The sequence below is a fragment of the Rhinoraja longicauda genome, chromosome 16 (assembly GCF_053455715.1).
Source record: "Rhinoraja longicauda isolate Sanriku21f chromosome 16, sRhiLon1.1, whole genome shotgun sequence".
Classification (NCBI taxonomy): domain Eukaryota; kingdom Metazoa; phylum Chordata; class Chondrichthyes; order Rajiformes; family Arhynchobatidae; genus Rhinoraja; species Rhinoraja longicauda.
In genome coordinates this window covers 27726899-27836542 of record NC_135968.1, presented here as the reverse complement: position 1 = coordinate 27836542, position 109644 = coordinate 27726899, and the positions used below count along the sequence as shown (strand labels likewise).

General features: G+C 39.2%; 2 protein-coding genes across 5 annotated transcripts; one reads left to right on the top strand and one right to left on the bottom strand.

Annotated features, from left to right (window-relative positions):
• The first annotated feature begins 29702 nt into the window (after positions 1-29702).
• Positions 29703-32178, top strand: adrb1 (adrenoceptor beta 1). The gene has a single exon (XM_078413468.1). It carries the CDS (start codon positions 29775-29777, stop codon positions 31005-31007), a length of 1233 nt encoding a protein of 410 aa, XP_078269594.1. The 5' UTR covers positions 29703-29774; the 3' UTR covers positions 31008-32178.
• A 6204-nt stretch (positions 32179-38382) lies between these two features.
• Positions 38383-104327, bottom strand: ccdc186 (coiled-coil domain-containing protein 186). 4 transcript variants are annotated; one of them, XM_078413464.1, is made up of 18 exons: positions 104074-104327; positions 102713-102791; positions 90627-91383; positions 86853-86979; positions 84260-84388; positions 76268-76480; positions 74496-74615; positions 71534-71638; positions 70246-70344; positions 68009-68095; positions 67426-67568; positions 65836-66091; positions 62638-62827; positions 62163-62258; positions 59720-59758; positions 56562-56772; positions 50763-50982; positions 38383-39696 (listed from the first exon to the last, which is right to left on the bottom strand). In XM_078413464.1, the coding sequence occupies exons 3-18, from the start codon at positions 91358-91360 to the stop codon at positions 39616-39618; spliced, it is 2850 nt and encodes a 949-aa protein (XP_078269590.1). In that variant the 5' UTR covers positions 91361-91383; positions 102713-102791; positions 104074-104327; the 3' UTR covers positions 38383-39615. The 4 variants fall into 4 exon arrangements, with proteins under 4 accessions (XP_078269590.1, XP_078269591.1, XP_078269592.1 ...); XM_078413465.1 differs by having other exon boundaries at positions 62175-62258; XM_078413466.1 differs by lacking the exon at positions 59720-59758 and having other exon boundaries at positions 38384-39696.
• Positions 104328-109644: the final 5317 nt, after the last annotated feature.

Sequence of the window (109644 nt, the reverse complement as noted above, 5' to 3'; positions counted from 1 at the left end):
AGGGAAATTCATTTTTTGCATACAGATCAGTAAGATTATTGCCATGCATAAGTACAATCCCCGATTAAGTACAGAGTGCATAGAAACAGAGAAGGGTCTCGACCCGAAACGTCGCCCATTTCTTCTCTCCAGAGATGCTGCCTGTCCCGCTGAGTACCTAGTGTCTATCCACTGAGTTCATATGCAAGAGTCGCCAGGTTTTGGTGGCATTTTCAAAGTCCCAGCCGCAGCTGACCATAAAGTCCCATTGCAGCCGTCGCCCCCCATCCGGATCGCCAGCGATCCCGGCCGCCTTCAGCCTTTGTGCCCCAGGAGTGCTTCCCGCAGCCGGCCTTGAGGTTGCAGAAGGTCCGAGCCCTGGACCGGTTCTTCTTACCGGCCCTTTGTCCAGCGTCCACTACTGCCGCCGACTCCCTCCACATCTCCAGTTCCCGGTCTTAGGGGGCGAGGAGGAGACGAGCCTCGGTCTCCAAGCGTGGTGCCGGTTCCAAGGGCATAACCCCCGCTGCCGGGCTATGGTTGGGAGTTCTTCTTATCCTTCAACTTATCCTTACACAGCTACTGAATCACCACTTCTTCATGGTGAGATGTACTTGCATTATGTGAGTGATTTCAGTAACCTGCTGGAGATACATTTATCCATGACAGCAATGGTAAAAGTGACCATACAATCCTAGTAGAGGAAAAAAAAAAACAACGAGAGTGATTACAATCCTTAACATCTAGGACCACTGGGGTTGAATTGAAGTCAGGAAAGTAAAAGATAAATGTGCAGGTGTTGCTCTTGTACAAGATCAGCAATAGGACGGGAGGCCATGTCGGGATACAAGAGTCAAAGCAGAGATGGATCCCGTAGTGCGCTTAACAAGGAGGATGCATTTGCTGCTGAAGACGGTGACAATGGTGGAAGGTGATCTGTTAAACAGGGGGTTGGTGAGAGTAAAGATGTGGAATTCTTGGAAGGTCTGGGAACAGAAACAGAAAAGTGTGAAATTGAACCGATGTGATGTTGAAGCCATTGTTGAGGAAATAGAGACAGAAGACAAACCCATTCTCCTATACGTCCACACACGCCGGGTGGCACAATGGTAGAGTTGCTGCCTTACAGCACCAGAGACCCGGGTTCGATCCTGACTAAGGATGCTGTCTGTACGAAGTTTGCACGTTCCCTGTGATCGCGTGGGTTTTCTCCAGATGCACCGGTTTCCTCTTCCCTCCAAAGATGTACAGGTTTGTAGGTTAATTGGCAAAAATAATAATTATAAATTGTTCTTATTGTGTAGGATAATGCTAGTGTGTGTGGAACGGTGTGGGCTGAAGGGCCTGTTTCCGTGCTGTATCTCTAAACTAAACTAAACATTCAAGTTGGAAGTGAAATGGAACAGATTCCTTATTGAATGTGAACAATTAAATTAAATAACCAAAAATCAGTGGGATCATTACTTGTGCAAAGGACACAAACAAATTAGATGAATTTAATAATTATGTGTCTAAAACACAGATAAATGTGACAAATTGGGTACTCGAATTTAGTCTTCATAATAATATAGGAGATATTGTTAAAACATGTTAATGTTGAATCCCTCATTAAGATTTAAATTGATCATGCATTTTCTTCAATATCCTGCTGAATATTGAATTTTTTTTTAACTCAATTATATTCACAATGAACCACAGATAATATATCAGTCGTGATAAACACAAAATGTTGGAGTAACTCAGCGGGACAGGCAGCATCTCTGGAGAGAGGGAATGGGTGACGTTTCGGGTCGAGACGTTTCTTCAGACCCGAAACGCCACCCATTCCTTCTCTCCAGAGATGCTGCCTGAGTCACTCCAGCATTTTGTGTCTTTCTTCGGTTTAAACCAGCATCTGCAGTTCTTCCTACACTTATCAGTCGTGATCACAGTTTGTAACTTTCCATCAAAAACAGTTGATCTGCTCATGAAAAGATATTATTGAAGGTAGAAATCAGTTGTAAGAAGTAAACACCTCCAAGATTAATGTTAAACTTTGATAGTGCAATTGGTACACGGAATCATATTTTAAGGTAATTAATATGCAAGGGTTATTCACCCATCTGACGGATGGGCAGAGACAACTTAACAATAATTTTCTTTCCACCCACGTAAGAAGGGGGAGTGAAAATACCAGTTCTGATTGATGGAATCACATTCATGATTGTGTTAGACAATAGCTTTGGAGGTAATATCAAACTCTGTATAACTACTTTAAATTTCTATCGAGAGCTGACTATCCCAAGTAAGCGCTCATACTGTACAATGCAAAAATCCTTAACAATACATGATTTCCATTCTGATGACCAGTTAACAATATCTCGCAGTTAAAAACATGATTTCCACAACATGCGTAAAATACAAAGTAAATTTCATGTAGCCACAAATGGGGGACATTGATTTTATAGAGGTAAACCAATATTCAGATTCAGATTTGTTTATTATCATATTTAGAAGACTGAGGGGGGATCTTATTGAAACATATAAAATTCTTAAGGGGTTGGAGAGGCTAGATGCGGGAAGATTATTCCCGATGTTGGAGAAGTCCAGAACCAGGGGTCACAGCTTAAGGATAAGGGGGAAGTCTTTTAGGACCGAGATGAGAAAACATTTCTTCACACAGAGAGTGTGAGTCTGTGGAGTTCTCTGCCACAGAAGATAGTTGAGGCCAGTTCATTGGCTATATTTAAAAGGGAGTTAGATGTGGCCCTTGTGGCTAAAGGGATCAGGGGGTATGGGGAGAAGGCAGGTACAGGTTACTGAGCTGGATGATCAGCCATGATCATATTGAATGGCGGTGCAGGCTCGAAGGGCTGAATAGCCTACTCCTGCACCTATTTTCTATGTTTCTATATGCATCAGGGTGCAATGAAATTCCTTGCGCACATGAATCTTATAGAGTTAACTGTGTACATATAGAAATGAAAATACAACAATAAAGACATTAAATTCAAAACAGCAGAATGAGATTGTAGTGCAATCCAATGTAATGCAAAAAAAATTTGAAGTACAATATCAAACAACTAAATCAGGTAGAGTTATGAATAAGAGCGCATGAGAAGGGGGTGTGAAAGAGGCGATTGCTTCAGGATCTGATAGCAATGGATTATGAAGCTATGCCTGGACCTCCCATCTTTGAAGCTCCTGTGTCTTCTTCCAGAAGGTCTGAGAGAAGAGGGAATGGCCAGGGTGGCAGGTGTCCATGATGATACTTCCAGCCTTCCTGACTCAATGCACTGTGAAGATGGACTGGATGGCAGGAAGTGACAGCCACTCTTTGCAGCCTCAGGCAGTCAAGGGCAGAGCAGTTGCCAAACCAGGCTGAGATGCATCCCATCAGAACACTTTCTACAATGCATCTATGGAATTACAATAGAATCCTCTGCGACATGTTCATCTGGTAGAGATGGATCATTACCAAAGATGACCCTCGCCCCCCTGATTGTGGCTTGTAACCCGCAATGGTATTCAAGCCCTGCCACTGGTGATTGGCATCCATTTAATAGATGTAGTCTCCAGCCTCTAGCTCTGCAAAGATCACGGGCTTTCTTGTACAGTGCGGGATCATCCTTCTTGAAAGCCTTGGATCTGGACATCAGCAGAGAGTGAATCTCCCTATTCATCCAAGATTTCTGGTTAGGATAAATCCTAATTGACTTTGTCAGAATGCAGTCATCAACACATTTCTTGCTGCAACTGGTGATGATCAAGGTATACTCATTCAAGCTGGATGAATTAGTCTTGAACGTGTTCCAGTCCACCAACTGCAGCCCTGAAGTAGAGCCCCTGTCTCCTCGGACGACTGCTAGATTACTTTTTTCATTGGTGCATCACGATCAATCTCTGCCTGTTACCACTGACAGATACTCAGACTGGCCGAAATGAGGGCTAGAAATGGAGCGGTAGGCATACTTGCTGGTGGTAGAGCAGTGGTCAAGACTGTTGATACCATTTGGGGATTACGTTCCTTAACTTGGCTTGACTCAAGTCAGTGGCGATGATGAAAAGAGCATCAGAATTTGCTGCCTCAAGAGAGTTAATGACTGAGTATAATTCATCCAATATCAGCTTGGTTTCAACTCAGGGTGGTTCTCCAGAGGATTCTGCACGGTTCACACAATAAATTGGGGTATTCTCAGGTTGTGTTGTAGTGTGAAGTGAGTCAGGGGTGAACCATGTTTCAATGGAACAAAGAACACAGCAGTCCCTGAGCTCCCTTTAAAACAGCAGCTTTGCTCTAAGCTCTTCAAGCTTGTTCTCAGGTCATAGAGTCGTGTAATCATACAGTGTGGAAACAGGCCCTTTGGCCCAACTTGCCCACAACGACCAACATGTCCCATCTACACTACCTGCCTACCTTTGGCCCATATTCCTCTAAACCAATCCTATCCACGTACCTGTCTAAATGTTTCTTGAATGTTGCGATAGTAAAATTGCGATACGTGACTTAATGTTAGCTAGGGGTATGCTGGGGAGAGAAGGCGGGACCAGGATCCACAATGTTACAGCCACATCCGAAACACCACCCCTCCCCCCCTTCTCTCCTCCGGCCCCTCTGCTCCCCTGTCCACTGACTGTCACATTTCCAGTCCTTATTTGGACAAAATCCTCTGTGCCACAACTGCACCCTTCTGCCACTAGATGGAGCATTGATAGCTACAGAAGCAAGAATCGCCATGTCTCCACTTGTGGCATCTCCAGGAGATTCTGATGGAGGGTTTGAGCATAACCCCTGTGGTATAGCAAAGGGTGATCAGGGTTGAAATAAGCCATTCAGCTCGGGTGAATATACTCCAAATGAATGATAGTTGAAAGTTTAATTAAAAGTGAATGTGCAAAAAGAATAACTGCATCATAATTGTGGGTAAATAAGTCTTGTAACCTTGAATGATAACGCAGCAACAAATAGGCTTCAGAGACAAGAGTTGCTATCTATTGTAATACATGGCATATGCTATGTCACTAAATCCTTTCGCTATCTATCATTTGTGTAAATGTCCATTTTATTTTCATGTGTATCACGTATTAAAATATGTTGTGGTGTTTATTCATTAAAAAACAATCTGTAACTTTCCTGCCAAACTTTTTTTTAATCACGTGTCATTTCTTGGCCATCAAATGAAGCTGTCTAGCATTCTAGTCTCTCTGGCTCTTCTATTGGCATCCTGATTGTTTTGCATTTCCTTATCTGTCTCATTAATTTTAATGGATCAACCAATCCTTTAGTCTAATACAATGAAACTGCACTATTCAATGATTTCAATTAGTTTCCTTTATCAAAGCGAAACAAGGATTGATGTTGGATATGAAAAAAAATACTTTGGTGGTAGGTGTGCCTCTAAGAACATTTTACAAAACACATTTTCCCCAGTATTTATATGTTTGCTTATCAAGAGAACAAATGCAGAGATTTTTTTTTTGACCATTAAATTTTTTAAAGTAATCATTCAATGATATCGTATTTGAGGGTCTGAGCTATAGGCAGAGGTTCGACAGGCTGGGACTTTATTCCTTAGAGCACAGGAGGCCAAGGAGTGATCTTAAAGACTCATAGAGTCATACAGTGTGGAAACTGGCCCTTCTGCCCAACTTGCTCACACCAACCAACATGTCCCATCTACACTAGTCCCACCTGCCTGCATTTGGCCCACTTCCCTCTTATAGAGGTGAATAAAATCATGAAGGGAGTAGATAGGGTGAATGCACATTTTTTTTAACTATATTAGTGGAATTAAGAACCATGGAACATAGGATTAAGTTGAAAGGGGAAAGATTTAGTAAGAACCTGAGGGGCAATTTTTTCACACAGCGCGTGGTGGGTATATGGAACCAGGTGACAGAAGAGGTAGTTGAGGCAGGTACTATAACAACATTTAAAAGACCTTTGGACAGGTGCATGGATAGGAGAGGTTCAGCGGAATATTTGTCAGACACGAGTGGGTGTGACAAGCATAGATGGGGCATATGTTGTGGGTATGGGCAATTTGGGCCGAAGGGCCTGTTTCCATGATATGGTTTTTTGATATCGTATTTTCGTTTGGCAGGATTGAACAATTCCCTCAAATATAGCGGAGAATGAGCTTTCAATGGAAAATTCAATAAAGAGCAGCTTTGTGAAGACCATCATTTTTGACAATTTCCAATCTATTCGGCTAACAAGCAATTCAGCCGACTTATAGTGGGAACATGTAAATGTTTGGACAAACCTAATGAATCTGGATGCAGGAGATTTGAGATTGTGTTTTATAGCAGATTTTAAAAAAACAATGTTCATTTAAATGAATAAGATCTATCCACAAATACAATGACTTAAGTATGGAAGATGGCAAAAATGGTAGAAGATTCCAAGCAAATACCTGGAACAGCACTGCAAGATCTCATAACTTTGGTAACCCCAGTGGCATCCAAACCAATCCAGTCTCAATCCTGATATAATTTCTAGTTTTACTTTGATGACTTAGGCCTAGAACTTTTTAATTGGATCAAAACCTGATAAAAGAAAACCAAATCAGATCATTGTTTTTCTGTTCCTGTCTTGTGAATAAAACCCCAGTCTGAAGAAGGGCTGCGACCTGAAACGTCACCTATTTTGCTTCTCCGGAGATGCTGCCTGACCCATTGAGTTACTCCAGCATTTTGTGTCTATCTTCAATATAAACCAGCAAATGCAGATCCTTCCTACACTAAAGTTAGCTCAATTGGATTTAAAGCACAGAAAATCTGGGGAGTGATCAGGTGTGGGATTTACTGGGTGTGAGATTATAGACAAGGAACTTGAACATTTAACAATGGATTCCTAAATATACTTGGTGATACCAGGGTGACGTCTCACATGGATTATGTTGGTGGAGTAAAGGACAACAGGATGTCAAACTATCAGCCTGTCAATTCAACACCAAGGAACATAAATGTATTTAATTACGACCATGTGGTGGTGTCAGGATGAGATTTTGAGAGGTAATTTGACGCTTCTATTTTGTCCGTTTGATCTCTGGGAAGGAATCATTTATTAAATTTAAAACGACTTTTGTCCTCAAAGGGGGAATAAGTAATTCTACTGCCATGAATGGTTAATAGCATTTGGGAATTATTAAATACTCAAAACAAGAAGATAACCTGCTAGAGGAAATGCTGTGCAGACTAAATGTACAGCCCTTCTCAATTTTATTTGGCAGATTAGCCTTTAATTCTCAGGTTTTCTAGCTATTCAAAGAGATGTTGGAAATTGATCACCATTGGTGTACACGTGGGTGGAAAGGTTCTTGATCAAAACACAACACTGCTGAAGCCAAACTTTGTTTCCATGCAGAAAGAAACTGATCGACGGTCAGTAATTTCAAACTGCTAATGATTTAAAACATGCCACATTCAATTTTTTTGTTATTTGCTCAGCGATTTAAACAGGGACTTAAGTTGCCCTGAAGTATAATGAGATGTTGATACAAGGGCTGTTTGGTATTAATGGCCTGTGAAGGGAATCTGAGCCAAACTTGCTGATGATATATCTCAAGTTATTTTGTATAAATGACCAGTTTAAGACTGATACAGGAAAATTCAAAACCCGGAGAAATTACATCCATCATGAAACATTAAACCATGAGACTCACACAGATGACACATAATATGGAATCCCATAAATTATCCAGGAAATCCCATTTGAAGTCCCACAACATTGCTGCATCAGTATGACGTTCCACCTTTCCATTTTACACCAGATGGCTCAGCTGGTAGAGCTGCTGCCTCACAGCGCCAGAGACTCGGGTTCAAGACTTTGTGTGGAGTTTGCACATTCTCCCTGTGACCATATGGGTTTCTTCTGGGTGCTCTGGTTTCTTCCCACATTCTAAAGACGTGTGGGTTTGTAGGTTGATCGGCCTCTGTAAATTGCCCCTGGTGCGTAGGGGAGTGGATACAAAAGTCGGATACCATGGAACTAATGTGAACGGGTGCTCTATAACTTCATAAGTTGGGAAAAAGAATACCTCTGAAGTTAAATGTGAGAATAATTTTATGCACATCCACCAGAACCTGAGTTGAACTTCCAAAAGTCTTTTGGACCATTTTCCCAAATGAGACCCTAACAAAAGCATTGCACTTCCCTCACCAATACGTTACCTTTTCAGAAAATTCAATCAAATTTATCATTCCATATGTTCCTTAACAAAGTCTTGTTGATCAACTTTGATTATTCACTGCTCTTCGAGTGTGGATTAATCCTGTCCCTCAGAACTGTTGTAATAACTTCACTGTTCACTGGCATGTGACTCAGTTCTTTTACAACAGCTCAATTATCTGAAAATTATTATTTTTTGCCAAAATAGCCTGTTTGAAATGGTTGCCTGAAGTCCCCCAACACCTGAGATTCAACAAAAGCTGACATTAGCGAAGCATAAAATGCAAAATCACACTGATCTTATAATTGTCACAATTAGCCTTCCATTTAATGCATTTGTGAAGCTGCTTGTCTGCTTCCGATGAGAGCCTCCATCATCCCTGCCTCAAGGCCTGTGGGAAGATTGAACAAGGAAATTGAGGGAGTTCAACTGAAGCCAATTATGGCCATGTTGCACCTGTTTTCAGAGCACTACAAATAGAAACAGTATCCTACACACACTAAGGACAATTTACATTTATACCAAGCCAATTATCCTACAAACCTGTATGTCTTTGGAGTGTGGGAGGAAACCGAAGATCTCGGAAAAAACCAACACAGGTCTTGGGGCGAACGTACAAACTCCGTACAGACTGCACTCGTAGTCAGGATCGAACACATGATTGAACCTAGGACCCAGGGCTCTAGCGCAGTAAGGCCGCAACTCTACTGCTGCACCACCGTGCTGCCCTTAATTGATCTACTAACAATTGCAGGAAATTGTAAAAAGATTCACTAAGAGTATGTGAAAGGATTATAATTCTCAACAACCTGCTTCACCCATAACCCAATTGGAAATGGTCAGCCATTCCACAATCAGAAAGGTGTTCATTATTCAGTATCTCTTGGATACAGCCACAACCTTTTTACCATTAACAAGATTTAGATACAGTTTTTTTGTCTACTTATGCTTCATTCTGTCCATTTTTTGTGAAATGCAGCCAGTAACTCCATTAAAAAGTCTCCTTTAATGCACCAATGTATCTTAACATATACTTCTTGTTTAGTAACAGAGCACCAGTGTAAATATACTTTGTTATATAGCACACCAAAATCAGGTAACAAATGAATATTTATTCTCTATCAACTTTCTTCATCAAAGAATCATTAACATTTTAAATAGTGGGTTATTCAAAAGTAATGTGGTGGGTTCATTAATTTAATGTTCAGGCCTTTAATAAACTTGACTATAGATTTCTACACAAGGTGACGAATGAGAAAATCTTTAAGTGTATTCTGGATTCCAACAGTGACAGAAAATACCATTTTCACTAAGAAACATCAACTGCAATAAGATGAGCAAAGTCAGAACACCGAAACACCAGAGATACTAAAATAATTTTAGAAATAATTTAGAAACAACATTAATGATTGTTACCAATAACTTCTAAATTCTTGCAAACTAAAAAATTATGTAAGTATGTCTGTTACTTCCTCAAAGAACCATGGATCAAAGAACAGGGCACAAAGATCAGCATGTCCCAGTTTTAGTGCTTCTGATTTTTTTGCCATTTGTCATAATGGTGAGCAAATTAGAAACCGCATGGATCAGACACTTTGACTTTACTGTTTGATTCTCCTGTCTGCACCTCTCAGTCTGGGAATTTCATGGCTTTATCTCTAAAGAATGAAAAATGAATACCTACTCTATGGATTTTTTTCAATGGGTTTTCAAAGGATGAATAAAATCGGGCAGTTTTTAATGTGAAATGTACTTCTTCAGTAATTGGATGAGATTCAAGTTGCTTTAATCACTCCATACGGGCGTAGGTCCAAGGTATCCCATATAATAGTGCTACTTTTGGCAGAAAGTATGTAAATGGTTTGCTCCAGTCCTGCGGGCATCACCCATAAGATTGTGCATGTTGTGCAAACGTCTTCACAATGAAATCAGTAATCATACAAAATGGACCATTCCAGGGTGTACCAGGAATCTAACATGCCTGAAAACTTCTGCTCCCCTACTTACTTTTGCAAAATTGGCCATTGTATGTGCCTGGGCATAAAGAAAGGCTCGAGTCACGGTAGGCTGCTTTGCGCATTTCCTGCTGAATTTAAAATATTTTACTGCAACCAAGTCAGACTATTAATCAAGTGTTCCAGATTCCACTTTGCAAAAAGTATAATACAGAAGCAACAAATTTATAGTACAAGAGGCTGACTATCATGGTGTTGCTAACATTTCAACATGTGCTAGAAACGCAAATTTATTGTTCCCTCTATTTACATCCTTTATTTAATCAACAACTCGTTGAATTCTTTTTTTTTTAACAATGTTGCAATTTCCTTTCAAATCCGTTAAAGAATATTGCCTAGTCTAATAAATATTTCAAAATGTCCTTGTAATAATTGTACGTCAATATCTGTTTTAGTACTAATATGTCAACAATTTCTTTTTTGGCCTCTTGCTGATTCTTGGCAATGGAAAAGTGAATCCTTCGTATACCTTTTCCATTCTCCTATTGTTGTCTTTGACTTTAGGCTCACAATTGCAGGAAATATTCCAACTCCGTCCTAAACACAATGTTGCACAAATTTCACCCTCTTTATGAAATGATCATAAAAGAAAACTTACATTTTGCACTGATTTTACACTTTAAATCTATTTCACCTATTGTTGAGAATCTTATCATTTACTTTCACCAAACATTTTTCTCAATGTTCTATCTCATATGCTCCTGTAACAATTATCAGATTACTTCACTAACCTACAATCTTATTGATTTTTCTTTGCAGTTTGTCGCAAGCCTCTTACCAAATGCTTTCTGAAAATCTGTAACTTCGATAGTCTCAAAAGGACACTGTGCTCAAGTGACTCAGCGGGTCAGGCAACATCTCTGGAGAACAAGAATAGATGACATTTCGGGTCAGGACCCTTCTTCAACAGATCAGGCAGTAGCTCTGGAGAACATGGATGGGTGACATTCCCTATCCGAAACATCACCTATCAATGCTCTCCAGAGATGCTGCCTGACTTGCCAAGTTACTCCAGCACTTTGTGTCCTCTTGTTTGAACCAGCATCTGCAATTCCTTCTTTCTACTTTCTGTAGCCTCAACATGCAATGGAAAAATGTATAGGAAGGAACTACAGATGCTAGTTTACACCAAAGATAGACACAAAAGGCTGGAGTAACTCAACGGGTCAGGCAGTATCTCTGGAGAAAAGGAATAGGTGACGTTTTAGGTCGGGACCTTTCTTCAGACTGAGTCTGAGACTGAGACTGAGTCTGAAGAAGGGTCTCACCCTGAAACATTACCTATTCCTTTTCTCCAGAGATGTTGCCTGACCCACTGATCAGCATTAATCCAGCATTTTGTGTCCATCTGCATTGAAAAAGACGTGATAATCTCGGAAACCATTTTTAATATGCAGCAGTATTTAAGATGATTTAAATAAGAATTAAGCTAATAATTACATTCTACACAGGAAATTGTAGTTAAAATTGTAGCTGTAGACAAATCACAGTAACATCAGAGAGTGAATGATTGCTGCAGAAAATGTCCATTGCAAATGGGTTAATGCTGTTGTTAGAAGTGTAAGGATCTTGATACAGGCATATTAAATGTTTGTGTGATAATACGGTGAACATTGTTCCTGCTTATACACCATCTCTTTCTTCGGCTAGGTTGAGAAGCATATCATGAATTTCTGAAAATCTGTGAGTCATAAACACAGCTACTTTTGTACATTAATGCCTTTTTATAAACTTAATTAGTGACCAAAGTCATCAATCTTTTTATAAAAAGACTGCCATTTGTGTGAAATTCAAGTTGGAACTCATTTCCTGATAAAAAATGTGCCAAAAATGCCTCAGCATACCAAGTTATAGAGAACTGTTGTAAAAGGGATAGTCAACAAGTTCTGGAGTATTAAATGTGTTTTATTTCACATTACTTAAGAATGCACTACTTGGTCTGTTTCTTTCATTTTTTTTTTTTAATTCTATGACTTGAATAACGTATTAATTCATCAAAAGTCATGAACGTAATGAACTTCAATAGCTATCTTCACAAAAAAACACTTCAACATCTTGATATTATTGCCTTTAGCATAATTATGAATACCCTCTCTTGGTTCCCCTTAAACAAAAGTACTCTTATAAAGCACCAACTGCCAACTCACCACAGCAATCTAAATCACTGCAAAGTTACACATCAAATTATGTGAAAATGGTAGTAACTATATTATAGAGCGTACTGAATGAACAACCTTGGCATCTTCACCATTTATTGTTCACAAAAAGTTAAAGTATCTCTACCTTAAAATCCAGAGATAAGACATAGCAACTTCATAATGTCACTTTCTAAAACATATTTACTGAAATTTCATCCAATTTTTAAATAATGTAATAGGGCAGCATAATGGCTCTGTGATAGAGATGTTGCCTTATAGCGCCAGAGACCCGGTTTCAATCCTAACTATGGGTGCTCCCTATACAGAGTTTATATGTTCCCCCTGTGACCATTTAGGTTTTCTCCAGGTGCTCTCGTTTCCTCACACATTCAAAAGACATGCGGGTTTGTAGGTTAATTGGCTTCTGTAAATTCCCCCCTGGTGTGTAGGATGCGAAACAGTGATAACATAGAACGAGTGTTTAGATGAGTGTTGGTCAGTGTGGACTCGGTGGACCAATAGGCCTGTTTCCAGAATATGTCTCTAAACTAATCTATACTAAACTAAACCAAATGAAACAAAACAAAGCGAAACAAACTTAAACTAAACTAAACTAATATTATAAAAATACCAATGCCTGGTCAAATATAAATCTAACTGGGCCAGATTTAACCATGGCAAGGTGGATAATGATATTTGCCCTTTTTGGTCTTGCCATTAAACAATTAAATTATTCCATACTTTGCTTGGCGTAGAGTGTTGGAGCCAATAATTGTACTGCAAGGAAAATGACATCGGTCACTGAGTGAACTAGCCAAGCAACAGTAAACCTCACCAACCGAATCAACGGAAGGATCATGAAATAAACAGCAAAGGGTGTCAAAAATGACACGCGGAAGGCTGTACAGCCATTTCCTTCTCTCCCCAGAGATGCTGCCTGATCCGCTGAGTTGCTCCAGCATTTTGTGTCTATCTTCGGGCTGTACAGCCTTCACTGGATGCTAAAACTCAGTCAGCAAGAGTTGCTCGACTTTCACAGCTTCCAACCAATGATTTGATAGAAATCCGTTTTGGTGATGCAGTTTCTAAACTTTAAATAACATTCAACGCTCACAATTTAATAACCAAAAGGAAAATTCAGTCTTTTGCTGGTATATTCAGTCTTTTGCTGCATCACTGAAATAAAATCTTGGCTTCAATCAAATTTCCTCAAACTCAACTGCAACAAATCTGAAATCATCATCATTGGTCCAAAAACGCTCACCAAATCCACCCAAAACTTCATCCTCAATATTGATGGTCTCCCAGTATCCACCTCCCCTCACATCCGGAATCTTGGAATCATCTTTGATCAAACCCTCTCCTTCGACAAACACATCAAACAGCCTTCTTCCACCTCAAAAACATTGCCCGTCTCCGTCCATCCCTCTCCTCCACAGCTGCAGAAACCCTCATTCACGCCTTCATCACCTCCCGTCTGGACTACTGCAACAGCCTCCTCTATGGCTCACCCTCAAAAATCATCAGTAAACTTCAATACATTCAAAACTCCGCTGCCCGTCTACTCACCCACTCCCCGATCCGTGACCATATCACCCCCGTCCTTTACAAGCTCCACTGGCTCCCCATCCCCCAGAGAATCCAGTACAAAATCCTCCTCATGACCTACAAAGCCCTCCATAACCTGGCCCCATCCTACCTGACTGACCTCCTCCACAGGCACACTCCCACCTGCACCCTCCGCTCTGCTGCTGCCAATCTCCTGTCCCCCCCCATCCGGACCAAACTCAGATTGAGTGTTTGAAAAGCGCTATATAAATGTAATGCATTATTATTATTATTATTATTATTATATAATTACTGGGCCTAATCCAGATAGACCAGCTGGCAGCTTACTAATTATAATCTTTTTTTTGGTCCATATTTCTTTTCCTTCCTGTTCCTAATCAGAGTATTTTTCACATAGATCCGCTGCATGTGTCAGTACTGCTTCAAGCCTGATATTTATGTTTGGTTTTTGATCAAAAATTTGCTTACCTTATGGACATCTATTTTCTTATTACCAATTTCTTGCTTGTCTTTTTCTCCCCCCTCTCATGGTTCAGGGCTTGAAATTCCACTGTCGTTTACAGGATGCTGGGAAAATGTGTATATGTCCTTGACAAATTAAATACGTCACAATTCAAATGACGATGACAAGACTGGTGCAGCTTCAGGTCAGCTGGGCATAGCACATGGCTTCTTGACCCTGCTAAACAATTACCTCAAATTCTCGATATGGGTTATGCTTAGTTTAATATTTATGGGCAGTGTGCAGCCGTAAGACTTTGTTGTATGATGCAATAGAACAAAGAAAAATAGAGAGCTAGCAGAAATAGGACATCTGACCCTTTGGCCCCACTCTCCAATTCATTACACTCACGGCTGATCATCTATCTCCATATAATATTCCCACTCTCACTGCGTTCCACTTGACGTCTGCAAATTTATCTATCCTGTTCTTAAATCTGTTCAGACTGGGCCTCTGCAGCCTACACTGAGGGAAATTTCCCTTCATCGCACTCCTAAAGTTCTTACTCTGTATCTTTGAGAGTGTGATGCTTCAATCTAGACCTCCATCTCCACCCCCCTCCATCCCAGCTGGGGAAGGCATATCTTTGCATAACACCGAGCCCACATATTAATGTTAAATTTAATTTTAGTTTTGTTTAGAGATACAGCACGGAAACAGACTCTTCGGCCCACCGAGTCCTCGCCGACCAACGATCCTTGTACACTAGCACTATCGTACACACTAGGGACAATTTACAATCTTCACCGAAGCCAATTAACCTACAAACCTGTGGAGTGGGGGTGGAAACTGAAGCACCCAGAGAAAACCCACACGGTCATGGGGAGAACTCCGTTTAGATTATTATTGTCACATGTACCAAGGCACAGTGAAAAGCCTTTTTTTGCACGCTATCCAGTCAGCGAAAAGACTCATCCAATCTCTTGCAAAAAGTTAACTCCTTTAGGCTCGAGGCACTATGAATGTAACAGTGCAGCGCTGTGGAAGCCAATTGAGAGTAATTAATTTTATTACACAATTACAGGATTACTTCAAGTTGAAAGGACACGTCCTATCTTTCCCTGGATAATTTAGTTTGTGTCTGCTGCTTGGATACAGCAACTTCACATCAATCCAAGGCACTGGTGTGGGAGACTGAAAATACCCCTTGTGGCACATCAGCAGTAAATCGGGTAGCTGTGTCGAACTGTAAAACTGTCCTTTGCCTGCAGTTATTTAACAATTTATCGCCCGCACATAAATAAATGTGACCGCTATTATTCTGATGGTAATTCTGGTCCAATATGGCTTAAATTATATTTGGCATTAATAGATAGTTAATACTAGATCATAAATAATTAATTCTCACGTCTCTCTATCCATTGATCCAGATGGAGAACTGCATACCAAAAATGTACAGCACTGGTTTTTTTCCTTGGGAGATTTACATTAGTTTAGTTTAGTTCAGAGAAAACAGTGACCCCGTGATCACCGCACACTAGTTCTATGTGATAACATGGAACAACTATACGGAGATTGTTGGTTGGCATGGACTCGGTTGACCAGTAGCCTGTTTCCACACTGTGTCTCTAAACTAAACTAAACTAAACCAAACTAAAGTAAACTTGTGTCTTCTACACAATTAAACTAGAATTAACCTTCAAACCTGCATATCTTTAGAGTGTGGGAGGAAACCAGAGCACCCGGAGAAAACCCATGTGGTCACAGGGAGAGCGTAAAACTCTATACAGACAGCACCCTAGTCAGGATGGAACTAGTCTGTGGAGCAGTAAGGCAGCGACTCTATCGATGCACCACTGTGCCGCCCCAGGTCTGGCCTCAGTGACTCAGGACATGGTGACATGTTTAACTATTCATACTGCCCCCTAAAATGGTCAATATACCCAGCTCCTGGACCATCTGAGATGGCCGACAAATGCTGGTGATGCTCACATATAATGCTCAAATTATATATTTTATTTGAAAAATTATTTATGAATGAATAAATACTTCTTAATTAATGTTTTGTTTCAAAAACTATTACTTCCTGTGATCTTTTATGTTCTGTTTGCTTTGTAAACCTGTAGAGAATCCAAGGGTTATTTTGACTACAGCTCTAGCAAGGCTTTATGTTCACGTGTTAAATTGGGATAATAACTTGGGGTGCATGGCTGCCCCATCCCCATCCCCCTCCCCCTCCCCTCAGGATGGGAACTAGTTGCCAAAAATACATGAGAAGGGTCCATGGCGTTTCAATGATATTGGGGTAACTTAGTTTGAGAACGTCAAAGGGCGGAAGGGTGTCAAAGGTTATGGGGAGAAGGCAGAAGAATGGGGTTGGGAGGGAAAAGTAGATCAGCCATGATTCAATGAAGGAGTAGATTTGATGGGCTGAATGGCCTAATTCTGCTCCTATGTCTTATGGTCTTATGGAGAGTTTGCAAATAAATACAAAAATGTGCCAGGTGACCTTGCTGCCATGCAACCAGGTGACCAGGGTTCGATCCTGACTATGGGTGTTGTACATATGGAATTTGCATGTTCCCCCCATGACCACGTGGATTTTCTCTGGGTGCTCCAGTTTCCTCCCACATTCTAAAGACGTGCAGGTTTGTAGGCTAATTGGCTTCTGTGCAATTGTCCTTAGTGTGTAGGATAGAACTAGTGCACAGGTAATCGCTGGTCGACGCGGACTCAGTGACCTTCAGGGCCTGTGCCCATACTGTATCTCTAAACTAAACTAAACTAAACTACACTACACAATATCACAATAAAATTAAACTAAACTAAACTAAACTGAACTAAACTGAACTGAACTGAACTGAACTAAGTTAAATATACTCAGCACAAGAGCTATGCCAGTCGCTGGGCTGATAGCAGCTCCATGGAAGACCTGGGGCAGGTCCTCTAGGTACTCCAGCCAGCAATATCATTAGACCCTAAAGAGGGAGCCTATAGAGCCTGTCCCACTTAGGCGATTTTTTAAGCAACTGCCGGCGACTGTCAAAGTCGTAGCAGATCGCCGAAATTTTCTTTTACCCTGCGACAATGATCACGACAATGCCGAGTCACGTCGATACAAGCTACTTTTTTTGTGAAACTAGCACCTGGCTAAGAGATTACACCGTCTTCGGAAACATTGCAAAATTCCCTCGCTTATCAATGCTTCTCCGGCATCCTAATTTTCGCGGAAATCACTGACAAGTCTGTAATTTCTTGAGAGTTTTGAAATATAACATCTTGCCCGGGTTACTTGAAAACCAAGCTTCACGGTAACAAGGCATAAACTGGATTGACTTCCAGTTTACTAATAGCAGTATTAAGAAATTTAATTTTAAACGTGGTTAAATGGATTTTTGTGCAGAGTGTGGGCATTCTTTGAAAATGTACGGGAGATGCATATCTCGTTTCTGGGTTGCATATCTGGGTTGGGAGCCTACTTTAAAAGTAATCGCTGATGGCCATAAACATCATAAAATTCCTACGCTTACCTGACCGTCAAACTGTCGCCTCCAATCTACCTGTCAAATGTCCTGACGGTAAATAAATTGGTTAAACACAAGTATTTTATGCTATCTTCAAATGACTTTACTTAAATGAATATTAAGTGCTTCTAAATGCATCTGCGACAACCTAGCAAACCTGGGGACAGCATGCGATAGCGCCCGCAATAAGCTACGATACCTGGCGACAAGCCAGCTGTCGCCGAGAAATTTCTATCTGGAAAATTTCTCAGCGACGCGCCGAGATCCACTACGATTCTTTGAAGACTTCTCACGATCATGCTCGATCATGCTCGTAGGTGACACATGTCAAATTGACGTCCACATGAATGGCCGGACCCAGGGTTTCCCAGCAGAACATTGCCCAGAGCATCACACTCCCTCCACCGGCTTGTCATCTTCCCACAATGCATACTGGTCCCATCACTTTCCCAGGTAAACGGTGCACATGTACACGGCCATCCATGTGATCTAAATGAAAAGGGGACTCATCGGACCAAGCGACCTTCTTCCACTGCTCCTAGGTCCAGTTCTTCCGACGTTTGCATGCCCAATGTAGGCGCTTTCGACGGTGGACAGGGGTCATCATGGGCACTCTGACTGTACGTACAGAGTTAATACAGGTTACTTTATAACAGGCTTTAAGACTTTCCCAATTGAAGTTTTACCAAATATATATTCTAACCAAACATATATGTAGCAGGATAGATGATGTTTTAGGTTAGAACTTTTCTTCAGACCCAAAACATCACCTCTCCATGTTCACCAGAGATGCTGCCTGACCCGCTGAGTTACTCCAGCTCTTTGTCCTTTTATGAAAACCAGCATCTGCAATTCCTTATTTCTACTGATTATTAAGATATTTTGTTTCATAGAATATGTTCAAAGATATCTCTTGCCAAATCCTCTATACAAGAAGCAAAAGGCAAGTAGCAGCCCAATCAAAAATCAATGCTTCAAGCTTTAAAAAAAATTCCACCTGTAAGTACATTTAAGACTGAATAACAGTTTTAAAATATGGTTACAATGACGCACAGACCTGAAAGCAAACATGACAAGATGCATCTCTGCGATTTTACGTGCCAATTCACATGGCAGCCTTGTCTCCTGCTGTGATTTTATCTAAAGGTTATCATTATCCAGGCAGACCTTTATGTAGCTTATCCCTTCGTTTGTCACTTTACCATCATTGTTGTTGCTCAGGAATGCTCATACAAAAAGACAGAATATGTGAATGACAGCTCATTCTTAAGATACAAAACCTTAAATTGGAGGATTATAACTTATTGGTTCCAAAATGAAAGCTTAAGAAGTGGAAATAGTTGATTACTGTGACAGCAGCTAATTATTCTTGAGCCAAAAATTTTACCCTGAATATACCAGAGACTGTTTCATAATTCAATCCAACCTTTCTTAAATTGGAACAAATCAATGTAAGCATGATACTAACTTAAGAACTGTTATATTTTAACCTTAATTTTCAGTAATTTTGAAAAAGATGTATATTCATCAATGTCATTTATGTCAAGATTAATTCCTTTATTAAGATCGCAGTTGTACCTAGTTCAGCATAAGAATCTGACAGATAGCTTGTCATTTGAATTGGAGAAATTGTGAAACTATGCAAATTGGCGAATATTCCCCATTAGAATTGTTAAGAGATGCTTATTCAACACATGTGAAAACTAGTTTTACTTCCTACAAATCAGTGGGAATCAATTTGCACAGATTTGAATAAAATAATAAGCCTTTTGAAAACAACATCTAATTCACTGTGAGTAGATTGTTGATGTTAGTCCAACCGTGAATCATCTAATTTTCCCAACATTTCCTTTTTTTTCTAAAAAAGTGAAGCAAGGATGGAAATAACACTCCTTCATAGAAAAGTAGCAGAATTGTTCATTGAAGTTCACATGGTAAAGAATTACATCAGTTGATCCATTAATATTTTCATTTGGACATGAATCATGCCATACTCTCCATCTTTCAACACCCACGTTATTAGGGTATAGCTTAGAAAAATTGCTAAGGAATAGGAAAAATACACTTCCATTTTAGATATATATATATAACTTACATGCAAACAGATTCTTACATGATGGTCTGGTACAAACCTTTGACAATGCTTCATAAGACATAAGAGCAGAATTAGGCCATTCGGCCCATCGATTCACCATTTTGATCATAGCTGATCTATTTTTCCCTCTCAACCCAATTCTCCTGCCTCTTCCCCATAATCTTTCATACCCTTACTAATCAAGAACATATCAATCTCCGCTTTAAAGACACACAATGACTTGGGCTCCACAGCTGTCTGCGCCAATGAATTCCACACATTTATCACCCTTTGGAGAAATAAATTCCTCCATATCATCATTCTAAAGATACCTCCTTTTATTCTGAGGCTGTGCCCTTTGGTCTTAGACTCTCCCACTGCGCTCCAAGGAATAAAGTCCTAGCATGCCCTACCTCTCCTTATCGCTCAGGTCCTCGTGTCCTGGTAATATCCTCATTAATCTTCTGTGCACTCTTTCCAGTTTAACAATATCCTTCCCATAGCAGGATGCCCAAAACTGAACACAATACTCCGAATGTGAGTATCTTGAAATAAGTTCAATCTACAATCAGTTCTCCTGCCCTGAATCATTCCTCAGTTCTAGATGGCTCTCTGGATTGGAAATGGTTCTGACTTTATTTGAATTCAGATGTAATTGAAATGTAAACCATTTATTCCAAACTGTCAGCTCACAGGGTCTGAATGTGAGTGAATGCCAATGTAATTTCACTTGTTTATCAAATGATTGGATGTATAAAGCAGTACTTGCATGAGGTCACAGTATCTAAGTGTGGTGATGCTCTTTCCCCTTCTACACTGCACTAGATTATTCTGTAAGTACATCTGTCACTAATGAACTTTAATTGGCCCTGCTGGAAGGTCCTGCTGAGATTTTGACTGCCCGCTCTATGTTCTCTGTCCCATATTCTGGTGTCAGCCATGCATTTAACGACCATGGCTTATATAATTAACAAAGAGGTCCAAGCAAAGACCCAACTCTGCATCCTCTTAATCCCTCCCTCTCCGCTCAATCCTCGTATACCCTGCTGTCTTCCCTCTGGGTAGTTATTGATATTCTGACAAATGCAAACATTATCAAAGGCATAATGCCACCTCAGCTGCAATTTAGCATGTTGGAAGTTGGAAATACTACACTGCAAAACAGGAGAAATGGCAATAAAGGACATTCAGCTCAGCGCACTATTGTACATGTAGATCTGCAAATGTAAATCTATATAAATCACTTTTACATAAACATTATAAGTTTATACTATTATTTTATTCTAGAAATACTGTTGGTAGATAGGATGGTCAAAAAGTCGTTCAGCACATTGGCTTTCATCAGCCAGAGTATTGAGTATACAGTAGAAGCTGGGAGGTCATGTTGTAGTTCTACAAGACATTGGTTATGCTACATTTCGAATATTGTGTTCTGTTTTGGTCATCATGTGAGAGGAAAGATGTTGTCAATCTGGAAAGGGTGCAGAGGAGATTTACGAGAATGTAGCCAGGACTCGAGGGCCTGAGCTATAGGGGGAGATTGAGCAGGCTAGGACTTTTTTCCTTGGAGCACTGGAGGATGAGGGATAATCTTACAGAGATGTATAAAATCATGAGGGGAATAGATCGGGTAAATGCACAGTATTTTGCCCAGAGTAGAGGAATCGAGAACCAGAGGACATAGGTTTAAGTTGAAGGGAGAAAGATTTAATAGGAATCTGAGAGGAAATCTTTTTCATACAAAGGGTGGTGGGTGTAAGTAACATGCTGCCAGAAGAGGTAGTCGAGGCAGGTACTACTGCAACGTAGAATTATCACACAGAATTGCACACAGAAACCTAGATCTGATGTATTTTGTTAGGGCTCTTGTGTACGACCTGAACACAAAAGGAAGATACATTTATGACTTTTAGGTTATTGTTTGGGGATAAAGCAGGGTGCAGGGGAGAGAGAAATTGAGGTGGGTGCAGAATCTGCTTCCCTGCCTGACCCTTATCTTTGGCCAACACAACTTTTAATGGAGATGCTAAAGATTATGAGGGATAATGAACAAATAAACACATTGCCATAGCTGTGAAGCTCAATAATGAACAGATACATATGGAGGATAATTAACACAAGAACATGTCTGAAGATGCTGGGTTTTTTATTTCGGTGAACTATTATGATCTAGCAAGCACTGCTTGGAAAAGTGGAAAAGTAGATTTAATTAAAATTTTCCAAAGGGGCATTGCATGTGAAATTACAAGCAGTGCATTCCAAATCATAACAACCTCATGATTATACGGAGAGAGTGAGATTAATTGTTATCCCTTTCAAAGAGCTGGCACACGTATGATGACCCAAATAGGCCTCTGTTCAGTGAAGTTCTAACATTTTAATCGCACACTCCATGAAAGGTAATTAACATTTGTGATCAAAATTGTTCTGCAAGAAACTTTAAGAGTAGATTTTCTTCTAATTGGAGTGCACAACCTCTTGCTCATTAAAAGGTCCGTGTTTGGTGTGCTGGAGTTTGATATAATAATGTTGACTCATTCCAATCACTATCGTTAGAATTTTCCTGATTTAGTTCTGCTTATTGCCAAATTACAAGGGGGCTTAGAAGATATGAGGTTTGATATAAAAATGACCAAATCTGGCAAGGAAAACAATTATATGCAAAGACCATGCTCCTCAAATGCAAGACCATGTTGTTGCAAAGTTCTTTGCCCTGTTTTTCCAAACATAAGGTTTATGGTATCCATATGTTTGCTGTAACTAGTATTCAGTATTTAATTACCATGGTATCTGATTATTTATGAAATACACTAAGGAAAATTACTTTGAAAGATTAAAATGGATCAGTTGCAGTGAGCAATGTCATAGAGTCAGAGTCATACAGCACGGAAACAGGCTCTTCAGTCTAGTTTGTCCATGCCACTAGGGCTAAGTTAGTCCTATGTACTCACATTTGGTCCATATCCCTCTAAACCTTTCCTATCGATGTACATGTCCAAACATCATTTAAATGTTGTTCTGTACCTGCCTCAACGACTTCCTGTGGCAGCCTTTTCCATATATTTACCACACTCTGCATGAAAACATTGCCTCTAAAGTCCCTGTTAAATCTTTTCCCCCTCACTTGAACATATGCCCTCTAGTTCTTGATTCCCTTCCTCTGGGCAAAAAGACCTGCTCTGGGCAAATTCCACCAAGTCAAGTCAAATTTATTTGTCACATACACATACACAATGTGCAGTGAAATGAAAGTGGCAATGCCTGCGGGTTGTGCACAAAAAAGAATGTATTTCCCTCATGATTTTATGCTACTCTATAAGATCACCCCTTAACCTCCTGCATTTAAGTCCTAGCAATAGCCTCATAAATCTTCTCAGCACCCTTTCCATCTTAATGGCATCTTTCCGATAGTAGGGTGACCAAAATTGAACGTAGTACTCCAATTGCAATCTCACCAACATCTAGTACAACCCATTTGGTCCAGTAACATCCCATTTTCCATACCAAATTCTCTGACTGATAAAGGTCAACGTGCCAAAACCCTTCTTCATCATCCTATCTACCTGCGGCACAACTTTCAGGTAATTATGTACTCGTACTCTTAGATCCCCCTGCTCTAAAACACTCCTCAAGACATTCACTACGAAGGTCCTGCCTTAGTTTGACTTCCCAAAATGCACCATTAATCTAAATTAAACTCCATTTGCCGTTCCTCAGCCCAATTGCCCAGCTGATCCCACAAATCCCACAATAATTCTTGATAACCATCTTCACTTTCTACAATACCACCTGTTTTAATGTGATCTACAAACTTATAAATCCTGCCTCGGACACTCTCATCCAAATTGCTGATAGATGACAAACAGCAATAAGCCCAGCACCGATCCAGTAGGCACACCATTTGTCACGAGAAACTACCTTCCACTACCACCCTCTGCTTCCCACCATGAAGCCAATTCTATATCCAGATAGCTCGCTCTCCCTGGATCACAAAACAGCTAGTGTTTAGCCAAATTAAATAACGCAGGAATAATGAGAACAATTAGAAAATGTCAAATTATTGCAACAGGAAGTGTTTATTAAGAATAGTATAATATAATCAACTGTTAATTTATTTTGCAAAGATTTAAGTCACCAGAATTTGTGGCTGAACGAAAAAAAATTTGAAGGAGAAATTATTTTACATTTCTGCAATTATAATTATATGTTCAAATTTCAGACTAATAATAGCCCACATTCTGTGGTGAAGTGAAAGCACTAAATGCTAAGCTTGAAGGCGTGAAAGCTTAAAGAAAATCTCCACAAAAATGAAGCAATCTGTGTGAAATGGATTTTGTCTTCTCTTACATTAATGGTAAATCATCTTTCAGCTAAAGGGATCTCTGATGTCCCAGAAGATTGATGTCTCCCACACCAGTCACATTGGAGGTATCTCATGGAGAGCAAACCAAAGAGGATTCTCTAACTTCAAATAACCCTTGCACCCCCTCTCTCTCCATCTCTAGTCGGACCTAGTTTCACTGTTGTCCTGTTGAGTTTCACTGTCTGTATAACTCGTTATTACCTATCCCACTGCCAACAATGGACCATTGTGGGCTCCACCTTTCCTTGATCATTGGTGCTTTTTGCATGTCTTCCATTCATTTGTACTATGTATTGTCTATATCTGTAGTTCTTCTTTTCCCCTGATCCTCAGTCTGAAGAAGGGTCTTGGCCTGATTCCTTTTCTCCAGAGTGTGTAGGAAGGAACTGCAGATGTTAGTTTAAACCAAAGATAGACATAAAAAGCTGGAGTAACTCAGCGGGACAGGCAATATCTCTGGAGAGAAGGAATGGGTGCTGTTTCGGGTTGAGACCCTTCTCCAGACTGAAGGGCTCGACCGGAAACTGAAGGGTCTCACCCATTCCTTCTTTCCACAGATGTTGCCTGTCCCGCTGAGTTACTCCAGCTTTTTGAGGAAAAGCTCAGATGTTTTCAACATTCTGCACAGAATGTAGCTGGGGTACGATGGTCGATGTGAGCAGGTTGGGCCAAATAGCCTGTTTCCACATTGTAAGACTCTATGACTCTAATGTTCCTTAGAAAGCATCTTATCCATATTTTTTGTAGCTTGCTGAATCAAGTGCTCCATGCAAAACTGCAAGACATTGCAGAGAGTTGTGAATGCAGCCCAGTCAATCACATAGACCACCCCAAGCCCACTGACTGCATCTATATTTCTTCATGCTTCAGGAAAGCAACCAACATAACCAAGGACCACTCACACCCCTGTCATTCTTTCTTTTCCCCTCTCCCATCACATAGTTAGTAAAACAAACTTGAAAGCACATACCACCAGATTCAAGAACAATTTCTTCCCCACTGTTATCAGACTCTTGAATGAACCTTTCATATGCTAGGACTGAAGTCCTGATCTTCCAATCTACCTTGTGCAAACCGGAACTTTATAAAAATCTGCATTTTCTCCACAGTTTTAACACTATATTCTGCACTCTGTTCACTTTCTCTTTTGCACCACCTGATGTACTCATGAATGGTAAATGTGCATGTTATCCAGGCATAGCTTCTCACTGTATCTTGCTATAGGTGACAAGAAACCAATACCAATACTAAACATTTAGGCCAGAGACATGAATTAAGGTGAAGACTGAAAAATCTTAAACTTTAAAAAATAACATTTAGTTTTATTCTAAATCACGGTATTGTGAATTAATTCTACAGTGGGGGTTAAACTATAGTAAATTAGATCTTCAGGATGAGGGAGATGATGAAATGGAAATGTGATTTAGTATGCCATAAGTAATCCAATTATGCCGCATTCAACTTGCGAGAATGTGAGCAGGCAATTTTTTAACAATTCAAATTTTCCATTGCTGAGGCTGCAATAGTACAACTTTCTGCAGAACAGGATTTAACGTATGTAGGCTGTGCGTTAAACTATATACTTTGACACCAGAAATTGTCCTTGGTTTTGTAGGGTAATGACAGTGCACACTGATGATCTCAACATCATTGCAGAAAACCCAGCTCTCAAAGTTTCCCTTCATCGAATACTGAACAGGTTAAATTTCATACTGTGCAATAGATGTTTTTGCAGTTATAATGCATGAATAAATTAATAAATGAAGTACAAATAATTAACTGCAGCTGAAATCTAAACTGTTAACTCAACAGATGTGCTTGTGGCAAAATGAGTGCGTCTCTATTATTTCTATTGAGCATGATTTGCAACCATATCATGAAAAGAATTAAAGGCAGGTTAATGTGAATGATATTACACTTGTGTGGCAGCTTATTATTTATATTTATAAATATTTTCATTTTTATCGTCAAACACAATACAAAATAAAGTTTGGTTACAGCCTGCAGAATTGAAGGATAGAATTCCAAAAGCAAGATATGAAAGGTTATCATAATAATTACACTGTTCATTTATGTCAGACAGCAATGAATAAAGCATTTGCATGATTTCATCAAGTAGAGACCACATTATATCTTTATAAAAAACGAAAAAATATAAAACAGAACCTGCTCAGGGAATAATATCATAAAATGGATGTCGACAACCACTTTGCAATACATACACTGAGTCATGGACATCCCTGTGAATGCAGCCAGAGCAAACACTGCCTAACAGTACCAGCAGTCCAGGTTCAATTCTGACCTCCAGTGGTATGAATGTGTGGCTTTTCTCCAGGTGTGCTAGTTTCCTCCCACATCCCGTAGACATGTGGATAGGTAGGTTAATTGTACACTCTAAATTATGTTTGGAGAATGGATACATTGTAGAATCTGGCAGCGATTTATGGGAATATAAGGAGAATAGGTTACAGGGAAAATTAGTGGAGGGGAGGGGTGGAATTGCTCCGTGAGCTGGCATGGACTCTTGGGCCGAATGGCCCCCTTCTGTGTCAGAAGGAAATATGGAATCACACAGGAATTAGAACTTTGCATTCTTGACCAGAGATTCTGTTGATCTGCTGCCAAATCTCATGACGACATGAACGGGAAAGATGAATAAGTATTGAAAGAGAGTCCAGGTCATTCATAAATAAAGCACCGTTTCAAAAACTAAGAGGGGAAAAGAATAATCTGCATGATTTCAGGCCACATTTCATAAATGTTTAGAAAATCTTGTCAGGAATAATATTAGTAACTAAATATTTTTCAATCAAAATAATATGTATTGTCATTGTCCATTTGACAAAATGCTATTTCACAAGCTCTTTGTTAAGATAAATGGACAAGTCAACTCTCTGAAGATTGGCATGCCATTAAAAGCACGAAGATAATAAAAGATGGGCAAAGCTTGATTAACATACAATAACTACAGCACTCACAGTGCGGTCCTCGACTCTCTCCTATTTATGTTATTTAGCTGGGGTATTTATGCAATATTATACAATTTACAGGCAGTACAAAGCAGGGAGTTGAGGAGCTCAATGTTAAGGAAAATGGTAAAAGGTCAAGGGCTTTAACTTCAAAAGTTAAGAAGTGAAGTCTAACCTGTCCGTTCAACAACTAGCGTACCACTGGCCTCTGAGGAAGCCATTGTCTCACAGAGATTTGAAAGGGTATTTTTCTTCTTTAGAATATTATAATTTATTTCAGTATTGATTCTCTTTTTATCGTTAATTTCAAAGGAGTGTTTGGATATAAAGGTCTACATAAATGTTAAATCATTAACAGCATTCCTAAAAGATAATTGTAATTCCAATATAGGCTTTTTTGGAAGTTGTCACAATAAGTCAACAAAAATTTAATGACCAGTTTCCTTCAAATGTTGCTCTGTAAAAGCAGGCCATTCAGGCTATAGAGCCCATGTTTGTCCTTTGCTCCAGAACACAGTTAAATCAATCCCACTCTTTAGTTTGTTCCTAATACCATTAATATTCTTTTTCAGGCCACAATTCCCATTTTAAATATATTTAAAATCACCACAAGAATTACCTGTGCAAAGAATTTGGCATTTTGACTGCTTTCCCAGTCTAACTTATATTTTTGTGTGTTATGCCTTAAACTTATTTTCCCCTGGTACCTAGAAACCATCCAGTGAAATTATTGAATTTACATACAGGTAAACGTTATTGGAAAAAAAAAAGCATAGATCTGATAATTACCCATTTAACAAGATTCAAACTGAAATGCATCCCATCAATATTTGGTTAACAATTAAAATAATTTTACTTGTTATTTTATTTTCTGGTAATGCTATGTCTGCGCATAGCTTGTTAGCTTTTGTGTTTGTTAACATGTAGATATTACTGAATATGAAGTTAGTTATTGTCCTATAGCATAGGTGCGGAAAGGTCGTTTAGATACTACTTTGGCATTGGCTTGGTTTTCTTAGGTGAGAACTTATCCTGGTGCTATAGCACAAATACTTTGTGTTTGAACAGCAATTGTGACATCCCTAACGGAGTTGGAATGAATTGAAAACGGTCGGTCATACAAGGACAATAAGGATGTTTCTTGGAATTAAAATATTTACCGCGAGAAAAGGATTGCATAATTAAAGTTGTCACCTTTCAAAACAAGCATCTTCGCAGAATTGAAAATGTTGACATAAATAAATTAGGTAACCGTAATCATAAAATCGCCATGTTATGAAATGGCAAAGCTCAGAGAAAAATAGGGGAACAGTAAGGGTATGTAAATCAGCTGTCAAAGATATTTAAGCCATTGCCAAATAATCGCGTAAAAATAGACGTGAGTTTTATTAAAGATCCGAGTAAAACTTATCAAGTGTAATAATTAATTGGCCCGATCATTGGGAAATCCTTCTTCCGTGTGGTAAGTTTCAAAGATATACCAGAACAGTAAGAAGTACGATTGAAATTTGTGTTTTCTAATTGATTAGGGCTGATCAGTAGAGATGGTATTTAATATTCTTTTTTTCACTTGCTTACCTTTAGGTGTTGAGGACAAACTTTATAATTATGTCATATCTTTAACGTGTTTGGGGGGGGGGGGGGATAACGATGTCTGCACTGAACAAAAGGCTACTGCACTTGGAGTTAAAGGTGGTGCTGTTTTATCATTTCAGACTTGCTTGCGCTGTTAATATCTTCGATTTAAGTGAAGATTTGAAAAGCAGACTGTAGCTCGCATGCAGACGTGCGGCGAGGGGACGATCGACTTGCTGCAAACTTGCTTTGATCTGTGGCGGACACTTTAATTGCATTACGAGTTTCAGGCGAACAACAGGGTGTACCATCGCCGAACGGCAAATAATCTCTTCAAACAGTGCTGCTGAGGAAAAGGGTGGGACCTATTCCACGGCCTCTGAAATTAGAACTAGTTATGCATGCAGTCTGTTGCTGCCCAACGAAATATAAAATGAGCAAAGACTTACCATAATTCTCTGGGTAGTTCTATCAGCTTAATTCCATAGGACTGCTATTTGAGAATTTCTAAAATGGAAACGAAGAGCAGGTGTAATTTGCTAACTGCTACGACGCTCCTTGGTAAACATTTGATCATTTTTGTTGACCTTGTAGGGAGATTTTGTTTGTTTTTTGAACTTTTCTGCAAAATCCGAGGATTTATGTTTTACCACGTTGGTAATTTGGAAACATCCTTCTGAAGAAAACTTATAAAGCACCCCGAGGCAATTGTTTGAGAAGTTTGCTTGGTGTTTAGGGCTGTGCACAAGGTTGTTGAACAGAGAGAGGTAGTGTCGGAGAGAGAGCAGGGTGGCAGCTTATTGGATTAAGCGGCCGGCAACGTAAGAGGGGCGGGCGGGCCGCTTATCTGAAGCAAGCCGCCTGTTGCTGGTGCCAAAGGACTAGGATGAGCGAAGAAAGCAACATCGGCGGGGAGACGTGTAGATGAGACTCCTTGCCTGCTTCCCCACCTTCACTAGCAGCGGCACCTACAATGGGAGACGGACATTCCTCACTGGGTTGCCACAATAATAAATCAACCGCAATAATATTTGTCAACCCTGCAAACGGGGTAAGTCCAAGCCTGCCTCATCAGCAAGACTTCTCTGAGCAGTGGGTGATAGGGATGGGCACAGTCATGGCAGTCATCGTCCTGATCATAGTACTGGGCAACCTGCTAGTGGTTTATGCCATCGCAAAGAACCAGCGGCTCCAGACCCTAACCAATGTTTTCATTGTATCCCTGGCCAGTGCAGATCTGATTATGGGACTGTTGGTGGTCCCGCTCGGCGCGACCCTGGTGGTGCGAGGTAACTGGCTGTACGGCTCGGTTTTCTGCGAGATGTGGACTTCTGTTGACGTGCTCTGTGTGACAGCCAGCATCGAGACCCTGTGTGTGATCGCCATAGACCGTTACATCGCCATAACCTCTCCCTTCCGTTACCAGAACCTGCTCACCAAGACCAGGGCGCGGGTGATCGTGTGTGTGGTCTGGGCCATCTCCGCGCTCATCTCTTTGCTCCCCATCATGATGCACTGGTGGAGAGACGACGGGCCCGACGCTATCCGCTGTTACAACGACCCATGCTGCTGCGACTTCGTGACCAACAGAGCCTACGCCGTGGCCTCGTCCATCATCTCCTTCTACTTGCCCCTGCTCATCATGATCTTCGTCTATGCCCGAGTCTTTCAAGAAGCCAAGAAGCAGATGAAGAAGATCGACAAGTGCGAGGGGAGGTTTTACACCAGTCACTTCATCCCAAACGGCAGGGCAAACCGCAGGAGGCCATCCAGGGTTATAGCCATCAGGGACCACAAGGCTCTGAAGACTCTGGGGATTATCATGGGGACGTTCACTCTTTGCTGGCTGCCATTCTTTCTGGCAAACGTGGTGAAGGCGTTCCGCCCCGACATGGTGCCCGACAAGCTGTTTCTGTTTCTCAACTGGCTGGGCTACGTCAACTCCGGCTTCAACCCCATCATTTACTGCAAGAGTCCCGACTTCAGGGCGGCCTTTAAGAAGTTGCTCTTGTGCCCCAGTGCCGCCGACAGCAGACTCTACACCAACTCTGGGGAACTGTCCCGCTGCTCGGGGATGTTCGGCAGTACCCTGGACCCCAGTAGCCTGGAGACGTGGTCAGAGTGGAACAGGGCTCGGGAGAGCAACGGGGGCGACGTGGACGCGCACCACAACCTCCGCCAGGAAGACGAGGAGTCGCAGTTCTAGGACGCACCCGACCGACCCACAGATTCGCAGCGAACACAAACCCAGGTCCGAAACCCGGGAAGACATTGTTGGGGGAGTCGGCACCGCTCAGTCCATCTGTACGACATACATCTTTGTAAAAACTTGTAAAACTACAGCAGAACCTTCACCGCAGATCTCTCCTTCAGCGCTCGCCCTCGCCAATATTTGAGAAGACATTCAAAGGCACTTCGTGTCAACACGAAGATTTGGACCAGGGTAAAGAATCCAACATTGTCAGCGGTGCAGGCATTTGTAATGGACGGATCATCTGCACTTTGGAGGAAGAGACGGGACCAGGTTTCCTTGGTTCAATTACATTCCACAGTGAAGGGAGATCTCCGATAACGAGAACGCCGAGCCCCCCCCCCCGCCTTTCCACGTCGATTGCCTTAACATAGATGACCATGGGACAACAAATACTTGTTGTGATGTTGTTATTTTAAACATTATAGAATATGTGTAACAGAGCAACCATAATCTTTAGTTTAAAAAAACGACTTGACCACATTGGCCGGACTTTCTAAGGAGATTTGAGAGAAATGCTCAGTATCTCACAGTATTCTCTGAATCCCTCTCCCTCCCCTCCACCCCATCCTCGCCTTTATATCGTGCTGTATGTGAGCTTTGGAAGTATCCATGTTCAAGAATGGATGCTGCCAAATTCATGGTAAGATTGTGTGCTGAATGACACTACCTCCGGCTGTACAGCTTATGTACAGGTATATTTATGTTACGCATTGTTTATATTAAACAAGACGCATTTTATATATTTAAAAATAGGTGAACCAACCTGCAACCTCAGTTGACAGTGCTCAAGATGGATAAGATGAGACTATTACTTATTTAATATAAATTAAATTCCACCGAGGACCAACCTAATCTACATGCAGTCCTTGAAAATGTTTAAATTTGGTCATTCTTGAAGATGGACGTTATCTCTCTCTATAAGTTACTGCTACCTTAGTAAAGTTATCGCTAAAATATCCCGCTAGACTTTCGGAAACAAAGTATTCGTTTCGGTGAGGAAACCGGAGAAAAGCGGTCTGGTGTTTCATTTTGTACTGTAACATTTCCAAAGTAAAAAAAAACTTTATCCTACTCCATAAGTTCACGTGCTGTCGTGTATAATATACTTGTCACAACGTCTGCTTTCTCGCAAATATTTATATGTAGTTACCTTTGAACGTGTGGCTATTTGGTATATGTGCAATAAACGTAATTAAACATTTCACGTGGATGTTTATATTATCTTGAAATAAGTTGTGCTCCGAGCTCGCACTATCATCCAACAGTCAGTGCACGAGTCGCTGGTCGCTGGTCGATGGTGAGTGAGGCCTGTGATGAAACGTGCTTGTAAAAAAACGATGTCAGATGTAGTTTCTATGTGTGAGTGGGTTTCAATTGCAAGACATGTCCCGTTTGGTTAAATGGCAATGTTGCCATACACCTTTTAAGGATAAAAATGCGCACAGCTACTCCTAGAACGATAATTTAACTCGCTGGAAGTTTAAAATAAATTATTCCTACCGCTTCCACATAACTGTTTTGGTCCTAAGATGACATTGTCAGGATGTATTCAGTTTATGGATCATGTGTCGCAACGGACTTTGGGAAAAAAACGCATTTCCTTCGCACAAACTTAATCTGAGGCTCCCAGAACGTGCAATTCATTGGGATATAAATCAAGGGCTGGGGTCGTCAGGCTCAGTGACTCAGGGCCCGAGTGGTGCGATGATGTTGACCAATACTCCTTGCAGCGATAGCTAAATTTATGTGTTTGTTTGACGGCCTGAACATTCTTCGCTGATTTATGACAGTGGCGGTAAAACAAACAGGGAAAGATTAAACTCACAACCGTTATTAAACGCCCCGCCGTCCCCAAGTCAATCCCGGCAAAGAAAAACAAGCAGAAAACGTGCCGCATTTCTCGCCACCTCATTTAAAATAAAATATTCAAAGTCGGCTCGGTCATACACGAGTTAATCATACATCTGTCATTCAAGAGTTGGTAGGTTTTTACATGACGGATCGGTAGTAAAAATGCAACGCTTACTTAGACACTACACTATTGTAAATTGAATGCAAAGACAGCTTAAAGGGACTATACTCTGTGATTTGTACAATAATTTGTGTACATTTTAGTTCAGATTTACCTTTAAATAAATCAAAATATTACAGAACGTCGGAAATCGGGACGCGTTGAGACGAAAAAGAAGTTGACTTGGGTGGAATTGCACTCCTTCAGTGGTGAATTGAATTCCGCTGTTGGAGTGTTCGCATCTACTGGAATGAGGTTACCGATGTCTCACACTCCCAGCTTGCGTTTCCTACTGGAAACTTTTCACAACTATTCAATGCTGGAAGGCTACTGGTTCCGACCACTGGTAGCTACCATTGGCATAACCTCCTGGAAGGCTGTTGTAGCCCTTTCTACTGGTACCTGGTGCTTAGCATCTCCAGTCTGGTGCAGAGATGCTGGTTCCAGCTACTGCCTCACCGCTCTCACCCCCCTCAAACAACCAGAGGCACACAGAGCCCCGTACGTCTTGCTGCGCCGGAGTTGTTTCCTTCATTGGACACTGGCACCCAGAGTTGACTCTCTTGTTGGAAGAGTGGCTTCTCAGCCGTCAGGTCGAAGCCAAGCCCAGGGGCCACAGCATTTGCTGCAAAGTCACACAAGTCACTTAACTGAACCTTTCAAGACCTGGCAGGGTAAACAGGGTCCCAAGCGTTTCTTTAAAATTCGTTCAATTACTTTATGGAGGCGACAGTCTATGTTCGGTTGCTTGTTAGCAAGCTCACATGTACAACGGTCAGTGAACCTGGACTGCGGTCTGGTAAATAACCATACCCATTTTACCGTTACAACTCGTTTCCCAGTTTTGGTTCATGGTAATCACCTCATCTTTACGCAGTGAAAAACAACATAATTGAGAGCTCTGGTAATGTTACATTTTGGCAACTGCTGGTAGAAGTTAAGGAGCAGTGTGGGATAAAAATCAAATAATACTAAAACAAATTCCTGGCTTTAACAAATCAGTGAACGAAACCTCAGCTTTTCCACATTAGACAAAAACAAATTAATGTGAACTCCAGGTTTCTACTGAAATGAAGGGAGATGCTGTCATTTCAAACTAAAGAAAGCCGGACCTATGTAACTAAACTGTTCATTGTCGTTTGTCCATGTTTAGAATTGGAGAACTCATCTGCAATGTGTTGGAGTGGTGACTTGTTGCAAGGTCACCAGTAGAAAGGAGATCTCCAAGCAAATTCTATTTCATAATAAAATACCCTGACTACTAATAGATGGCTTGCAAAACCACCTCAGAAGTTACACACCACGTAATGTCCCATTAATCCAACCATGTTAAATCAGAAAGCGCGCATGCAACTGCACAATGGTTTCAAACACAACCTCGGTGGACACATCAGTGCAGTGCTGAAGGAGTTGTCAGTTTGCCATCTTTCATCTCTGCAAGATATGGCCTCTTCTAAGCGCATGTGAATACAATGCAATTTCTGATGTTTGAAAGTTGCCAATCTCTTTCTGTGTATTTTATCGAGTGCAACAAGTGTGCAACTCAAAAGAAAGTGAATTTACTTATGCCATGTCATCTGTGATGGTATTGAAAATGCAAGAGGGTAGACAGAGACTTAAGGAGGAGGAGTAGTCCATATGGCCGGTTGAGCCTGCTCTGCCATACAATGTTTGATCCGATCTTGGCCACCACTTTACCCAAAAATCCTTGGCTCCTCTGTAAACAAAAAGTTCAACCTGGAGTATATTAAATAATGTAGCTTCCAAAGCACTTGGATACAGAATTCCAAATGGCCAAAAATTATTTTTCCACTCATCCTTGCACAAATGAATCTTCAGCCTTTGGCTTGTCTTTCTAAAAATGACCTATTTATCCTAATTCTCTTTTTCTCTAATTAGACAATTTTCTATCCCTGTTAATATATAACCAATCCTCTGTGCCATGAACTCATGCCATGTGCATTTGACCATCATATCTTACTGAATGGAAATCTAAGTTTCTTACTCACAAACTGAATTTCAATATTACCATGTTATGACCACTCATAGTGAGATTAATTAATTTGCACGTGAGCACATCTAAAGGAGTTTGTTCCCTTGTTTTCCAGTGATACTTAGGAAGTGAAATTGCTAAATTTGTGTGCTTATTAGTTCCATGCTGCATTGTTCTCAGGTGCTGTATCAAACATATTCTCTGAACGTATTTTTGACTACTTTGGTTGATACGATTTGTCCAAGTTAAATAAAGTTTAAAGTCGCTCATAATGATTGCAGCATTTTTTTTCCACCCCGATATTTCTTGGAGTTATAACAGTATAACTACTGTTAGGGTGCTCGTAGACAACTGACTCCAGTAATTTTACCTTTTTCTGTAAATTTCCATTCAAATTGATTCCAAATCTTGATCTTCTAAGCTCCTGTACTGAGTTCCCACCACTGTACTGATTTCTTCCTTTGATCGAGGGACAGCTAACCTCATTTTTCTTTGATCACCCATCCACAGAATATCATGGCAAAGCTAAAAATCAAACGTTTAGGAAGCAATTAGCAGAATAAAGAACTATATTTGAAACAATACAAATATTGTGTTTAGTAAAAGAAATGTACCCATTGATGGATGAAGAGAAACACATTGTTCCCAATCCTTCTCAGATTCAAATGAAAGTTTTTCTCACCTCACTCTCACCATAATAAGGTATCAAAGTGTCCTCTTTTCTCAAAATATGATTGTAATACAGAATGGGGACCATCAGCAGGTACAACCAAGCTCTCAACATACAATCACATCCAAATTTAAGCAAGGAAGGAATGATTGCGCGACTCATAGCTGCCTTTCGATTACACAAGGAACATATCTTCTTAAATCATATCAAAACATTTCCCCCTTTTTCCTGCTAACTTTCATCCAGAGTTAGAGAAGGCCTGAAGAGGTGAATGGGAGTTTAAAATAGCTTTCTACCAATGGAATGGAAATGAGGTTTTAACAAATTAACCTACAGGGGTCTCCCCCTCACATGATTACCTCATCGGGGTAACAGAAGCTGAAAGGCAGATAATGGGAAAGTCATTTTACACTATAATAATCAGGAAAACTGAAGTTTAAGCAAATGTTTATAACATGAAGTTCCTGCTGACTTCAGATGTTATATGTGATACAATTGGTCATTAATCTACATCTTACATTTTCTGTACAGAAAACCAAAAGAATTTTTTGAAGACAATGATGTAATAAATTCTGAAATCAATGTATGCATGAGATATTCAATTGCTTGCACAATTTCTTTGGTAAAATTAATAATTGAGTTGATGTGATTCATTCTTAATAGGAGTTTGTAACGGAAATTTACAACAGACATACTCCTCTTACCTTTTCTGACTACCTCCTGAAAGAACTGCCCCAAAGCCTTTTATTCCCTTACCTTGGTCCAGCCCATTATCCACTTTGTTCATTCATGAACAGATACTAACAGTGACTCACTGTCTCAAACCTGAGCACACCATGGTTTTTGTTCTGCAACAGATGCAAACAGAACTGGAAGTTTGTGTTGGTTACAGTTGAATGGAGAGACAATTGGCTTCATGGAAGGAAGCAGAGGGTGATGGTGAAAGGTTGCTTCTCAGACTGGAGGCCTGTGACTAGTGGTGTGCCTCAGGGTTCGGTGCTGGGCCCGTTACTGTTTGTCATCTACATCAACGATATGGATGAGACCATACATGGCAAGATCATCAAGTTTGCTGAAAATACAAAAGTGGGTGGTTTTGCAGATAGTGATGATGGTTGTGAAAAATTGTAGCAGGATCTTGATCGATTAGCCAGGTGGGCTGAGGAATGGTTGATGGAACTTAATACAGAGAAATGAGGTGTTACATTTTGGGAAGTCTGACATGGGCAGAACCTACACAGTGAATGGTAGGGCTCTGGGGAGTGTTGTAGAGCAGAGGGATCGTGGAGTGCAGGTGCATGGTTCCTTGAAGGTCGAGTCACAGGTAGATAAGGTGGTCAAAAAGGCTTTTTGGTACATTGGCCTTCATCAGTCAGAGTATTGAGTATAGAAGTTGGGAGGTCATGCTGCAGTTGTGTAAGATGTTGGTGAGACCGCATTTAGAGTATTTTGTTCAGTTCTGAGCACCATGTTATAAAAAAGATGTTGTCAAGCTGGAAAGGGTACAGAGAATATTTACAAAGATGTTGCCAGGACTAGAGCTAAAGGGAGAGATTGAGTAGGCTGGGACACTATTCCCTGGAGTGCAGGAGAATGAGGGGTGATATTATAAAGGTGTATACAATTATGAGGAGTAGATCGGATTGATGCACAGTCTCTTGCCCAGAGTAGGTGAATTGAGGACCAGAGGACATAGATTTAAGGTGAAGGGGAAAAGATTTAATAGGAATCTGAGGGGTGACTTTTTCACACAAACGGTGGTGGGTTCATGGAACAAGCCGCCAGAGGAGGTAGATGAGGCTGGGACTACCCCAACGTTTAAGAAGCAGTTGACATGTACATGGATAGGACAGGTTTGGAGGGATTATGGACCAAACGCAGGCAGGTGGGACCAGTGTAGCTGGGACATGTTGGCTGGTGTGGGCAAGTTGGGCTGAAGGGCCTGTTTCCACACTATCATTCTATGACAGTAGCAGTAGTTTCACTTCCTAAATATCAGAAGACATTGCCATAGACTGGACGAAACGCTGAACTGCTCTCTCAAGCACACGTAAAATCATTCCCAACACTATTCAAAGGAAAAGAGGGCAAGTTCCATGGTTTATATTCTGCAAACAATATCACTGAAAGACACAATCTACATGGGATCTTGCGGTGTTTGGATTAACAACAGCATTTTTTACATTAAATTAGAGATCAGACTTCCAAAGTTCCTCGAAGATAGACACAAAAAGCTGGAGTAACTCAGCAGGATAGGCAGCATCTCTGGAGAAAAAGAATGGGTAACGTTTTGGGTCGAGACCCTTGCTGACTTGAAGGTATAATAGAACATTGAGGCTTGGAAAACAGAAGATTTTTTGTTTCCTTTCTTGGAAGAAATGCTGCTTATTATATAGTGCATTCTTTGTTATTGCATAATTAAAACATGGGATATATATCAAATTTAAAAAAATTGACGAGGCATGTTTCACAAATTGAAGAACCTGGTGATGCTTCCAAATCACATATAAAAGAGGCAACTAAACGTTGCAGGATCCATTTCCCTTTGAAATTGAAATTTTAAATAAAATTGGATTATCTAAGATAGCAGCAAAATAAGACACAAAATGTAATTTTATTCATCCAATATGCCATATATACATATAATAGATTAAAACTTTAAAAACTGTCCTCTTTATACAGAAATGTATCTACAACTTAATTTTACAAATTAATTTCCAAAGTAAACTACAGCACTTTTGCAACAGAAAGTAAATGAACTGAAATAAAAATTAAAGTTGAAAAAGGTTTGTGCTACAATAACAGACATGTACTGTGTAATTTGGAAGGCAATAATTTGAGTTTAAAGTGCATTTCCATTATTTTTCTGGAGAAAAAAAATGCTTCCTTAAAAATAATCAGATTTCACCCAACAGCTGTGCCAAAATCTGGCCTCCAATTGAGGAATTTCAAGTAGACACATTGATGAATGTACATTATTTGTGAGTAATCTGAGAAACTAGTTATTAATCACATAATTCAGTTTGATTACCATCTTTAGTTCTTTTTCAACAAACAGTAATTACTTAGCTTATAATTCCTCAAAAATCTAAATTATTTTTCATAATCAGCATTGATAATTTTCCATTACAATAAACGGATCATCCACTTACATGAAAAATAATTCAATCACGAGCCAAAATACCATGACCTGCTTAGCAGATTTGGGTTGTATGTCAGTTAATTGGACTGGAAATCCATTAATTTGGTTTATCAGACATAATGTAAAAATCAGAGAAATGAAATTATTCAATTTCTAAAAAGTTTTACTCAAAGTACTGTCAGCGTCAAAGCAAAAAGAGAAATTTGTCAGACACTGGATGGATATGCACTTTATTTGCCTCAGCCCTATTTAAATTTAGAAATTTTAGAAATCAAATGAACATTAAAATGAAAACTTAGGTTGTCAGCTAAAAATGCCCAGAGTTGCATTGTGTAATTGCACTATAGTCCCAAAACCTTCATGATAGACCATTCTTATCTAGGTTTACATGGTATTCATTGTTTTTTTAAGAACAACAAAGAGCTTAGAAGAATGATCAACATCCATTAGTCGCTATTCTGAGCTGATTGTAGCAGTCTTCATTCATTATTTTAGTAGCAGATTTATAGTTATATGTTCTTGGAGTGTTAACATAAAATTTGCTTCAGAAAGTTATGTTTCTCAAAAGTCAATTCAGCACAATGAGTATTCCAAACCTGTGTGTCGGTAGAAGCAACATTATCTCTTGAGAAGGCAGATAAGATATTCTTGTCTGAGACACGAGTGATGTACGATCCCTGCCTGACCGGCACCTGTTCCCTTGAATTCACAATGGAGTTGCTTAAAACTGAGAACAGTGCCAATTCAGTGCTTTAGTTGTTGCTCCAATTCATGCTGGCACTTGATCAGACGTTCTATTTCTGCACCCAGCGTCTGCAAGTTTTCCTGTAATTAAAAATCACATTGAAAAATTAGTCCTTTGATTTTTGGTGGTTGTATTATTGGCTAGAAGCGTTGAAAAACAGACATTGTAGCCTATATATTGGAAGACCAAATCAAAATACTGTTGAATAACCATGTACAGGTCCACCACTGATTTTCCGGCAACTAATGGCCAGCATCCCCATTAATCTCGTCAAGATTACGAGAATGCACTGAAATTCACCTCTCCCACCCCAGAAGTCCCCCACAAAATTGTGGTGCCTCGGCAGGGTGAAGCAGCCAATCTCGACTTCATCGGGACTTGCGCGGCCGGCCTTCCGATCGGCTGGGCAAATTTGCCCCCCGCACGCTGGTGTTCTGGGACTCCGGCCTGGCGAAGCCGAGCAGATTTGTTCCCATAGCTGACTTCCAATGCCAACTTTGCAGGCCAGTACCTCAGCCCCGGCAGCTTAGGCAGACCGTTCGACTTCTCTCGGAGGCAAGACCTTCATTGGTCTGACAAAAAGGATAATCTGGCATGGCTCTGGAACCAAGGGTGCCGGAAAATTGGTGGTGGTCCTGTACATAGTTATTTAACAGTATTTTGAGTAAGTTCAGCAGACTTGCTCAATATATTACATTACTGTAGCACCACCTTGTGCCGAATGTGCAAAGTCCACTTTTAAAGTTAATGAGCTCCATTCTAATCTTCCCCTGCCTCCACTTTCCAATTGACTTCCGGCAAATACAGATTTCTACAAAATTATTTAGACATTTAAATAAAAATCAAATTTGTTGTATGGATAACATGGACGAAAGCACGGGGATAAAAAATATATTCTTGTTGCTTTAGTTTCAAAGCAATTTGGTGGAAATTTGCAATCCACTCTGCACCAGCATTTTTACGTTGTCAATACTGAAACTGCCAACTTTCAAAGATTTAATGGAATGTTATGAATGAATTGAAACTGCCACAACTTATTTTGTGTATGAACCAGAATACCTATATAAATTTCCAAGAGCTTTAAACACCACCATGCCCCGAAGAAATCAATCATTTTTGTCAAAGCTGGAGAGAAGCCTCGACCACAACCAAAAACAAGGGTGGGCCTCCTCTACACGGCCACTGACTGGCATCTGCACGTCGATCTGGGCAAGCAGCTGAAATTTCCGTAGCACATCACAGCAACATCACTCCGGCCAGACATGATCATCACCTCCGAAGTGACAAAACAGCTGATCATTCTGGAGCTGACAGTGCTGGAAGAAGCAAATGAGAGGAAAATGCGCAAAGTACCAGGAGCTGGTGGAGATGTGCCGGGACAGAGGCTGGAAGACACACTATGAACCCATAGAGGTGGACTGTAGAGGCTTTGCAGGATGCTCACTCTGCAAAGTCCTCAACCAATCGGACATTACGGGGCTGGCAAAGAAGAGGGCCATTCAATCCGCAAGCAAACCCGCAGAGAAAGCCACTAGATGGCTTTGGATTAAGAGGGCTGATCCGTGGGCAGTTGCTGCTGGGATGCAAGTTGGGGCCTGATCAACCCCGCCTGGGTCGCCTGGGCGAGGGTGTCTGATGTTGTGAGACCCGAAACACCTGGTGACCCCAGGTCACATCACTGAGGATGCGTCCCAGTGCATCCAGAAGATGTATCTTGCACACAATGTGTGATATTATTTTGCAATCTTTTTATTCTATAAAATATCCACATGAAAAATTAATGTTGAAAAGAATGATGGACAAAACATACTAGAAAGCATTGATGCCACTTGGTAACATTGATAATGTTACTTATAATAAATTCTATTTAAATAACCCAATTGATTAAACCACACAACATAAACAACTAAATTGCAAAATTCACCTGAATAACTGAAAACAACCTACTGAAAAGTTATAATTTCCTTTCTACTTGCAAAAAATGAAAACAAGATGATTTGCCAAAATCTTCAAAGTTATCAAGCATATTTTAAGTGTTCCACGAGTAGTCTCTTTAACTCAATATTAAGGAGAGATGAAATGGTGCAGCATGGCATTAGCATGAAGCAACTACTTAATATTGATTACAAAATTCATGCTGACACAAATGATGAGTGCTGTTCTGTGTGTAATGCCCTTAATTTGTTGCAAGTTTGATTTTGATTTAATTGCTGACAGTATGGAAGGGAAAACATGCACAAAGATTCTTGAATAGAAGTCCATTTCTTTTCTGGTGACACCTGAGCTTGGAACTCCAAGGGCAGTCGGACCTCACATCAAAAGCTTCATATAATCAGCTGTCCCCATTATGCTGGGCTCAAAACCACAAGATCAGATGCTCTTGCTGCTGCTGGCTGCAGTGGCATGTATGTATGACTTTTAAAATCAGAAATGCCCGAAGGCACTTTTGAAGACACGTCGTAGAAAAGCAGACATCAAAGCAGGCAGGGAAGATTAGAAAGGGTGTCCAAATAATAAATTTACTTAATAAAGAATTTAGAAAGGAGGCAGAGTTATTACAAGTTACACATAGAATCCCGAGGAACAAATTTAAGCAGCAGGGAACTCTGTTGCTGATGTGGGCCAAGAGATGGGTAATGAGGGGTGGACAAAAATTAAAGTCAGAAATGGAAAGTTAAAGCTTCTTTCATATTCCTTTCAGAACATTCCAAGGTCAATGATATATTTTCATTGTTCTAATATAGGAAACAGTTAGAACTATATTCATTAAACCTTCGGGAAAAAAAGAATACTAAGATTTGGGGGATAAATATTGCTCGGAACAAAGGGGATCACACATTTGTTATTCATCATAATAATACCATGGTATTCTCTTATATACAACTGATAGAGATCTGGAAGTATTTAGTTTAACAAATCATCCAAAAAAATGTCACTTCCATCAGTGCAGTATGCCTTCAGTGCTACATTAGAGGGTCAGCCAAGATTCTGTTGCTCAAACATCTAGAGTGGGACTTGAATTTGGAACCATAGATTTTACAGTGTGAATGCTCCTCAGTAAGCTATGTCTGAGAAAATTATTGGAATATAGGAGCAGAATATAGGAATGTAGGATGAATTTAAGGATAAGTTGAAAGGATCTAAAATTTATTGCACTGTAGAATGGACAAATAAGGCAGGTTAACAAGAGTAGATTTAAGTGAGTGGATAGTAGATAACAAAAGATTTTGGAATAGTATACGATGAAAATAATAGGTACCCAATTGGCACAAACCTTCATATCAGTCAAGGAAGAACCACAATTTAAAGATATGTGCCAATGATACATATGTTGTCATAATAGCTAATACTACAGTGCAAAAATATGCCTCACTATAAAAAAAATAAAAACAACATTCTTTTAAAAGAAACAGAATCTAACAAAATAATTAAAATCAAACTTTTGTTTTTAACTTTACATTACTTCTCAGCATATGTTACCAGGTCATAGCCAAAAGTTTCCCTATCTTTTCTGCATGCAAATAATATTATCATATGGTGTAAAGAGAAGTTTAAAGGAGAACATTTTTAAGAGTATTTTATTTTATGATAAAATCTGAAGAAGGGTCTTGATCCGAAACGTCACATATTCCTTCTCTCCAGAGATGCTGCCGGCTTTTTGTGTCTACCCTAGAGATGAATGCAGACTGGGTGGAGAGAGGATTACTGGGAAAAAGGCCCAGTTTCTTAGATTCACATTTCAATAGTCATAAGAGTAACATAATTAGAAGAAACCTACATATCAGTCCAGACAGAACCACATTTTGAAGTAAGATAGCCACATTTCACTGTTATCAGTAAGTAATGGAGCACAGATCGTGCTTTTCTACTGGTTCTGCTCTACGTTTTAGTTTAACGCTTGATAAAAGTCACAACTTTAATTGTAAAATATATATATTTTTTAATTACTCTAAAAGAATCCGAACTACAAAGCAAAGGTTTCTGAATGCCTGTTTTTTTCGAAGACAAAACTAAAACAAATATCCTGAATATAAAACACTGATGACAACTTTAATTCACATCTGAATTTAAAAACAAATAATGGCCTGAAAAAACAGCAGTCTCCTGTTTAAAGAAATATCCTTACAATGCTCTAGCAATTTCTGTAGTAAGATTTTCCTTTCCCTACCTATCACATCAATTCTCACATATCAGGAAGTCATTTTTAAGTAGAATTTTAAACTAGAGTCAATAGAGTGTCAAGAGTGTTTAATTGTCATATGTATTGGGAATGGAACAATTAAACTCTTCCCTACTGCTGTTTTACAGGCACATTAACTCACAACACAATAAATAAAAATGTAATAAACAATAATGCAATAAATTATCAGGTGCCATGATACAGAATAAAGAGTGAAACATACATAATAAATGAAATGCTCAATAATCTTTAATATTTTATTTATTTTCATTCTGAAATAATAACCAGGAAAATTCACTAAATATGAGGAAAATGTTTCTGCAAAAGGCCACAAAGACTGTTGTGCTACAAAAATGGGTGAGTACATTATTAAAAAGCTCCTTGAGATGTAACTACGCATGTAATTTTCAACATATTTAAGAGTGGAACTAACTTATCACATCAGCTCAAGTGACTTCAAATTGACTGGTGGCCATGCCCACAGATAGTTGAGCCTGTGCTGATTACTGGTTTGCTGACAGCAACTTCAGGAATTCTGCATTAAGTGCACATGCTGGGAAAAAACAACATTTGCTGTCAGGTTCTCAGATTAATTGCAGCAAATACCAGTAAATTTGATGTGATGTCTGCAAAATCCGAGCTAAAATTGTGTAATAGTTATTTCACCTAGTATTCAATTGGTTCAGAATCACGGCTAATGTGCCAAGCACAATGGTAATCTGGAAATAATGTTCTTCACAGAAAGGATGAATAGAATAGCACAAATTCAAACTAAATTTGCATTATTGAGGACAAAATAATCTTATTTAATAAGAATTAAAGTGATACATATGAGGGGCAGGAAGGAAATAAAAATTAAAAAGTCCCAAAGGGACAAAGGCAAGGAGGTTAAAAAGACAAATTAAAAAAAATACTAAAAACTACTGGAAGCTATGGGGTGCTTGAGGAGGGAAACCCAATTGTGGAACTGTAATGGAAGAACAAAAAGTTGGTGGTTGGTGTTGGGGTTGTACTTTTGTACGGGTAAGGCTATTAGGGAGCGGTACAAGAAAAAGAGTTTTAAATAATCTCAAGGATTAGGTTAACTGGAGCCAAGGATTAGGTTAACTGGAGCAACACATGGAAATGAGTTTGGGTCTTAGTGGGTACAATATATCGGAGGAAATCTTTGTGATGGACAGGGAATAGAATTAGAAACTCAACTCACTAGTGACATTTTGAATACTGTGAGACACCTTGGAACAGTGGCTGTGGAGGAATTGCTGCAAGGCGCCAGTGTCTGTGATGATAGTTAAAGGCAAGGGCTTGGTCTTGGGATATCTAGTGATTCATTGAATTCTGGATGGTGGAGAACCATCTAACAATAGGATGGCAGCGAAAGAGTCTGGAAAATTTATGGAATGGAGTATTGCAACTACAAACATGAAAGCTTTGATATGTTTGTGAATGACAACAAAAGACTAAGGACATAAATGAGGAGATGGAGATGATCAGACATTTAGAGGAATTGCAGGCAACGCTACAGCAGTAGGAAGAGACCACTGATGGAAACTTTTTGGGTATGGCTCAATAGGTAAAAACAGAACTGTATGAGTTCCAACTGCGCTGGATAATAGAGGTTTGTATGAGAACTGTGGAGCTAATCATGACAAAAAAAGTCACACAGAGGTTGAAGAATTTACTGTGGTCAACATCAAAAGGAAACTAATCTTGTGGCTTTAAGTAGGGCTGTTCTGGTGCTGCAGGATTGGGAGATGCATGACTGGGGAAATTCAGAGATCTGCAGAAAAAAAATAGGCTTGGATTTGACAGATAATAAATCAATTTGTGAGAAGTGAAGGCCTTAGACAGCATGCAGAAAGAAATTACAGGAATAGATCCATGTATGAGGTTCTTATGTCATGGGAAAAGAATGGAGAAACTGGAACTAATCCCACAGGAGAGAAAGTTCAAAGGAGATGTGAACAAGCCATTTAAAATAATAATGGGTCCAGGGTGGATTGATAGAGAGAGATTATTTCGATTGATGGAAGGTCAAGAACCAAGGGACAATATTCATGGTGATTGGAATGGACAGGTTTTTTTAAAATGTAGCAAAGGTTTAGCATCTGGAGTGCATTGCCCGATGGAGACAAAAGTCAATTATGGTTTTCAAACAGAATTGGAACAGTGCTTGAACAAAAATATGGCAGGCATATAGGCAGGGCCAAATGGGCTCCTTTTGTGTTATTGCCATTCTAATTTGAGAAAATTTCATGCATGAAGAAAATTCAGGATCATCAGCGCAGTCATTGAAAATAAAGAACAGCTCACATAATACTGAAATAAATCTAATAATACTTCATCAAAAGTCAAGGAAAGATTACTGTAATATTCATCTAATGCAAATGAAATACTTTAAAATTATGTTGTAAATTGAAAGACCATTGAATTCCATGCCTTCATCTTTCTTTTCTTTTCATACCCATTTCTCTATTTTATTTTTATTGCAGTCCAGATTTATTATTTTTTAAATGATCTCTGTAGTCCACCTTCCATTTTGAGGTGGGATCTGCTTCAAAAAGGTTGGCTTTATGATTGCTGGGGCTGTGTTTCAGGCAATCACCAATTAGTAACGAACACAGTAGTTTCTACCATTTATTTTGTTTTTGCATAGAAAGACAAGTATTATTACTGGAAGAGTTATTTTAAGCACAGTTGTTATTCAGCAGGCCCTATATGAAAGTTTAGCCAAAATAATCATCTTAGGTCATAAAATTGAGATGAATGCATGAAACGAAACAGTATTTTATAAAGGTTCAGTCCATTTCCCTTGCTTAAGTATTTTGAATCTATTAAGCTAAGAATTCACTTTCACTTGTTGGCAGCTTCATCTTGACATGTCACCTTCAAAGCATTTGTATGATTACAAATGCAGCTCTCTACCCCATAAAATTTGTATTATTTCGTTTTATTGTCTTTCCTCATTCTTCTAATCAATATGTATCCCTTCACTGCAAAATTTCTTCTGCAATGTACTGGTTTGATCCACTGATCTGACATTTTGTTCCTCATTATTTATTTCCGATTCTTCGCTTTACATCATCTGCAAACTTTGAAATTATGCCCCGCACACTTGAGTTCAACTCATTAATAAAAATTAAGAACATTGGTCCTAATACCAATATCTGGTGGATAACACTCCATACTTCCCCCCTCCTCCCCAACTCCTAGTCTGAAAAAAAAATAAAAAATCTTCAAGCTGTCAGTCTGTCTAATACCCATGTATACCCAATAAACGTGTGTATAAGTTTATTTTTATGTTCTGTCAAATGCCTGTTGAAAGTCATTTAAGTACATCCACCACACAACCTTCATTTTTACTCACTGTTATGTCATCAGAAAATTCAAATTGAATTAGTAAACACAACTAAACATATCCATACTGCCTTTCATTTATTAGTTCATTTTATAGGCACCAATGAATATTTTTCTTAATTTTGTATCCTGAGAAGATTTATCATTATGATGTTAGGCTGACAGCTACCTAACTCCTCAAATTATCCCTCTTCCCCGATTTCCAAGTAAGAATCTAACATGTGCATTCCTCCATTTCTCTGATACAACCTTAAAATCCAGGAAACACCGGCAATTTGCAGAAATAGCCTCTACAACTCCCACTCTATTAACTTCGAGTGACTTTTTTAAAAACCGAGTGTTGCCAAATTTTCAATTAGCTCAATTTCATTTTATCCAACCTAATATCAGTATTACTTCCTCCTTTACTGATACAATGTAATAGAATCCTCTACAACAGCAAATAAATATTGTACTATTCAGACCCATGACATCTCTTCTGCCTTAGCAAGTCCTTAAGGAGATCCTTATTTTTTGTCTCCCTTTTACAATTCAATACATATGCAACATATTCCCATTTTTTTCTTAATATCCCATTTAAACCGAATAAACAAATCACTCCATGATGCATGTGCAGATGACGCTATCATATAACAAGATCATGGTACAGAAAATCATGATTTCTGGGAACATAATTCCACCTCGACATCATAAGGTGGCGGTGTCACCTATACATTGTAGAAAGGAATGCTAGGTTCCAAATCGTCCCCTTTTTTAAGCCACGTCTCTGTTATGGCCACTGTTTAGTGGTTTGATATGGAAATGTGCCTACAGCTTCCCAATTTCATTCTAACAGATTAATATATTTGTTGTCAGTCAAGGTGTCAATGAATATGGAATTAAAATAAGTGGATGGCCATGTATGGGAGAGCAGGCTATTCAGTACCTAACTGTCTACCCCCATTCTCAACCTGATCTTAGAATGCAAGAATCAGAGGTAGGCTAGTTGGGTCCTCGAGCCTGCACCTATTATTTAATAGGATCCAATTATCCTATTTTGGCGAAAATACCTTCCGAATCTTTCTCCTCTTGATTTCTTTATGGTTTAACTGATTGCTTCTTTCTGTTGAATATATTTAACTTCACAGCTCTCTGGGGTAAAGAATTCCAAAGATTCACAAGCCTCCGAGAGATGACTATCTCCTCATCTCCAAGTGAAAGAGGTGACACTCTTTTCTGAAAGACGTCCTTCCAATCTCTTTTCAGGCCCTTCACAGCCTCCACACTTGCTAACCATCTATTTTGTATTATCAGCAAATCTGATTATTGTACAACTGATCCTTTCATCCCAACATTGAACTCTATGGCAACGCTCGAGTTACCAAATGCCAATCTGAAGATGCCCCATCTATCCTGACACTCTTTCCTCCATGCCTATACATTACCCTCAACTCAAGGGCTCATATGATGTGCATAAATCTATTAAATGACACCTTATCAAATGCGTTTTGAAAATCCAAATACATATTTATTGACTTCTTGGTTGACGAAATGAATGCATCCACTATATCCGCACATCTTATTTCAACCACAGGCCAATAGGTCCAGGGGACCTGTTGGCATTTAGTTAGTCGGCTTTGTAATTAGTCGTCGTGCTTATAGTTTCCGATACTCTGTGCGGTTTTGCCTTGCAAATTGCTATGGTTAAGAAATCATTTTAGCACTGCACCCGCAACATCTTAGTCCTGGAGAAGTGGGCAAACAACTCTATCTCCTTAAATAAAGAGAATGAATGAAAGAGGAGATCCTGAGAGAGCAGGCAAGAGTGGGTGAATGAGAATAAGATAAAACACCAAAAAGTTAGAACAAATTCAATTTACTTTTTAAAATGGCCAACAAGAATGAAAACTTGAGGCACGAGACTCCATAAAAGTCCATTTTCAATTATAAAATTTGCAGTAACCAAACATTAACAATAACATGCAAATGCCAGAAATTCAAACTATTTATTCCAAAACTGAGGTAGAGCTCTGCTCAATTAAGCACATCCAATTTACACTTTTAGTCTCCGTTACGTCTACGAGAAAATCCTATGCTGAACTTCTTGATGAAACTCTTGTCATTTTTTTCTTCCCTCTAGACTCAATTCTCAAAATATTTCTTTCCCAACTTTTGATGCTCTCAACTTGTCTACAGCTGCCTTCAACATCCTATGCTGCAATAAACCTCACTCCCCTTTGATTCATCTCATCAATTTCCAATGATTCCCTAAAGCATTGGAGTCAGTTTCTTTTTTTTTAAAACATTCACAGAATACTTTTCCTCTCTGTCCCATCAATCCTAAATCTTCTATCTACTGGGGCTAAAACTGAAGCCTCTAAGTAACTGAAGCCTCACTTCTACCCAACCACATAATTTCATATTTTACCCAAAATAATGCTTGGGCCACTTTTTTAATCCAATTCTTTAGATATTCATACAACAGCATATACTTCTTTGGAATATTCATTACATTGCTTTACAAATGTATGTGGCCCCATAGCAGAAGCGTCCACATCGTGGGGCTGGAAACTGGAAGTGACCTGAGCTAATTCTGCTACCACCATCGCCTACTGCACAAGTGATGGCTCCCACTGATTGTCGCCGGAAGCTTGTGCCCTTTTCAGGACGGACGATGACAGTGATGTAACATTTGAAACATAAGATGATGGACACAAAAGAAAGAAGAAGATAAATGTATGTTATAGTCATACAGTCACAGAATAATCCAGCACAGAATCTGGCCTTTGGCCAATCAAGCCAGCTGCGTGTTTGGCTGCAACAAGCACCCATTATTACACTAATACTACCCGTATAATTTTATTCTGCACACCAGGAGCATTTTATAATGGCCAAATAACCTACCAGCCTGCACATTTTAGGATGCAAGAAGAAATCAGAGGGCCTACAGGAAGTCCATTGTCACAGGGAGAACATGCAAACTCCAGGCGGATAGCACTGGAGGTCAGGATTGAATCCGTCACTGGAGTTGTGAGGCAGCAGCTCTACTAGCTGCACCACTGGTCAACATCTAGTTTTCTGTATTATTCAAATTCGATGCCATTGTTTACAATTTATTTCCTGTTTCTCAGCATTTATTGTATACTAGACAAAGTGGACCGGTTGGGCCCAAACCTCTCCTGCATTAGTGCAGCACCCTGTCCCTCTCCCCCCTCCCCTCTCTCCTCAACCCCTCCCCTCCCCTCTCCCTTCTCCCCCATTCCCCCCTCCCCCCCCCTCCTTTTAAACTTTAAAATGTGAATAACTTAAAAAATATAACACAGATTTCAATAAAAGTACTTGCATTGTGACAATGGTGAGTAAGGCGGGCCTAAAATTGTCACGCTATCGTGTACCATTTTGGCTGAAGTTCAGTAACAACAAGATAACAAACGAGAGTTTTAGTATGTAGATAATTCCAGAAACGACAGCCTCAAAATGTACAAAATGACAATTCTGCAGACTACATCATGGAGTTCTATGCAGTCAAACCCTGTTGTGTCTTTGCAGTTCACTTCCCGTGTGAACAGAATAATTGCTTGCCATTTTTTCCACAAGACCTCCACATGTAACAAACAATCCATGACGTACCTTAAGTGTTATATTCTTTAACAAAGTGTCTTCCAGTACAGCTTGCAGCTTCCTGTTTATTTCCAACAAGAGCTCCAACGTTAGACCACTGTCCGCTGGATGTGACGTGTAAAGTGAAGCCATGATTCCTCCACGTCTGCTCACCTGGGCTTTATTGAAATCAGATGCTTCTGAGGACAATGCACCAGATTCTTCTCTCAGGACATAAGTCTGAATGATTCTGCATCAGAGAAAATATTTCTGTAACATTTGCAGAAGTAATAACTATGAGATTAAGAGTGCTTCGACTCTCTAATTTGCTTTAGGTATGCAAATCTTATACTATTTTCAAGACCCAACCATTTGTAAAATAAGGTATTTCAAGATCAGTCTACCCTTACATGACATTCTTCAATGCAGCAAAATTGTTCGACAATTTGCTCATAACGCATTCTATTAAAATAAGGCAATTTTTGGTTTATTTATTTTAAGATTAGTTTTAGTGAGTCAATCTTCCCTCAGTATTAGTAACAGTGTCTCCTCCATGTGACTGATATTCATAACCATGTCATATTTAATAATTTTCACAGTTTCTCTGAAACTGGCAAAATCTTGATTCTATTTGTAACCTTTTCTGAGAGCTGTGACCCATCATATATATATACAGGTGCTCCCTGACTAACAATGCTTCGACTTACGATATTTTGACTTTACAATGGTGCAAATGCTGGGCAATGGCAGCGACCCATAGCTCGCTTCTGGCCACGTAATCAGGCGTATTAAATGCATTTCAACGTCCTGTGGCGGATCAGGCCACTCCTTGGGTCAGCCCCTCGTGGAAGTACCGAAAGTGGCGTACCTCCGGTTCTTGGGGGGGGTCCTGTGGCGGATCAGGCCACTCCTTGGGTCAGCCCCTCGTTACGTGACGGACAGGCGTAAGGGGTTAAAAGTGAGACCAAGGGGAGGCGTGGCTCATCCCTAGAAGAACTACGCTGTGGGCAGGAGCTCACAGCATAATAAAAGAATCTTACTAAAAACTGCCTGGCGTCTTGCCTTTTCTCTGGCCTCCGCCAGGCCACTACAGTACGATATTTTCGGTTTGCGATGGGTTTATCAGAACGTAACCCCATTGTACGTTGAGGAGCACCTGTATGGACACCATATTCCACATAATTCACAAATACTTTTCACGTCAATGGTCTTGAAGGGACATCCACTGACTTTCCTATAATTGTTTCTTCTGGCAGATCATTTTTAATTTATCACAATTACTGTCGTGTGTTGCTAAGCCAGCCCTCAGCCTTCAAAGCAAATATTAAATATTCAGTAAGAGAATCATCACAAATGCCTTCTGAAAACCCACACATCAATGATCAGTTCTAGACTGTCCTTGTCCACTTCCTTGTCTACTTTTCAAAGTACCTTAGGATATTTTACAGCGTGATGGTTATTTCAAAAACCATATTCCCTTTGATAGCTATATTCTTTAAAAGTTTGATTGCTTTCTGCAGGATCCTTGAAATAAATATTTTCTGAATTTCCCCATTTAGACTATTAATTTGTAAGCCATGCAATACAAATATTTTTGTTGTCTTGAGAAATAAAATTCTTTAAAACCATAGAAATATTTTTGGCACATCAGATTTGGTTAACATTCTGAAGCTACAGGAATTTGTTAGGAATCAAGACTATAATATGATTGAACTAGGTTTGGGCTGAAGACACAAACAAGTTCTAATGTAAACCTTGAAGGGATGAATACAGATTAACAAATCACAGAAAGTTAGTGGGTAAACCAGCAAATAGCATGAAATATTGTACAAAAATCTTGTTTAATAAAAATATACAAGGCAAAAAGGCTCTCAGTTAAACACCATAACCAGTTCTGTTCAAGTTGTGGACTCCTATGTATCAGTGAGACCAAGCGCAGGCTTGCGATCGTTTCACTGAACACCTCCGCTCAGTCCGCCTAAACTTACCAGATCTCCCGGTTGCTAAACACTTTAACTCCCCCTCTCATTCCCACACTGACCTTTCTGTCCTGGGCCTCCTCCATTGTCAGAGTGAGGCCCAGAGCAAATTGGAGGAACAGCACCTCAAATTTCTTTTGGGCAGCTTACTCCCAAGCGGTATGAATATTGACTTCTCTAACTTCAAGTAACCCTTGCTTTCCCTCACTCTCCATCCCTCCCCCTTCCCAGTTCTCCAACCAGTCTGACTGTCCCTAATTACATTTTATCTCTGTTTGCTTTGTGACTACCTTCTCCTAGCTAACAATGATCTATTCTACATTTTACTTGATCGCCACCTCCTTTGGTGTCTCGTTCTCTCATACCTTATACTTCCTTATCTCTGTATCTCCCCCTCCTCTTGCACTGAATCTCAGTCTGAAGAAGGATCTCGTCCCAAAAAGTCAGCCATTCCTTCTTTCCAGAGATGCTGCCTGTCCCACTGAGTTACTCCAGCATTTTGTGTCTATCTTTGGATTAAACCAGCATCTGCAGCGCTTTCTACCTGATCATGCATCAATATTACTGTCAACATTAGACGAGAAAGCAAAACAGCGTAACTGAGAATAGAAAATACCACACAAGATGAACACTACAGATTTCAAAAGTGTCAAATAAGTAGTTCTTTGTTGGATTGTAGCATTCATGCGACAAAAGAAGGACCAAAGTCAGACAGAGGGGACTCAAGGGCACCTAGCACACTTTAGCAATTACGTGGACACTAAACTGAACATGTTAAAAGCCTTCGTAAGATCTATAATCACTTCATCTAGACATTTGCCCTGCGCTTGGCATTTGCAGGTCCTCAGTATTATACCACGTCACAAGCTAATTTATGGAAGTTGCAGTGACTTTGACAAACACATCTAAAACTGCTTGCAATCTTAAAACAATGACCCATCCCAATGTATTGTCCGCCAAACCAAGAAGACAAGTTCTCTTATCTAGTATTTATTAATCCTATCTATTTTAGGTTAGTATAATGGAATGATGTTAGCATCTACTATGTCTTGTGTTTCCCTTTCCTATTCAATCATGGCAATTTACCCTGAGCCAATCACCTGATTTCTGTAGAGGCAACGTCTATTCAACTTATTAATTAATAGCTACATATTAGGATTCTCAATGATCAGAATTCCACCGATGGATTCAAGTGGCACAATATTTTTTTGTCAGAATTACCTTTCACTTTCTTCGTTACACAATACATACATCTTGATCTGCATTTCCAATAGAAGCTTTTGTGTTCTCGTACTGATCAAATCAAAATGATTGAGCATATTTATTTAACTTTCACTGGAATTTATTTAAATCATGGTTAACATTGTCGTACACCATTCATTCTGTGGTCAGGCTGATCTGTATAGATTCAGTGACAAGCCATTTCCTCAGTGTAGTCCGCAAGTCTGTCTTTATCTTGTTTTTCCACTAGCTAAACTCACAACTTGTTTCTGAGTAGTTGTATATTTGTTATCAGTGTTCATGGGATAAGAACTCACAGTATATCTTTGTCAAGATTCACTGCAAACAGAATACAACTTTCCCAGCCTTTTCAAAGGGTTAAATGATGATATGGTTCAGGAAATCTGGTTTAATAAGTCTACAAGGTGAGAGTTGAGAGGTTATCAAAATGATGTATTTAAAATGATACACAGATTCAATAGGCAAGGCAGATAGAAACAATTCCTTCTGAAGAGGGAATTTGGAAAAAGGATGAATCACTTTAAATTAGAGATTTCCAGGTGGGAATGAATTTAGGATGCATTGTGTCACACCAAAGGCACTGGACAACTGATTCTCTCCTCTCAGCAAGCGTTGGATTGCAAGATGTTTAAATTTTTCAAGATCATGGACATTAGATAAGTGTATCCTGGAAAATAGACAAGACAGGCAGATAGGTCAAGTGTGACTTGATGCAAGACAGAACATGTCCTGGGGACTGAACGGTCTACTGTTGTTTGCATGTACATTTCTTTAAAATACATGTTGGTCATTAAACATTTAAAGATGATAATAATTCTTTAATGATTCAAACTGCTGGCAATGTACTGCACCGAAAAGCACCCTGTGTAGCATGCTAGCTTGGAGTCTTTGGATAATCTTTAGAAACTTGAAAGCAGCCGCAAGCTTCAAATTATCTTCTTGTTTCAGATGTGTCATTTATGATGCAGAACAGCAAAACGCTCCATTAGAGGAGTGACTTAATGCCTTTAATTAGAATTTAAATGGTGTTCTGAACAAATTTATTTCTATCTGTCATATACCAAACTCCATTTATCTTTGAAATTAACCAGAGCAATCATTTTTTTTAGAGAGTCTATTACACATACTAAAATTGTAAAATTTTAAGGAGTGCCCCCTTTGTCACTCTTATTTCAACCTTCAGATTAATGTAAGACTGAATAAAAAATGAAACAAACCTGAACAAATCTTAGTTGCCAGAGGAGGTAATTGAGACAGGTACTATAACAACATTTAAAGACATTTAGATTTAGAGGGATACGGGCCAAATGCGGACAGGTGGAACTAATGTAGATGTGCCATCTTGGTCAGCATGCCCATGTGGGGCCAAATGGCCTGTTTCCGTATTGTATGACACTATTACTCTAAATGCTAATTTATGTCTGACATGTATGAAGAAAATGCTATGGGTTTCCATAACATTCCATTTCTATTTTATAACAGCCATGCATTTAAAAAATGTTGACAGGAAACCAAAGCATTTGTCTTCTGAAAACACAGATATTCATCACACACAGCCTCATACAAATGTATTATTTTTTTAAATAAAACAAAATGTTGGTCAGGATGTATGATGATCATGTTATGGACATGAGCAACTTTCTATCCACTTTGTATCAAATTATGGATTACAACAGAGAGTGACATTAACTTTATTTGTAAATAAGTACCAAAAAGCATCAAAATTTCATCATGAAAGTAGACACTTTCGTCCAACCCATCCTTGGTAATGTTTTCAGTCCATGCAAAAATTCTAATTCTTGCACCGTTCTAAGGCACGTATCATTTTATTCTCTCATCTTTAGAGTATTTCTTAAATGAATAGTTTTGAGAAAGTTGCTCGTTAACTGCAATTGAAAAATACAGCATCTGCTAGAAATCTGATTTTTTTTAATTTAAAAAGGCTGTAAATATTAAGCGAGCCGAACAGCATGAATGTAGAGAGGTCCAGAGGTTATTAGCCTGAAACATTAACCATTTCTGTGATTGTAACCCTGATGCATATTAGCTCCTGGATGTTTCCTCAGCATTTGATAGTTCTTCAATCAGCATCCTCATCTCTGATTCATCATTTGGTTGTTTTCGTGACCTGAAAATTCCTAAGTATGAAGTACTTAATGGTTAAATTATTTTGTCTGAAGGGTCACAACCCGAAACGCCACCTGGCAATGTTCACCAGAGAACTGCCTGACCCACTCCAGCACTTTATGCCTTTTTTGTAAATCAGCAACTGTAGTTCCTGGTTTCTAAATTATTTTAAATCAATTTCAATGTAACTCAATTTGATGAAACAGAAAACAACAATATTTCAAAACAAAAGAAATCGAAAAAGGGAAGCAGTAGACGTGATAAATTATAATAAAAGGAAAACCAACATTAAAGAATCCGATGATTTCCACAGCTGTCAAAAAAATGGAAACCTGACATGATTAAACTACTTTTCATAGACCCTTATTTAAATTAGCATCTGGGATCGTTTCCAAACAGAGAAAACATCTTAATTCGACCTTGTCTTTTAGGTAAAATAGATGAAAAAACAAAGGCTTCAATGATTCTGTTATGAACTCACCGAGTTTTCTTTCGTATTTCCTCCACTAACTGTTTGATATGATCCTCCATGAATTCAATTTTTTCATTCTTACGTGCATGAGCTTTCTGCAGGCGAACAATACGTTCTATTAATATGGTCTTGTCCACTTCTGGAAAATTGTCTGCCTGTATGGAACGGCCAGTATTCTCTGGAGACCTCTCCTCTTTATTGCATCGAGCATCAAGAGAACCTAGAATGGAATACAGAGAAGATTTTTGGAGTTTAAGAAGAAAGCAACTCACATGGACACATTTAAACAGAATGACTTTATCAGAGCTAATTTCATCTAACCCTAAACCCATCAACTGCAAAATCTTCTCCAAGTCAAACATCTTCATCATCACTGAGTCTACATCTTCAAACTCCATTTCCAAAAGCACTGTTGGTGTACCTTTACCAGAAGGACTGCAGTAGTTCAGGGCAATGGCTCACCATTGGGCAATTCAAGGGCAATTCAAAATTCAAAATCCCCTGAGCTGGGATTGGGGGAAACTTGGCATGGAGAGGATAATTGTCATTATAAACATGCATAAACAGATTCTTTGGAACAATTAACAGTGGAGATGAATAAAAATAAAAAAATGCTGGAAACATTACGCAGGTCAGGTAGCTGTGAAAAGAAATATAGTAAATATTTCTGATCAAAAACCCTTCATCAGAACCAAGAGAAAGAGAAAACAAGTTAAAGTTACAGAGAAGATGGTTGGAGGGGTGTGTAGGACAACTGTAATATCTCTGATAAGGAGAGGCCTAAGTTGTCATGGGAATAAGTTGTAGATCATTGCTCAATGGAGGTCTGTTAAGAGAAAAAACTCACAAAAGCTACAAAAATGTCAGAGAATGAAAATACAAACAAGTAGCATAAAAGTTGCAAAATGCAAGGTTGCAGGACATATCCAGCAGTCAGCTGGTGCTAATGAGAGAGAAAAACTGAGCCACAATGACTTGGAGCAGAAATGTCCAGTTCTGATACAGCCAGAGAAAGCTATTTATATTTGTTGTTGTAGAACTCTTTTTGTTTCCGCAGATGTTGCCTAACCTGCTGTACGTTTCCAGTATCTGTAATTTTCCATTTTAAGCAACATATTATATGAACTAACTTGCCAGTGTTACTAAATTTAGATGCAAAAGCCTAAGTGCTGAAATCATCAATCTGGGGTGCATCTATTTAAAACATATCAACTATTTTAAATAGATGCCTCTCTTCTACTTTCTGCACCTTATATCTGAGTTAAGTGTTAGATAACATACTCTGATAGTTGGAGTACCGTCAAAACAAAAATGCAGGAACATCTTGGGAGAAATACAGTCTTCTCAATCTGTAGAAAGCTTGACATATTGTAGTGAACATAATATCATGATAATCTGGAAATGTAGTACTTTAACCATCATGGGAGATAAACCACAACAGGGTACAGAATATTGGGGCCTAAAAACTGGCATAGCCACATGTGGCTAATATAATGCACTTTTGCAAGTTCAATAACTTCTGCAAGATTATGCCCCATCATCTAAAGAGCAGAACTGATTCCAATCTAATGACAGGGAAAAACACCTGCTGTCCACTCACCACAGCTCAAGGCCTTGCAAGCATGGGATTGCTGTAGTTCAACATTTGACCATAGCCAAGTCATTTTGTGTTCTTGTGGAACAGAAAAAGGAAAAAGCCCCCTCATCCAAGTCGAAGACCCTCACAGCCATAATGCAGAGATTAAACAAGAAGTTACAAATCAGGTAATGTATATTAAGTAATGTGGGGACAACGTCATGTTTGGGGACAACGCCAGGTTCGGCAGTGACCAGACCGATACTCGCCATAGGGTGAACTCAAGATATATTTTACAGTGGTAAGAAAGTCCAGGACCGCATGGTGACTCTGTCCCTTGCCGTCTGGGGCCATGTGCGGTAATGGTGATCTCAGGCTTCGTCTTCGAAGGCGGAGGCGTGGCGGTCAGACTTCTCCCTACAGTTCATCCTTGAATGGAGGCACTGGCGGTCTCAGGTTTATCCTGGCCGCTCAGCTTTGGGCTTGAAGAGGCAGTGAGTGCTGGCAGTCTCAGGATTATCCTGGCGGCTCAGTCTTTGCCTGTGTGTGTGTGTGTGTGTGAGAGAGAAAGTGTGTGAGTGTGCGTGGGCACAGTCCCTCATTGTCTGTGGGCAAGAAGAGTCACTGGCGTCTCCGGCTTGCCCCAGCCACTCAGTCTTAGCCTCAGTAGTGGTGCTGGCTATCTGGGGCATCTTCTCAGCAGCCCAGTCTTGACCACACAGTGGCACTGGTGTACTCAGGTTTATCCCAGAGGCGGGGGTGCTGAGATCCCCCCCCACGATGCAGGAGCTGAATCGCCCCGACGAGGAAGGCCCGCCGCCGGCTGCGGGAGTCAAGATCGTCCCGTCAACGGTAGGTTAGAGGCCCCCGACCGCTGGAGGACAAAGGGAGAGATTGAACTTTTTTTCGCCTTCCATCACAGTGAGGAATGCGGAGGAGTCACTGTGGTGGATGTTCATGTTAAAATGTATTTTGTGTGTCCTGTTGCTTTTTATTGTTATGATGACTGTATGGTAAGTGAAGTTCCTCGTCTGTTTCAAAACATACTTGGCTAATAAAGTATTATTGTGATTGTGATTGATTGAAAACCCCAATTCTATGACTGAGGCTGAACCTTAATATAATTGACTATTCTGAATATGATGTTCTTGTTGCTCATATGAAAACCATCTCAAAATTTACACCAGTTTTTTGTTTATTTAAGATCTTTTCGGTGTCAGGTTTATAGACCTATCTGTACCACACTTCCACAGTTATCAAATGTGTTTTCCTTCCCTCAATATGCTACATCTGCTCATGCTGATTACCTTAACTTGATTATTTTTATTTTATGGTGCATGTGTATTTCTGGAAGGGCTGATTTTTTTTTATTGCTTTTCTCCGATTATCAAGAAGATGATGATGAGTCATCATGAATTCCTATAAATATATAATGAGGTGACTCCCAAATTGCTGTTAGGCAAGTAGAGTACAGTAAAACTCCAATAATCCGGTATCCAACTGTTCTGATATCCCAATCGATCAGCATTCTATTTTCCGCGCACCCTTTGAACTCACCGGACTCTGCGTCCTATGTTCTTTTTAAACTCACCAGGTTCACTGGGCAATTTATTATACTTCTGTGTAACATCTAAAAAAAATGAATTCAAAGTGGGGTATTAATAGGAGTAATATCTAATAGTTTGGAAAATTTGCTAGTCCAGCACTACCAAAGTGCCGAGGGTGCCAGATTGTTGGAGTTTTACTGTAATTTGGATTATTTAAAGGTAAGGCAAGGTACATAATTAGATAAAAGATGCACTTATTTCTTTCAGATGTCATATTTTGGCAGATGTTATCAAAGTCATTTTGAGGAATTGCTACAGGGGATATGGTATAGATAGCTGTCATAACTTACTGATAGTAGTGGGTGGGAATGCCTTAAGTGCTTCCTGGAGTTGCTATTTGGCAATCAAAAAATATTGCATCATCGTAACAATTTATAGATGGCAAAAAGGCTTTGAGGAAATCAGCAGATATACCCTCATGGAATACCAAGTGACGAAGAGTTTGAAATCTGAAATGTTGGCTCTGTTTCTCTTTCGACAATTGCAACTTGACTTGCTGAGAGTTTTCAGCATTTTTGCTTTTATTACAAAATAGCATGTTTCTGACTACAATATTCATTTGGCAGACTTTCTGGACACTTTTTTCTTTTCTAGAAACCATACTAAAAATGCTTAGCTTGAGATGCAACTAGTTTTGATGCATAAATCGCCAGTCTAGGGATGTTGGTATGACCCAATTTAGACGGCATTTGGAGCCTCACACTGACATCTCACCCACTACTGAACAAAAAACAGAATTACATTTCACAAAGATTAGAAAAAAGCAGGAAAGAGACGAGGCTAAATATTTCACAGGAAGATTCTATTAAAAACACATGAGCAAGAAGTATTGTTAAAGAAGCTAAAAACTAGTTTGCTCACCTATTTTAGCAATATCTCATTCTGTAATCCCTCCCATTCTCTAACGTTGTCAATGCTATAATGGTTTTTTTTGCACTCGTCGCGATTATTTTTTTAATTCAAACAACGCGATTATAATGACCCTGGCGTGAACTACAGGCCTTGTGGAGGGTTAGGTGCCGACATTTTGTAAGGGAGCTTAGAAATCAGTAAGTGTCCCATATGTCTTATAAATAATTTTCCCCCCTCAAATTTTGAAAGTATTACATTTTGATCAATTTTGATCACAAATTAGCTCAAAGGGATCATAGGGAGGCTCATTTTTAATGCTGTTGTATTTCATTATGATTTAATAATTTTCAAATTTGGCCACCCATGGTACCCTTATTTACGGAAACACCCACATCCAAATTCAGGGAACTTGAAGTCAGCACTCACCTCTGCAACTGGATCGTGACCAACAGACCACAATCAGTGAGGATAGGTGACAAATCATCCTCTACAAAAATCCTCAATACTGGTACCCTGCAGGGATGCATTCTCAGCCCTCTTCTTTACTCCTTATACACTCACGACTGTGCAGTCAAATACCAATCCAACTCAATTTACAAATTCTCCGAGGACACCACAATTGTGGACCAGGTATCAAATAATGACGATACGGAGTACAGGAAGGAGTTTGAGAACCTTGTAACCTGGTTCCAGACAACAACCTTTCCCTCAATGTCAGCAAGATAAAGGAGTTTGTGATCGACTTCAGGAACCGAGGCGGTACACATACCCTGATATACATCAATCGCGATGAAGTAGAATTGGTTGAAAGCTTCAAGTTTTTAAAGATTAAATATCACCAGCAACTTCTCCGGGACTAGCCACATCGAAGTAATGGCCAAGGAAGCACATCAATGCCACTACTTCCTAAGAAGGCTTAAGAAGTTTGGCATGTTCCCAACATCTTTCACCAACTTCTACAGATGCGCCGTAGAAAGCAATTTATCAGAATGCATCACAGTATGATTTGGGAACAGCTTCATCAAGACCGCAAGAAATTGCAGAGTTGTGGACGTAGCCCAGACCATCACATAAACCAACCTCCTTTCCATTAACTACACTTCACGCATCTACACTTCACGCTGCCTCGGCAAGGCCCCCATCATAATCAATGACGTGTCTCACCCCGGAGTACAGAAGTGTGAAAATGCATATCTCCAGATTCAGGGACAGTTACTTCCCAGTTGTTATCAGCAACTAAACCATCCTATCACCAACTAGAGAGCAGTCCTGCCCTACCATCTACCTCATTGTAGACTCTCAGGCTATCATTAATTGGACTTTACTGGACTTTATCTTGCACAAAACGTTATTCCCTTTATCCTGTGTCTGTACACTGGACAGCTTGATCGTAAGCATGTATTGTCTTTCCGCTCACTGGAGAGCATGCAATAAAATAGCTTTTCATTATACCTCGGTACTCATGACTATAATAATAAACTAAACTGGTATAGGTAGATGTAGAAATATTGCACTACTTTATTATTGCTATAAATAACTATTTTGTCATTTAAATTGAGGTAATGAGGTATTTACTTTTTTGTTTACCTGATGAACTTGAACGACTTCCCATGCTGCTCGCCTCTTTGCTATCACAATTTCCATTTTCCATTTGTTCCAATCGTCGGCGTACTGGAAAAAATCCACACAAGGTGTTAATATTACAGTTCTTGTCTTGATCTCAAATTACTTGAACAGCGTGACAATCTGGTTCCTTCCTGAATTTTTTTTTTTAACAGTTAAAACATGTACGTTTTACCTTTGGTGAAACCAGTCAAAAATAATTGCATTAAATCTATCTCTAAAAATTTCAATATGCTTGGTAAAGGTTGTAGTAATCATACAAAATCAACATATGGTTTACAATCACTAATTTTTGTAACCAGATATTGTTACATGGTACTGATTGAGAATGATCAGCCATGATCACATTGAATGGTGGTGCTGGCTCGAAGGGCCGAATGGCCTACTCCTGCACCTATTGTCTATTGCCAGAATAGTTCCCACGCACCTTGTTGAAGCTGTTTTGTGAGGTCCTTAATATTAGTTGCTTTTTTTCGTTTCTGTGTGGCGAGCTCATCTTTAAGCTCCTCCACCTGTAAAGTCAGCCTACTCACATCCTTTTGTTCAGTGATCACTTCATTCTGCAAAGTGTTCATATCCTCTTGTCGTAGCTGTTGTTCTTTCTGCAATCTGTTCACCTGTGCACAAAACAATGCGAAGATAAGTGATGCTGAGCTGCAAAACAATTTCTGCCATTAATACCAAAGTGAATAAGGTCAGCTTTCACATCAGCTTTTCATTTCAAAAGATGCTAATCAAAATTATCTTTTTTTAATCCCCATTTTTGTTTTAAAGCACCAATAGAAGTCTTATGCTAATGGACAAGCAGTAACAGACTTCTTTTTCTGCCAATTTCATTGTATTATTAATCAGAGTAATTTTTTTGCCATAAATATTTATCCATTAGTCTCCTGGGGAAATTTTCCACTTGCTGTTAATCTTATCCTCACTTCAGTAATAACAAACAACCAGTTTTGATATTAAGGTGGTAGAGCTTTAAATAAATTAAATTCCAGGTAGACTCCACATCCAATGGATTTCTGGGGAAAGTTTATATTCAAAGCTACAAAACAGGAGAAGGCCATTTGGCCCATGCCAAGTCTTTGTAGGTATCCAATTAGAATTAATCACCTGCTCTCTCCACAAACCCCCCCAAATTTGAAAGTTACCTATGACATGTTTCCATCACCATATCAGGCAGGACGTGTACCTTTTTACCTTAATGCTGCCTGCCTCTGGTTCTAATTGCCTTGTAGTGCTTGCTAGTTACTGACCCCTTTGCCACTGGAAAGGGGTTCCCTTTATTTACTTCATAAAATCCTTTGTAACAATGGACGTCTTTTACAAATTCTAATTTCTTGCCAGCGATTTCATCTTCGAATCAATGTAATCCTTGCTGACCTTTGTGCAAAGCTAAGGAATAGCGAGTCACTTTCTTGATCCACTACAGTCTTTCACAGTGCTGCTGTGAGGGAAGTTCAAGAACTTTGACCCAACCACAATGAAGGATGAGAAATATCAGGGTTGTGGTGACTTGGAGAAGAATCTTCTCCAAGTCATGGGAGGTGACATTCCCATGCACAGATACCCTTGTCCTTCTTGGTGGTAACAATTACAAATTGGGAATTGCTGTTGTGGGTGGACAAGTAATTGCAGCCCTTTTCATATCAGACATATAACTTCAGTCAAACACTGCTGGCATACAACATTGAACACCAGCTCTGGGAAAAGGCAATGTCTAGAAAATGTAGGAAAATAATACCTGGCACAATACATAGTCTTTCTTATTTGTTTATTTTCTATCAGCATATCTGCAACCTCTTATTTGTTTATTTTCTATCTGCACCCTGAGTTAACGTAAAAAGTCAACAAACACATTGTGTAAAGTGAGCTTGTGTTCCCGAAAGCTTGGAAGATTGATGGCTCATAATAATAATTAATGGCATAACATGTATAATTACATCAGTGAAGTAATCCAGAACAAGAGTTCACAAATCTGAAGATCAGAGCATGTCGCTGATTGGAAAGAAATGAGGAATCATCTTACGTCATTGTACAAAGAAAATCAGCAACGCTGTCCTGGAAGATTATGAATACCGATCAAAATGAAATTTGAAGTCTCTTAACTGATAGATATCGTTAAGGAAAGACATCAAAGGATGCAGATAATTGGATGATCTAACTTATTGGCAGCGCAGGCTCCAGAGGATGAACAGCCTATCCTTGTGGAATAATATTAACTTTTCAATTCAGTACCAAAATGAAAAAAAATATATGGCTCAAATTACACTGGTGTGCAGCATTTCCAGACACTTCCCGGCAACATATATTAATCTCAATTGTACATCAGATCAACATGCTTCCATATTAACCATCTTTTGTTATTACATTGAATAAACATAGCAATCTAAATAAGAACTTCCTACTGATTAGCCAAGTTATCTTCTTTTTTTTAAAGTATTTATTTTTGTTACATTTGTAGATACTGGAAATTACATTTGCCATAGAGTTGACAAGCAGCTGCAGGCAACATCTCAAAACTCTCATTTGCTTGTTTGTTTGTTCCTGAACTACAGCCAAAACAGTACATGGAGGGAGGGAGGGAGGGAAGGAGGGTGGGAGGGAGGAGGAGGGGGGGAGGAGGGGGGGGGGGGGGGGGAGGGGAGAGGAAAGGGGGAGTGGGGGAGGGAGGGGAGAGGAAAAAGGGAGTGGGGGAGGAGAGGGTGCTGCACCAATGCAGGAGAGGTTTGGGCCCAACTAGTGACTTGGTCTAGTCACAAATAAAGACCTAAGTATCGATGAGGACCTAAGACCAAAGATATACATTGTCTATTGAAAGGTAATGCCTGACTCTTTCAAATCAGGACAACCATAAACTCTGGGAGGAAGAAGCAAGCAACCCACTCTCTGTTTTAAGAATTCAGTGGGATGCCAATATTCACTGTTAAGTTTCTCCCGCAGGATAAGAAATCAATTACATATAACACATGTAAGTACATTGTATATAAAGTATATAATGAAGTTTTCAACGATTAACATCTTGTATTAGTTTAATTGACAATTTATAGTGGTATGTGGAACCAAAATTGTGACTTGTTTTCAACATTCAAATGCAAAACAATGGTTCATAGCTGCCCAATGTACATTTTAGACACAGGTGCAAGGATGTTGATGTGACTTTTTAGAGGTATATAAAATCACGATGGACATAGATAAACTGAATAGCCACAGTCTTCCCCAGGGTAGGGGAGTCTAAAACTGGAGGGCATAGATTTAAGATGAGAGGGGGAAAAAACCTAAAAGGGGGCTGAGGGGCAACGTGTATATGAAATGAGCTGCCACACTAAGTAGTAGAGGCGGATACAATTCTGACATTTATAAGACATGTAGATACATGGATAAGAATGATTTGGAGGGATATGGGCCAGGCATAGGCAAATGGGATTATCTTCATTCGGCAACTTGGTTGACATGGACAAATTCAGCTGAAGGACATGTTTCCATGCTGTAGTGCTACATGACTCTAAATGAAAAATTATACTACTGATCAATACCCCTATCTTGTCAAATATAGAGAACAATTAAGGGCGTAGGAAAAATCTCCAGAAGCTTCTGTCTGAAAGCATATGTTTTTAGTGTGTCTTACCAGATCAGTATTGGTCTGTCCCAACTCTTCAAGCTGCCCACTCAGATGCCGCTCACGAATACTCAATTTGTCAAGCTGCGCCTGTAATGTATTATTCTCAGACTGAAGTTGTGCATTTTTGCTTGTCAATTTCTCTGTGAATACAAGCAACTCAGATTCTTTTTTACGACTCCCTTCAATATCTTCTTGCAAATCTGTAATCAGCGCATTCAGGTTGTCAACCTCTTCCTTCAGTGTTTGAATCTCTTGTTCATTTCTATGATATAACAATATGAGATTATTCTTCTGCCCTTGTAAAATAACTTTTACTTTAAATTGAGAAAAATCTTCCCTAATGTAATTTAGAATGCACCCATGCATTTATGAATCAAGTAAAAGATAAGCTGCTGGAAGAACAGCAGGTCTAACAGCATCTACAGAGGCAAAGGACGGTCAATGTTTTGGATGGGTTGAGAATCTGCATCAGGACTGAAAGTGCAGAAAATGCAGATGGAGCCAAATGGGGGAGGTGTGGGGAGGGGACAGGAAAGTGGAGATAAAGGAGATGAACCCTAAGTGGATTGATTTGTGGTTGATGGGCAGATGACACCAGGTAGGAGCTGACGGGGGGGAGATTAGAATGAAAAGGTGAACAATGGGACACAGACCCTTGATGGACTGGTAGGAGTGGGCAAGGAACGCAGGTGGGGAATGGGTCACCTGAAACTGGGCTACCTACTGTTTGAGGAAGAAAGAAAGAAATGCAGATGCTAGTTAGCCTACAAAAGGGCACAAGGTGCAGGAGCAACTCAGCAGATCAGAGAGCACCTCTAGAGAACTTGAAATAGGGATGTTTTGGGAAAAGACTGAAGGAGCCTGAAGAAGGGTCTCAACCCGAAACATCACCTATCCATGTTCTCCAGACCTGGCCTGCTGAGTTACTCCAGCACTTTGTGTCCTTTTGTCGACCATATGAGGTACTGTTCTTCTCGTTTGCATTAGGCTTCACTGTGGTAGTGGAGAAGGCCAAGAGCAAACAAGATCTGTGCTGGAATGTGGAAGGGGAGCTCAAATGATATGCAATCGGAAGCTCAAGATGGATGATGCAGACAGAGTGCAGGTCGACCTGAAACGTCGACCATCCCTTTGGCTCCACACATGCTGCTTGATCCACTGAGTTCTTCCAGCAGTTTTTCTTTTGCTCCTTATTCCAGCACTTGTAATCTTTTGCATCTCTACAATACAAGTAAACAGTTTTTTCTCCAAGTATTTGCAACAAAATATTACCTTGGACAAATAAACAAAAGTTAAGTAAAAAAATGGCCAATTTGTCTACATTTTAATTCACCTTCCAATAAGCAGCATCTTAATGATAGCAATGCAGTCTCATGCAAGTGATATCAGTATAAAATAGAGCTACTCCATCAATTCTCCCCCCACATTCATGACAAGATGTTTCTTAGCTCCTATGAGTCCCCACCACAAACAGACATATTATCTCCAAGAAGAAGAAAAGGAATACAGGACAAAAATGGGTTAGCTGGGAGAATATGTACTATATAACACCATATTATATCTATTCAATTACAAACAAAAGTAGGTTGTCCTTACCCTTCAAGCTGTTCTTGCAATTGGTTTATTAATTTCACCCGTTCATGCAAAGATTGGCATTCTGCTTTTTGGCGGTTAATTATTTCTTTATACTTTGATAGTTCATCTTCAGTTCTCAGTCGCTCATCTTCAAGACATTGTACCTACAAAAGGATGGGGTGATAGAATTACAAATGCAGAATGAAGAATCACAAATCAGAGCATATGCTCAAAATCACACTATTTTGTTGAATGCTAATAATGAACAGTAAAATCGCAAAGAAAATTTGAATCTTATCAAAAAGGAAAAAATGCTTTCAGAAAGATTCACCATGGCTACCACTATAAACCCAGCAAAATATATTTACAAAAACAGTTATTTCTTGATTTCCTCTTTCTAAACTCAATAATTAGCATTTATAATTACGAATGAACCTGGCAGAACAAGCAGAAAATACGAGGATAGGTATTGTTGGAAAAGGTGTATATAATTTATTCAAATAAAAATATGAACTAATTAAATCGGCAATTAAATTTTAGAAGTTATTTTAGAACTTAACAAATGGCAATTGCAAATTACAAACACCTAAATGAAAGTAGTCACCTTTGTTCTCAAAGTGTGCAACTCATCCATCCCTTCTTTGAATGTTTTCTTCAGATCATCAAGTTCTTTTATTTTAGCAAGGCGAATCTGAATTTATTTTTGTTGAAGGAATACACAAGTTTTAGTTCCAAACCAAGTAAAAATCTCAGTTGATCAAGGTTTCAAGGTCAGTTTATTATCACATGTACCAATTAAGGTACAGTGAAATTCGAATTACCATATAGACATACTATAAAAAAGCAACAAGACACACAACTACATAAAAGTTAACTTAAACATCCACCACTGCGGATTCCCCACATTCCTCACTGTGATGGAAGCAATAAAGTCCAACCTTCTTCCTCTTTTATTTCAGTAACCACACTTTCTCCTCATTCAGGAATTAACATAAAAATATAGGAGCAGGCTCTTCAGGCCTGCCCCACCATTCATTATGATCATGGGTGATCTGCCCCAGACCTTTCCTGTATCAATTTCCCATAGCAATCAATTCTCTGGCCTTTCAATTATGCGTCTCTTTACTTCTTAACTCTTTCCAATGACTTACCTCCACAACCCTCTTCAAAATGTTCTTACACATCTTAGTTTTAAATTATCGCTCTCCAATTCTGGCACTATGCCTCGTTTGGGATTCCCCCACGAATGAACACATTTCAACATCTACCCTTTTATGCCCCAAGGATCTTACTTGTCTCAAACTCACTGGGTTCAATGGAAAATGTTCTTCAGTTTAATGGGTAAAATTAGTGAAATAAATGTGTGTTTGGGATTATTGGTATTTTGCTGTTGAACCTTCTGCATTCATCATTGATTTCTGGTAATCAGCCATCCCCACTTGCCAGAATTCTGTTTTATTTTCCTGCTTTGTTGGTATTTTCAGAATTCATACGTCACCTCCTATTTATGCCATCCCAAATATATTTTTTGTTATACACTAGTCTTTACCATGCACTTTTGGCCAACACCATTTAATCCCTTCTGTTGCAATTAATCTCTTCCTGTTCACGGATTTTTCCTTTTGTTCACATCAATTCTTCTATCATCCTCAACAATTTATAACTTATTTTATCTCTCATTCTCTGCATACTATTGAAAAGTCATTGACTTTAAATATTTATTATTTCTCTCTCCACAAATGCTGCCTGACGTTACTATTTCCCGCATTTTCTGTTTATTTCAGTTTAACAGCATCTGTGGTATTTTTTTGTTCAATCTTTCCCCCACCCCAAATGTATCAGTTACACAGATGGTTAAGAACTTCAAATTCCTAGGCATAAATATCAACAACCACAATGAAGTAACGGCCAAAGAAACACACCTACACATCTACTTAGAAGACTAAGGTTTCGCATGGCTCCAATAATTCTAACTAACTTCCACACCAGCACCGTATGAAGTATTCTATCGTGATGCATTACTGTGAGAAATTGGGGGGAGTTGTGCATGTAACTCATTCCACCCACCGCCTACCATCGAATCGCTCCTGTGAAGATAGGATGACTAGTGTGTAAATGGATCATGATTATGTTCACTCAGCCCCGAGAGCGCAGCCAACATAATCATGAACCATTTACACACTAGTCATCCACTCTTCTCCACTGTCTTGTTGGGCAGGTAAAGGCTTGGTAACACTTCAGGAACAGCTTCTTCTCTGCTGTTATCAGACCATCAACCGTCCTCTCATAAGCTAAGGGTGTAATACCGATCTCTGAACCTAACCCATTGTGGCCCTTGCAACTTATTTTAATTGTATTTTTTCTGTAACTGTAATACTTAGTGCTCTAACATTCTATTCTGCCCATTGGTATTTTTCTCCTTGCACTACTTGTTGTGCATGTCTAATGGCTTGATTGTACTCATATATTGTGTGATTTGGTTGGATAGCACACACACAAATCTTTTCATATATCTCAGTACACATTACAATAATAAATCAAGAACAATAGCAGTTTCGTAAGCTATACAATTACAAGGTTTCTTAGGTGTCACTGCCTTCGATTCAACACATTTCAACCTTTAACGATTCCCTCCAACATGAACGATTGCCATTTGACTGGACAAAAGTTCGCAGAATATATGGGTCTTAAAAGACATGTAATTTTTAAATCTATTTTATGAATTTCATTTTTAAGGTTATTTTCTGCATTTACATTAAAACTGTATTTTTGTAAACGCGATAGCCATTTTGTTTTTTTTGTTCTAATTTCTCTAAATATTTTGCTGCAAGCACAGCTTACCTCCATTTCATCAGATTTTTCTTGCAAACGTTTTTCTAGTTCTCCTTTAGTCTCACGCAGTTTGGCATCCAACTCATTGGATCTGATTTCTTCAGATTCCTGTTAAGACGGCAAGATTTACGAAATATGAGAAAAGACAATGACGTGGTGAGGCCACCTGCAACTGTGTTTGTCTGGTCAGAGTCCGTCTGAAGAAGAAACTCAACCAGAAACATAACCTATCCATGCTGCCTGACCCGCTGAGTTATTCCAGCACTTTCTCTTTCTTTTAGTGACAGAATTTATATGGGCAAAGTAGAGCTCAATTACATTTTAATTGTTTCAAAATATGTAGTGACAGATATATCAATATTATTTGTCTAACTTATGGTCCGGTTTAGGTCAATCATTATATTTGGAATCCAGATCATCCTTCACATTAATACTACCAATCATCCAGTTGTAAGGCTGTTACCAAATTTTAGACATTAAGTGTATCATAATTAGGAAGAATGTTTCTATTTTACTATGCGTTGGCCCTATAATATTTTCAATTGTAATGAAAATACCGAAGTGATTTATTTTGCTATTTAATTCATAAAATGATATAGAAGGATGCATGTAAGAGTCATTGAGTACTTCCATTCTCCCACACGATCCTGGAACCTACTGCAACCTGAAGCACTGATGTTCAAGGTCTCTGCCCTGGCTCAGTCCCTCTGATCTCAACCCAAGACCATGACCCAAACTCTGCCACAGTATCACAATATATTCTGCACCACAACCATCAAATCAGCTCACGTGCAAGCTTCTGAAACTAGAATTTATAACAGTGTACTCAGAAATAACAGTGTGTAAGAAGGAACTGCAGATGCTGGTTTAAACCGAAGATAGGCAGAAAAAGCTGGAGTAACTCAGCGGGACGGGCAGCATCTCTGGAGAGCAGGAATGGGTGACGTTTCGGGTCGAGACCCTTCTTCAAAGTGAAGAAGGGTCTCGAACCGAAACGTCACCCTTTCCTTCTCTCCAGAGGTGCTGTCTGTCCCGCTGAGTTACTCCAGCTTTTTGTGTCTACATTCAGAAATAATAGTCACTGGCACACCAATGAATTTCTTATTAAGTACATCCATTTGTGATCACTAGAATTTCTAGTCATTATTTACATTGCTTATTTAGTTCATACCAAAAATATAAGCTTATACAAAATGTTTAGGAAAAATATAGAGGTTAGTTTAATGGAGGGAAGAGATGACATCAAACTGAAACAGTGAGAAAAATAGGATCATGTAACCAGCAAATTTAAACAAACCTGATAGGTTTTAATCATGTCTTGGCAGTTTTTCCGGATTTGCTCTGTCTCTTCTTTAGCCTGAGTTAGTCTGACTGTTGTTTCCTTCAATTTTTCTCTTGTTTCCTATTAGATTGGGAAACATATGACTAAATGTTAAAACAATCTTCAAATATAAAAACGTGACTCTCAGATTTTCCTTAAATTTCTCTCCCGTCACCTTAAACCTGTGCCCTCAAGTTCTAAATTCAGCTACCCTGGGCAAACGATTATCCATCCACTCCTATGTCCTACATAATTTTATAAACCTCATCAATGTCACCCTTCAGCCAATATTCCAGTGAGAATAAACACAACCTATCCAATCTCTCTTTGTAATCTTTGTAATTAAAGCCCTCCATTCCAGGCAACATCCTGGCGAATCTCTTCTGCATGCCTTCTTTTGATATTGCATCCTTCCTGCAGTGAAGTCACCAGAATTGTCACCAATAATCCAAAGGCAGTCCAACTACATTCTGGACAGCTGCAGCACAACACCCCAACTCGGAGACAATGCCCTGGCCTATGAAGGCAAGCATAACAAATGCTTCTTAACTATCCTATTCACAAGTGTCGCCACTTTCAGTGAGCTATACACTGCACCCCAATGTCCTTCCGCACATCAGCACTCCTAATATCCCTGCTATTTATTCAACGTGTTTGATTTCCTAAAGTGCATTACCTCACACTTGTTTCGAGTAAATTCTACTGGAGTAAATGAGCTGCCGCTCATTCCAATTTTCCCTTTGATTGGTGTCCCGCTGCATTCTTAGAAAACTTTCTTTGTTATTACCATCTCCACCAATTTTTGTGTTTGTAAACTTACTAATTTCTGGAGTAGTGTATTATGTTCTGGACAGAGCCCTTTCCATCAATGAGGCATCTACATGAGCGACTGTCTCACGAAGGCAACATCTATCATCAAGAATCCCATCATCGGGACCATGCCATCTTCTGGTTGCTACCATCGGGCAGGATATACAGAAGCCTGAAGCTGTACAATAGCAAGTTCAGGAGCAGCTAGTTTCCTACAATTATCTGGTTCTGCTTCTAAACCAACTCGCACTACGCCAATCCTACCGTGACAATGAAACACTGCGGACAACCTGATGCACTACTGTTTTTGCATTATTGTCTTTTTTGCATGGTCTTTTTCTTTCTACTATCTTTCAGAATTTTATGTATAATTTTATACTTTTATGTCTTTGTGTCTGTGATGCTGAAGCAAGCAAAATGTTTAATTGTATTCTATCTATACCTCTCCGTACTTGTGCATATGATAATACAACATTTAAAATAAGTTAAAAGTAACATGTGATATCAAGAAATGTTGTCCCCTTTTATGTTACCACATGGCATTGTCCCTGATGTCATTTGCGAACCATCTCAACACTTTTATAAAGATTTTGATTTTGAATAGATCACAGCATAAGATCTTATAGTGCCATCTGGTGGTAGTACAAAAATTGTCAGGATGGAAATGTTTTCAAATACAAAACTCAATGATATAACAGAAACGTTTTTGCAACAGAAGTGGAAATTATTCAGTCAGAATTGTCAAGAAAACAAAATTCCAAACATTCTAGAAGTGGGTGATGTTTTCTTTTAAAGCCTAGCTTCCTGTTCTCATGAATTTTATTTTGTGCTTGCGCAAAGACATGTTTTGGTATAAATTCAACATTTTGTACATTTATACAGACAGAATGAAATCTTGTTGCTTTGTTTGTACTTTTCCCACTTCAGTTACTAAATCTTAGTTTGGCAAATCAGCTTGTTGGAAGATGGGGAAGGGGAGAACACAAAAAAAAACGCAAACAGAAAAGAGAGAGTGAATCAATTTGTGACAGTGTTGAACTAATTTTCCGACTCATGATTGAAGTCCTGGAATCTGGCTGACTTTCAAAATGTAACTATCTTTAAACAGGATTTTAAAAATATCTATGTAGACTTATTTTTCAAGACTCACATCAAAAGACTACTTTTCTTTCTTGATGGCTGAAGTATTTTGAATACTGATTCATAAGCCATAGTGCTGGAATTAATTTCCTAAAATCCTGAATTTTCAAATATTCAATGCAAAACCCTAAGCCAATGAGCATTGTCATCCCCCAAATCTAGGTATCCTGGAACACCCATCTGAATTCTTCCATTCAGATTTCCACCCATGCCTCAGCACAATATATCTATCGTATAATGATTGAGATGTGTGATCGGAGATTGCTGGCCCAAAGGGCCTGTTTACGCGCTGTATCTCTAAACTAAACTACGTGCTCTCATCCAACTCAACCCTTCCGCAATTGTAACATGATTGGCACCATTAGCTTCCACAAAGCCTGTTCAAGATAATGTATTTCCCTCATGTGTACTACAGAAAGAATGGTCAGAAATTGTTTTGTCCTGCAACCCAACCATCACCTCCAGTCTACACGGTTAACACCAGGAGGGGCAATTACTCTTTGTCAGAAAGAAAAGTTCTGCACATAACTAGAAATGTAATAACCATAATAGCAACACATTATAAGAAACATGCAAATTGGTCAATGTTGGTATTGATATTGGTTTATTATTGCCACGTGCACCAAGATACAAAAACATTTGTTCTGCATGTCATCCAGTCAAATCTTAGCAATTGTTATCCTGGATGGGAAAGTCAACAATTGAGTAGAATAAGGCAGAGTAGCGTCTCCTACTGTGGAAACATTAACAACATTTTATATTGAATCTGCAACTGAGAATATGTATGTTTATATAAGGATCAAATTTAATGCTCAAAACATGCAAATCATTAAGCAAATAGTGAATGAGATTGATTAAATAGCCTTGTATGGTAGAGTACCCAATGACCAAAAGATTTTCAAATGTGCCTTGGACATTAAACTCTAGAAGCATAAACAGGCCACATATATGGAAATGGTTATATAAAACCTACAAAAATTGGACAAACCTTATGTGTATCCATTTCACTTTTTAACTTGTTTTGAGCCCATTTCACTTTGATGATGTTGGAATTGATATCTTCCTTCAATTTATCAACATCTCTGTTGAGCCTTATGGCTTCTCCTTCCTACAACCATGACATAAATATTTAAAGCATGTATTGCAAAAGCACTGTAACAGATGTCAGAAATCTAAAACAAATAAAGAAATTTGTAAAACTGCTCAGGTAGTGAGATAACATCACTCCCCATAGGTATTACTCAATTCACTGAGCAGTTCCAGCATTTTCTGTGCATATTTAAAACATATGTTTGTTATCAGGTTTGCATATTCTGGTTTTGTATGCATTCAAAACAAATGTTTCCTTCTTCTCAATAATGATTCCAAAATTAGACTGATAAGATTTTTTTATAAGAGTTAAATTGCATTATTGCTTATTCTGTGTCTCTTCTTTGTTCTCTTCCTCTATTTGACCAGCTGAAGCAGCAATTTGAAAATATATAACTGTCAAGAATAAAACTTGACATAAAATCTTCCTAAATCTTTTTTTGTAAAGTATCTGCCCTGCACAAAAACGTTGACCATTTAATAAACAGCGACTTGCAAAATTCCTCCTCACAAGTATCGTTCTTGACCCCTTCATTTTCTCCAAGTTATCAGACTTCATAGGACATCTGGTATTGGACCACCAATAATTTTTCCATCTAATTATTCAGAAGACCAATGCTACTATCTTTAGTCCCTGCCACAAATTTTGTTCAATTATCGCCAATAATTCCCCAACAAATGTCTTCAACCGTGCCACATTATTTACAAACACGGCATTATATATAACCCCAATATGACTTTTGAGCTGCAAAGCCTCTCCCTCACCACAGATTTCCATCACTGTAACATTGTCCAACAATTTAGTGGTTTTGATTTCCTTGGCCTTATCTTTGTTGCCTTCAGATTTTAATATTCCAATACATTTATATGAACCTTATTCATTTCACTATTCATAAATTTGAGCTAACCCAAATTATTGATGCCCAATTTCTGAATCAGACCGTCCAGTTCATGCGTCTCCACTATACTTATTTATCCACATGGCATCGTTGAATAGCATCAAATTAAAAATATATATATTATAGCTCAGTTCACATAGTACAACATTCTTGGTGAAACTCTTACCACTTGTGTTACCCTCACAACTAGTACACTGGGTCAACAATACAATGTAGCCTTCATGTAAACAATTAAATAACAACCATGAACCGATGAAGAAAAAATATCCCATTATCGAACTGACATATACACCAATGGATCGCACAGATGAACGTTTATTGGCAGTTTACAAATCTACACCTCCTCGACTTCAAGAGTCAAGTCAAGAGTCAAAAGTGCGTAATTGTCATACATACTGACAATAGTCAATACTCCAAAAAATTGTCATATCCCGAAGAGAAAAATCTCTCCTACTGAAAGGATGACTCCTAGATCATGTTAGAAAACTAGAGGAGAAAGACATAAATAAGCCCCTATTTGTAAAATTCCATCTCAACTCTCCCATTTCACTGTTGATTCCTTAATGTTCTCCAAGTTACCAGACTGTTTATGACATCTAATATTGGACCACTTTATGTCTTTCAGCCCTCGTTTTCTAACATGATCTAGAAGAAGTCGTGTTTTCTGTGGGAGAGATTTTTCTCTTCAGGATATGACAAATGGTTCAGCATTTCTATGGATGGAATACCACAACTCCATATAAGATCTCAAGGTAATTCTTTGACAAATTACCTTTGCCTCATATAGCTGTTGCAATCTTGTCTTCTCTTGTGTGAGCTGTTTGGCCTTCACTGTCAATTTCTCCAGTTCTCGGTTTGCATCACGTAATCTTTTTTCAATTCCTTCCTTCTCCTTTCGAAGATCAAGGGCTTCTTTTTCTCCTCGAACGTATTTCATTACCATAGCTTCTTTTTCCTGTCGAGCCTCTTCACATTTTTTGTTAGTCTATAAAATAAAAACAAAACCATTGATCGTTCTCTTTTTCAAAGAGACCACATCAGATAATAATGTACAGTAGACAAAGTAATATGAATTAAGTTTAAATGCAACAAATTTTGAACATTACTTCAGTCTTGTACATTCACTAAATCTATTTAAAAATAAATAGTAGATCACTTTAATATGGCTATTCTCCTTCTGTATCCTTATTTTAAGTAGCTAAAGAATATCATGGTCAAAAGAGCATGGGAGACATATTGAAAATATACCAAAACAAAGTTAAAATCAAAAATTTAACTTTTCCCAATACACTGTCCAGAAACTCTTGCTCAGCAAATCATAGTTGATGATTTCTCAGTTCAAAGTCTCGTTTTGAACAGCTCAATGACACAGAGCGTGTGTTAAAAACACACTAAAGCTTATCATCTTGACCTTTGACATGATCTTCAAGACAATTAAGATTAAAAAATCTGCAATCAGCAGTAAAATAAAATATTTTTTTCCATATGAAATTTTGCCAGAATATTGGGAGAATATTGGGTTCAAAGTGCCACAGCGTTTATCAACGTCTTGGAGCTGTACAATAGTGCAGCGGGTGGTGCTGCTACCTCACCGCTCCCTAGTGTAGTTGGCTGATAGGAGAATAAGGCTGAAATTGATTGACATGTGAAAGAGAATAGATTATAGAAAATAAGTGGGGGAAGTTGGATTGTTCTGAAAAATGGCAAAGACTCAAAGGATCAAATTGCCTTCTTGCATGTCATACGGCAATATGAAATAGTCACCTGTTTATGCTGATTGATCACTGGTTCAACGTCTCAAAATACATTTTCACGCTAATATATACTTTCTCGGGTTTCGGAGATGCTACCGTTGTAGCCTACGCTGATAACTGCAGTGCATTTTGTGGATGGTACACGGTGCCAATGTGGGTAACTATTAGCAGAGGAAAAGAAAACAATGGTGCATGGGTGCCAATCAAATAGGTTGCTTTCTCCCGGACGTATCAAACTCTGCTCATCCAGACAAATGAAAAGCAAACCATCACATATCTGACTTGCATCTTGATTAAGTTTCTGGTTACAGGTGACTCCCCCAGGAACTTGACAATGATCATGCCACGAAGCATCAAGGGCAAATGAACAGATTTTCTTTTGCTGTGATGGCCATTTTCTGTGTAACCATCAGCAAACATCCACATTTCTGACTTTATGATGCAATTCTGCTGGAAAGAAGGATTTAGATTAGGCAGCTGAAGATTGTCAGCCTTGTGGTACTGACCTGAGGAATTTTTACATTTATATCATGGAGCTGGGATAATTGACCTCCAATTGTCACAGCCATCTATCTTTGTGCAGGTTTTTCGGTCTAATCAATAAAAGGGATTTCCCTCTCAGATCCATCAAGTCCAGTTTTACCAAAGGTTCTTGCTTACACAATCAACCGTGGCTTTGATGTCACTCTGACCGTACCTCTGCAAATGAACTCTTTGGTTCATGTTTATGCCAATACTTAATTAGCTTCTTATACTTTCCAAACTGTAATCAAACCAAACTCATCCTAGTTCATTTAAATACATCATTTGCACAAAGGAAGGTGATTGTGTGATGATTTTTAAAAAATAACGACCTCAATAAAGTGTTCCATTTTCATTTATATTCAATTCATAATCCACAAACCAAACAAGCCAAGGGAAAGTGAACCAGTAAAAATATTGTGCATGCTGTCAACTGAAAAGGTTTACTTACTTTCAAACTTATTACTGAAGCGTCTCATTAATACATATAAAGTATTTAATTGTTTTGGCAACATAGAATATTGAACAATACAGTACAGAAAGAGACCATTCGGCTCATAATGTTTGCCCTGAGCATGATACCAAGTTAAACTAATATTCTCTGCCTGCATGTGATCCGGATCCCTCCATTCCTGCATATCCATGTGCCTGTTCAAAAGCCTCTTAAATACCACTATTGCACCTAGCTACACAGTTTGGTGACAGATTGGTTTGCCAACAGCTCTGCCCAAGACGCAAAGAATTGCAGATTATGGATATAGCCCAGTTCATCACACAAACCAGCCTCCCCGTGACTCCATCTATACCATGCTGCTTCAGGAAAGCAACCAACATAAACAAGGACCATTTGTACTGGTTATTCCTTCATCTAGCCTCCCCCCTCGAGTAGAGGATACAAAAGTTTGAAAGCACATGCCAGATTCAGAAACACGTCCACCCCACTGTCAGATTACTAAATGGAACCTTTTAAACTAAAGGTGTAGTCCCTATTTCCCAAGTTATGTCAACTTGGCCCTTGCATGCATTTTTATCTGCTGTGGGATCCATTTGTGTTTGTACTGGCTGCTGTTAGCATATTATATTATTTTGTCTAGTTATATCTTGCCATATTATTTTTAAACACTTGGGGGCTGTCGTTAGATGAATATAGAAAATGGACATAACGGACTGGGAGGAGCCAGAACTAGGTGGTATATCTGTGGATACAGGGACTGGGAGGAGTTAGACATGGGGAGCCAGGAGAGGACAAAGTTCTTACCACACCTGCAATGAGAGCTGTGAGCAGAAGGGGGACTAGAGCAGCTAGCTACGACTTGCATGCGAAATAAGTACAGCCTGATATGTTCATCTCCTTGTTTGTACAACTACTTCAATAAACAACTGATTAAACTGGAAAAATGTCTTGAAGATCTCTCTGTTGGGGCTTGTGTTAAGATCACTCCGATTCCCTGTATAGTAATGGCAATTAGAAAAGTTTACTGGAAAATACTGAAGTTGCCATTACAATTTAAGTAAGAACTGGCTCTATGAGTGAACTATAAGTAAGAGCTAGCTCTATGAGTGAGCCCGGAGCTTGTGAATCAACTGGACGGAACAAGGATTGTTTTATTTCACAAGCCTGACACCGAATCCCACTGACTGGACAACTTCGAAAGCCAACGTGCGGGGAAAGTGAGTACAAACAGCATTAAGCTTTATAGGCAAAGCTATATGCCAGAAGCTATATTGGAAAACGGCTGTTGAAATGGAATGCTGAGAACAAAGAAGTGACCTTGAGCATCGCCCGGTATTTTTTGTTTTGAATACTTGTGCAGATACGACTTTACATCGACACGTCTTAAAGGGATAGAGTACAAGTATGTCTGTGGTTAGATTTATTCGAGAGTCCTTTGCAATTTTTCCTTTATTCGCTTCCTCTTTAACTCCATCTTCATATTGCCAATTTGTTAAACTAAGTAGTGGGGGGGAGGGGTTGACAAATTGGCAATATGAAGATGGAGTTAAAGGGGAAGCGAATACAGTAGAAATTGCAAAGGACTCTCGAATAAATGGGAAGGGAAGTTCTAGATGGGATAAGAGAGTACGGTCAGGGCCAATTGTGACCGGTGTGAGAGGGGAGGTGAATACCGAAGTTAAAGTGTTGTATTTAAATGCACGAAGTATAAAAAATAAAGTGGATGAGCTTGAGGCTCAGTTAGACATTGGCAAGTATGATGTTATGGGAATCACAGAGACATGGCTACAAGAGGACCAGGCCTGGGAACTGAATATTCAGGGGTACACAAAGGCAGACAGGTGGGCAGAGGGGGTAGGGTCGCTCTGTTGGTAAGGAATGATATTCACTCCCTTGCAAGGAGTGACATAGAATCAGGAGATGTACAATCAGTATGGATAGAAATGAGGAATTGTTTATGGGTAAAAAATACCCTAATGGGAGTTATCTACAATCCCCAAACAGTAGCCTCAACATAGGGTGCAAGTTGAATCAAGAGCTAAAATTGGCATGTCGCAAATATAATGCTACGGTGGTTATGGGAGATTTCAACATGCGGGTAGACTGGGAAAATCAGGTTGGTAATGGACCCCAGGAAAGAGAGTTTGTGGAGTGCCTCCGAGATGGATTCTTAGAACAGCTTGTACTGGAGCCTACCAGGGAGAAGGCAATTCTGGACTTAGTGTTGTGTAATGAACCTGATCTGATAAGGGGACTCGAGGTAAAAGAGCCATTAGGATGCAGTGATCACAATATGATAAGTTTTACTCTACAAATTGAGAGGGAGAAGGGAAAATCAGAAGTGTTAATATTACTTGCAGCATGAAATTTTCATCATGGCATTTGAGAGAGGAGTGGAAAGAAAGACAAATGAAAACAGTGACCACTTACAAGTGGGGGGATAAGACATGTAAGCTAGAGAAAAAGCTTGGATGTCGAGCTAGATTTTCTGACCTGGTAGACTTCATAGAGAAACAAATGAAGATATGATCAGATCCACTTTTTGGAAACATCCAGGATGTTAAGCCAGTTGCAACTGTGAAATGCTTTATTTTTGCTCAGGCAAGAGAAAGGCAGCAACTAAGACCCAGCAGTTTTGCAACAACTGCAAAACCTGTAGAAGCACAGGTGCAAGAGAATCTGACAACAAAGGGAATGAAAAGAGATGTGTCTACCGCCAAGCCACAAGGTTCTTGTTTGTTCTGTAACAAAAGTGGTCACACATTAGGGTGGTGTCCACAGATCAAGAAGGAGCACAAAGAAAGGATAGACTTCTTAAAGGAGAAGGGAGTCTGTTTTGGATGTTTGAAAATAGGTCACATGGGCAAAGACTGCAAGAGTCGTTTGGCTTGTGATATGTGCAACCAAAATCATCCTGAAATACTTCACATTGAACAAAAGAACAAAGAAACAAAACCAGAACATACAGAACAGAATGAAAAGCCAATTGCGAGTGATGCTGTTCTCCTATCTCAAATGTGTGGGCATATTGGGGCCGGTGATAAAATCTGCATCTTCTCCATTGTAACAGTACAAGTGAAGAGCCACAAGGGGAGCACAGTGTGGCAAACATACCCATTTTTGAATCATGGAAGTTCATCTACCTTTTGCACAGAAAGCTTGATGAGAAGGCTGAACATCATCGGACCAAAGACTAAAATTCTCTTGCGTACCATGAACCAAGTGAAGCCTGTGATCAGTCGCCATATCTCAGGTTTGGAAATATTTGGACAAAGACGATTTTATTCAACTATCTGATGTGTTTACCAATAAGACCATGCCTGTTTCTCAGCTAAACATTCCCAGACAAGAAGACCTGAAACAATGGCCTTACTTGAAGGATATCAAGATTCCTGAAATTGACTCTGAAGCATTTGTCCCGATAAGTAGGTCAATGCCAAAGGATTGGAACCTTGGGAGCTGGTCAACAGCCAAGGGGATGGACCATATGCTGTGTGAACCCTACTGGGGTGGGTCATCTATGGTCCTCTGAGAAGAGATCACGATAGCAGGGATGTAAATGGCTGCCCTGCTGCTGCTGTCAATCGAATATCCATTGCAAACCTCGAGGAGCTACTGGTCAAACAATACAATCATGACTTCGGTGAAAGAACCAACAAGGAAACAGAAAAAATGTCCAGAGAAGAGGGAAAGTTCTTGGATATTATGAATCGCTCAGCAAGGATGACAGATGTGTTCAAGTTCAGAATTGCTGTACAGAAACGACCATACACTAGATGTGGCATCTTGTTCGCGGTCGGCTCTATATATGACCCTTTAGGATATCTAGCACCATTTACTCTGCCAGCCAAGTTGATTATGCAGGAGCTCTGCAAGGAAAAAGTTGGATGGGATGAAAACATACTCCAACCCTTCTCTTAGCAATGGACAGGATGGCTAGCAGATCTCAACAAGATTACGGAGTTTAGAGTGGACCGGTGCATGAAGCCCACAAGCTTTGTTCAAATCAGATATGCACAGCTGCACCACCCTTCAGATGCCAGCGAAAGTGGCTCTGGTACTGTTTCATTTCTAAGATTGAAAAACTATAGCAAAGAGATGCATATTGCATTCTTAATGGGAAAATCCAGAGTGGCACCATTAAAACAAATGATGATTCCCAGAACGGAGCTTACAGCTGCAGTCCTGAGTTGATACAATGCTGCAAAAAGAATTACAGGTTCAACTGTACAAATCCATCTTCTGGACCGATAGCACAATAGTGCTTAAGTACATCTTGGAAAGACCGATAACAAAGAGATGTCTGCTTCTTGAAGCTGATATCCGAGTACAGCATAGACTGGTGGCCTTAAAGATTGAAGAATCTCTAAAGTAGATTAGATGCCAATATATAGTACATACCTTTTTTTGATTATGTGTAAGTTTTTATAGCTCCTTTTAATGTTTGTTGGAAATTGTTTCTTTATATACGTAGAACAATTAGGGGCCGGTGTGTAGGAGCCATTTGTGTTTGTACTGGCTGCTGTTAGCATATTATATTATTTTGTCTAGATATATCTTGCCATATTATTTTTGGACACTTGGGGGCTGTCGTTAGATGAATATATATACGGGCATAACAGACTGGGAGGAGCCAGAACTAGGTGGTATATCTGTGGATACAGGGACTGGGAGGAGTTAGACATGGGGAGCCAGGAGAGGATACAGTTCTTACCAGACCTGCAATGAGAGCAGAGGGGGGAACAGAGCAACCAGTTACGACTTGTATGCGAAATAAGTACAGCCTGATATGTTCATCTCCTTGTTTGTACAACTACTTCAATAAACAACTAATTAAACTGGAAAAACGTCTTGAAGATCTCTCTGTTGGGGCTTGTGTTAAGATCACTCCGACTCCCTGTATAGTAATGGCAATTAGAAAAGAGTTTACTGGAAAAGACTAGTTGCCATTACATCTGCATTTTGTAATTTAAGGCTATAATGCTGTAACATTATAATGCCATACTCTGCACTCTGGTATTTTTCTCTTTGAACTACTTGTTTTACTTCTGCATGGCTTGATTGCATCATATATAGCACAATTAGACTGGATAGTATGCAAACAAAGTTTTTCTCTGCATTTTGGTCCATGTGACATAAATAAACCAATAGCAATGCATTAATCAAATGTGATTTGCAATAAAACACGTTTTTCTTTGGGATTCAAATCACATCCATGTTTAAAATAACCTTTAAAACTGGACTATGGAGATGCAGATTGCATGGATAACAACATGAACATCAAACCAAGAAGCTCAAGTACAATCAAATTACAATTATTCAACAATTTGGAAATATTTTACTGTTCCAAACATAATGGAGAAATAAAGAAACCACTTGAAGCAGTTCATTTCACTAAATGCGATTTGCCCAACAGAGCCAATCTGCAGAAAAAACTCAGAAAGAAGAGAAAAGGTGGAGGGGAGATGGGTAGAATGAAGGGTGTGATGAAAGGCAGATATATTTCATGCGAGGCCAAATAAAACAAAATAATTATTTCTGAACTTACAGTTTAAAAAGTACAGACTATCACCAGGTTTCATTCCTAAGAATTGTCCATCAGCAGATTTCTTTTCATTACATTGAATAATCACTCTAATACTAGCCATAAATAACTAATGGAATATTCACCGCATCTGGTCATTAATGAATACCACAAACCATTACAGTACAGGTCCACCACTGATTTTCTGGCATTATTGGTTCCAGAGCCTTTCTGGCCACAGAGGGCAAATTCCACCCACCGATAAATGCGGAAGTCCCTATGAAGTCGATTTCGCCACCTTTTCTGGGGGACATCCAGGAAGTGATTCAAGATTAAAGGAAATGCCAGACAAACTGTTGCTGGAAAATCAGTGGTGGACCTGTATTATTATTATTATTAGTTTGAATAATTCTTCAAAAAAGCATGGGAGGATTTGTGTAAAGTCTGATTTTCATAGGTAAGGTCATTTAAAACCCAGGGTGTCCCTGTACATATTAAAAACATTCTTACTTGGTCCAACCGAGAAGTTAGATTTCTTTGCAATTGCTGAATAGCATTTTTGGCAGCAGCATCCTGTGAGATCAATCTTTCCTTCACCATTTTTATTTCCTCCAAAAGGTTTTCAACTTTGACTTCCATCTGCAAGAAATAAGTGAATCCCTATTGAATAGACAGATCTATAGACTATAGATCAAGACTATAAATTTTCCACAAAACATCTGTTAAATTTTAAAATCGAACAAGTTATAATCATGATTCTTTTAAAAGAATGAACACTCATTAATATTTTGCTGTCTACATCCTTACACTCTGTGCATCCTTACTCATGTAAAGAACAAGAACTGCCTAATAACATCTCAAGAGAAATGCAAAGGCCACACTCGTCATTAGGACAGGGAAATGTAAATAGATAAAGGGAAAAAACAACCCAAGTTATTTTTAAATTCTTACATATTATTTGCAAATAACATGCAACTTTCCCCAGTGTGGGACAAATAAAGGAATATATTAAAAATCCAGCCCAGGTTCTGAGGTCTGAGCAAAGGGAAAATGCATACTGATAATCTCAAAAAAAAACATTAAAATTTAGCACTCATCAATTTCTCTTTTCCCCAAATGATTTCCAGTTTGACACCATTGGCATGGATAAATGTGAGGTTATCCACTTTGGTGCCAAGAACAGGAAGGCAGGTTATTAGCTGAATGGTGTCAGATTAGGAAAAGGGGAGGTGCAACGAAACCTGGGTGTGCTTGTGCACTAGTCACTGAAATTAAGCATGCAGGTACAGTAGGCAGTGAAGAATGCTGATGGCATGTTGGCCTTCATTGCAAGAGGATTTGAGTTTAGGAGCAAGGAGGTCCTACTGCAGTTGGACAGGGCCCTCGTGAGACCCCACCGGGAGTATTGTGCGCAATTTTGGTCTCCTAATTTGAGGAAGGGCATTATTGCTATTGAGGGAGTGCAGCTTAGGTCACCAGGTTAATTCCCGGGATGGCGGGACTGACATATGATGAAAGAATGGGTCGACTGGGCTTGGATTCACTGGAATTTAGAAGGATGAGAAGGGATCTTATTGAAACAATTCTTAAAGGATTGAACAGGCTAGATGCAGGAAAAATGTTCCCGATGTTGGGGGAGTCCAGAACATGAACAGTTTAAGAATAAGGGGTAGGCCATTTTGGACCAAGATGAGGAAAAACTTCTTCACCCAGAGAGTTGTGAATCTGTAGAATTCTCTGCCACAGATGGCAGTGGAGGCCAATTCACAGGATGTTTTCAAGAGAGTTAGATTTAGCTCTTAGGGCTAAAGGAATAAAGAGACATGGGGAAAAAGCAGGAATGGGGTACTGAGTTTAGATGATCAGCCATGATCATATTGAATGGTGGTGCTGGCTCGAAGGCACCTATTTTTCTGTTTCTATTTATATCTGATATTTTGGCATCCAGAAACTGAAATCATCAAGCACTCTCAAACAGAAAAGTGAAAAATCCGTACAGTGAAGGACCAGGAAAGTCAAAAGTGCGTAATATTAATAATGTATTAATAATTTTACTGAAAGCATACTTTAAATTATGTTAATGCAAATGAATTCATAATTCAAAATTCAAATATCATTAATTTTAAAAACAATTGCATCATTGAATGCAAAGAATATTTGAATTATCCAAAAGCTTTTCAAAGCAATTCAGGTTATTTAGCAACAATTATGAGTTGGTATGTTATTAAAGCTTATTGGCAAAATTTTACATTAAATCGTTGATTCTGTGTTCATCGCACTACAAAGGTGTGACATCCTGTGGAGATGGAGGGTTAACTGGAAATCAACTTCCAATTTGTTTGTTTAACTTTGCATGTGCTGGTGGCAGACATTTTACACAGCGTCCACCTAATTCTGGCAGTTTCATCAGCATTACAAACGCAAAAGTCCCATCATTATCCTTTGCACTTTAATAGACTGAACTCCAAAATCCTGGTGGTTTGTCATCTGGTTCACTCATTACTCCAGATTGAGAGATGAGGTTCCAAAGAACGAACCAGGTCTGTGGCCAGGGCCAAGGGCCTGGAGTGTAGAAGGATTGTATATTTGGAGCTGTGATCTAGACTATGCAGCACAAGGCAGGAATACCAAGAATCATGAATATGAGTGATTTTGGGGTGGGACCATGGGTCTGCAGTGTGGGCTACGTGTGCAGATGGAAAAAGGTCCAAAGGGGTTGTTCGTTTCAGTTTGTTTTGGCAAGCAGAAATATGCAAGCTCAAACTCACTGGGTTCTATTTCCCACTTCCTTTAGTCTCAGCTCAGTTCCCACTCCAATGAAACTAACTGTGTTCACTAAAAAGTGTATTATACCTTAGGTAAGATGAAAACAAAGTGAAATAAAAGAGTGTTAGGGCAGTATAGGATTAACATCTAATCATTCAGAAACTCTGCTGGTTTGGCACCATCACGGTCCAATTTTATGCAAGATGATCAGAATTTTGTAAATGGATTTTAAAATGCATCCACATTTACAGTGATATGTACCATACCGTACCATATGTACCATTCAAAATCAGTTCTGTTTTACTATGTTTGCATTTAGTTTCCATAAGTGACTTACTAGTTTTACGGTGTTAATATGTTGCTTTTCTGTTTCAGAACGCTTCTTCAATTCATCTTTCAAGTTGTTTTTTTCTGCACAAATCTCCACAATCATTTCTTGATGCTTTCTGTTTTCTTCCATCAGTCTACGTAATAAACATAAAGGACAATAATAATAAAATGAATTTTTCAATGTAACAGCATTTTCATTTTCAAAATAGTAAAATTTTGGCTGGCGAGAACATGCTAGCTATATTTGTATTTTTACACTGGACCACTTGTACCACAGGTTAGTTAGAATCTTTTGACAAAGCTTGCAACACAACATTAAAATAAATTGTTTTGCATTTTCACTGGACTGAACATTAATCACCTGCCTTAACCATTAACAGAACCAATTACATTTAAAACAAAATTCTCTTCATCTCCAGCCTAACCTAGACTGATTGGTAGAAGCAAATGTATCTAAAGTAGAAGTACGAGTTTTTTAATCCAAACAAGCCTTGACAATGTTGACCCATTTTTCAATGCAATGAGAGTACACAGTCATCATATTTTAACTTAATTGGCAATCTGACACGCCTTTACAAAAAGTTTCATGGAACGTTTGCTGTGACGGGAAGCGGCAGGGAAGGGATGTCCAAAGTCAAAAGTAAGTCATGGGTTCTATTTCTCGTGCACTATTTTAACAGGCACAAATATCATGGGATGGGGAGCATAGAATCAAGAAACCGCAGCATCAATATGACAGTTTATTGCCTACATTTGGGACATAGTGTCAAGGCACTCATACATACTTGGAAAACAAATAATACCAATTTTATGAACTAGAAGGGGTTGGAGTGGTCATGAAAAAGAAAACAAAAAATCACATTTTTGGCAGAATAAGTGAAAATGGATGCCCCAGATATTATGTGCAAGATTTGCAAATTATTCGTTTTGAGAGCCCAGGCAACTTTATCCCTTTGTCCATGCTTCAACTTGTAGCCATTGACTATGTTTAGCAATGAAGGAACTGATAATAAGTTATGGAGAAGTTCTTGCAAGATAAACTCCAGTTTCTGATGAAGAACTGTTCATGATTACAAATGTAATTTCTCGTTACACACTGTGTTGTTATGTGGAGTTAATGAAGCTTCTGCTTAGATTCATTTTACTGTGATAGTGAACAGGATTAACATTTACTTTTTCTCGTTTTTTTTGTTCTAGTATACATATCTAAGCTACTTAATATTTTAGGCAGACAGCATCTCTGAATAGAAGGAATGGGTGACATTCCGGGAGACAGAATTTTGTGTCTAGCATTTTGGATCTATCTTCGGTGTAAATCAGCATCTGCAGTTCCTTCCCTCACACTACTCATTTTCTTTGTAATTTTAAATGTGCCAAATACGTCTAAGGAATCTCCAAATTATTAATCTACTTCTATAGCAAAAATATCACGGTAATCCCCAATAAATGAGGCTGAAACAAGATGAAATTCAACAGATGCTGCAAGTAGAGAATTAATTAAGCAGCTGCTCTTGGCATCTGCTTGCCTATAGCTAACAAACAATATACATTTAAAACATATCATTGCTTTCAGATTTTGAATGGAAATTTGCCTAAAAGACTCAAGCTCCCACTAAGCTGAGATCTTCCAGCCAAAATGTTACAGTATCAACCATCACTGGAGAACATACATTTTAGTGCAGCACTTTTCCCCCCATGAAGCCTCTTATTTTCACATTTTCTTTGAGAAATAAAACTTGTATTTCGTGAGATGCTATGGTGCAATAGCACCATATGTGCAATATGTGCTCCACTTGTGCTGGCCCAGCTGAAAAACATCACAAAGTTTGCATATAGGGCCAATAGATCGGTGGACGACGCAGTCAATCTAGGCCTGCACTTCATCCTCCAGCACCTAGACCGCAAGGAGACCTATGCCAGGATTCTGTTTGTGGACTTTAGCCCTGCTTTTAACACCATTGTGCCAGAGCTATTGCACTACAAACTCTCCCAGCTGACTGTGCCTGAAACCCTCTATCAGTGGATCATCAACTTCCTGACGGACAGGAAGCAGCATGTGAGGCTGGGAAAGTACATCTCGGACCCGCAGACCCTCAGCATAGGAGCTCCGCAAGGCTGGGTACTCTCCCCTCTCCTTTACTCTCTCTACACCAACGACTGCACCTCCACAGACTCCTCTGTCAAGCTCCCCAAGTTTGCGGATGACACCTCCCTGATTGGACTGATCCAGGATGGGGAGGAATCTGCCTACAGAGGGGAAGTGACACAGCTGGCGTCCTGGTGCCATCGCAACAACCTGGAGCTCAATGCTCTCAAGACAGTGGAACTAATTGTAGACTTTCGAAGAGAGCCCCCTCCCCTCCCCCCACTCACCATCAACAACACCATAGTCACATCTGTGAAATCATTTAAGTTCCTTGGAACCATCATCTCCAGGGACCTTAAATGGGGGGCCACCATCGACTCCACAGTCAAACAGGCCCAACAGAGGATGTACTTCCTGTGGCAACTGAAGAAACACAATCTGCCACAGGCAATGATGGTCCAATTCTATACTGCTATCATTGAGTCCGTCCTCACCTTCTCCATCATGGTCTGGTTTGGCTCAGCCACCAAGCACAACATCCGGAGGCTGCAAAGGATCGTTCGCACAGCTGAGAAGGTTGTTGGCTGCAACCTTCCCCCCATTGACGAACTGTACACTGTAAGGGCCAGGAAGCGAGCGGGCAAGATCATCTCCGACCCTTCTCACCCTGAGCACAAACTCTTCGAAGCACTTCCCTCTGGAAGGCAACTCCGGACTGTCAAAGCAGCCACAGCCAGACATAAAAACAGCTTTTTTCCACAAGTGATAGTTCTACTCAATAACCAAAGTCTGTAGTCTCTTTTTTGCTCTGGTTTATTTTCACCCACATGTTTAGACCGTAATGTTGTATCCTTATAGTTTTGATGCGGTTATGCTTTATTCGTAATTATTAACTGTATGTTTGTGTTGTCATTTGTGAGCACCAAGGCACATTCCTTGTATATGCATTCTTGGCAAATAAACGTATTCATTCACTCACTTAGTCCAAAACACTGGATTACTAACCCATTAACATGACCAAGCTGGAGACACAAGAGACTAAAGATAATGGAATATTGAACAAGAAAAAACAAACTGCTTGAGGAACAGTGGGCCAGGCAGCTTACGTGGAGGAAAATGAACAGATGAGATTTCAGATCAGTACCCTTCTTCAGTCTGTAAATTTCCCTTCACAGATGCTGCCAAGTCTGCAGAGTTCCTCTAGCAGTTTGTTTTTTTGAACATGACCACCCCTCCAATATACTCCTCATGGTTTACCTTTCAATAAATCTTTAATTATTTGTATCCAATCCCTCAATTTGGAAATATTTGTGTCCCACCACAGAATGAGTGTTAAATTTAACTGCTTTCCGAAATAATGTAGATCAGTCTGTGATCTAGGGTATGTCATTTGTCGATTAATCTGAATTGCTTTAATAATGGTTTTGGTTTGGCTTTTGAACAGTACATTTGCCTAGATATCTAATAGGCAAAGGCATGTTATGCCCACAGAAAGTGATGGTATAAGCCCAAGTATAGTATTTGGCACCAAGTTGTTGAAAAATATCTGCTCCATTAACGCTCAATATATCCATCGTTCATTTTTCCAAATGTTATTGTGACATATAATTGTTTCACGGTTTTATCTATTATTGCATATATTTCTATAGACAAATCTATCAGTTTAAAAAAAAATATCCTGTTATTGACACTCACTTTTTAATTTTCTTTTCTTGCTGAAGACATTTGTTTTGAAATGATTCATTAAATATGACCGCAGCGCTACTTTCTTTCGTAATTCCATTAGGTAAACTGGGAGTCACTGAGGATTCTGTTGAAAAATAATTATATTCTGATTCTAGCTCATCCAACAAAGCATCTTGAGAAGATTCAAGCTCCATCCTGGACATTAGATCCTTGGTTATCGTTGTATCAAAAGGACTTTCTGAATCAATTTTGCGAGAAGAATGAGGTGTACATTTGTTCCAATCAGTAGTATCTGCTTCTGATGATTTCTCTGATATAGGATGAAGTGCTTGAATATTAACAGTCCTATTAAGTTCTCCAGAGTCACTCAATTTTTCCTTATTGGCTGATGTGATTTCCGTATCACTGTTCAAAGAGATAAAAGCACATGGCTCTCCACATCCACCATGATCTGTCAAGTTATTCATATATTGTTCAACCTTTACATTCAGTTGTACCTCAGCAAATCTATCTTCATGTTTGCCATTTATATCTTCTTTTAATTTTAGTGTTTTGGTTGTTGAATAAGTCTCTGACTTAAGGCATGTGCCATTTAGCGCACCAGTATCCCCACCAGTGACATCATTAATAACCTCATCACTTTTGACAGCATCAATTATTGACGGATTTATTTTGTCATGGTCACAGCTCGACACCCGTTCATTAGCTTCTGGAGCAATTTGCTCATCAGCTTGATGTTCCATTCTCTGTCATTCAAATATTTATCCTATAACAATAAAAACAAAACAAGGATATTGAAAAGACAAGCTCATGCATGTATATGAACAGAATGTATTGAAAATGAAAGGCATTTACTCATGCAACTTCTTTTTATACAATGTAAAAAGTTCCCACAGCACAAACAGATTTCATAATAACAGCTCCATATGGTGACTTCATTCAAATACAATAATTGTGATATCTATAATTTAAATGATTCATTAGTCTGATTTCTATCATTTAAAATAGGAAGATTACAATGCTGTAATGTGCAGTCCAGATTCTAAGTAATTAAGACCACATTTGATTTACAAGGATTTCAATCAAGCAGGTGGCTTCCTGTGATCACAGGGAGACATGCAAATGCCACCTAGGTCGCTGGCACTGTGAGGCAGCAGCTCATATTGGCAGCACTACTATTTTAAAAAAACTCAGTCTGAAGGTGCATCAAAGGCCAGGCACTGTAATTTTGTTAACTTAATGTCCTCTAATGGATAACAACCTAAAACCACAGAGGACGAGAGAAAACCTAGTAACTGTGTGCCTTAGGTTACTAGACAAAATTATCATACTACACAAAATCATAGTTACGTTATCAGAAACTTTAAAGCACCTCTATAGAAAATGTAATTCATGTTCATTGCAAGTGTTTACAATATTTCAAATTCTTTATACATCCTACATTTTGCACACCAATTTCCAGCAGGAATTTAGTTCATTTCCTCACTGGGGGGGGGGGGGGGGAGGGGAGAAGGAGTGGGGGAGTGGAGGGTGCTAGACCAATGCAGGAGAGGTTTTGGGGAGTTTTAAGGGGAGTTGAGAGGAGGATGGAATGGGTGGGTGGGGGGGAAGGAGGGTTGAGGGGGATGGAGTGAGTTAGTGGGTCAGTGGGGGGGGGGGAGTGGGAGAATGCTAGACCAATGCAGGAGAGGCTTTGGGTCCACGGCTCGCTCAGGCTGCAGCGCTGGCGGCACGGGGCCAAGATGAGTGACACCTTCTCCCCTTCCCTGTTCCCACTCGCCCGCCCACGACCCCGGGGGACACTCTCCGCCCGAGTTGGAGAGGGTTGCCGGGCCCGCAGGATCGTTATTTGGGGGAGGGTTGCCCCAGCAGAGGCCCGCAGGAGAGATTTGGACCTAACAGTTCCACCACAGTGATTATTAACTTTGCAGATGACATGAAAATAGGTGGTATTGTAAATAGTGAAGATGGTTATCAAGAATTAAAGTGGGATCTTGATCAGTTGAGCAAGTGGGATGAAGAATGGGGAAAAGAGTTTAATCAGACAAATGTGAGGTGTTGCATTTTGGGAAGTCAAACCAGGGAAATCAAGGGGTACAAGTAAATAGTTCCCTGAAAGTGCTGCTGCAGGTAGATAGGGTGGTGTAGAAGGATTGTGCCTCGCTTGGCTTCATCAGTCAGAGAACTGAGTACAGAGGTCGGTATGTTACATCACAGTTGTATGAGATGTTAGCGAGGTCACACTTGGAATAATATGATCAGTTTTAGTCACACTGCAAAGATACCGTTAAGGAAAGAGTGCAGAGAAGATTTACGAGGATATTGCCAGAGTTTTCGAGAGTGGTTGGGCAGGCTAGGACTTCATACATTGGAACACAGGAGGAAGTGATCTTATAGAGGTGTATAAAAGGTAAATAGATAGAGTAAATGTACCTAGTCCTTATTGCACAGTAGCAAAATCAAGAACAAGAGGGTAAACATTTAAGGTGAGAAAATATTTAATAGACAACTATTTTTTTTGCACGTGGAACAAGCTGCAAGAGAAAATAGTTACGGCAGGTAAAATAACAATATTTAAAAGCATTTGGGCAGGAAAGGTTTACAGGGTTATCGGCCAAACGCAGGGAAACAGGACTAACATGGTTGGCATGAGTGAGTTGGGACTGAATTATTTGTTTTCATATTGTATGACTGTAGGACTCCCAGCATTGGTCTTTTTTTATTTCACATTTACTAGGCTTTATAGTTATGTTTGATTATTCAATTTTACTTCATAACTTTACTTAAAAACTTCAGAAAATGCAGCTAAAATAATCTGTTGATTAACTTAATTTGAGAGCAGGAGTGGAGTGGACAGTTTTGTGCAAATTGATTCCCAATTGAACATGCATATTATAGAATGGTTTTTTAAATGACATTGATTGGTGGGAATCAAGTATTTCAGGCAGTTCCAAATTTAATTTATGTACTCGTGATTGTCATTATCTCTGTCAAAGTCCTCAATGCATTTTCAACTATTATCATCCTGAATCCATAACTAGAGGCAAATCATTACTCATGTGCACCAATTTAATCTAAGATATTTCCTCCACGATGGTAATGTTAGGTTATTGTCTCCAAAGCAAAAGGTTATACGTTTAAGTTCAAGCCTATTCCAACAACTTGGCTGAAAAATCTAGGCAAATACTACAATGTGCTATTGAAGGAATGCTGCACAATCCAGACGTAGTTTTTGATTAAAAATAGAATTGACCTAGTTATACAACATAATAATTCTAATTATGAAAAAAATGGACTGGGAGCACATTCAATGTAGATAAATGTCCCCAAGTGCATTGGTGATATATAAATAGGACAAAAATAGATATTAAGCCATTATTTAGTGAATTAAAGGTCAGGAGTTTGATTGCCGTGTCACCAGGGTTTACGGTTCCATTAGAGACGAGTCGACTGTCTTCTTTTACATAGTAAAAATAACCAATTATCTATTACCTGTCTATTATTATCTATTATTCATCTATGAAGCATTTCATTATCTTTGAGGGAAAGAAAAGCTTTACTAAACAGATGTTTCAGAAGTTGATTACCATCTAAGTTTATAGAAGAAAGATGGATTAGGTGGCCTATGGCAAGTCATGATAGAAATGATAGACCTGGTGGGAAGTGTTCAGCTAAAGTTCTCCAGTGGATTTAGGTACCCCAGGAGAGGGTCACACAAGAAACCATGAACAACAAAGAAACAAGTAATTAGCCCCTGTGGGAGTAAAACATTAAAATTTTGTCCAAAAAGAATTGGAGGAACTCAGCCGGCCAGGCAGCATCTGGACAGGGAATTGGACAGAGGACTTCACAGGTAAGGACCCTTTTTGTTGCCCAACCTAATGAGTTCCTCCAGCACGTTGTTTTATCCTCAAGATTCCAGCATTTGCAGTATCTGGTATTAACATTTAATCAATATGGGCCAGAGCTGATTGTACTGAATTCTATAATCTGAGTCTGGATTTTTAAAATATATATACAAATGTTATCTTGAGTGTTAAATGCTTTATTGCTTTCCAGGCTTTAGGATTCGCATTGCAGTAAATACAAGTTCTGGAATGAGACTGTTTGCAGCATAACACTAAATGTAGAAATGCAAGCTTTTAAAAAAAACAAGCCTTAAATGTTAGACCTTAAAAATTTAACCACAAGGTGTGGCTTGAAACTTCATACTACAATTCTAAAAAGATCTTGAAGTAGATGAAATTACTAACGGAGGGTGTGAAACAAGACAGGAAACGATTGAGAAATAATTTAAATTATAACATTCTCTGCAACACAATGGCAAAGGTGCTTAAAAACTAAATGAAAGAAATAATATTTAGAATTGATTTCTTTTATTTAATTTTTAAAATAGTCAAATATATTGTAGAAAGTTCTGTGAAAAATACAGTCTGTTATACCATGCAAGTTAAAAATCTCCCAAACCACTTGAGAACCACACCTGTTACTTAACAAGAGCCGTTTGTCTGCCACAGTACACATGTATAAAAGGCGCTTGCAAAAAGCTTGCATAGAACGCTTTGTTTACAGGTGTCAGGGCACAGTGAATGCACAAAGTATTGACTGGTGAGTTTACTCTTCTTTCAAAGCAATTGTTACCCAATATTCCTTCACTTAATTTTTTCAAGAAACCAATTGCCATGTTAGCTGTTCTATTTATTCTGCTATTAAGAACAAGAAGGAATTCAAAAGACCTACAGAAATTATGTATAAACAAATTTGGGTAAGGGACAACAGAGATGCAAGGCAATCAAATCTATTCACAAATACCAATGTGCAATGCAAGTAATTGCATTTCAATAAAGTATTTCAGCAGCTGAAATCATAGGAGAAACTAACCATTTTTACAGATGCTAATACTATATTGTTAGATGACAGTTCCTTTGTAAGGTACTACAACAGTTATACAATTTGGAAGCATCAATTCCTTTCAACTAAGTTATGAGAAAATCACAATAGCATTGATGGGTTCTTGATGGTTGGCATGGACATGATGGGCCGAAACACCTGTTTTTGTGCTGTGTTACTCAATGAGATTAATTGAGCACATCACTAGTGTGCAAAGTCCTTTCTAGGAACTTGGTAGCACAATAATTTTAAAAATAGATATTTTGAAATATCTGTTCTACATCGTGAATCCTTTATTATATGTGGATATAGCTGGATTGACTGGTAACAGATGCCAGCAATATCAATCACCGGTTTAAACAAGAAACACTACAAAAGTAATTAAAGCAAACTTTAAATAGAAAAAACCCCCAAATAAAGTGATGTTAATGTTTTTTGCTCCACTTTGGCCAATTCATAAATCTCAATAACGAAATGGCTGGATATCAATGTGGTGACACTGCTGATGAATAATCTCGACAGCTATGCTAATTATCGGGATACTGAATTCAAAATCTCGACCACCTTGGTGAAATTTATACTTCAGTAATATAAAGCGATCTGTAATTAAGAAATAAATTAGCTCACGTGATGATGCCTATAAAACTACAAGATCTGGTTCACTCATATCATTTTAGGGATGTCTGCTGTTCTTATTCAACCTGGATTAACTAAAACCCAAGATCTATCACCATGTGGTTGAATCTTAGCTGACCTCCAAATTTTTGTTTTCTGTCAACATTCTCAGTTTAAGCATAGCAAAGGTAAGTCCTTCCAAAGACGCCCACATTCTGTAAAAGAACATCAAAAACCCTGACTCATTCTGCATGCCCAGACTCAATCACTGTCGATTCTTATCAATAACAAATCACCCTGCATCATCCTGGCAATCTGTACACTCCCCCAAAATGTAATTTACTCCTTCAAAAATCTCAATAGCCACTTTACATTACAGTCAACCTCAGGGGCATCTCTTCTTCAGCATGATATTCACTAGTTATACCCCATCCCTCTACTTCTACAATAGCATAATGCCAAAACGTATCCATAAATAATGAGAGTTGAGAAAAATATAATAATGACTAATAAACACGTATTTTCTGTTTTGCCAAATAATACTATTTGTTGCAAGCCAACCAGATGCAATGAAACACGATTCTCAAGATTATGCTCAAAATAATCTATAAATCCAATATTAACAATAATTAAAGAATGAAAACTGAAATTTAAAAAAAAAATGATGGCATAATCAGATTGCTGCCAAGTATTTTTCTAGCATTTTCTATTTTTAGAGTAAGATGTTTGGAGGTGTCGGAGCATCTTGGACAATATAGCTCACCATGACACACTGGTCAACCTGAGGAGCGCCTTTTGTAAGAGACTGGTCCCACCGAGATGCAGCATAGAACTCCACAGGAGATCCTTTGGAGATCCTCACACGTCCCCAATCCCGGATTTTCCACTCTACACTTTAAATTCATGTTTCATGTACCTTGTTATGTTTTATGACTCAGTGATAACAAATTAAATCCCTTATTTTAGCAAAAGTGCAAACATTATAACATAATTTAAAGATGATGCTGTCAAATAATATAATAGCAGGAAACTTAGAAAAGTGGATGTCTGCTTGCATGATAAATATGTGTATCTGTTTTACCTTTCACCAACTAATTTAGCCCTGTGATAATGCTGACATTACAACCTAGGTTAGTAATTGACAAATTAAACTTGTGACATTCAAAAGCATTAATTGTTTACAGAGCCTAAACCATTTTGCTTTGACATTTGATGGCACTACTATGGACGAATCCATCAATATCCTGTAGTGCACCACAAATTTAACTAAACCAATCACACAAAAACTAAAGCTGCAGGTCAAAAAACAAGGGATCCTACAGAAATTCAGTCAGCTCCCAATTTCCCAAAATCTTTTTGCCATCTGCAAGACCCAAATCAGGAATGTGGTGGAAAACAATCAGCACCAGCCTCCACAAATATTACTTCAACAATACCAAAGTAGCTGACACAAAGCATCTCACTTGATTAGGATCCCAAACATCAACTCAAACACTCACCCTCCCTATTGTAAGCTAAAAAGAAGCTGCTGGAGGAACTCAGTGGTTCAGGCAGCATCTGTGGAGGGAAGTGGACAGACAACATTTCAGATCAAGATCCTTCCTCTGGATTTGACACTATCATCATAGAAGCAATATTCCCATCTAAAAGACACATTGCTGTAAGATTATTTAACCTTAAGAACACCTCCCCCTCACCAAACCAATAACCTTTACCACCAAGAAGGACATGGGTAACAGGTACACAGGTGCATATACTTCCTGGTCCTCTTCCAATATACACAGCAGCATTCAACCATAATCACTTGTTTAAAAACCTGGAGCTCCGAAATGACTGCCTGGTGAATCATGGAACTACCACATACATTGCAGAAAAAACAGAACAATCGGAATTTTATTCACTCTAACGACACCTTGGATGAGTAATTACAAACGGCCTTTTCAGGGAGCCCGCTCTCTGTAAATCATGTCTTATCATGTTTATCAATAAAATAAATCTTCGTACATCTAAAATATAGGTTTGAAAATATTTAGAAATATTTTAAGTGTATTTATAGATCAGAAATGGTTGAGCATTTTACTTCTGAAATCTAGTTTTATATAAGTGAATGGATAAATGGGGAAATTCTTGATTCCCGTTTAATTTCTCTTTTTACTCCCAACTATTTGACTGTGCCTTGGGGGGTTAATGTTTGCCTATCATCCGAAAACACAGTTTCAAGGAAGGATTAGAACAGAGTAATTTTGCAGAGTGAATATTTTGTGAGGATTGAAAACTCTATAAATTAGAAACAATAGATATGATTTTTTACCTTCAAATTATAAAATCATTGTTTTTGCCCTTCTGAAGATAGCTTTGTGTATTTTTCGTTTCCACTGCAGATGACTTCCCAGTCAGCTCCACATGGGACTAAATAGCAAATTTGTTTTGCTCTTGCAGCAGCACATATTTACTTTTTTGACATTATGCCATGGGATTCACTGGCTGCTTCACTGTAAAATGGAATCATGTGAAAGAAAATATAAATTGGGAAGACTGCTGATTTACCCCACAAATCTTAACTGAAGCAAAAGCATTTTATCCATCCATTCTCTCAAGAGGATTATACTGTCTACAAAATAACTCTTGGTGACTCTTAAGGATGAATTTCTATACTTATTTTGAATAGCCAGTATAATTTAAATTTAAAAAGTAAACTGAATATATTTACTCAGTGGTATCATTCATTTCTAACGATTATTCAAACCAGACTTCAGAAATTAAACAAATGCTGAACTTTCTAGATATACTAATAGGAAAACTGTTAGGAAAAAAAAGGCAATTGACACAAGAAATAAATCATTTTCAAAATCATCTGATTCATATTTTAATATTAGAGCCTGGGAATAAATTGGCTGCTTCTGAGCCATAAATATATTTCACAAATTAATACAAACAAAATTAAATTTACATTTAAGTCAGTAAAATAAATCATGGGTTGCAAATCATTGCTACTATTACAATTAAGAATTGGCTGGAAACCATGGGATTCAGAAAGCTTTTATAGTTCATCAACCCTATTTCTTGACTACAATTTTAAATTTCTTGACTGCTTGAACTGTGGGATTCAGAAACTTTAAGGATCATGGATCATTTCATACTTGGCAAACAGTATCACAAATTAATTATAAAGCAAAATTATATGTTTAAAACAAAACAAAAATCAGACTGGCGGAGTAGAATACAAAATGGAATATTATGTTTACAGCAGTGTTAAAACAATATTGATTGATTGAGTGCAAATCCATCAGAGCGTTGACAATTATTACTTACTGTTGGGTTCTGCCAGTAATTGCATGTGAAAGGGAAATGCTACCACACATTTATTATTTGAAAACAAAACAGTCCATTTTTTTCCATAACTGCATCATAGTACTGCTGCAACATTCAATTTTTAGTCGTGAGAAAGGGCTAATATTCCTGTTAGTAAAACTTTAATGATTGGGTCAATAAAGTAACAGTGAAACACACTTCATGTGTATACTTGAATAAGTATAGACAAAACTTTGATATCCCTCACTACAAGCAAAATGTAATACTTAATCAACATATACACCTTGTTGAAAATATATATTGAGAGTGGAAAAGTAGTGATAGTAATTGAATATTCAATGTCACTGCAAGAGTTTCCCAAAGCCATGCAGATTTAATGGCTTCTAATTCTGAAGACGTTAAAATGTGTCACTAATAATCTATGTACGTCTATCCAATTTCATTAAAATTGAATTGATCCTGATTTCTTATGTCAGATTTTTTTATCACTGTGAAATTGTGATGAAGCAAAATGACATAATTTAAAGACTACCAGGCTCTTTCAGTTGAATCTCATGACCACCACAGAATAAATTTAGTATTTTAAAAAACACTTGTTCTTGGATGAGAAAAACATTTAAAATAACATGATTATCTCAAGCACATTCTGTGCACAACACCAAGTTTTGATGGAGGTAGTGTCATACAATAGTGTTTACTTTTATAATTCATCGACCAAATACATTGTGACTAGCTTCATGACTAAAACTAATCAATTCAGTGTTTCCAACACTCAAAGTAAAGGTTTTTCAGAGTGGCAAGCTCAGCAAGACCGTTCTAAGCTCACGCCCCTGAAGCCAAGTATAATGGATTTTCTAATGACAGAACAGCAACCTTATACAAAGTTTCAAAAATCCCAGACTTTGTTGCAAGTTCAACACACTATTTGAAAACAAACTAGCCTTTTTTTAAATGCATCATGGGTGGGGGGGGGGGGAGGGAAAGAGGAATTGCTGACGTTTTAGGTTAACACCCTGTATCAGGATTGAGAGGGAAAATAGCCAGAACAAAGAGAAGAGAGGGAGAGATGAAAGGCAGAAGGAACCAGATTGGGGAAGGGATCTGATGGCTGAAACATGTGGGTAGAAGGTGAATGGAACCGGGAAGGGCAAGTGGGATGAAAATGGATGATGGGCAAAGGAATATAACAGGATAATCAGAGGTGGATCGGATGAAGAGATAAAGAGACAGAGATAGAGATAGAGGAACACAGGAGGGGTACGGGTAACCCAAAATTAGAAAATTCAATGTTCATGCCATTGGAGTGCAGACCTGGGCCTTATCCTGGCAGTGGAGAAGGATGAGGACAGACAGGTTTGTGTGTGTATGGGACGAGAAATGGAAATAACATGCAACCAGGAGCTCGGGACGGTGCTCTGTAAACTAGTTGCCTAGTCCGCACTTAGACTCAACCCACCTAACCCTCCCTGACCCCTGGCACTTTCACCCGGCCCCGTCAACTGATCCCTGCCCTCACCCCTTCCACTTTACATTGATATCTTCCCTCTCCACTCTCAGTCCTGATACTGGGTCTCAACATCAAATGTCAACAATTCTTCCCCCCACCCCCCTTCACAGATGTTGCTCCACGCACTTTCCTCCAGCAGTTAGTACTTTGCTCTAGATTCCAGTAGCTACAATGTCCTGAACAATGTTTATTATTCTTTTTTTTTTAATGTAAAAGAACATTTAGCCACCATTTTTGTTACATATTTTTCCATTGGTTAACACGTTATTTCATTAGTTAACAATAGCACATAAATGGTTATCATTGATTTACAAACTTAAAATAAATATCCCTTAATCAACATGACCAAAACAGGTCAAATGGTTATTTATTTTTAATTCCGCTTTGGGAACATGTTGTTTTATCAAATGGTTTACTATAGTGGCTGCAAAATGCTTAGGACATCCTGATCTCATGTTCTCTTGCCTTACCTTCAACTTTAAAAAACACATTAAAATAAGGTTTAAATAGGCATAGACATAAAACAAAACCTGCTTGGCTATTTCAACAAAAATTATTGACAGTGCAGCCAGTGCATTCATCACTTTGCACTGTGTTCTCTGGAGATACCCTTAACCACCATGTTTTGATCAGTTTGGCAAGACATCCAGCAGCCTAGTGCTAGTTTCTTTTTCTCTATTTATAGTACTATCATGAAAATGTGCTACACTTAGCAATGTGATTGTAATGTACAGACTTATTGTGGAATGTGAAGACAGTGGAAAGTAGGAAAACATACTGTAGTAATCCAAACACTTTGGGGTCAAAGAAAATATTGTGTGAAAATGTTTCAAATCTTCAGTGCCAGATCACTTCAACAATTTGTATTATCAGGGAAATTATCCATTAGGACTTGAACAGTGGCTTTCAAACTTCTACCAGATTTCCCTGCAGGCAGCGGATGAGAGAACTGATGTAGTATTCAATGAAACAAATGAGAATTTATCTTCACATTTTCCCAGTGTGCTGATATCACAGAATGTGTGATACTTGTAATACAAAAAACAAGCATCATTAATGAACGAAAGATACCTCATTAATGGGTTGAAATACTTAAGATCATAGAAGAAGGTACATATAGTTTATCTTATGCTGTTCTATTAGACAAAGATATGATCACGAATCAAGTTATTGGCTAATTACGTCAAGCCTAAAGGCAAGGAAGCATATATTGCCAAAAAGCTTTAAAATTCATATATCAAAAATGCCACCTACTTCACAAGATGCTGCATTTGTCATATATGTCTTAAACTCCATACATTCTGTGTCTCAAAAAAATTATTCTGATAAAACTAAAATCCAGAAACAATTGCAATCAGCTTTTAATTAATTTATCTATCCAACAGATGAACCTATATCATATGCAAAGCCAAGATATTATTCTAATACACCCCTGAAAATATCAGTGCATTGAGAAAACAATTACAAGTCAACTGCATTACTGCATTACGGCTTTGCAGATACTGAAATCTTGAGCATAAAACAAGTGCTGGAGAAACTCAGTGGGTCAGGCAGCATCTGTGGAGCCAAATGGGCAGAAGACATTTCGGGTTGGGACCCTTCTTCAGACTGAAAGAATGGGGTTTTCTCAGAGAAAATGAGATGTATCACACTTTACAGTAATGCAACCTCAGGTCATCTGTACATGCATCAAGAAATGTCAGTTGAAAAAGAATAAATTTTGTGTTCATTTCTTTATTTTTTCACATAAATTGCTAATTTTATTTCATACCTCAAATTTTTAGGTAGTGATTTGTGAATTCTGTAAGGGCGAATTTCCAGAATCCAAACGGCCATTACGCAGGGATCACCTGTATTCCAAAAACAAGCATCTCAACAATTCATAAAGCAGCAGTAAAATCAGACTATTTGAACTCCATACCAATATTTTGTTACATTCCAACATTTGATTTCCTCTGTTCATTTTCATTGTAGGAATTCATAACTTACAGTCACATATTTACCACTCACACTATTCTACTTTTATTCAAGCAACACCACTGTTCCCTAGATTTTATTAGAATTTCCAATTTTAAGCTCAATTCCTAACTACATTCCTTTTCTGTATTTTATCAGTCTGTGGGATCAACTAAATTATCACACTAAACGCTGGTGCAGATAAACTTATTTAGCCCTTCCATTGAAAGTAGAAATGCTGAGATGATGATATAAAAACAGAAAATTATGATAAAAAATCAACAAGCCAGGCAGCAGGTGCAGAAGGAGAACAGTTAACATTCTAACTCTTTTGTATGTTGTTATACCTGTCCTCATTTAAGTTTCAAGCTCCATTCCACTCTAATAGCGAAAAAATATACAGCTTGTTTCTCAGTCACTGATGCTCCGTTAAAACAAAGCAATACATCTTTTTGAATATGGTTAGGTATATTACAGTTAAATAAAAAATCTAGGTTTGTTGAACTTTGAAATATTGCGATGGAAAAACGGAATATTGGTAAGATATATGTCATTATAATCAAACACTGTTTATTGCAGTTAAAACGCTTTGTAGCTTGACTAGCGAAAGCACCATTACCATTGGATTCGATTAGAACAGAACATAGTATGTCGTTTATGGTTTTTGCCATTCAGAACTGTACTTCTTATTAAATATCACACATGGTGCCGAGCTCTCTTTTTCTAAAGATAACCTATATTTGATTGGTATCTACGATGCAGCATCATGTGTAAAATATTTTTGTTACAACGTCTACTGTAGCTTTCAGCCCGGTTAACATAATGCGAAACTACATTGGAATAACAATAGGTTTTGATGTGATGAAATTAATGGAGTCAAGGATCGCATCATAACATCTGCATCGTGCATAGTTGGAATTCCAATAGATCATGTCATTAAACAAAAGAATGGCGCGTAAATAAATATTAAAACCACATATAGAATACACAACGGGAGCGATCAACTGGTCAAGGAGAAAGCCAGGAGAGTGGTAGGAACGGGGTGCAATCCATGGCCTTGCATCCTGTTCAGTTGGGAGAGGAAAGTGGGTTGGGTGGATACGGGGTAGTGCTGGGGTGTGGATTGGAAGATGATCAGAGGAGAGAAAATACCGACAAACACTCAACCAGACTCACCTCATCCAGCCCAGCCCGGCCCCGTCCCCAGTCCCAGTCCCAGTCCCGCTCCTCCTCAGGGTTGCACCATCTCCCAGTCCTGGATAAGATCGCCGCAACTTCTGTTTAAATATCAGCGGTGCTAGCGCCGAATCGCGCACGAAAATCGCTCGTTGTGGTGACAAAAATCAAAAAGCTGTAGTTTCAGCCTGTGCTGTGCCAATCAATGCGACAACCCCGGCCCTCCAGACCGTCGCTCCGTCACTGCCGCAACTCCGGACTCTTGACACGACAACAAATATGGCGCTAGCGCCCTGACAGCCTCCTCCCCCCGTCCCCCCGCCCCCCCGCCGGGTCCCACCAATCACATCGTCATCACGCTGCCTGCCAACATGACCAGCAATGCCAACACACCCTCCCAGTGACGTCACCACACCCCAATGCAAACCAATCAGCCGCCCGGCAATCTACTGTAATAGTAACAACTATTTTCTCACATTCACAGTGGGGCGACTCTGTGCCAATGATTGAATTGACTGTAGACACAAAATGCTGGAGTTGTCCTTTTAACCAGATTTGTGAAATAATCTTAGCAAGTGCCTGTATTAACGTCAATGATTGAATTGAGGTGTCCTTTTTACCAGATTTGTGAATAATTTTAGCAAGCACCATGTACTAACGCCAATGATTGCGTAACATTTGCATTACCAGCGGTGCTGGTTGCATTACCAGTGATTGGCGTAACAGTTGCGTTTCCTCATGTAATATACGTCTGTGCACAGTGCAAAAAAAAAGCGGTATATATTGTGTTACAGCTACAGAGCAAGTACAGATAAAAAAGTGCAAGAACTGCAATGAGATGGATTACAAATTATCAATTGCAACATAAAGTGCTAGTTTTTGAAACAAAATCAATAAAGGTCACTCATTGGATAGTGAATCAGCTTTGCTGATATTAATCGTTTACATAAGAGTAAACATGCTTCCATAATGCCATAAGCATATTGTGTTCTGATGTATCACACAATACTGGAGTAACTCAGCAGGTCAGGCAGCACCTAGGAGAGAAGGAATGGGTGACGTTTCGGGTCGAGACCCTTCTTCAGACTGATATTTCGCTTGGGCAGCTTTCAGCCCAGCGATATGAACATTGACTTCTCTAACGTTAGATAGTTCCTCTGTCCCTTTCTTCCCCTCCCCTTCCCAGTTCTCCCACTGTCTTCCTGTCTCCACCTATGTCCTTTCTTTGTCCCGCCCCCCTGACATTGGTCTGAAGAAGGGTCTCGACCCGAGGCGCCAGACCTCCTTATGTTCAGAATTAATCTTAATCTTTAATAGTTTGAATATGAAAACCTTGACATTGTGAAATATATTGATGTAGGACAGCATTAGAATGACAAACCACAGAGATTACACTTTATAGCTTTTGGACATTGAGTGCATTCTCTATAAACAGGAATACAAAGCACAGGGATCTTCAATAAAGTTGATTGATGCAGAGTTTATAGATTTCCAATCCTGCAAATGACTTTATCCAATTCAAACTACTGCACCTGAGAGCATGAAACTATAGCTAACTATAGCATGAAACATGCAGCTTGTCCAGCCTTCCTGTTAGATCATTGGATTTGAGAAGTGGTTGAAGTAAAATTGGATACATCTCAAATGATTGATTGAAAATCTGCATATTTTTTGGCCAGCTATGACATTATCAGACCAACCAATCTTTTACTCATCAGATCATAACACTAATTTAGATTAAATATCCACTAGCAGACAGGACATTTGGTTATGTATGTGACTATATGTATGACCTGGATTTTCCAGTCAGTTAGGAAGATGGTCTGCTTGCATTTCAACTCATCCAAGAATTCAATCCAGATTTTAGAACCTACTAGACCAAGTGGACCCGTTGGGCCCAAACCTCTCCTGCATTGGTGCAGCACCCTCTCCTTCTCCCCCCCCCCCCTCACCCCCTCCCCTCCCCCTCCCATCCCTCCTTCCCTCCCTTCTCCCCTCCTCCCCTTCTCCCCTCCTCCCCCTTCCCCCCACCCTCCCCTCCTCCACCCCCTCCCGCCCCACTTCAATCTCCCCCACCCTCTCTGCCTGCCCCTCCCTCCTCCCCCTCCTCTCCCTCCCCTCCTCTCCCTCCCTCCACCCCCCTCCTCCCCCCTCTACCCCTCCCCTCCCACCACCCCTCCTCCTCTCCCCTCCTCTCCCTTCCCTCCACCCCCGTCCCTCCACACCCCTCCCTCTCCTCCTCCTCCCTCCCCTCCTCCTCCCCCCCTCCTCCGCCCCCCCCCTCCACCCCCGTCCATCCACACCCCTCCCTCTCCTCCTCCTCCCTCCCCTCCTCCTCCCCCCCCCTCCTCCCCACTCCCCCCTCCTCCCCACTCCCCCCTCCTCCCCACTCCCCCCCCTCCCCAATTGGAGTCCTTTAATTGTATTTCAGTTTTAAAACTTTAATAATTAATTTGCGCAACTTTGCCCAAAGCCTTTTTTCATACTTTACTGCTGTTCCTATCTAAGCAGATAATTATTTTATAAATAATATACAACATGTCTACATTATTTTGTTTATTTCCATTTTTTTATGTTTTCTGTTCCATTTGTCTTTCACTAATCTTTTTCACAAAATTAATAAAGAGAATATGCTCAATATTAATGTCCAATTGAGACTGTTATTACTATATTGTATTTTTGCCCATGAATAACCAAAACTGATAGAGGGATTTCAGCCTTCCTGTTAGATCATTTGTGGGTGGGGCACACAAAGGATAGTTTCTTTAGTTCTCCATAGTGTGTCAGCAATATACAAACTGTCAAATGGATTAAAAAATGTCATGTGTCATGCTTTTACAAACTACCTGCAAATTAATTTTTACTTAGAGTAATGTGTTAAGATCCCCATTGAGTGCTATAGCAACAAACATGCAAACAGAACTCTATAAAGCTTTGTCAGCACCAGAGAACAGTATGTAACAAATGGAAAGATGAAGTGTTACTCCTTGTGTTTGCTTTGAATTTGATTGCTGAAGGCCACGAATAGATGCCAATGAGGGTGAAACGGTGAATGAAAGTGGCAAATGATCAGTTTGTAAATGCAGTTGCATTTTACTAAAGTTTGGGGCTTCTAAAAGTGATTATTGACATGAAACATGTACCTTAATTTCCTTTCTGCTTTATTGTTGGCTGACTTAAAGAGTGCTTACAAAGTTTTCTGCTTTTTCAATGATCAGTTAATAGTCTCCAGCCAACTTAATCACTTCACCCCATCACTCTCTGACTTTAAGTAATACTTAAGGATTCGTAAAAATGATCCATGTTGTAAGGGTTTTCTGCGCCGAGCTTTCGCCCGACCTAAGGTCCCCGTGCCTTGCTCTGATCCCTTGACCAGGCCGCGCACACTGGTTCCCCGTGAGTGGTTCGACCCACTCACCCCCTACGGTTCAAGACACTGGACTTAGATGCAGGAGCGTTGATAGTGCAGAAAAACTCAACCAGACCAGATTTGAAGACCAGGGTTTAAATGGAAAAGGCTTTTATTGAGCGCTTGGGACTATTGTACATGAATGCTCTTCACAGTTCTATAAGACATATCTATAAGACACATACCGAATTACATGAATACTTTTGACTATGAATCATAAAACATACAGTTCTACAAGACATATACATGAATACTTTTGACTATGAATCATAAAACGTACAGTTCTACAAGACATATACATGAATACTTTTGACTCTGAATTCTAAAACGTACAGTTCTACAAGACATATACACGACTGTAAGATGGGAAACGTACGACACATTGCAAAATTGGCCAACACATATTTACTTATACACCCACGTTAAATAAACCACCCTCCCCTCTACACTAAACTATGTCCAGGATGTGCAGGATCGGGGTACATGCTCACCATGGGGCTATTACTGGGGTTACTGGCTGTTCGTGCTGCTTCTCCGCTGTTTTCCGTGAGGGTCGTGCTTGTTCCGTGAGTTTCTTCCTTCCGTTCTTCTCGGTGAGTCTCCGTTCTCCGTGCCGTTTGTTGCCACCTCTGACTTCTGTCTTGCATGAGTTTTCGTGCCTGTCTTTTCTTCTTTCCATTTCTTGCGTTCCTGGCCAGTCGTTGCGAGCGTTGCTGTCCCTGCAGCGAGCGTGTCTTTCTTGCCTGTCTTTTTCGTCTTCCTCCTGCCTTGCGTTCCTTGCAGTTTTTAAAACCCAAAAGTCGTGGCCAGTTATACTAATTCTGGCCCGTCCTATCTCCCGCCAGATCTCGGGATCTCTTTGTTTAAAAGATATGTATTGAGTTTTCCCTTTGTCCTGCGTTATGTCCGGGGGTACCGGGGATGGCCAGACGGTATGTTAATTGGTATTTCGTTGAGAGGTGATGGGTTTAACTGGTTTCCCATCACCTACCAGGTAGTTTTCTATGGGCTATTGTGCCCCCTTAACGGGATTAACTGTGTAGGTCGGCTTGGGGCATTGTGAGTATGCTGATGTCAGCGCCCCAGTGTCTGGACTTCGACCTGGTTTCTCAGGTTTCTGCATGGCCAATATCCATCCATTGTTCTGGCCGTGGCTTTGCAGAAACCTAGAGACTGGGCTGTAAGGTTTTTGCTTTTGTGGCTGGTCATGAGGTCCCGCGGCCATCTTAGGACCCACGGATTGTGACATCCCTTGTTAAACTGACCGCAGCCTTTCTCCGCTATCAGCCCCAGTCTCCCGTGTAAAATGTCCAAAAATTGCAGGATGAGGGAAAACTTCTCAAATCTTACAATGTCCAAAAATAAAATCCACTTTGCTGTTGATATGCTTATCTTCATGTAAATGGGGCTGAAGCCTAATGTTGTGTGGGACAATGATGATTTCCTCCAACTACATGAGGATCTGCTCCCTAGATCCCCAGTTCACATTGAGAAGAAAGAAAATGCATAGAATTGGGAGGACCAAGTTAAATGTCTCACAGCCAAGGGTGAAAGTAAATTAAATTTCTTACTGTTAATATTGTTAATATAGCCATTGTACTGATATATCATATCATCAAAGTCCCACACCACCCTGACCACACTCTCTTCTCGCTGCGACCATCAGGAAGGTACAGGAGCCTGAGAACCATTACCTCCAGGTTCAAGTGCAGCTTCTTCCATCAGGTGCTTTAACCACACTGCACAAACTTAACTGCAACTCCACCCCAGCAACAAACTACTACGAGCCTTTTATAACTTGATCTATGTACTTTAGCTTCTGCTATTATGGTCTGGTTACCTGGAATTTATTGTATTATTTATTGATAATTTATTGTCTTATTGTATTATGAATGTGCCCATAAAGCTGTGGTAAATGACAATTTAATTGTGCCATTCCCAGTGCATTGTCATTAATCACTCTTGACTGTGCCTGGCACAGATATGCCGCACTGATCCACACAAGGGCACTTTCAAATCTGTTGGCAGCATTGGGTTCTGGTCTTAATGATGTCTGCTAATACTACAGTTTTAATTTTATAATGAATTTGTACTTATGTATCTCTCATATGAAAATCAAAATAATCTAACTACTGTAATCAAATCATGAGTGTTCTCAAACA

Bases quoted from the DNA above. Each gene is read 5' to 3' on its own strand.
- adrb1 (XM_078413468.1), top strand. From the start codon at position 29,775: ATGGGAGACGGACATTCCTCACTGGGTTGCCACAATAATAAATCAACC.
- ccdc186 (XM_078413464.1), bottom strand. From the start codon at position 91,360: ATGGAACATCAAGCTGATGAGCAAATTGCTCCAGAAGCTAATGAACGG. The intron at 84,389-86,852 runs GTAAGTCACTTA...TATTTCTTGCAG, and splicing joins ATATTAACACCGTAAAACTA to ATGGAAGTCAAAGTTGAAAA. The intron at 66,092-67,425 runs GTAAGGACAACC...GTTATATCATAG, and splicing joins TTGCAAGAACAGCTTGAAGG to AAATGAACAAGAGATTCAAA.